Genomic DNA, 106,590 nt, shown 5'->3' with positions numbered 1-106,590 from the left:
CTCACATGGAGAGATTGCATGGAAAGGTCCTGGAACCTTGTGAAGAAAATGTCCAGAGAGTCCCCAGCTGCTCCAGCCCCAACCCTATCTGATGGCAACCACATGAAAGATCTGAGCCACAGATGTCCATCTGGGCCCAGCCCAAATTCCTGAGCCACAGCAAACATAGCAGATAATGAAATACTGGATTAGGGATGTTGTGGGATGTTTTTTTACACAGCAATAGATAAGTGATAGAAGCACAAAATCTTCCTCTCAAAGGAAAGGGAATTAATGTTTGCACCTGCTGTGTGCCAGGCATAGTGTCAGGTCCTTTTACAATCGGTAATAACGATAATGATGATAAAGATAGCAGCTTCCATTTATTCAACTTTTACGAGTGCCAGGCATATGCTATGAGTTTTGCATATATATAATCTCATTGAGTCCTCACCGCAGATCTATAGAGACCTGTAGGTGCTATTAACGTACCCATTTTCCAGATGAGTAAATGGAGGTTCAAAAGATACAAATGATTTATCTCAGGTCAAAGAGACAGTAAATGCAGAGCTAGGGTTTGAACCTGGGTCCGAGTGACTTTTGAGACTGCTTCAATGATATAATCTCAGATCTGTTCCTAACTAATTAGGCAAATCAATTCATCTTTTTGTTCCAATCTCCTTATCTGTGAAGTAGTTATCACATTATCTTCTTTTGCTTTAATTCGTTTTCTATTCCTGCAGAGCAATTACCACAAATTTAGTGGCTTAAAACAATACCCATCTATTATCACACATTTTCTGAAAGTCCAGGCAGGGTCCTCTGCTCTGGGTCTCATAAGGCTGAAATTAAGGTGTCGGCGAGACCCTGTTCTCACCAGGGCCCTGGGGAAGAATCCACGTGGAGCTCAGTCAGAAGGTCGGCAGGATTCATTTCCTCACAGCCCTGTGAGGAGGATCCCTCTTTTCTTGCCGGCTGTTGTCTGGGGGAGTGCTCTGAATTCCTAGGGCCACTCTTGCCGCACAGCCCCCTCACAGGCCCTTTCACAGCATGGCAGCTTGCCTCTTCAAGGCCAACAGGAGAACCTCTCTCTGCAGTCCCCAAGATAGAGTCTTATATAACTTAACTGCAAATGCAAGAGTGACTGTCCCATTGTATTCGCAGGTCCCACCCACACTCGAGGGGAATTTAACAGCCCGTGTGTACACTGGGTGTATGTGGCGAGGGGGGATCTTGGGGGCCATCTCAGAATTTTATCTACCCTACTGCTTGCCCAGTTTTCATGATTAAACAATGTATGTATAGATATGAAATCATTTTGAAAAATATGGACCACCGTAAAACACAGGGTATTATTAAGAAGTTGCATCAAGTAGTTGAAGGCTTACTTCCTCTGCTTTCGCCATGGACATAACACTGTGCTGGGAAAGTACCTACAGAGAGGAGTGGTGGCTTTTCCAAGACCAGTTATTTGTGCCCAGGAGACCACCTTGTCAATGGAGATGCAACGCACTTTCCAGTGAGAGTTCGTGTGGGATGTAGCAGGGAGCAGATGCTGGATACTGTTAAAGAATAAGGAGAAAATCAGTGTTTCTTCCCCTTCCTCAGCCCCAGGCAGATGAGTAACTACTCTGTGGCTGGGACATTTTCAGTGTTTCCAAGTGCGATCATTTGGAGATGAACATGGGGCCATGGAGTATTTTCTTAGTAGCCAAGCAGCCTCTTTTGGCATGGAAGAGCCTTGTGACTGATTCAGAAGTCACAATGACCATCTTGAGCAACACTTATTAGGCCTCAAAGATGGCCTTCTCCACAGAAACAGTTATCACGTGTGACTAAAATAAAATGCTGGACAGAGTGAAAAAAAAAATTCTGTGGTTTTGGCAGATTAATCAATTCAACATTACAGCAGTTTTGAATATTTTCTTGATATGACCTGAGCAAAGACAAATATTAACCAATCAGAGCCCTTGGGAATGCAAGAGGACAAAAGAAGATTGTGGTTTTCTTAAAATCCATTAAAAACTCCAGCTGACTCTATTTAAAATATTACTCTATGAAAATACGACGTCTTCCAGACATTTTGAAAACTATGCAAGAAACCAAAGGTATAAAATAGCTAAATGTACTACTGTAACATATGTAGACTATTTTTGAGATGTCAACAAATATCAGGGTTTTTCATCTATGTTTTCCCATAATTTTTTAAAATAAAAAAAGTGTTATTTCTACTTTTAAGTTTTAAAATACATGTTTCAAATAGTATAAAACTTACTGTGTGATGGTACCTGAAAACTGATACTATGCTGCACATATTTCATTCAAAACCAACTGATGTAACTATACTCTTTCAATTGACAGTTTAATACTCATATATGTTAGGCTCATTTACAGAATATACTCATAACATTAGCCCTGGAGTTAGAATGCCTGTGTTTTTTTTTTTTTTTTTTTTTTTTTTTTTTTTTTTTTTTTTTTTAATCATCATTTTATTGAGATATATTCACATACCACGCAGTCATACAAAACAAATTGTACTTTCGATTGTTCACAGTACCATTACATAGTTGTACATTCATCACCTAAATCAATCCCTGACACCTTCATTAGCACACACACAAAAATAACAAGAATAATAATTAGAGTGAAAAAGAGCAATTGAAGTAAAAAAGAACACTGGGTACCTTTGTCTGTTTGTTTCCTTCCCCTACTTTTCTACACATCCATCCATAAACTAGACAAAGTGGAGTTTGGTCCTTATGGCATTCCCAATCCCCTTGTCACCCCTCATAAGCTACATTTTTATACAACTGTCTTCGAGATTCATGTGTTCTGGGTTGTAGTTTAATAGTTTCAGGTATCCACCACCAGCTACCCCAATTCTTTAGAACCTAAAAAAGGTTGTCTAAAGTGTGCGTAAGAGTGCCCACCAGAGTGATCTCTCGGCTCGTTTTGGAATCTCTCTGCCACTGAAGCTTATTTCATTTCCTTTCACATCCCCCTTTTGGTCAAGAAGATGTTCTCCATCCCACGATGCCAGGTCTACATTCCTCCCCGGGAGTCATATTCCACGTTGCCAGGGAGATTCACTCCCCTGGGTGTCTGATCCCACGTAGGTGGGAGGGCAGTGATTTCACCTTTCAAGTTGGCTTAGCCAGAGAATGCCTGTGTTTTTGAGTCTCCCCCCCACCCCCCCACCAAACTGTTGAATAGTTGGGCAACTTTGAGCAGCCTTATCTCACAGGGCCTGTTTCCTCTTTTGAAAAGTAGGGAAAATGAGAGGATTAAATGATATCCAAGGTTCTTACCACTAGAGTAGTCCATAGTCCATGCTTTGGTTTTTATGACCTGGTTTTAATGACCTGTGATAATATCAGCTGTGGGCTAAATAATTCCCGAGTACATTACACATTTGAGGTAGCTCATGTCCAATAAAGGGATGCCACAGAACCGATACACAGCTGAAGTCAAATGCCTCAAATCAGGTTCCAAAGTGGAATGTCAAAAGGCCTGCAATTGTCTGGAAATTTCATACAGAACAACAAGCATCACCAAGCTAACGGACCATCAGTAAATCTTGTGGATAAGAAATGTAAAGCGCAAAACTAAAAGTTTGAGTCCATTTCATATTGTGTGAAATTCAAAGGCACTTAATGTTTATACAAATATCTTGACAGAAAAGGATTGGAAGTGACACAAAAAAATGAGTAAGAAATGGTTTCCTAAAGGATAAATGGTGCATGTCACAAGTAATTATTGAAAGGGAAATAAGAAAGGTAAATATTTTCTTCTCTGCAATCAGAGAGTTAACGCCTTAGAGAAAAGGCAGCTTTGGGTGTTTACAATTTAGGTGAACATAAAGCCAAAGGAGATTTGGGTTTCTCATTGTTTTTGCTTTTAAGATGTAAGAAACTTGAATACAATTATTTGCTAATGGAAAAGATAAGAAAATATTAGCATTGTCCAATGTCAAAATAAATTGCTTATTTAGTATAATTGATATTTTCTACCAAATGCCCCTGATATAGTCTTTTCTGGTCACGCCAATCCTTTCTGAAATATGTGCCTTTGCAGATGCCTAGAAGCCCTTCTTTACTACCTCATCAACAAACAAAATAAAACAAAACACAAATTCTGTTATGTTCTTCAAGGACAAAAGCCAAATGTCACTTCTCAGCATCTAGCACAGTTCATGTTCTTAGAACCGGAATGGAGAGAACGTGCAGGCAAAGTCATGCTCATACACCCTGAGCACGATATAGCACTGTCTTCCAAAATCTGGTAAGCAATTACATGAGTCATAGCAATAGAGAAGAAACAAGAAAATTATTTTATTTCCTTCTAAGAGTTATGAAGCTAATTTGAAATTACTGTGAGCTTCTTCTGTCTTCCTTAGTTTGTGCTTTTCTCCTCAATTAGTGGCCTTACTGGATAGACAATCTTACATCTTTGTTTTTATGGAGAGAGCGAGGAGTGAGACAAACTTTGAGTTTGAATCCTCATTAGCTTTGTGACTTTGGGTAAGTCACTTAACCTTTCTGAGACTATAAGGAATTATAGTCCCCAACCTTGAACAACTGTCATGAGAATTTGGGATATAGCATGGCACATACTTAGAAAATGGCACTTAGTAGGAATTAATGTATAGAATATAGTAGCAGAAGTTGCTGGAGAAGCAGCAGAAGTAGTAAAAGGAGCTGCTGTACGTATAATATAGTACTTACAACAGTAAATTTTATATGTATTTTTAATAATAAGCAGGAGATTTACATGATTGGGGCCCCCACATCCAACGGTTATCCTAAAAGGTTCACCCTGAAAAGTTAGTAATAGCTGCAAATGAAACATGATTGCTATTAATATGCTATTCAGTGTAGTGGGGGAAGGATTTAATGGCCAGATCTTCTGTGGGCATACCAGATAGGCATCCATATCAATATCAATATAAATTAATATCTATTAAGTGGCTATAGAACTTAACTAAGTACTGTATATTACAATTTTAATTAGATCCTGACATTATCTTTAAGAAAAATATAATGATACTGTTGTGCTTACCTGCTCACAACTGCATAATAAAGAGACAGAGAGAAAGAGAGAGATGGAAAGAAACATATTGGGCTGTAGCAAGTCAATAGTAATTATTATTTAGCCCATGATGATGTTTGACTTTTATTTGTTTCTAAGTTGTTAAACATTTTTCTCAAGTCACAGATTATACACTTGAAATACATATGAAAGCATTGCAGTTATTTTAAAAATAACTGTTAGGTATTTTCCACACAGTGTAGTATTGATTTCCTGCTCTGCATGAAATTAATCATTCAATAAGTACCTCATTGAAGATGAAATACAAACAGTAGTGAGCCTTATTGGCTAAAGGCCAGATCCCAGGTGGGGCTATGGAAAGAGAAATAGACTATTTATAGGACGTATAATGTTTAAGCATAAAGTTATTAGAATATAGATGGGTCATTATTTAAGTTGAATGCATTTGATGACATATACTAACTTTTTACATATTTATTTCAAAATTGACATTTTGATATTTATGAATAAAAATTCAAATGACTAATTCAGTTACATAAGTAAAATAATTATAAACCAAAGGTAAGCATTTTTCAAATTAGTCTTTCAAACCCTATTCTCTGCTAGTCTCTGTGGTTTTACATATCTTATTGTGTACATAAAGGATGAATGGATTGCTGGATGGTTAGTTACATCTTTCACTTTGAGCCCTTTAACAGGGCATGGAAATGATTTCATAATTAATCCAGATGAAAGATTTGTGGAATATGAAAATGACTGAAACAACTGATTTTGTGTGATCTTTGATTTTCCTGCCTGAGATTAATATGTATTTAGTATCATCCCAAGATTTCTATTACCAAATTTACTTTTCCACTGAGCATTTGACCCTGTTTATATTTTCATGACTTGACCTTTACTTTGCACAGTTCATACTAAATACCTGATGAGTTCAAAATTACATCTTAATATCACTGTCAAGTGATTTATCCATTGTACAAATGAATCCCAAATCTTTCTTTAAAACATTGAGGTTTCTTGTGTTTAATTAGACCCAATGTTTTTTACTGTTGAAAGTTATTAATCACATGGGTGAAAAATCAGTTAAGTTTCCCTAAATTTTATAATAAGCAACTTAGTTCAGTGTTATATTTTCATCACTCATTTATTTTGAGATAAAAAAGCAAAACTCAAAAACTGCAATATACATAAAACATGTTGTAGTCCATGTAAAATGTTGTGTTTCCCACAGGAGAGGAAAAAGAAGAGAAAATTAAGGTAGAAAAGAAATAAATAGAAACAAAGGCAAATAGAGGTAAAGAGGATAACATGTCAGTCTGAAACGTGGACAAAGAAATGAGAAGGGAAGAAAAAAATTAATTTAACTGAGGAAAATGCATACTTCTAATGAATGCCCTATTATTCATTTATCCATTCATCAAATATTTTTAAGCTCCTACTATTTGTAAGGTACTATATTTTAGATATAGAAAAGAATTGTAAGATAAGGATCCTGCCCACATGGCTTTTACAGTTCAATTACAAGGTTTAGTCATGTTCATAAGAAGCTATAATATATGGAAGATGGTGATCAGTGTCATAAGAGGGGGAAGGAGAGATTACTTCTAATAGGAATGGAAGATAGAAGATTTCATTGGGTTGTAGAGTATCTAGGATATTTCTTAAAGTTCCATTTGGGGTATCTCATCTTGGGAGTAAGGAATCAAGGATGGGTGTTGTGGGGATAAGACAAAAGGGGACTAGTGACAACCCATAAAATAATTTTTCCATCATATACTGTTATGATAACCTCCCTTTGGAAAGGGAAAGTCATTTTTGCTCTGTTTAGAATCATATCTCTTGGTGTAAAGTGTTCAATAAATTAAGACTTTTTATCAATGTCTGCAAGATATAGATAAAGGAATGTTTGATTTAAAATATTACTAAACTGTTATTATAAATTATTTGTGACAGTTAATTCAACTCATCTGTAAGGGTTTGAGAAAGAAAAATACTAATGGAAGATGATACCAACTTCTGATGTACCAGTTGTGGGGAGATGTCAGGACTTCACTGAATGGAACTAGGGGTGGGAAGGAAACCATGAAACGACTGTGCCCCAATCACATCCATCCTGTGCAAAAGACACACTGAGACAAATCCTATTTTTCCAACATTTTCTTCAACAAATACTTCAACAATGGGCCCAGCAGAAGCATCTACAGCCAAGGTAGGGTCATTAACCTCACAACCATCCTAAGGAGAAGATTGCCCAGGAAAACATGCATCTTGTTCACAAGTTTCAACAAATAGTACATTTTTCTCTGTAAGCTTTATAAAATGTCCATATAATTAGTGCTCTATTTGGTTGAACTATGGTGATTAAGCTAGGGAAAAGAACTTATATAGAGTTAGTCTAGAAGATATTCTTCAACAAAGAACGAATGCAATCAGAATAAAGATGATCTTTAAATGGGCTTTTATAAAGGCGGAGGTGAACGATGGGGAGGAAATTTTGAACAGGGATTCAGGAGCTTCAAGTGTTTTGCAGGCTGAGGAGCAAGAGTCAGAAATAAAGAGAGATTCAGTATACAAGAAGGCATAATTGATGAAGCAAGGTGCCTGGGGAGATAGAAGAGGGTGAAACTAAGAAGACAGGAAAAGATTAAGCTTGAATAGAAGGATGGCTGCTGTTGCTATTCCTGAAACAGAAGGGAAGAAGTAAAGAGGAATGAAAGCTACAGCTTAGTGTAAATGCGCAGAAGTGGAAGGCTGATGGAGTTGACTCCTTTGGCATCGTGCACTACCTATTTCCTAAGAGTTGAGCTTTGGATTTGAGGATGGGCATGGGGACATAAGGAAAGTGGTAAAAAAAAATTTTTAATTCATTTTATTGAGATATATTCACGTACCATGCAGTCATACAAAACAAATCGTACATTCGATTGTTCACAGTACCATTACATAGTTGTGCATTCATCACCAGAATCAATCCCTGACACCTTCATTAAGTGGTAAAGATTTTTAAAACTGCTTTGATGAATGCAAAGTGACTAATTAGAAACTGGTCAAAATATTGACAAGCAGTATTAAGATCCACTGCATTGAAAATAATAAATGTGGAACCAATTGGTAAGATTTAATAGCAGTTAATGATTTAATAAATATTCAGATGCAAGATATTAGATTAAGTGTTCTTATAGCTATTCTTCAGTAAGTAAAAAAAAAAATTCTGAATGTCTTAAAAATCTGATGGACTCAAAAAGCTTTAAAATGTTATGGCCAGTATAACCCAAACAAAGCTGGGCTTCATTACTGCTCTCTCTACATGGGAACACATTTAGAAGAAATCCAACATCAACATTCAAATTAATTAAAAAGTAATTTAATTATTTATTTCTAGCATTCAGTAAAGGTCCAAAGGCAATTTACATTTTATACAGATTACACATTCAGAATAAATACATATTATACAAAGATTTCCAAATCCATTCAACTCTAACATAGCATGAAAGCTATGCCACTACTCCTCTCTTTTTCAAAAATCCCCAAATTATCTTCCTAAAATCATCCAACGTTAGTTTTCATCTCACTGACCCTTCTTCCCACTCTCTTTCATTTATAATGTAAACCAATATAGTTTTGTTGTATTTAGTTCTTTGCCTCTCTCTGTTCATTATCCCAAGCCTGATGGATAAATGAACCCACAGAATGTTCTTCCACTTTAGAAGCCATGGGTTGGGGAAGGAGGGTGGTCTGCAAATATTCGCATTAATATTTTTTGTGCCTGGAATATTAGCAAATAACAGTGGCGATTATCAATTTTTTACCTCTCATCTCCAAATTCAATCTTTTTGCATGCTACGTGAAAATGGATCTGGGCCTTGAAGTATTTTTGCTTTACCAGTTGGCCTGATATTTAGCTTTGCCAGTAGAGAGAGCTGGAGAGACATTTCAGGAAGAGAGGGTGATGCTTCCTGGTTCTGGTGTGCTTACCGGGCCTGCAGAGTGGGTGGCTTCTCCAGTCAGCAGCTCTCCCTAGCATCTCCTCAGGCAATTTTGTAATAAAGTGCTTCTAGCAAGACACCTCTCCAGGAACTGCTTTCCCTGGCACCCTACAAGGCATATTGCCAGCAAGTTCCAGAGGCAGATTTCCAGCAAGTTCCAGTGGCAACACAGTGAAGTCTCTGCTTTTCAGTGAGCCACGATTGCCCTCTCCAACAAGGTCTGGACCTCAGTCTCGGGGATGGAGTTGGGATTCTCTTCTTTGGGAGCTCTATCTCAGTCTGAGGAATAGTGGCTGCTTCATATATCTGGTATTCCTATATTCTTTAGAATTAGTATTACTAGCTAATCCCCTGCCACACCAATCCCCTGTTATAGTTAGTAATTATTTACATTAAAACTCTACCTCTTCATAATTTTTTTTTTAAAGAAATAGACTTTATCTGCTCAAATCACTGTGTGGTTTCTGTCTCCAGATTGGACCCAGATTGTTACAATAGTAACTAAAGAAACTATGACTAAGAATTAGTTCATGAGAGTTTATAATTTTCAAATATTCAAATATGTGTAAGCATTGTATCTCACATGGAAAATGACTCAAACATTGGCATCTGACCAATTATCTAACCAAGTAATTTAGAAACAGAACAGACTGTGTTTTAAACTACATGGCTTCATTTTCTGAATCCGAACAACCAGTTTTATAACAACAACTCTACCAAAAATGCCTATCGTACCTGAAAGACCATGTTACTGAACTTCCATAAATAGGCCAACCATTTCCACTGCTTCTGAATGTTCAAAACAGGCAGACTGTCATGGATAAAAGTGAAATAAAGCTATAGAGGATATTAAACTCTCAAAGCATGATTAATGGAAAGGCAACCAACATTTATGCTTTCTTTAGGATCCCAAAGCAAATAAGACTCTCTTTTCTCTTATAAAAATTCACTAGGCTCTGTGCACAGAAATCCCTTAAAGAATGTTGACTTGCCCACACAGCCAAGTCTTAAAAATAAGACATTTGACTTTTATAAAATCTGACAATTGTAAATGCAGTAAAAGTACATAGAATCTTATGACCTAAGGAAAAAGTGCTTAAAAAAAGCAAAAAGACTATTTTTTTAAAAAAAGAAACCACCAGAACATGTTTGTAAATGAGGATTTTTTTCCCCTTTCGGGAGGTGGCATTCTCGTTCCAGTTTGCTATACTTTCTTTCCAGATTTTTGGATCTCTTCAATTTTGAGAACTTCAGAGCATACAAAGAGCCATGCCAAAAAATTATAGACATACAGACAGATAGATAAATAGAGATGTAGCTATAGCTCATTACCTTAGATTAGAGAGAGACTTCACATTTGATAGACATAGAAAGAGCAATTTTTCACCACTTCATACACTAGGTTTGGTTATAGATGACTTTTGGCTATTTTCAAAAATGACATTAATCCAAAAGAGCAAATATTTGCCAGAATATTGAGGAAAAAATTTATATTGTATTCTCCAGGCTATTTCACAGAATGCGTTTTAAAAATGTTTTGTGCAATGATAGCAGTATTGGACTAAGTGTAGCACCTCCCAAATGTGGCCATTTGGAAGGATATAAGAAGGAATGCATAATTTCAACTATATTTCTTTAAAAATCAACCAATGACATGACTTCACATTTGATATATGAATGTAATTCACTTCCTGTGTCCTTCATAAACTAACCCATATAGTTATTATTATTACTGTCCAACATAACCTCTCTTTTCCCATCAGATTATATTTCTTACAATTTCCTCCTACGCATAACAATTTCTTCCAATTAAATATTTCTTTTTACCAATCCAAAACCATGAAGTATTTCATAGTAAAGCCTCATTACTTCCAAGAAGCCATCTCTGATGAATCCCCCTCCCATGTTAATCTTGTCTCTTTTATTTTGGCTTCCTTCTCAGATCATGTATTTAGTCTGTAAGACATTGGGCAACAGTGGTTGCATGTTACTTTAGACTAGTTTTCTAGTTGTTTTACATATTTATGCTTTATGTCTTCAATGGATCTATTCATTTATTCAGCAAATATACGTTGCATGCTGATTTGTGCTAGTTGTTGAGGCTATAACTATGACTGAGACATTTTATGATTCTTGCTCTCAAGGAACATTTGGTTTATAAAGGAAATAAGCAATATATGAGTGAACATCAAGCACTTACTGTATCAATTATGATGAGTTACACAGGAAAAATAATGTTGTGATAGAGCATAAGAAAATTAGGGAAGGACTCTGTATGGAGGTGACATTTAAGGAGATGACCTGAAAAACAAGACACCAAACATCTTAAAGGATGGAGGGAAGAGTCTTTCCAGACAAAAGCAATGTCATAAGCAAAGTTCCTAATGAGGACTACTGAAGGAACTGAGAAGAAGCCAGCGTGGTTGAAACAGTAGAGAGGGAGGAGAGTGACATTGGATACGATTGAAAGAAGGACAGGACTGGATCATACAGGGTCTTGTTTGGCCACTGTCTAGAGTGGGATTTCAGTCTAAGAGTAACGAGAAGCCTTTGGAGATTTTCATCAGGGGAGTGACCAGAAATGATTTACTCTCCAGGTACTCTAAAGAAAATGGTTGACAGGGACAAAATAGAAGCAGAGGTAGTGAATTGATAGCAATTGTGATGAACCAGGCAAGTCTTTTGGCATGGGGATTAGGATGATGGAAATGGCATGGAATGGAAAGGAGCATACTGGTGGGACATTTGTTGATGGATTGGATACACGGCATCAAGGAAAAGGAGGAATCAGGGATGAGTCTTATAGAAAGACTGACCTATCCTTTGTATCTTGGTGAATATAATACACGGAGTTAAGGTATTTAGAGTACTTATTAGGGAAGTCAAATGAAAACATCAAGGGGTTGAGAGCAACACTCTCCCAAAGAAAGCCGAGAATGGAAACACCATGTGTCTGGTGGACAGAGCAAGGCTTTCGGTCCCTTTAGTCAGCACCTGTGTGACAACAGGAGACCGTTTAACCTCTCAAATTTCCCTTTCCTTCTCTGTGAGGCAGGACTGCAATGACGACACTAAGTGCTCTCGAATCAGACTGCCTAGGTTTTAGTTTCTGGCACTTTCACTTGCTTTCTGAGTCCTCTTAGACAGTTGCTTAAGTTACTTTCACACTAGTTTCCTAATCTGTAAAACGTGAATAAGAATCCCTCCATCTCGCATTTGCCATGTTGGTTAAACGAGATATTTTGCATAATACACTTAAAACAATGCCTGATGCATAGTAAACACTAAATAAATATTTATTGCTAGCTCCTGTGAAATAGATTTTTATGCGGATTAAATGAGAAAATGTGTGTGTAGCAGAGAAAAAAGAAACTATTACTTTAAGATTTGCAGAATATCATTGAGAGAGAGAAAGGACCATCTTTGTTTTAGAATACCACCTTCTCAAGTTGGTGTGTTTATTTTAAAGATGAGGCCTTATTAGGGCTCCACTGAGAGTGAATCAAAGAGATAGCTAAACTTTTGCATAAGACAGGATCAGTTAGAAGGAGCTAGAGAGAGGAAGGAGGAAATGTTGATGAGGGGAGAGAAAATCCCAGGAGCAAGGCAGGAAGCTGCAGCCCAACTAGATGAGAAGAACAGCAGAAATTTCCACTATCCTTGTCCCAAAACACCAGTCAATCTGCTAATTACATACTTGAGTTGGTGCTATTTAGGATCAGCAGTCTAGGTGACCTAGAAGGACAATATGTAAATAGTGAGGGGAGAACACACACACACAAGGCAAAGTGGATACAGAGAAATCTGAATTACAAACGTTGAACATATTTTACTCTGCCTGGCACAGGGGACGCATTCAGTAAATACTAATTTCCTTTTCTGATTGAAGTAAAATATGCAATTGCTCACTTGGGGTGGTTAACAAATTGGTTGTGAGTACAATTATAGGCATAAAATTACTAGAAAAAACATAAGTGTATAACAAAAAATGAAATCATGTGGCAAACAATATAGTTATTCAAGAGTTCAGAAAAGTCAGGGATCAATTAGAAATGCTCTGGATTAATTGAGAAAAATTTCTGAATTAGATTGAATATGGGATGTGAATAATGTCTTGCATATATTAAGTGTTCAATCTGAATTTACTTAAAAGATTTGAAAGAGGGGGAGAAGGGTAGGAAGCACATTCTAAATGGAGGTAAAAAGGAAAAAGGAATGGATAGACTATTCTAATGCCATCTTGGGCATGATTGGGTAACTAATATGAAGTCATTCTAGTTTCTTGAGCAGAGAAGAAACATGTTTTAAAAAAGAAGACCTATAAGCATTTAACAGACTAAATAAGAGACTGAAGAGAGAAAAAATGGAAGGACAAAGATCCAGGAAAGAGCTGGTTGCAGCAATTTAGGCTGAAGTGATGAAAATCTGGACTTGGTTATTGGCAGTGAGAATGGGAGGAATGAGTGATTCTGGATGATGCTGAAATAAAGTCATGAGCTGGGGAAAAACAGGGCTGGCATGTGATTGGTGACAATAAGTAAATTAAATACAAAAGCATAGCACAATTGGTGATAGAAAGACAAGTAATTTCTTTGCATTACCTTATTTTTACCCTAAATATGACTCATAGTTCTGCTAAGTTGTCATCTAGTGCCACGTGTGGTCTTATTCCATATGCAAATTATTCCTGGCATATGGACTCACTACTTCATTGCACCCAAAACCTTGGTTACTGCATTCCAGCTGTTTCCTAGTCCACCCACACTAATAACTGAGCTATGTTAGATGAAATTCTCTTGTGCTGAGAAAAAAGGTCTCAAGTGAGTCAGAATCTCTTTTGATGTGTGAATAAAGCAAACCCTTTTATGTCCCAGAGGCTATGGTTCCCTGAAAGAGTAGCACAAATAAATCTTAGGTGCTTTCTATGTGCATTGCCACTCTATCAATGGGGGTAAACTGGGTGAATGACCCAGACAATTTCTTGGTTTCTCAAGAGCTCAATAAGATGCTTGGGGGTCAGCATGCTAGAAAGGTTCAGGAAATGAGTTTTTGAGAATGTGGAAGAGAAGGTCTCTGTAGCCATTTTCAGTGCTGCTCTGCCTTCGGCTGTGGCCGTAATAATGGCACCTTTGTCAAACTGTGAGATGAGTCTTGACCAGCACTGTCCAATAAAACCTGTAATGTGACGGTGCATTATTTAAAATTTTCCAAAAGCCACATTATGAAGTTAAAAGAAGCAAGTGAAATTAATATTAATAACTCGTTTTATTTAACTCAGTATATCCAAAACATTATCATATCAACGTGCAATCAATATAAAATTATTAGTAAGATATTTTACATTGCTTTTTTCATACTAAGTCTTCAAAATCTGGTTTGTATTTTATACTTCCAGCACATCTCAATTTGGTCTAGCCACATTTCAATGTTCAATAAACACAGTTGAAATTACACTATTTGCAAGTTAGTACCAAACTCTGAATTCTCTTATTTTCTCTTATGTACACCTATATAGCTGATAAAACAATTATTTTGTGGGAATAGGTAATGGACATTGTTGTTCTTTGCCTAGATCCCTTTGTCAGGGCCAAGGCACCTGAAGGAAAGCTTATGCCATCTGGGGAGTGGCCCAAGCAAAGACTGGTCAGTAAGGGATTGTATATATGTGTCCCCGTTTACTCCATTTGGAACACCTCTGAAGGGCTGCCCTGGCTCGTGAGGTCCCTGCAGGGTTGCCTGAGGCCTCCTTTGCAATAGCAGTACTATGCAGCCTCTTTCTCTGTGCAGTCCTTCCACCTTCACTTCTGCACAGGTATATCTCCTGAGAGCAGTCTCCTCCCCAAACTCCCACTCCCCCAAATCCCCTTTGCGTCTCTCAAATCTTTTTTTTTTTTTTTTTTGACTTTTTGACTTTTTCAATGGAGATTTATTAGGCTATAAATTTACAGTTCTAAGGACATGAAAATGTCCAAATTAAGGCATCAAGAAGAAGATACCTTCTCTGAGGAAAGATTGCTGGCATCTGGGGTTCCTCTTCACATGGGAAGGCACATGGCAATGTCTGCTGGTTCTTCTCTCCTGGGTTCTGGTTTCAATGGCTTTCTTTCTCAGCTCCGGTGGGTCATTATTTATTTCTCCTGGAGTGTTTCTCTCTCTTTGCTCTCCTGCTTTACCTGCCTTTTATCCTCCCATAAAGGACTAGTAGAATCTGATAAGTGGTAAAGATACTAACTTATATTACTTTCTAGTAAGTCAAGGATATTTGTTGTATTTTCTAGAGAAATCATTACAAAATTGAAAGAACATGTAATTAATAAGGTAATAGTGGGGGAAAATGGGATGATAAACAATACTTGATTCATCCAAATGAAAAGAAGAAGAGAGAAAGGAGGAACAAAGAACTAGTAGAATAAACAAATATTAACCCAAATATGCCAGCAATTACATTAAATTTAATGGATTAAATATTCCAATTTAAAGACAAAGGTTGCTGGAGCGTACACGACAATATGTTTTTACCAAAAAAGGCAAACTTAAATGTATGGATATCAAAAGGCAGAAAATAAAAAGATGTAGAAAGATATACCATTCAACTACCAACCAAATAAAGATATACTAATATCAGCCAAATAGATTTTAATACAAAAAAAAGATGGAAAGGACTTTTTCATAATGATAAGAGAGTCAATCCAACTCTACATTTGTAAACATAGCCTCTATGCATATAAAGCCAGCAACAGTTCCCTTTAGTCTGTTGAAAGCATCAAAAGCAGTTTGCTTTAATTGTAGTGATGAGATCAAAACCAGATAATGTAGAAAATTGTAAGTTTTCTGGAGGCTGTTAGAGAGCTGGTTTTGCAAGGCAATTCCCAAAGAGTGACAAGCCACTCCTGGGAGAGACAGGACATGTGAACATTTTTACGTCCATACAAACAGGTAGGAAGAAATCAACTAAATTTTTTAGTGCATTCTAAGGCCAATTGTGGGCTAACACATCAGTTTGGAATAAGTGGGAGCCAAAACACATTCACATGTTCTTTCCCATGGATCTCCTCCAGACGCTCATGAGAAAGACAAGACAGGAGACGAGAGAATGCCTTACTTGAACTGCCTTGGTGGCTCAGGTGTGCAGTTGACGATAAGCAACTGCTTTGGACATGACAAATACCTCATACATAACTGGATCCTTTTCTCATGGGATACAAAAGCCTTAAGCTGCTATGTGCATCTCTCAAACCTTAGAGCCTCTTCACAGGTAAGACCAAATATAAAGGTAGTTTCTAGCTCACCAAAGCAAATTATAAGCTTGAGGCAAGGAGGTGAAGAAGCAGGAGCCAAGCTTTGATTCATTCCTGTATATTATAATTATATTTCCTCATATTAGAGCAAGGCCAAAACTTTTCCTCTGACCCTCCCTTCCTTTGTGTCTGTTCACTATCTTTGTCTTTCTTTTCCCATATCCTCACTCTCTCAGAGGCAAAGTGACAGTTGGGTGAAAGGCATGGTCAAAACTGGGATTCATCAACAGCATTGGGTTTATGCACAGGAAAATTCATTCAAAGCATTGGGTTGAAGCACAGGAAAATTCATTCAAAGCATTGGGTTGAAGCACAGGAAAATTACCCTGTTCTGGTTTGCTAAGGCTGCTGAAATGCAAAATACCAGAAAGAGCTTGGCTTTTGCACAGGGGTTCACAAATTTACAGTTCTAAGGCCATGAAAATGTCCAAATTAAGGCATCAAGGGGTAGATCCTTCTCTGAGGAAAATGCCAATGGCACGTGGAACACTTCTGTCAGCTGGGAAGGCATGTGGCTGGCATCTGCTTGTCCTTTGCTCCCGAGTTGCATTGCTTTCAGCTTCTGATTCCAGTGGCTTTCTCCTTATGCTTCTGTGGGTTCTCATTTAGCTGTTCTGGGACAAACTCTGGGCTTCATCTCTTTAGCTTAGCATCTCCAAACGTCTGGGTCTTTGTCAGCTCTAAGTGTCTCTGATCTCTCTTCAAAATTGTGTCTGCTTGTTGTCTTCTCAGAGAAGATGCCAGTAAACTAATTAAGACCCACCTTGAATGGGCAGGGTCACATCTCCATGGAAACAATCTAATCAAAAGGTTTCACCTACAATTGGGTGGATCACATCTCCATGGAAACAACCTAATCAAAAGATCCTACCCACAATGAAGTCTGCACCCACCAGATTGAATTAAAAGAATATGGCTTCTCTGGGATACATAATAGATTCAAACCAGGACAAACCTCAAAACAAAAAAGATAACTGCATGTATGCTGGCCCATACATTTACTGACACCAACAAATAACTGTCTATCTGCATGGGTGGAGACAGAGGAGAGTTTGGGAGGTTACGGTATCTCCACCTTCTAATGCAGTCTTGGCCTTCCACCTCTTTCTTCTTCATCAAGGAAGTTCCACTTTCCTGGCCTTCTTATTTTATATCCCCGTGATGGTGCCTGTGGGTCTCTGCCTTCCCAGACACTCCCTGGTTCACAACCAGGCACCTGAAAGCCTTTAGATTGGTAGTTTGGTTGAGTCCTTTATAACTTTGAGGGAAAGATGGGAGTAGGGGGCCAGGCTGGGGGACTGGGCTCAAGAGCCACCTTGTATTACAACTTGGGCCTGTCTTCCACACAATGATCTTTGACTTTCAGAAGATGCTGGCTTTTACTATTTCTGCTTTAGCCTTCTTTTATGACTTTATCTTTTTCTTACACACACATTCATCCAGATTAATGACAATTCATTGTGTATAATACTTCTGATTGTTCTGTTCTATATTTTACAAATTCACAGTCACTTGATTATTGTTATAGCCAAGACCATTATAGCACAGGGAAGAGGAAGAAGGAAGCACCATTCCCATTTTTTCCCCTCCCCTACCCTATACCTCAAGTCCTATATTTTGGGTGAAGTAGTCAATGCTCAGACTTGAACCGAGAAGTAGAAGACATTGACTCTGATTTTGCCTCTTGGTGAAGTTCCTATGACTGGTTTAATAGCTGTAGTATTCTACTACTTAATTACTCCATAGACTGTAGCAAATGATTTAAAGTACTTTATATTTTTCCTTGTGCATTTGCTGCCATTTCAAAGCAATTAAACTGTATTTTTAGAATCTTAAAAAAGAGATTAACGGCAAAGTTTTGTTCCCTACTGTATGATGTGCTCTCGTATACATAATCCCCTTGATCCTCAAACAATCTTTAAAAAAATAATAATAAATAGCAGAGTCTAGAAAACAAGTACTTTTTCTTTTTAATAACAAGAAAAACTATAAACTTTACAGCAATAGGAGAAAAATTAGTCATGTGGACAAAATCATGCCCATGATGGTAACCCATATTTCTTTGTGGATTTTTCTTTTTTCTTTTTCTCTCCTATCACATGAGAGGGAAAAACATAACTTCCAGTACTATAACTGTAAATCAAGATTCTTTAATTAATAACCTAGCCAAGCACACAGACTTCATTCTGGGTGTTCATTGCTATACAGATATCTCTACACAGATATCTTATTCATCTTTCTACCTGTAACACCAAACACTGAGCCTGAAATAAAGTAGTCTCTAGTAGTGTTGGAGAAGTGCTTTATGTTCCTGAAAACATTTTATAGCCTATAAATTCAGGTTAGAAAACTAGATGATATCTTACACAAGATAGGCAATGTTTCTTTTTCTCAAAATCTTGGTACCTCCTTTTTGGTTTAAGTAAAATTCAGAGGGGTGGTGGAAAAGAGTTTTAGAGTGGATAGATATTTTCCTAAAATGCCATGAAAAATACATTTTTCTGGGTATTTTGATTGTGTCTGTAACTAAGTTTTGACTGTGTTAGAAATTCTGAAACCATGGAAGCTTCTGTACTTCCATGAAATGTTAGATTTGCCACAATGGTGATACCATAACAGCATAGAAAGAACAGCAACTAAGGTTTTCAAAGTGGAGGACAAACATGCAGCAATCTTAGGGATAAGGAAATTTGGGCATAAATAATGCCTCAGGCCCTGGAAATATGTTTGAAAATATAATACTGAACATTGGATATTTCTATCAATTGAGCAAAAGCAAAACAAAAGCAAGCCCCCATGCAAAGTCTAACATTGGCCCTACTGCATTTAAGAAATCAACTTTTATCCTTTTACATTCCAATAGGAGATGAGGGTCTCCCTAGGAAAAGGCAATTTTGTTTTTATTTTCCTTTGATAGTGGGAACAAGGTTATCAAACAACAGAAGACTGATGCCTCAGTATCTTCCTTGATCTTTTTCCTTCAAATTATTTTCTCTGCAATCTGTGATTCAGCCTGTCAAGTCCTTGTAGGACATCTTTTCTAAAACATGTCACTGCACTCTCTGGAAACTAGACTGACCTTCATGTTGGGTACCCAATGAAGCACAAGCTCATATGGCATTCCAGTATGACATTCAACATATGTTAATTTTCTTCCTTCATCCTCCCTACCTTCATTTAGAATGCACTTCCTACCCTTCTCCACCTCTTTCAATTCCTTTAAATAAATATGGATTGAACACTTAATATATGCAAAACATTATTCAAATTCCATACGTAACCTAATTTAGAAGCTTTTCTCAATTAATCCAGGGCCTTTCACAATTGGTCCCTGACTTTCCTGAATTCTAGAATAACTATAGTTTATATACCACACATTTCACACTGTTATATACTCAACTCATTGTGCACTGGGAGAGGAGGAGGCGGGACTTTTGGTATGAGACTGGACTCTCACCGAATGTCATTTGCATACTAATTGATCACTAACATGAGTAAGGTCAGGCCTCTTAGGGCTTCAAGAGATAAATAATGTGTTACTGTGAAAAATATCAACTTGCCCTGCCTTCAGTGTTTTCCAAAACAGAAATTGTGATCTTCAGCTCATGCCTCACCATGACCAGTCATAGTGGCCAGTCACATAATAAATAGGACAATAAAGTAATGCCTGAACACATTTTGTGGTTCCATGGAGTTCACCTTCTTCTGCATATCCGTTTTCCTACTTGCTGCTTCCTTCACTCTCCTTTCCAACTCCCTCCCTTGAGACAGTGTCATCATGACTGAGCCTGGAGGAGGCAACCGCATAAAATGGAGAACTTGCTACATCATCGTTGGTGCCAATTGGAGGACAAGGCCAACCCGTTAGCAGCCTGATGTCCCAGGCAGCCCACAGACTTTTACCCACACCACTCCCTGGTTACACCAGCAGAGCTTTGCCACTAAAATTGATTGTTATAGCAAGTTGTCAACTAATAACATAGTAAATCACTTGTCAAAGGATAGTCCCAGAATTCTGGCACATGAATTACACAAAGACATAGCAAGATTTCTAAAAATTTCATCAAGTGTTTGCTTTTGTAATTCCATTACAATATAAATATTCTGATGTTATGATATATATTCTAAAACCTCCAATTTACTAAAAAACATTATCAGGGTGGAATACAATTAGTATTGATTAGATTGTATATTCATTGAATTTTAACCAATTAGAATGTCAAAAAGAAGTGGACATGGTGTTCAACTAAATCTCACTTTACTAATCCATAAAACAGATACTTCTCATAAATAGCTGGTAATCTTTCCTCAGTTCCCGGGAAAAAATAACTGAATAGCTGCAGTGAAGTCTCCTATTACTAATTCTCCATCTTATAAAGAACAGCACTGCAATTCATGTTGAAAGGCACCTTGAAGCAGTAGCACAAGGATTAAATGACCATTGTGAGAGAACAAAGGTTAATGTCTGATCCTTTAACAATTAGGAGCTTGACCCTTTCCTGGTAACACCTGGAGGTGCTCTCCTTGAGTGTTACCGAGTTTGGGCCCACCGTGGGCAGTAGGAGAGCATCATGGCCTGTATATCTTCCTTCATTCATTCATGCATCCATTCAGACAGGCAACTTGTCTATCAAATGCCTATTTTGTGCCAAGCACTGTCCTTAAGCCCTTGGGATACATAGTGAAATAAACATAAAATGCTTGCTCTAATGGAGCTATATGTGGAAGAGAGGCAATTAACAATAAAAAATAATAAATATGTGTTTCAGGGTGTTAGAAAGCAGTAAGTTTTATGGGAAAAAAGGTAGGGTAAGGAAAACTGGAAGTTCAGTGGGGTTAATTTTGAATGGGTGATCATATTAGGCATCATTGAGAAGGTGGCACTCAAGGAAACTTGTTCCCATTTTGGTAATGTCTTTATTCTTTTCCCGTCTATAAACCTTATTTTATTATCATTCTTTTATCTCTCTTGATACTGTTCTACCAAACATATCAGAAGAAGTATTTATGTGCAGGCTTAAGTCTAAATAGACTTCGGGGTCAGTTGATTTTTTCATGATAGCAGATTATTTATCTCTTGAAAACCCAAGAGGCCTTACTCATGGTTCATAGGTAGGTACCTAAATGATGTGCTGTGAGATGTGCTACCAGAAGTTCTGTCTCATCCTTTCTCAGTCCCTTTGCCATTTTAAAATCTACTTTCTGAAGAAGTCACATAGCCTTCCGTCAGCCAAAGTATGTGAATTCACCACCATTAAAATATTTATTGTTTTAAATCAAAGGTTGCCCTTTTTAGGGATTCTCTTTTAAAATTCAAAATTTTGTCATAGAAATAAGAATCAGTAAAAAACCACACATCTTCATGAAGGAAAAGGCTGCATCCGTGTCATGGGCTGGCATGTTTGTGGCAAGAGGATCTCAGGGTTACACTGGTGCCAGGGTCCAAATGAGGGTGTTGGTTTGGGGGGCTCTGGGCCCGGAGGCGGGGAAGAGAGAGTAGAAAGAGATAGACCAAGCAAGGATTGGGACTATTGCAAGGGCTTCAGCTGGGCCTGGGATACTTTGCATAATACTTACACAGAAATATTTTTTACTTCCACAAAGATATATGCTTCCATACATTTTTTTCTGGATCAACTGGCATTCCAGTCTACTTTTTATTTTCTCTGGAATACCACTTTTTGACCTCTGATGGAATGGCATTCTAAGGGTAGGACATGTTGGCACGGAAGTGGTCTGTTGCTGGACATTGTGATAATAAAAATATACTGACTTTTAGTGGATTTTATTATCGTTTGTAAATATGCTACACACAATTGCACTCCCTCTATTATCTGCCTCCGGGGCAGACCCCTCCCACTAAATCCATCCTGGGTACACAGTGTTCTGAGATATGTATTTCCAGAGATTCTACTATCATACAAATATATAAACATTTTCTTCCTTCCCTGCCACAAAAATAGGACCATATTATCCATACCAAGCAAAATTTTGTGGACATTTTCCATGTCAACAAATTTAGATCTACATCATTTATTTTGATACGTCTCATAATTTATTTGCGTAATTGCCCCTGGATGGACTTTTAGATTGCTTTCATTTTCTAGATATTGTAATCTGAGTTACAACAAATGTGTTTGTATTTACATCTTTGTACACTTATCCAGTTTTGCCATCCTTAAAATGTAAGAAGCAGAATCCTAGAACTAGAATTGCTGTGCCAAAGGGTATGAATGTTTTGATATTTACTCCTAAATTGCCCTTCAGAAAGTTGTGTACTCCTTTCCTCTGCCACCAGCTGACTAAGCCAGTTTCTTTGCACCCTTGCTACAACTGGGTAGCTTCAGTCTCTGCTGATGCAATAAATGAAAATTATCCCAGTTTGGTATTTTATCGTGCATTTCATTGATATCCAGTAAAATTTAACATTTTTAATTTTATTTTATATTTACCTTTTGTGAGTTTGTGAATTTGCCTGGGTGAACTGCTGCTTTTGTCCTTTGCAAATGTTCCCAAGGAGGGAGAAAAGATGTTAAGGACAAATTTTACCTACTGTATAACACTACTGTCAAAGGAAAAAAAAATGCTCCAGACAATGTGAACAGGCAAGAATGATTTTATTCATAGCTTCCAGAGCAGGGAAAGAAAGAACTCAACTCAGTTGAAACAAAGAACAACAATCTTTTTAAGGACTGGGGGTGAAAAAGCACTGAAAGATAGTGAGGGAGTTGATTCTTGGGATGGATGAGTGATTTACTTAGGTTGAAATTAGGATGACTTGGTTTGGAATGTTTTTCTTTACAGGCATTAGTCCTCCCTGTCCGGGCAGGGAGTGAGGGGGGTGGAGTAAGGAACTATTTAGGAGGCTCTCAGGCACCTGGATAGTGTAAGGGCTGAGGTGAGAGGGAGGTCAGGGGCCTGAAGTAAGGAAGGAGCTTTTCTTCAAGTGTAGTCAAGCTAGAGAGAGGTTAACACTGTCTTGAACCCTACTTCAGAGTAGACTTGCCAATATCCATCATGTGAATTTGTAGACTTAATTTCTTTGAACTTATATGAGAAATTTTTATAATAAATATAAGAAATTGGTATAAATTAATAAATGAAATTACATGAGAAATCATATGACTTATGTATTTCTACCAATATAAACACTCCCCTCCTACATGTGTCCTCAGTACCATATGGATGTGACACAGCAGAGTTGTTATGTGCAGTTTGTCCACAGTGAATTCTAAATATTCAAAATTTTAAATGTAAAACTAAAAAACCTCCTTAAATTCTTGTGACTCTTGAGCCAAGTAGTTTGGTAGAATTACATTTCTTTCTCTGTGGGTCCAATAGTACTTTTCATGCTGCTCAGTGGAGAATGTTCTTAAGATCCTAGATTTGCATTCCATCATTTGCCTTCATCAGGTATCCAATCTTTAAGACTCTTGATTATAAGTGCTAGGAAAAATAACCCAAACTTTTAAAAAAATTATTCACTTAAACAAATTTAGCTGACTTCAGAAGTAGCTGGAGACAGGGATCCATACACTGTTGTTACCATCTTGTTTCAAAAGACCAGATTTTTTTTTATGTCTTGGCTCAACTTTGTCCTCTTCTGAGTGATGGCTCCAGTAGCTTGTTCTCTCATTTTGCTGAACTATAATTCCTCCCTAAGAAATCATGTTTGGGATGTAAACTTTCTGTGTTCTCACACATCTGACAATACCTCTATTCTGTCCTCTTATTGGACTAGTATCTTGGCTAAGTAAACTGTACCTTACCAAGGATTTTCTCTCAGGAACTTTAAAAACATTACTCTTATTATTTCGAAGCATCTGGTTGGTGGATGGTAAGTCTGATGTCAGTCTGATTCTTGCTTCTTTTGTAAAAGACTTGTTTTTCTGTTTGGAAGTATTTCAGATTTTCTCAATAATTAATTGTTCTGGAATTTCACAATTTAGTGTTTAGATGTGAGTCTTTTCTCATATTTTGTGCTGGGCATTTTGTGGGCCCTTTCATTCTGCTTTGACTTTGAGAAGTTCTCTGTATTCATTCTATAGTAATCTTTTTCCCCCTCTGCTTTTTTGACCTTTCTTCCTGGAACTCCTACTAATTGGATGGTGAACTTCCTGAGTTTATATTCTATGTCTCTTATCCTTTCTATTATATTTCCATATTTGTCTCTCTGTTCTATATCCTGAGAGATTTCCTCAACTTTGTTTCTTGAAACATATTGATTATTTTATCTTTTGGCAGTCATATTTTCAGTATCTAAGAAGCTCTTTGAAATGTCACTTTTCTATAACCTGGTGACTTAATTTATGGCAGCATTATGTTGCTTCTCAGTGAAGATGCTAATTCAGGCTTTTTAAAAAGTCTTTTTTCTTTTCCCAGAAGCTTCTCCATGGTCATTCTTTTCTGTTTTCCCTGAGTGCCATAATTTTCTATCTGTTCATCTTGGTGTTTTCATTTTTTTCTTTCATGTTTTAGGGTTTTGATTCTTGGTTTTGTTTTGTTTTTAATAATTATTTATATCTACTTATTGGGTTTTATAGCTGATGTAAGAATGAGATAATGGAGAGGCCCTGGTACACAGGGACCCTGGTATGGAGCCTGTCAGCTGACAGATTTTATTTAAGAATAATCAAGAAGCCATTAAACTGGAGAAATTGGATTTACTCTGGTGCACCAACTCTCATAGTAGCTCCCCTAGTACTCTCCAGGAACCATTTAATGTGTCTTGAAATGATGTCTAGTTTTTGCCTGGGATAAATGCCCAGCTGCAGATTGTTCTGTATCTAGAAGGGAAGGGTCTGTTTACGGACCTCTGACTAGCACCTCTTCTGTTCAGCCCCATTTCTCCCTCCTGCCCTCAGTGGGAACTGCCAGCTCCATTCTGAAACGGTTCCATGCTTCTGTCAGGCAGATTGATTCCTTTCTATCTATGTCCCAGGCAGCTGTTTTTACTGCTCTGCTTTATCCACTGATGATGCCCTTTCTGTTCTCTTCATTGTGTGTCTGTATCCTTTTTTCTCCCCTTATATAACCAGTTTAATGGAGTTTCAGGGGGCAGAGGTAGAGCTGTATGTTCAGTCTGCCGTCTTGAGTTTGAAATGTCTCCCACTGTTTCATGAAGAGCTTGGAATGTGGCCCAGGGTATTTGTCTATCCCAAGTGTTGCCATAATTTGGGTTGAATTAAATTTCCTGGTGGGCATCCCCAGCTACACCGTAGCCTCTCATTGCTTTGCCAACTATATCTCTAGGGACCGCTATTTCTCTCCTGTATCTCAGCTTTCCCCTTCCAAAACCATAATCTAGGCTTATCAGGACCCTGAACTGAAATCTTAAACTGAAACATGCTATTGTCCAGTTTACTTCCACTCTATCAATTACTACCATGACACATGCTCATGTACTCATCTGTAAAATAAAGATAATAATATGTCTGAAGATATTTTCTTCTGAGGATGAAATGAGAGATTATATGTAAACTGCTTAGAAAAGTATCAGGCTCAAAGTACTCAATAAGCATTAGCTAGCATTAGTAATATTCTCTAATACAAAAGTGCTAGTGAAATAGCAGTGCACCATAATGTTATTCTAAAGTATATAAGGTACTTACACATTCAATTTATACTATTTAATTAGTTTTCCTAATAATTAACCACTCTACGGATATGTAATATTTGCATTTTTAGACTATATGAGTGCTGTTTCATCTTCTGTGTCTTTGGATCTTCGGCACCCAAAGAAATGGGTTGCTTCTCCAATGTTCTTCTAATCCAACTTTAATAGTTAACTCTTTGGGCCTCCAAGGAGAACACACCTTAATTATGCTAGGATAATGAATCACTGATATATAATTGTGACATTTATTAAGGCAATAGGTAGCAATTATGAATTAGGAAAAATATGCTGCATATTCTCCCTGTATGTGACAATTGTGGTTTTAGAGATTAGATTACTAAAGTTCAAAAGTATTGTAGACTTCATAACTTCTTATTGATGCTATGGTAAGCTGCTTCTGCCTGATCTATAACTATGTGATAGTACTTACGAGGTCTGAAGAACTCAGGAGTCTTCTTAGTTTGAATCTCAAAATCTCTTGATGATGGGTATTCTGATGAATCCCTTGAACAAGTCCACAGAGGAAGACCTTTTAACTCAGGCAATCTAGACCTACTGCTCTGATTACTAAACCCCAATTCTAACAAAATTCTAACCAAATTAATATTTTGGACATAGTCTCTGTAGAATGGGACTATTACCTTTTAAGACATGTGGCAATGTGAAAATGTGAGAAGCATGTGTAGTTTAGCTCTAATGATTCTTCTATCACAACTGAAAAATCAGTGAGGTAGCAATTAAAAATTTTTAAGGTATGCATTACTTTGGAAACAGCTCCAGGGAGTATCACAAAGATGCAATTTAATAGAGTAACACAGGGTCCTATTGCAATCTTGGTCAATGTACTTAACTTTTTGGAGGCTCTGTTTCCTAATCAGTAAATGACTTTTGGTATGGGTTAAATGAAATTATGTTTTATAGCCCTTTGTATATAACAGTGAACAAGAAATATGTTTCAACTATGAGGAATCAGATAGACAGAAATAGGCTTTTGAGTACAAATTCTTACTTTAAAGACAAAAAATCAAGGCTAATATTAGCTCTATCTACCTTTGCCCTCATACCCCTCACATCATTTCTCCTTGAATAATTTATACAAGCTTTTGGAGGAGATCTTTCATGATCTCCCCACCCAAATAAAAAGAGAGCATCCTTCTTTACACTGTCATCACATTCTTACCTTACTCTAGGAATGTATAGCAAATGTGTTTTTTGAGAGAAACGTCTAAATCAAAACCAATTCTGGCAAGCAAAACTAGTGCTAGTAAGCGCTCTTATTGATCTAAAGATTTACGTTTTAGCTAACTAACCCAGTGGGTTTACTAGAATGTCATCATATTCCAAATTAAAGTGTATAAGATCCATCTCTGGAAAAAAACTCAGTTGAGACTCCATGTCTTAATTCTTGCCCTCAATTTTTATAGGCCAAAATCATCCCTTCAGTTTTTGTAGCATTCAAATGGATCCAGAGTTCATTTCTGAGAAAAGTCCCAGTCCTGATAAAGGGGAGATTTTCATTAGGGTGATAAAAATGTGACATTGTTGTCTTAGTTTCCTAGGGCTGCAGTAACAATGTACTAGAAATGAGATGGCTTAAAAAATGGAAATTTATTGTCTCACGGTTCTGGAGTCTAGATGTCCAAACTTATGGTGTGGAAGGGCAATGTTCCCTCTGAAAGCTGTGGGAAAGCATCAGTTCCATGGTTCTTTCCTGGCTTCTGGTGGTGGCTGGAAGTTCCTTTTCTTGTGGCACTTCAATGTCTGCCTCAGTTGTTACAAGGCGTTCTCCCCAAGCGTCCTCCCTGACATCTGTCTGAATGTGTCCAGTTATCCGCCTCTTAAAAAAACAGCCATCGTATTGGATTAGGGCCTTCCTTAATCCAGTTTCGCCACATTTTAACTAATCCTGTCTTCAAAGATTCTATTTGCTAATAGGGTCACATTCATGAAACCGGTGATTAGACTTGAACATACCTTTTTGGAGGACACAATTCAACCCCTAACACATTTGTACTTTCAGTCTCTCCCCACATCCGTGGAGAAACCACTAACTAAAGAGGGCACTCTTTCTCACTAAGTGCAAATCTAGCTTCGGAGCCATTCTCAGCAAAAGCTTGGGGAAGCAAAAACAGGCAAATATGAAAAAATCAATCTGCCATCCCTGGGCTAGAATGTGTCTTACTCATTTCTGTCTTTCCAACAAAAATGTTTATTGTATGTTAACTAATTGTATAAAATAAGAATAGTTTCTTTAAAGTTTAAAAGAACATTAGCATAAGCATTTTCATTTTGACTCCAAAAGGAGAGAAAACCAGTGAAGATGACTTGTAATATTTGAAAATATCCAAATTTTTGTGGGAGTCCTTTCTTAGATGAAAATTAGAACACTTAGCTATTACCTCAAAGGGATGGACATGTGTAGCTCTGTTATAAATAATATATCCCTAACCCATGAAATTGGATGGAAAACACTCTTGATGTTTTTATTTTTATAGTCAGTCTCATTTTTCTTGAAACATTTCAAACCAGTAAGAATTTGCCAGAAGTTGCATTTTGAATCACCTAACCTTCCAAGGAAAAGAACAAACAAATCAAAATAAACAGATTTCACCCTTACTGACAGTCGCAACTTAAATTGATTCCCCTTAAGGCATCCTGCTTTCTCCATAGCGCCTGTCAGATGGGTCTCTTGTAGACTCCATATTTGGCTTTAGAAGCCTAGCAGGTATTAGACTTTCACGTGTCAATGCATTTTTAATTGCTAAAGCAAATAATATGCATTTTAATTATACCCTTATCATTTATTACAGTCAGTTTCTCTCTAGAACATCAAGTCTTGGAAATCACCTTCTAAAATGTACTTGTGGATTTTGAGGCTTTGGCAGGCTGGGTAACATCTGAGAACACTCTGTGTGAATGTTCCAAAGAAGGCAATCAATCTGAGAGCACTCACATGGCAGCAGTTTGTTTGGGACCTGGGTGGTGACATATCTTGGATTTGAGGATGCCACAATCACATGGAGAAGCCTACAGGTCTATAGCATAACTTGGATATGTTTCTTAATGAATGCTTCAGTTTGTAAAAAGCTGGTCCCCTCAACTGCAAAGGTTGGAGTCGGGGGGGTGGGGCGCATCCAGAAGCTGGGTGGCTACATCTCTTTGCCAGTAAGTGCTTAATGACTCATTTTCCTCAACAGAATTTTCGTAAGGCTGGAATTCAGGGAGGGGTGTCTGGAGAAAGTCTTGAAAGGAAGTTCAGAAGCCACTGTCCTGTTCTTTGCTGGAAAAACCCTCCCACTGTAGCCAGACCAGTTGACTAAGGAAACGGCAATGGGATTTCAGTAATGTTTCTTGACTAATTTTCATGAACAATCCATGAAGGTCACCATGAAGTCTGTTTTAAGTTTAGATCATTATAAACTCCCTATAGAAGAAAATCATTAGTGGAAACACTGAAGAAACAGTAGATTAGCAATTGTGTTTTTATGGAATCACAGAATCAATCCAAGTGAATTGCATTGAAGCAGCCAGAATGCTCAAAGAAATTGTTTTTTTTTTTTGTAAAAAAAATTGAGTCAATATTTTACTGTCGCTGTTAAATTGACCAATTGCTTTGTAATTGTGTAGCCAAAATGAAGTTGCACACAAAGCTTTCTTCTCTTTTCAAATGCTTTTTTATTTATTTTAAAGGCTTTACAATTACTAAATACACTCTCTCTCAGAAGATATTCTGAGAGAGAAGCGAAAATAGCACTTTGCAAAGCCATTTCCATTCTTCAAAAGGTCTGTCGGTAAATTATTCCTACTGATCTTTCCATCTTCCTAGCCTGTGCGTACACACCTAACCCATACTAAATTTCACCAGATGGCATTTTATTTCTATAAAGTAAAGCAGTCGTGGGTTTAGACAGTTGAATTTTTAAACTTCTGTATTTACTGAAAGTGCATATGGTGCTATATGGACAAAGAAATTGTGCTGAAAGAAAAACATTTCTGTCTGCAGTACCTTATAATCTCCCAAAGAAAGAAAAAAGTGCAGTCATATGGTGTATTTCTCACAAACTCCTATGTGGCATCAATTTTCTTCCTCTGCTAAAAATTAGATATATGTATCATGGAAATGCCAGGAAAATTGTATTATTTTATAAATTCTTCTTTTGATCACAAATAGAAAGGTTATATGCAAACTAATGGCTTGTCAAAGTGATCCATGAGTGATTTCTAGAAGAAAATGAAACATAAACCTGAACTTGTTAAAAAAAAAATGTTTAAAAACCTCTGTATGTCAACGTAAGCAGATGTTGGTGTAGAATTTACAAGGATGAGAAGGCTATAAAACCTCCCTCGAGCGATTCACAGTTCATTTCAAGGCCAAGAACGCCCCCAAAATCTGTTTCTAATTTTACAGAAATCTTTTGAAATTTGGCACGGTGTTCAAAAGTACGGGGGAAAAAATAAAACAACTTTGTCCTGGCTTCAGCTTCCAGCTACCAAGACAGACTTGCTTCTTTTCAACATTTTTCACGGATCCAGTGACCCACACTCTGAAGCCAGAATTAACTAACTTTCAAAAACATCTGGAAAATGAAGGTTAGTATATACAGCCTCAGGAATTGCTAAAGAAAGAGGGCTGGCTGGATTGAGTGTGATCGGAGTTTTCTACTGTTTAGAAGGTGAGGATTTATACATAAGTATTTACTTCCTGGAGTGAGTTGGGGTTGTTCTAAATATACTGTAGAAACATTTGTCCTTGCAGAGTTGGAGGAATTCCAGCAATTATCGCCAGATCAGTAGAAGACAATCGAAAGCTTTGTGAAGAGGGAGAAGTAGGATTTAGGTGTAAACAAAATCTTGCCATTTCTTCTCTTTAGCAGAAACTGTGTATATGCCTAACTTTCTTTATTTTATTTAGACATGGTTAAAAATTGTATTTGGAATTGCCACTTCTGCTGTGCTTGCTTTATTGGTGATGTGCACTGTTTTACGTCCTTCAAGAGGTAAGAACTTTCTGTGATTTACTCCATCTGCCTATAATAGCCTGGAAAATACAGGCATGCATGGTCACAAGCGATTTACCATTTCCTAAATGTGTATTTTCCAAAGTCAGTCTGTTATTTCTAAGAAGACTTAGAAGCCCATAGATAAGTCATTTTGCAAGACCAGAAATAGAATTTAAGACACAGATAGGAAAAGCAAATGAACAATCTAAGCACTATTCTGCATCACCCCCTCACCCCTCCAAAATCTACGCTAAATTAAAGTTTTGACAGGCCTTTAGAGGCGATTTTTTTGAACTAATGTTATTTTTCATTATTAGGTTTTCCTCATGGAAAGTAAAAATGAGTAAGAACGGAAAAGTTAAAACAGAATCTATGGAGATTTTTGTTGCTGAAATGGTCTTTCCAAAAACTTAGTGAGGAAGCTGAGAATAGAGGTCTTAGGAATAGTTGTATAGAAAAAGAAATGTTTTTTTCTAAGGTGCAGTAGCAATGAACAATAAATTTGTTTGGGAAACTAAGTATTATTAAACAAGCAATGTGATTAGTGATAAATCAGATCTTTTTTTAAAAAGGCCTAGATTAACATTGATCTCTCTTCACTGAAAGTTGGTAGATACTTTGCACTAATAGTGGAACTAGTTTGAATTTAAATTAAGACTCTATATATAAATAATCCAGTGAAATTAGGGTAATAATTTTTTTGGGGGGGGGAATAATTTTTAATGAAAATTATTTATGAAGAGGAGTTTAAACTCCTAAAACAAGAGAAAACTAATGATAATAGAGCAATGCCCCATGGAGTCTAGGAGGAGAGGGAAAATTTGTACCAGCAAATATTAAAAGCTTATGATAGCTAAGGTGAGAAACAGTTTTGGTTAAGAGTTAACTGATAGTAAAGAAGCATCAATAATAAGACTTCAGCTGAAGACTGTATGAGTCCTGAATGATCTGTTGCTCAAAAAAAATGAATAACAGAAAAAGTTTTGAAAACTTTGAAATGTTCATGGGATTTTTACGGAATTAAGAAAATGAAGAAATTTACCAAGGAGGCAAAAGGCAGTGAGTGTTCTTGCATCTTCACTGAAGACTCCTTATTCCTGCTCTCTGCAAATCAAAATTGTTCTTAGGTTGCTGAGATGTGTGCAGTTGTAAAATTTTTTCATAGATTTTTCAAGGTAAAGCTGTTTTCAGACAGGTCTCTCACCTCAAGAGCTTGAGTTCGCATTTCCCTCCGTACCACAATTGTCAGGTGGCAGATTATTGACCCTTTGAACGCTAATTCACTCAAAATGAGCTCCTGATTTTTAAAGAAACTCAACCTTACTTGAAACTGACATTTTGCTCCCCTTAGAAAATACGCATTTTGAGAAACAGAAATGCATGGATTTTATTGTGATTGGTCTTCATGTCCACAGGGAAAGATAGATTGCTCGTTGGAATTTGAGCAAGGATTTCTAGTAAGAAATATACTATATTTGTACATTTACAAATGGTATATATGTATGCACATGTAGTCATTTGTATAATTATATGTGAGAGATTATGTGTATAATTATACACACATATAATTCCAATCAATCCTTACCCTCTTTCCAAGTGAAATGTATGGCATACGCATAAATATATGATACGAACTATACATAGTATAAGAAAGAGCTTTATGCCACTTCCATAGTTTTCTGCTTTCAACCAACATAATTTTCAGAGCAAAGCAATTTCTTGGTAAGATGAAATAATCAAATTAAATTTGATATATATTTTAGTTCTCATATAAAAACAGAAAAAAAATCACATAAAAGCTGAGAAATTTTTTGTCTGTAATATCACTCTCTTTCTATTCTAAATTTGCTGAAGCACTTCCCAGAACGTCATTTAAATAACTTGTTAAATGGGACTATTAATTCCCCTACTTCCCTTACAGGACCAAGGGAAGGAAGTCCTCTTTCCCTGGAGTCAGCGCTGTAGGCAGCCCTGTTTTAGATGCAGTGGCCTCGTCCTTCTGACTTACCTCTCCCCTTTCTTCCCCACCCTAACAGCTACAGACTCACTCCCAGACTGGAGGGCCAGGTCCTCCACTCTCACATCTGTCTACTGCCTGATGAGAATAGGATCTGAGTTGGCAGGACAGTAGAGGGGATGGAGAAAGGGAAGGAGAGAACAGAGAATGAAAAGTTAACTAAGCTCCTACTTAGACTTCACTCCATACCTCATCAGAAACCCTGGTACCTCACCTTTGTCATGGATGCCCTCATATTCTTAGCCCACGATATATACTCCTGCATAAGAACAGTCTTCTTTTGATAAACTTAAAGACACACTTAAGAACATTCACTCATTTTAATTAATGCATTCACATCAATGCATCGCTTTTCATGCCCACTAATCACATGCCCATCACTGTGACAGTTCTTGGGGATACAAAGGTGCAGTCCCCTAGATTTCCCTTTGAAAGCTGACCAGTTTAGCTCATTTATATTACAATGACTATAAGGACAACTTTTTTGAAAACTTCCAAAATTTCCCATTTTTCCACACATGAGTTTCTACCTCTTAAGTCCACACTGTTCTTTTGGCCTCAGTCTACCTTCCTCAACTGATTCCCTTTCTTCTCTCCTGTCTCTAACTTTTCCTTTTAAGGCTCTTCTTCCCAAGCTCACCCTTCTTGTATTGAGTTGCAACCAGACCTAGAGTGGAAACTAAACTTCCCCTGCTTACCCTTGTTTTTTGCTGACTCCAAAGCCAAACATACAGATCTTTTGTTTCAAGAAATTTTCAAAGGTGACAAAAAAAAAAGAAAAAGAAAAAACCATACACACAAAAACTAAACTAAATTGGAAGGTTACAAATGCTCCAAAATTTCTCAAGTAAATTCTACTTGGTCTTGTCTCACGATTTATAGTTTTTGTATTCATGGAACTTGGGTAAAAGGAATTGTAGTAATGATTTGCCCCCTCCTTGGATGCTATGGATTCTATGGAATATAGACTTTGCTTCATTATGCATAACATTCAAAAATTGTTAGCTGTTATTTTTTTTAAAGCTTCTCACAAGCAGTGGCTACTTAATAAGTGGTAGCTAGCATTTTATTGTGTCCTCCAACTGAATCCAGATGTACATATGCATCAACACACAAAGGCAGAGACTAGGCCTTTGTGGTGTATTTCCATTTCAACAATGTTTTTTCTTAATTCTGAGGATAAGGTGTCTTTATCCCTTGATATCATCCCTGTTATATCCCCACCCCCTTTGACCAAAATCAACAAATATTTTGTAGAAATTTCTGTGTGCAAGGCACACATACAGGTCATTGGCAGCTCTAAGGCAAAAGAAAGAAGCAAAAAAAGAAGAGGAAAAATAAAGAAGGGGTTATGCAGTGTGAAGAAATCACAAGCTCTCCTGCTCAGTGCCTCTGGTGTCACTTGGTGACAGGAGAGCCATTGTGAGACTGGTCTCAGACCTCCCTGAAGTCCTCCCATCTACCTTTAACACTTTTCCTTTTATTGTTGCTATTTTATAGTGGTTGTATTTATTGGTGTTTTGGTACTGCAATACGTTATACAAAATTTTATTAGTTTTCAGTATTTAAAAATCAGAAGATTTCACATGAAAATTCATACATCTGGCTTCTCTTGAAATATCAGAAGATCTGGCAACATTGGGTAGGTCCATGGTAATGAGTAAGTGCGAAGCAGTTGATGTCTGTAGATAGGCACTGCATCCTCCAGTTTGCACAGGCCACACCACTTTCTATTTTATTTTGCACAGGATGCCATATTCATTTATAACATCTGCCTGGCTCCTATCAGCATTTGAATTTTTAGCTTTTGGACTGAAGGAGATACAGGATTTCTCCTGGGATTAAAAATAACAATCTTTGGTATGGAAAAACAGATTAGCATGCACACTGCAGTTAACCATCATCCATAGCGTCCAGCCCACTGTGGCTCCTGGATACTTTGGTCATCTGTCTGATAATTATTTAATGACTGCTGTCTGAATACCAGGCACTGGTCTAGGGCATGGCAGACCAAGTCTTTGCCCTTAGGACACTTCCAGTCTGACAATAAATAAGTGAACAGATAAATTAACAGAATATTTCAAATTGTGACACTTCGGAAGTGTAATAGAGTACATCCGGGATCAGGGGTGGTCAATGACGGCCTCTCTGAGACTATATTTGAGGTGAGATCATAAGAACAGGAAGGACACAAGCAGGGGGACAATCCTCAGTGCACAGGGGAAAGAGTTTGGTAAGTTCAAGGAATCAAGAGGAGACTGATAGCTGTGAAATCAAAATTATTTAAACAAATCAACACAGGAAAATATGTATATACATATGGATTTTTTATTATATGCACACCCAGTTATATATGTGTGCACGTGTGTGTATATAATTTGTAGTAATTGCTTATGAATATATGCATATATATATCTGTAGATACAATTTGTAGTAATCATCTACTTATCTAAATGATGCCTCATATAATTTATTTCAGAAAATAGATGAAGTTACAGACAATTTGGATAGAACAGAGATCAATATTTTGTAAGAAAAAATTTTATTTAGAATGTCTATATTCAGGCAGAAATTCTTATCATTCTTACTATTATCAGTATTAGTACTCATACTACTCCTATAACCTCATCAATCACTTTTTGAAAAATAAGATATGTGAGATGAAATCATCTTCAAAGGAGATGTGAATATGTTTTTAAAGCTTGAACTTCTCCCAGTATCAACATTCAGAACTGTGAAACAGACTCCCTGAAACATCTTAAGAGTTTTAAGCTTATTTATTCACTGTTCTTTTGGAGGAAATATGAGCAAGTCTAAAAGGCTGAGGAAAGGTTCAGAAAGTTCATGGACATAAAAGAGCTTTTGAGTTGAATGTAAATAAATCAAGTTTTCAGGTTATATTTCTCTTAATTTGCCCTTGGATATTAAAATCAGAGAAGCTAAATCTTGCCAAACTCTCTTTGAGTTTTGCCAAATTATAAATATTTTAGAAAATAATCCAAGTCTTTGGATGATTCCCAGAGCTCCAAGGAGTTTACCTGTCTCTGATTTCCAAAGCAAATTGAGTAACAACTTACACAAGAATATCTGGTCATACATATACCTTTAGGAAAACATGTTCTAAGGTTCAAACTGGGGTTGCAGAATCAGAAGTAGAAGTCATTAAGAACAAGAAACAGTCAACCTGAGCCTTGAAATTATTGAAATCAGCAATAATTAATGCAATAAGCACAAACTGAAAGGATCTTTCCATTGTACAATTTATCAAATACTAATCAGTCTCTAAATGTTTTGGGTATAGCCAAGTACATGCAGAGAAAAGAACTTATTTTTCATTTCAGTATCCTTATGAATTAACTAAAATTATGTGTTAAATACAGAGTAACTTACAATCTTTATTCTTATTAATAATAAAAATAATAGTATTGCCTAGTAGTAATTCAAATTTTTTTATACAGATTATGATTTTATATTTGGTAGAAAACCTATGAGTTAGAATTTTAAAGGAATAGGTTAGAACAACTGTATGTCAAAATTTAGGTAATGAACAAAATGAACAAATTAGATGAAATGAACAAATTTCTAGGGAAAAAAAAAAACCTTACCAAAGCTTATTCAAGAAGAAATAGAAAATCCAAATAGAACTATAAAACTGAAGAAATTGAATTAGTAATTTAAAAGCTTCCCACAAAGAAAAGCCCAGGCCCAGATGGCTTCATTAGTAAACATTTAGCAAACATTTAAAGAAGAATTATTAACAATTCTTCACAAACTCTTCCAAAAAAATAGAAGGGAACACTTCCCAACTCATTCTATAAGACCAGAATTACCCAAAGACGTATCAAGGAAAGAAAATACAGACCAATATTTCTTATGAATATAGATGAAAAAAACCTCAATAAAATACCAGCACACCAAATCCCAGTAACATATAAAAAGGATTTCTCCCAGAATACAAGGTTGGCTTAACATCAAAAAAATCAGTTAATGTAATATACTGTATTTATAGAAAGTACAAAATTCATATGATCATCTCAATAGATGCAGAAAAAGCTTTTGATAAAATCCAACACCTTTTTGTGATTAAAAAAACCAAAAAACAAAAAACACATGACAGACTAGAAACAGAAGGAGCATTCTAAACTTTTAAGGACATCTATGAAAAACTCACAGCCAAAATCATACTTACTGGGGAAAGACTGAATGCTTTCCCTCAAGATCAGGAACAAGAAAGGGTGTCTTCTCTCACCATGTCTATTCAATATTTTGTTGGTGATTCTAGCCAGGGCAATTAGGCAAGAAAAATAAATAAAAAGTATAAGGATTGTAAAGCAAGAGATAAAACTATCTCAATTTGAAGATAACATAATCTTGTTTATAGAAAGCCCTAAGGAAACCACTAAAAAAACAATCAGAGCTAGTATCAAGTTCAGCAAAGCTGCAAATATAAGATTAATATGTGAAAATCGATTGTATTTCTATCTAGCAGTGAACAATCCAATGAGAAGTTCTAAATAAATGGAAAGACAGAATCCCGTGTTCACGGATTGGTTGATATTGTTAAGATAGCAATTGTCCCCAAATTGATCCACAGATTAGATGTGCTCTTTATCAAAATCACATCTGACATGTTGAAAAAATTGACAAGCTGATCCTATAATTTCTACAGAAATGTAAAGGATCCAGAAGACCTAAAGCAATATTGAAAAAGAAGGACAAAGTTGGAGGACTTGCTCTTCCTTATTTCAAAACTTACTACAAAACTACATAATCAAAACAGTGTGGTACTAGCATAAAAATAAACATATAGGTCAATGGAATATAAATGAGAATCCATTTATGATTAATTGATTTTCAATAAGGGAGCCAAGACAATTTGATAGGAAAAGAAAATCTCTTCAACAATGGTGCTGGGACAACTAGATATCCACATGCAAAACAAAAATTAACTCAAAATGGATCAAAGACCTAAATGTGTTAAAACCATTAAAAGAAAACATAGGAGTAACATTTTTGTGTCCTTAGATTAGGCAGTGGTTTCTTAGATACAACACCAAAAGCACAAATGATAAAAGAAAAAAATATATTAATTGGACTTCTTCAAAATTTAAAACCTTTGTGCTATAAAAGACACCATCAAGTAAGTGAACACACTATCCACAGAGTAGGAGAAAATATTTGCAATCATATATTTGATAAGGTCTTGCATTCAGAATACATAACAAACTCTTACAATTCAATGATAAAAAGGCAATTAACTGAATTTTAAAATGGGCAAAGTATTTGAGTAGATATTTCTCCAAAGGAGATTTATAAATGACCAATCAGCCCATGAAAACATGCTCAACAGCAGTAGTCATTAGGAAAATGCAAATCAAAACCACAATCAGCTGCCACTTAACACTCACTGGGATGGCTATAATCAGCAAGGCAGAACTTAACAAATGTTGGTAAGGATGTGGAGAAATTAGAATTCTCATACATTGCTGGTAGGATTGTAAAATTGTGCAGTTGCTTTGGAAAACCGGCAGTTCCTCAAAACAGTAAACATAGTTACCATGACCCAGCACTTCCACTTGTAGGTATGTATCCTACGGCCAGGGTTGGGGGTAAGGAATAAGGAGTGTGAGTTAATGGGTATAGAGTTTCTTTTGTGGATGACAAGAAAATGTTCTAAAAATTAGATTGCAGTGATTGTTTAACAACTCTGAATATAATGAAAACCATTGAATTGTGCACTTTAAATGGGTGAATTGTTTGGTATGTGAATTATAGCTCAACAAAGCTACTAAAAAAGAAAAATAAAAGGAATATCCTAAACGATGCACATTTTGTAGGCCTTGGAATGGATGGAGTTTAGGTATTTTCCCAGAGCCATGAGAAGCCAGGGAAATGACTTGATTAGGTTTGCATTTCAGAGACCACACTCTGCCTTCTGTTTGAATAGATTCTAGAGTGAAGTGGGGAGAGCAGTTTGCATCCATTACAGTGGACATAATGAGAAATGAAAATGCAGGAGGAGGACCAGGGTGACTACCCAGCACTTGAATTGAGGAACTGGAGTGTTAGCACCATTTACTTGGAGAAGACTAGAGGAGGAGCAGGGACTCTTTTTCTCTTAGCTTTGGATATGCTGATTTTGAGGTGCCTGTGAGCTATGCAAGTGGAGCTGTTAAAGGAGTCTAATATACAGGTCTGGAGTACAAAGGATAAATCCAGAGGGAGTTAGGTAGGGGTGGGATTGAAGGGTGCCTAATGGGTAGCCTAGAGATGTGTAACAGAAACTCTGAAAGAATGAAATGCTTTGAAAAGTTGTTCCTCTGGTCTCAAGCCACACTAATCTGAGCCATATCAAAATTTAAAGTAGGGATTAGAGGATTATGAGCTGGCACAGAAGACTGAGTAGGCCCTCGAAAATAGACAGCGTTGAAGGTTTGCTTTCATCTTCAGGGTCACCAAAATGACATTTACCATTTACGTTCTTACGTATATTACATTGATCTTTAGTAATCATGAAAAAAAATAGTCCTTATTAAAGTATCATAGCTTTATCCACACAAATGTGCTTTAAAATACAAAAATCCCTGAAAATTCCTTGGAATGACTTATGATGTTCAATGTTATATGAACAAAGAACCATGGAAAATTGCATTCAGTGCTGAGAGCTACTGCATTCTTCAATTAGACATTAAGAGTTTATAGCAACCTTTTTTTGCATTGACTACTACAAAGCGCAAACTGGCTCACTTTCTCTTAACCTAGGCTTTTTAGTATAATTATTCTACTCTTCTTGTGTGTTGCAAATTTCTTGTTCTTATTGTTTTGTGTCAGTGTGTTGTTGTTTTATTACATATGCACTTTCAATTTTAATTATAGTATAGTGGTGCTGTGCCCAGCCTCTAAAATCCAATGGAGTTAGATTTAAATCGCAGCTCTGCTTATATAAAGCAAGTTACTTCACCTCTCTAATTTCCATTTTCTCATTTGTAAAATAATATGAATAATAGTGCTTACCTCAGAGGGTTGCTGTGAGGATTAAATGGGATGAAGCATGCAAAGTGCTTGGCACTTATAAGAACTTGGTAAATTATAACATTTTGTATGACTTGCACAGAGCCACCTGAGATCTGATTTTTTTTTCAAGATTGTCAATGTCTACTCAAGTTTGTAAGTAGTAGATTTCAAAATACATGGTTAATAGGCTGAAGTATTTTCCCAGCTTAATATTTCCTACACATGTCTCTGTGGAGCTCACCCCAGGAACAAACATGACCGGCTGTGATGGCTGGAGATGATGCCTCTAACTGATAGCATCTCTACAGAGGCAGCAGAAAATGGGTGCCATGTGCCTGGGAGCCCATGTCACTGTCCTTGAGGTGGCCTTCCTAAGCTTCAATTCCAAAACTGATTACAAAAGTGAGAAGAAAAGGACCTGCCAGCCATTTTGTGCCCACTTAACCAATCATATTTTCTCATTTGGTGTATGATGAACGTTAGAGCAAACATCAGACGTCTCTGTTCTGACACTTAGTCTCAGTTTTTCAGGACCAGAAAATTAAATGGCAGAAACAGAAACAGAAGCCTAACAAAGAGTAAGCACAAAGTTTTAAGAAAGAATTAGGAGACTAGTGAATCATTTCTTGCTTGTGAATCATTTCTGTGAATTGTAATTTCTTGGATTCTAATTGAAATAATTTTCTGCTTTGCTTTAAGAAGCTGAAAATACAAATAATTAAAGCAGAGTTAATTAGAGTGTTTAAGTGGCTTATGAGTAACTATGCTAAAGATGGGCCAAACTGAATATAGGAGCACTTGATTAAGTGTTAATCAAGTAAGTGTCAATTACATAAAGAAGAGATACATGATTTCAGAATCTATTTGTACTTCTGTTCAACTATTAGAGTTTGAAAATTATAAATGCCAAAATTAAGCTTCCAACATCATCAAAAGATTACATTTCAATATTAAAACATAATTTAAAAGAGATTGAATAATTATCATTGAATAATTATTACTGGAGTATTTTCCAGGTAACTGGAACTTTTATAATGTGCATTGTACCATGGACAGACATTTTATGCTGATTTACACACACACACACATTCAAAACGCTAAGAAACAATAAGCCAGTGCTTTCCCTGCAATCTTGCTTAAATTTAATCTGAGGCAGACTCATACTCCACTCCTCAGGTATCAACAGAAGGAATGTACCTAAAGCCATAGCCTCGAAAGACAAGTAATAAGCATTGTCGCTGGATAGCGACATAACCACTAAAGGAGAGCATTATCGTTCTTCAGAAGCCATCATCAACACTTAGTCTTATGTAGTCTATGCCTCTTGGTTTTCTATGTAGTCCGGCACCACACACCTACCAAGAATGTATAGGCAAGAAAAGATTCCATTGGTAAGCACTGGAAAGCATTGAACTGAGTGGATTCATGACAATGTTAAATTGGAATTCTGGACCTTTGCAGAAGTGTTATCTGGGGGACTTGGTGAAAATGGAAACCACCAGGATCCCACCCCCAGAGATTCTGATTCAGTGGGTTTGAGGTAAAGACCAGAAATCTGTTTTTAGCAAGCACTTCAAGTGGCTCCAAGATCCAAATTTTGATATATATTTAAATGAATACATATCTAGTTAGAAGAGTAAATACACAAGATTTCCAACATGGACAAGAGGGTAGAGATTATGGGTAGATATGAGGGGAAAGAATAAGCAAAAACAAGCTAATAGAAAATCTGTAAAGTTGGTTTATTTTTTACTCAAATATTTATTGTACCCCACTATATGCCAGGCACTATCTTAGCTCTTGGACATATATAATGATGGCAAAATCAAATACAGCCTCTATGCCTTATACAATTCTTTGCCACAAAAATATAAAGAAGAAAAGGGATAATGTTCACTAAATTTAGGTAAGTGTTGGTACAGCCATAAGCCAATGATATTTCTAAAGAGCATAATGGAAGTTCATTTCTGCTAGTGACTGGTGTGACAGTCAACATTAATAGTGTAGTAAAACATTATTATGCTTAATATCTTTCTCTGAGTACAAAGAATTAATTGGAGCTTACAGTGGAAACTTTAGTAAACTTTATGTTTATTTCCACTCTTAACCTGTGATATAATACAACATTCCAGAGCAAATTCATTACTCTGTTGTGTTTATGAACATGCAGTCCATTTTCAGCAGGAAGAGAAGAATGCCTAATTCAAACTCCTCCAATTAGAATTGGGATCACTTTTTGCCCCAGCCTAACTTGAGCCTAATTACACCTTCCAGGCCCTGGCTAATGCAAGCTTAGGAGAAATCATCCTAACTCAGCCTTGTGCCGTAAACCCTATTCCCACATAAATGTAGTCGGCTTATTTGAATATATTTTCTGCACATCCACCCATCAGTTCTTGGGTGGTGCTGGGGATTAGTCTCATTATGGCAATTAGTAGTACGACTAACAGATGTTCCAAATTACTTTACGGATATTTTCTGGGTCATAATATGGCATATGCTAAGTTCTCTATATTTATTCCTGGCATTTATAGCTCTATGAGCCCATATAAAATAAATGACAAACCAGGAAGTAATATGAAACATACTCTCTTGTATAGCTTTCCTGGATAATCTAAATTAGAGGTTCTAAAGAGTAAGTAATTGATCTTCAGACTGCTTTTGAGAAATCTGACAAGGACCAGCATGTTTATTAATGAAATGAAAAGGAAAATTAATAAATATTTTTAAAAATTTGAAACTCTTTTAAAAATAAATTTTATTTATCCATATTTACAATATTTGTACTAATTGTACTTATGATCATAATTTTAATATTTCAGTTATGGAGTAGTATGATGGCCAATATATTCCTAGTACAGTTGGCAAATTTCATTAAATTAGAATAAAAATAAGCTCTTAGTATATATACTGAAAATTTAATCTGAAACTGCATTTTCCAAACTGTGATTTTTAATCAGTATTCAATTGAAATAAAAGTTCCAGTGGTCATATTAATGTGAAAAACACTAATCTAAAGTGTTTATTTGAAGTATATTAATGAGCTACTATAATATTGAAAGCTAACACTTACTGATTGCTTACTATGTGCCAGGCTTAGAGCTAAATTTTGCACTTGATTTATCTCACTTACTTTGACTTTCTTTAAAGATAAGGATTAATTATGGTGACGGGGTTATCTATAAGCATAACTCTAAGGAAATTATATTCAATGATACTTAAACAGGAAAAACTGCAATATAATTCATTAGCCATCACCAAAGCATTATTTATGTTATACTTAAAAAAAGATGTAGCCAAGGTTATATTAATTTTTATAATTAATATCAAAACGTTTTTTCTCTTAAATAAGGGTTTTTGGTATTCACAACGAATTAATTCACTAAAATTTAAAGTTTTTCATTTGGATGTTCATGATTATGTACAAACAAACTAAATGTATCTCAAATGGAAAATAATTTTCACTACAAATAGTGTTATAATTCTCCCTTAGCTGCATCAGAAACAGATTTCAATTGGCTCCTAGAAATGCTAAATAAAATTAATTAAAACACTTATATTTATTTTAATGCTATTGTAATAAAACATCTTAGTTATTGAATAAGAATTACAAAATCAATGGTATGAATTCTGCACAAGACCATTCAATTAGATAGAAGAACTTTCTCTATAAATAATTGTATGGCATGCACAACCTTATTTAAGATGCAAAGGGGATGTAGGAAGATGATTATTTTTTAAAAACTAGACTAACCTAATGTTATTAAGTATTCAGTTTCTGGTTCCAAAGGGATTCACCTTTCTTGTAGCCACCAGAATAACTTTTGGTTAATTTAGGGAAAAATTATCATACTTTTAATAAACTGTGTGAATCATCCATGCATCAGTTTGAGTCAGTTAAAATAGCAGAAGATGACCTTCTCCAGTTGATAAATTTGTTATAATCACATGACAATGTATTTATGTAACTATAATGTTCATAGAGAAGGTTGAATGCCAAATTTCAGAATCTACAATGGTAGAGTTGGAAGCGATTGTCATCATTGTCTTGTCTAATCCCTTATTTTACCAGTTGAGCAAATTGGGATGCCAGAGATTGACTTCCCAAAAGCATACAGGGAATTAGTAGAACTGTTCTTTAAAGAAGAGATGACAAATCTCATCCATCCACCCACCCATCCATCTACACATCCATTTATCCATCCATCCATCCATCCATCCATCCGTTATTCACCCATCCATCCTTCAATTCTTGTATTCATTTATTCAAAAAGTATCTATTAAATTCCTGTAGGTGCTAGACACTGGTGATGTAATGGTGAGCAAAACTAGAGATGGTAGCTGCCCTTATGGTGATTGTTTGGAGATGATAGTGGATGGCAAAGAAACACTAATAAAATAATCACTTGAATACACACATGATTATAAACCAAGGCAAGTGCTCTCACAGAACGGAATATAGTTCTATGGTAATGTGTAACAAGGGAGCCTGACCTAAACCAGCAGGTCAAGAAGGGCTTCCCAGAGAAAGTGACCCATGAATTGAGCACTAAAAAACGAACAGAAGTTATGAGGCAAAGGGAGAGGGAGAAAAAAGGTGCAAAAGCCCTGAAAGAAGAAACAAGTATTCGAGTATTTGAGGAACAGAAAGATCAGAATGTTTGGCTCCTAGAAAGTAGGGAAAGAGGGGGCAGGAAGGAGTGAAAGGAAAGGTTGACCCAAAACAGTTAGGTCCTGTGGTCCAGGTTATCATTTTTGGTCTTTATCATGAGACTCGTGGAAAGTCACAGATGGATAAAAAGTAAGAAGATAAAGTTACAATTCTTATCTTTGACAATTTTTGCTTCATCTGAGAAAATACTGATTCATAATGCTATCATTATTGATATAGGATATTTCCATGAATTTTGGTTCTGTAACTGGGAGTCTGGAGGATGGATAAGGTGGGAGGGGTAGAGAATGGCAATATAAGTATGAAGTATGAAGAAGGGTTGGAAATTGATTGCTGTACTAATTGGAGTATCTGACTGTTTTGGTGTCTATAATGAGTTTGTTCTGAGAATGAAGTCATGTTTGGAAAACAGTTATTTTGGAGGATTCAAATATAAATGAAATTTGTTGTGGTTTGTGAGCTACATTAGGTTAGCTTTTATATGGGAAAGTTCCACTCTTGGAATTTCTAAAATAACTTTTATAGGTATTATGGTTTTCTTTTCTTCAGGTCCACTTTATCTCTTTAACAACCCCTAGTCAGAATAAGACATCATCTGTGTTCATTAATCCCTTACTTGAGGCTCCTGAAGGTAAGGATTCTGACTGGTCTCATCTAGCCATCTGGGATGCTAAAATGCATCATTGATAAATCAGTAGAAATCCAAGTCAAGCATATGTGTGGAAATACAGTGAACCACTTAAGGGACTGGGTTTTTTTAGTCAAACCCACATGGTCTGCAATACCAACTCTGCAGAGACCTGTAGTTGTTGGAACCTCATCTTACCTTCCTCCTCAGAAACCTGTGATAACTCTTCACTTCCTGGAGAGTAGTACCAGTTGCTCAGCATGGTCCTCCAGATCTAGCGCCTCCATCATCCTCCTCTATCTGCATTTCTCTACCAGTTTTCTCTTCCATCCAAACTACCTCTCTATGTCTGTTACCCTCTCTAGAGAAAAAAAAGACATCATACATATCTTATAGTTATTAAGATAGGCATTTAGCAAGCATTTAGCCAATGGCAGATTTTTTCATTAAATGAAAAGAAGAGTTGAGGGCCCAGCCTCAAATTTATTTGAGTTATTAATCTTCTTTTTAATGATAATATGTTTCCTCCTCTCCCAAAGTACATAATGCTGAAGATAGTACAACAAGAGCACTCACACTGAAGGATATTTTAAATGGGACGTTTTCTTATAAAACATTTTTTCCAAACTGGATTTCAGGTAAGTTAACTATTTCTTTATCCTTTAGGGGGATGTTTTCATGTATGTTTTTTTTAGTATTGGTGCTTCGTTGTAGCAGTGAAACCCTATCACTTAAACTAAACAAAAGGAGCAATTATCTGGATAACTCAAGCGTCCACCAAAGCACCGTGACAGAATCACCCAGATTGGATTCTGCCAGTTGTAAAGAAGCCAATAGGAGTTTTAGCAGAAAAGTAAAAGTTGAGGCTGCATTACTGAAATAATTTGAGAGCATAAGCATAGCTTTTCAAAGTGGGAGATATGTACCGATTTAGGTCTGGCCACAGAAATTTTACCAAAAGCAAAATTTTGCTGTTGATATGGATAATCTGAAAAAAAAAAAAAGGCAAAATCTCAATCTGAATACAAAACCTTTAAAGTTTGTAAAATTGATACTACATATGGTTTTTCAAAATAGAATGATATGGAATCAGTTTAATCAAACAAATGGAGAGAGCACTAAAATCTTCATGACGTTATAGTCGTGTGTATAAAGTACTATTATACAAAATTGAATATTTTCATTTTTCTTCAGAAAATAAAACGCACATAAATTAGTTTTAAACTAAATTAAACACAACCCAAATGTAATGTATTATTTTTATGATTGTGAAATAAACAAACCATTTTTAACTAATTTATCCTCTTTGTATCACAGAGGAAACAAAATTTTCTTCCTAAGCCTCCAAACTTGGTTTGAATAAGGCTGCTGCTAGCAAATATGGAATCTTCTTGTAAAGTAGAAAAAAGACATTCTTTTCTCTCTTCCACCACCAACTTATTTTAAATCTAACGAAAAAATATTTACTAGAGAGGCAGGAAAAAAAAAAACACAACAGAATAAATCTATGAGATAAAAGAGCTTTCTTTTTGTTAGAAATATATTTCCTGTTAAGGGAGATCATTTCACTTTTTGTTTTCTTTTCTGTTTAAAGGACAAGAATATCTTCATCAATCTACAGATAATAATGTGGTATTTTATAATATTGAAACAGGAGAATCATATACCATTTTGAGTAATGCCACCATGGTGTGTATCCCACATCATCTTCCCCCTCAGAAACCTGTGCCAGCTCTTCCACGTCCTAACTCCTTAGCACCTGATCTGGTCTCTACCTGCCTTCCAAGCTCACTATGCCAACCTCACTATGCCAGTTTCCTCATCTATAAAGTAGGAATAAAAGTACTTCTTTGGGTTATATATGAATTAAATAATATAGCATATGAAAATGCTTATAACAGTGCCCAATGTAGAATAATATATGATAACTATTACATATGGGCACATGCTATTGATTCTTCCTGGACTCTCAGTCCTCCTACTTCCTCCACCATTAAAAGCTTACTAATCTTTTAAAGGCAAGCTCAGATGATACTCACTTCCTCTGTGCCATCATCAATCCTCTCATTAGGATTCAATTAGGATTAATGCTCTTACAATGCCAATTTTAAATCTCTTTATAAAACTTTCTAATTTATAATATGTTACTCATTTACAAGGCTAACATTATAAGCTTCTTGAGATCACAAACTGCATCTTATTTATTGCATCCTTCACCCGTAGTGTCTAGCAAATTTCTTTGTATACAATAGGCAGTACATAAACATTTTGAATTGCATGGAAAGTATATGTATGGAGAAATGTATCAATGATATGAAATTATTTTAGAACTACAAATTTACATGGCTCCTTGTTATTTTTTCGGTATTTTAATCAACTTCTCTGTAATTTCAGAAAAGTGTGAATGCTTCAAATTTCGGATTATCACCTGATCGGCAATTTGCCTATCTTGAAAGTGATTATTCAAAGGTATTTAATTGCTTATTTAATTTGGGTGTATCTGATTATATCTCCTACTAATCCACAGGAGGGTTATAAAAGTAAGAGGAAGCAAGAGTGTATCTTTACCTCTAAATTTTCAAGAAGTGTTAATGTAGATTCTAGATGAGCCCAAAAAACATGACAAGCATATACAAATGATTCAGAATTTGGCTTTCTTGTCTAATTAGTTTCTAAAGCTTTTGACATCATAAATCATTTAATTAATTCCCAAATATTTTAACTTCATGAAAGGTTATTATTATTGGAAACAAATATCAATCTATAGCATATTAACTCACTTTCTCAAACAAAAAATGCATAGTCGGTGTAGAGCCAGGGATTAAATTTCTGTCTTCCAAATCCCAGTTTAGAAAGCTTTAGAAAACTTCTACAAACCACATTACTGTTGCTTTATTTTCCCCTTCCTGAATGAAGTTACAGAGGGAAGCTAATCATATTCTTAATTTTTTAAATTTATACTGGCAAAGGGGCAAAATAACTTACTTTTGAATTAAACTTCTATTTATTAATTTGAAATCAAGAACCTTTCATTTTAGCTACTATTTTTCCTACTGTGTTTGAGGTGCAAACTCCCTTAATATACAGAATGAAAAATCAATCTTGCTCCTCTCTAGTGGTACTGTCAAAAGGATGGAGAGGCAATCTTCAGAAAAACATGTTTCAACCTAATGGAATGTCTCTGTCAAGAGTTTGAAAGCCCAGTAAGGAGCAGAATCCAAAACAATAGTCATATCATTCACTATTAAAGCACAAATATACTGGAGAAAAATAGCAGCTTTTTATCACAAGTTAGACAACTCATTTATTTTTCAATTTATATTATTTTAAAAACTACACTCAATTAAAGAAAGGCAAACATTTTTCAATAAAACTATATGTTGAATGAAATCCTCTTTACCCAATTTTAAAGTGTATCATTATAATGAATTACCCATTAGGGGATTAATCCCAATGGACCGTGAAAACTATAACATTTTGACTTCACTCAAGGTAGAGCAGAAAGCGGTAGAGTGTGTCAAAGAAAAGCTTTTCATTTTAGGGACTCTCTCTGGATAGGCTTTTTATGGAGTGAGGGCTGAATCATGCTGAGAGTAGTTCTGGAAATTGTGACAAACAGCGCTAAAGGCCACGGAAAAACTATTTAAATGAAGACTCATTTGAAATTGAACCATATCCTTCCTAGTGCCTGTGAAAATAGTCCTTTTAAAATTCTGAACCTGTGATGGATAATCTTAGTATTTATATATTATGAGTAGTGTGTTTTTAAAATCATAATTTATCTTTACCTCTCTTCTTTCTGACAGCTTTGGAGATACTCTTACATAGCAACGTATCACATCTATGACCTTAGAGATGGGTAAAGCTCCATGTCTATTTGTTAATGCTACATAAAACTTCATGCTTATTTATTAATACTACTTAAAGCTTCATTTCAAACTCTAATTGGAGGTTAAGGCTACGTTATCTTTTTTACTAATCTTAGTTTCTTCTTCAAAATATATGTATACCCACATAATTTAAGAAATTCAAGAAAATATTTATGGTAAATTCATCTCTTTTTATTTGGCTAATATTTGGGTTTTTATATACAATATTGTTTTGTTTTTCCTACTTTTGAACACAAAATTATAAACATGCTGTTTATGGATATATACGTACATAGTAGAAGTTTAAAACATGCATGGAAAAATTTAGGAGTGTCTACTTCTTTGGAAGTGGGCTGGAGGAATGGAGACACACCATTAAAGCTGTACCTGAACAGATAATCCATTAATTAATTATAAATTAATTATTGTTTTAATGTCAAAATGTTAACATCTCTTAAATTTAGGTGGTAAATTATATTATTTTCTCTACTTATCAGTATGCTTGACCTATTTGAAATATTTACAACTTAAAAGAAATTAAAAGAATGTGCACATAGGTGAAAAATTGGGGGAAGGAACTCGGGCAGAAGGAATCATATATATATAAAGGCCCAAAGGAAAGGGAAAGCATGGAGTGTTAGGTAACTCAAAGTCGTCAGTTGATTTGAAACTGGAGGAGGAGCGTGCTGACAGGTGGGAGGTGGTGTAAAGTTAGGAAGGATTGAGACCAGGAAGCACAGGCCAAATAATAATGAGTAAGCCTTAAAAACAGTTTAGATCTCGTTCTGATGGCAATAGGGAATCGCTGAAGGGTTTTAAATGGGAAATGACATGATCAGATTTGCACTTTAGAAAAATCATTCTGGTTAAGTATGGACAGTGAATTTAAACCAATTCATCTTAATATGATATCCTCTTTGCTGTTACATAAAAGGGAAAAATAATTATATGGCTGGCTTGAGGAGCTATTGAAAAATCTCTGGGTCTGATTCCCCTTTGTCTGGCAAGAGTGCAAAAATTAAAAAAAACAAAAATTATCTATCTGTTTCTTTTAAATGTTCCAGAAAGAGTAACCCTGATCTTAAATTGTCCAATTAAGAAATAGGAACTGCTTCTTAAAGTAGAATCTAAATCCACTTAACACATTCTGAGTCTTTCTCTTCCCTGAAGCCTCATCACCAGATTCAAGAAGTATTTATTGAACACCTATTATGTGCACGGAATATATGGGGAAATGCAAATGAGATAGAGGCCCCAACCTTACTCTCAAGAAAACGTCAGACTAGTGAAGTGGAACCGTAGTCTTTCAGTACAATTTCTTAAAACTTTAATCATTTCCTTGTTTTTCTTTTAATCATTTTGAAATTCTCCATGTCCTACCTAAGTCAAGGTTCACCAAACTAAGCAGCATTCCAAAAGAAGATGATCAATACTGATATTTTGTTCATGGTGTCTATTAGTTTTACAGCCTAGAGTCATGCTTAATATTTAGCTTTTATAAATTAATTTAATCAAAACACTGTTGTTTTTCTTCCTGCACAATTGTCTAGTTTTTCAGATTTGTGTCTGTGTGTGTGTCAGATAAATACAGCATAATTCAGGAAATGAGGGATGGCAAATTTGTTGAGAGTCAGGGCAAGGCTGAAACCACTAATTCCAAATCTTCTGCATGCCTATGAAAATCTATCACAGAGTAAATGAAGATGCCACCAGTTTCAAACTCAGGAAAAGAAAGCTGAGGAGATGGCAACATTGCAAACAGCCTCCACTCCCATCCCCACCCCCTTCTTTCATACAGTTAAAGACTTAGAAAACAGAAAATGGCAGTTGTTGTGACTTGCTGAGTCATGAAGAGACTTGTGGTGAGATTTTCAGCTTGGCGCTGTTTACAAGATTGCATAGATTATTCCACACTATATGGGAAACTAAGGAATTGTTACAGTGTCAAAGGTAACATGAGACTAGCGTGAGGAAGAATTGTGGACCAGGCAAAGAAGGTCTTCTCTGCCATTCCTCGCCTGGGTGCTAGAATCTCTCTCATACTGCCTGACCCCTCAGGGGCCTAATGCTTATATATTGCCCTCTGGTGGCAAGAGCCTCCACTGCAACCCAATGGTCTTAACGGCCAACAGTCAATTTTCTCTGATCAAAACGGATCTGTCTGGTGCCTTGTTGCCTCAGAGCTCTCTAGGCCTCATGCTACACAACCTAACAGGTTAAATCAACACGATGTGTGTTATAGGTCTTCACAGATGTCTAAAATTTAAAGGAATGGGAAAGGTAGAAATGTCAGGCACATTTTAGGGTTCAGTTGGAGAGATATTTTGGGGGGACAGGGAGTTTTTCTTGAGGATCCTCAAATTATACCTTGGAAGCAGGTCTTGCTTTGCTTCCCCACAAAAGCAGTCTTAATGAAACTATTAATACAGTCTTCAAGATGAAAAATATCAAAGCTTCAGCATGGGGTCCCCTGACAATCTAACACATGAAAGTCTGAACGCATTCTTGTTGAAGAGCTACAAAAGCTCCACAATGCAAGGCAGTCATTGAGTATTTGCAGGGTGACTTTAAGCATCAAAATGAGATTTTGGGCCAATAGGATATTTGAAATTTCCCTATGGGTAGAGGATTTTGCAAGCTTAAGGCATACTGCCCAGTATACGATCTGTTTTTCAGTTTAGCTTGAGATCAGATGTTCCTTTCCTTTTCTGATTTCAAGTCAGATCCCTGGGGAGATTGTCAAATGGCATTTTATTTTCAAAAATTTGAAATGCATATGCATTCACAGAGATGGGGGTTGTGAATGAGAATGTGGAGTGTACATATTAAACTTCAGTACAATTATAGAATTTCGGAGCTGGAAGGCACTTTAGCGACTATCTCCACATGGTGTGTGCAAATTTTACAGTCCCAGGGGTTGAAAGACTTGAGTTTAATTAGAGGTCTGCCAAGAACTAACACTGTAAGCTAAAGAAATCATCTCATCTCTCTAGACCTAATGTCCATTTTCCATAAAATGAGGGAGTTCTGTTAGATAATCTCTAGAGATGTTCCCACTCTGATAATCTATAAATCCTTTTTCCATTCACTATACTGTAAGGATCAGAAAACCAAGAGCCAGAAAAGATAAGTGACTTGTCTAATATCATCTAAGTCACTAGTGGAAGGACTGCAATCACCACCCATATCTCCAGTCCCATGTTGCTACTTTATTTTGTTTTTAGAAGCAGAAGGAATGAGCCTTCATTTTTATTGCTTGTTTATTTTTTCTGTTTATACAGATTTTTTTTTTTTTTTTTTTTTTGCATTGAGCATTAGCATTTTTATTTTCTTTCTCTGTAGAGAGTTTGTAAGAGAAAATGAGCTTCCTCGTCCAATTCAATACTTACGCTGGTCGCCTGTGGGGAGTAAATTAGTAAGTGTTTAAATTATACAAATATTTAATCATTTAAATAAAAGAGGAGCGATTTAATTTTGGCCTTTGTTAAATTTCACTGCCTGAAAGAAAAAAAATGCATTCTTGAGTGTTTTAGTGGTTAAAAATGGGAAGAGTTTTGATAAATTGAAACCCATCTGAGAATTCCGCAAAATCTCAAGCTCATGGATAGATTTCTTTAAATATCGCAGTCAAAAACTTTATCCTTATACTCAGCCAGAATGTGTGGTGCCAGAAAGCTCAGGAAAATATGGTTTTCACAAGTTTCCCAGACTAGCTTCAGACAACATGAAATTTTGTCCAAGCTCTTATTTAAGGACTCTAAATAAAGATTAGATCTGGCTGGCTATTAATATTCAGGGATTTATTTGACTTTTGTCAATAGACGTAATTATTTATTTAGGTAATAAAAGGACTAATATAATTGAGGAATTTATTCCTTTATTGATACAAACCTTAAAAATCATAATTGATGTTATTGTGGGTTGTTTGGGGATTTCTTGGCCTATTAAAATGATATTTTAGTTGTGAGTCTTTTGCATCTGGATTACCACCTTTTTTAAGATATTAGGTAAATAATTAACACAAATAACCATCATTGTATTTCTTAAGGAATTTCTGTTTTTTAACTAATTCATCACCACTTCTAGGCATATGTCTATCAAAACAATGTCTATTTGAAACAAAGACCAGGAGATCCACCTTTTCAAATAACATATAATGGGAGGGAAAATAAAATATTTAATGGAATCCCAGACTGGGTTTATGAAGGTAAGCTGTGTATTTTTTCTACTGTGGCTGTTTTAGGCTTTTATTGAAAAAAATTTTTATACATTTAGTAAGATTTACATAAGGTATCTTATTTAGATAAATGGTATCATTTCTGAAAGCTGTGTTCAGGTTATGAAAAGGATTTGCATGTTCTAAAAGAATAAAAGCTTGAGCACAATACTGGTAAAATTTATTTTCCTGAACATTATATGTAAAGCAAACTTTTTACATATAATTTATACATAAAAAATATATACATAATAATTTATATTCCAAGAAGTATATAGTCCTTAGGGCCTGCATTAGTACATTTTCTCATTTTTTTTCCTTCTTTTTCATGAGAAATAAATCTTTTCTCCACTAAAAAGCAAATGTCCATATTATTTTAGGGAAAATATTCTTAGTTTTTGATGCTCTTATGAATTCTGCCCTCATTCCAGGGCATTATTTGCAAGTAAAATATTAATAATAAAATAGTCATCAAAAGGAAAATGTCAGAATAATAACTTATAGGATCCAGGGTTTGATTAAACTTTAAAAGTTCTTCTGGTCTCTGCCTTTACAAAAACAAAAACAAAAACAAAAACAACTAAACTAATTCAGGGTTTTTTTTTTTTGATATTCACGGGAAAGAGGTGTTTATGTCACTCTGTGGTATAATTAAAATTTTCCATGTTTTGGCTACTTAAAGTCTCTATAAAAACTAGAAACTCCATCCAAGGTAAAGGTTAAGAATTGCTGAGCTGCTCATTTTTTTTCCTTTAAACTTTTTGCTTTGAAATAATTTCAAATGTACAGGAAACCTGCAAAACTAATATAAAACCCATACAAAGAACTCCAATATACACCCGTTCAGGTATACAAATCCACCAGTTTTAATATTTTGCCACATTTCTCCCATTCACCATATCATTATATCTACACATCTATCAATCATTCTTAAATTACATTTCTGATTAATGTCAATTCCTAACTAGACCTATTGCTGTTTAATATAGGTATAAGTTTAAACTATTCCTCTTGACCCAAATTACATATCTTTAAAATAATCAAAGTATAGCATATGTCACATCCACATTAAATAATTTCAGTCAATAAATATTTCAAAATATTTACAACAGTTTTTAAATTAAAATATAATTGTAATTAATACGTTAATACTTATTTTTCAGAGGAAATGCTCGCTACAAAATATGCTCTGTGGTGGTCTCCTAATGGGAAATTTTTAGCATATGCAGAATTTAATGATACAGATATTCCAGTTATTGCTTATTCCTACTATGGTGATGAACAATATCCCAGAACAATAAATATTCCGTACCCAAAGGTATGTTGAATATTTTAAGCAGATGCTTTCATTTCCCTGGTGTCAAAATGAGCAGCCATTACCATGAATAGAGGTGGGATCAACAAGTTTGGAGAGCTTTTTATCCTTGTGCATTGTAAGGCAAATGTTGTACTGTGCTCTATTATTTATATGGACATCTGTTGCTTTGGACATCTGGTTGTACTGGATGAAGTAGTCGTTGCAAAATCCATTGCAGAATCTTTGAAGAACATATGGTCTAGATCATAGAAGAAAAACAAGCTTAACTTAATTTTAAATTTTTCCATATTTCATGCTCCAAATTCAGGGAAAAATTCTGTTTTGCAATTCCCTCTTGAATTCTCATGAAAATGAGAACTACAATGGGAAATATAAATGTTGAACATGATGTTTCTGTCAGGTAGAAGTAGATATGAATTTTAGTTTTTTCTGGATATACAAAGTAGGTAAACTTTGCAAGCCTCAGATTCTTCCTTGAGGACAAATTGACATGATGTAAGCCCAGAGTTCCCTGCATATCTAACATTATAGAGTTCTTAGTATATATGTATTTTTATTCAGCCCCATGACTGAAGAAAGGAGACCTGGGTGGACAATAGGAAAATGGCTATGTCACAGTGGAGCAGTTTTGTATCCTCATTTCAATTCAGACAAGAAATTTGAAAGAGGGGGATCAAAGCATAAGTTTCCCTTTTGCACAAGGCATCAGAGTGTTTTTAAAATGTGGCTCTCTCCTTGAATCTCTACTGCTTTTCCTCGCTGAGGAAGTACTGTCATGTATGGATCCAACGCGTTCCTATATATAACAAAGCTGGGACGTGGCACACACGCAAGTGGATGCTGAAGCAAACCAGAGTGGCCATTGCTGTAGAAATATAAATCAAAGATCACCTTATATTTATGTTAAAAACCATTTGAGAAAAGGCAGTGGACAGGAGATGAGTGTTTAGATAGGAGATCCCTCAAGGACTGTGTAGAAATTCTAAAAGCCAGCGGTGTTTGGAAGTGAGAGGTGTGGTGCTTGGGAGCCAAGATGTGAAAGAACTCAGTTCTCTGGGAGGGTCTGTGGGAGCCAGAGAAATGAGAAAACCCAGAACTGAGGAGGGACTGACACTAATAGGGAAATTGTGACCCAAATGCTCATGTTTCTTTGCAGACTAATGTTGCTAGGAGAAACATCTGGCATTTGACTGAGGGATGGGACAACTCCAAAAGACCAAAGAAGGCACTGCAGCTGAAAGTGGAAGTGAAACTGGGAGGATTTAGGAGAGACTGGGCAATTCTTTAGATGAATTCAAGCAGCAATGAGTCATTTAAGGCTATGGACCTAAACTTTGTGGATTTGAATTTTATTACTATTATAAGATTCTTTCTGTGGTAAAAGAACAGAGAAACTGTAAATGTCTGGGCATGAGCTATTCTGTCTTGTGGCTCAAGAAAACCTTAAATCCCACGGACATTTAATTTGGACAAAAAATTTCCCTAATTCTATGGGAACGGTAGGAGTGGTAGAGTAATCAGATAGGAGATTGAGCTCTTGTGATTGTCCTAACCAAATTATAGGGCGAAATAAAAAGTGTCTTTCATCTATTCCCTTGCTCCACTTTCCTCCTAAAGTCAATATCTCTCTGAACTCCCACAGCACAAAGAGAAAGGATTGTTGTTATAATTATCCTAATAATAATGGGACAGACATGTCTTGGAAATTAAAAAAAGAGTATCAGTCAATCACAAAATTGCATTTCATACCCAAAATATTTTTCCCTGTAAATCAAAGTTGCTCCACTAAGCAATTAAAATATATGTTTTCACTCTGGTGGACACAACATTTGTAATTGCTCTCCAAGTAAAATTGAAATGAAGTTCCTGTTCATGTTATGAACAGAATGTTTTCAACAGTAATATGCTTAACATTACTAGCTTAAAAATATGCTCAGATTCCTAAGTGTCTTTAAAATGTTGGGGATAATGGGAACTTTATGAGCTTACATATTTCCATTTTCTTGGCAGGCTGGGGCTAAGAATCCTGTTGTTCGGATATTTATCATCGATACCACTTACCCTGAGCAGGTAGGCCCCACAGAGGTGCCAGTTCCAGCAATGGTAGCCTCAAGGTAAATTAATCACAGATTCCCCCCACCTTTTTAACTGATTTATTACACTTTAAAATTTCTTAATCAGAGTTACACTTCTGTTCTAGTGAGTGCATGATGTGCATGCTGTAAGTAAAAAAAAAAAGCAAAAAGCAAAATTTAGCATGTAAAGCTGAAGACATACAAAATTATAAATCACAAATAAGTTTTTAAATTCTTAAATTGGCTTTGAAATGTCAATGCTTTCTACATATATAAAGGTGACCACAGTGATCAATCTAAATAATGCTTTCCTCAGATGTAAAGATACAAACTTGGGACCAACAGGCAATGGTAAACTTATCCTCAGCGTGATTTTCTTTCAAGCCTGGCCTATTTAATCTCAAACCCAGGGTTTGTGGATCTATTCTTACCACATGTGCATAATAAACGAGAGAAGATAATCCAACCTCTCTAGATATTATCATTTTCCACTCAGTTTCAGTCTATTCTCAATTTTCTGGTTGCAGGATAATCTGGAGATTAACTTGAGACACACGGGGAACTGACCTGGAATATTCTCACGTCCTATCTAGGTGTCCTATTTAGCCTTGTCTGATGAGACCTAATTATAGCAGCCTTCCAGCCCCATCACTATTCTGCTGTGGCCATTCAGGTTGAAGTGGGGCAGGGGGAAGGGGGTCCCCAAGCCCTGCCTGCTGGGCCTCTTATCGCTGTCCAACCCCTAGCAAAGGCTTGGCTCCTTTCCTTCAGCCTCATGAAGGACAGTCAGCCAGGCCAACTAATTATCACTGATAGGGAAAAGAACCCCATCTGAGGCTTCTGCTGGATCTTGCCAAGGTTAATCCACTCTTGGATGATAAAAAATGACTCCAATTTTTTGAATTATCTGTTATTCCCCAGCCCAATCTAGTTGAAGAAAACTCGACTTAATATAGCATTATAAAAAAAAGTGTCATTCTCTTAAGGGGGCAAATGGGTTGGTGAAAAGAGCACCTGAAAAGGAGTCAAGAGACTTGTTTGAGCATCTGTAAAATACTAACATTAATAATATGTCAGTGATAGCTGACATTTTCTGAGCACTCAATATGCAGCAGACATAGTTCTTAAGCACTTTATGCTATCACCTCAGCTAATCTTTACAGCAACCTTTAAAATCGGAGGTATGATTATTCCTATTTTATATAGAAGCAGAAACACAGAAGGGTTAACTAACTGCCCCAAGGATGTAGAGAATAAAGCCGGAATTTGACTCTGAAGCCCCTTATAGTGCTGTCATTTCACTGATGTCCCAAAATTCTGTGGCTCATTTACAGTGATACTCTCCTCAGAGCCAAGCAGTCAGCGCTGCCATTCATTAGCACCTGGTTTGTGAATGCATTATTTGAGTTACTTCATATACATCACCTTTAACTATAACAATAACCCCATTTGAACCCCTGCCCATTGTCACAGCTAAAACCTGGCCTCCACCACAAGGCTGACGGGAAAGGAAGTCAGCCTTCTCGCTATACTGGGCTCTCTCTCCACAAATGAAAAAGTGAAAAATTGAGTCTCCCTATGCAAAATAGGCTCCAGATTAACCAGTAGCTTTGGCCTTATGTCTTAAATTCCTAAGATGTAAAAGTCCAAATGAGGAGGAAACTCAATGAAATAATTCCATTCAATGAACTCTCTTAAATGAATTCTTTAACAGCAGACATATTTAAACTTTTTCCGGAGAAAAGAAAGTTTTGACTTCCTTATATACTGAATAAATATTCCATAATAATAAAATACATTATTTAGAAAACAGAAATTAGGAAATTATTTTAATGTGATACTGGCTTATGATTGTGACTGTTTTGATTTATTTGCAGTGATTACTATTTCAGTTGGCTCACATGGGTTACCGATGAACGAATATGTGTGCAGTGGCTAAAAAGAGTCCAGAATGTTTCTGTGTTGTCTATATGTGATTTCAGGGAAGACTGGCAGATATGGGACTGTCCAAAGGTACAGTATATTAAAATCACAGATGCATGTTTCTGAAGATGAAAGTGGGGACTTATTTATAGCTAGCATTTACATTATAATAGGGGGGACTTATTTAGAGCTAACATTTTACATTATAAATACAGGATTACTGCACTCAATGCTTGATTGTTTTGCAAAGAAGCACTCTGAATTCACAGGTTCATTATTTTTATCAAATAAGTAGGATATTGCTTTTGATTGTTTGGAGTGACATTAGCCTTGAACTTGAATAGCAAAAACTACTAAGTGATATGATATGGCATTGAAAGAATCAGGTATCTGATTCTCAATCAAATTTGAAATCCTTCCTTTTGAGATTATAAAATTAGGAGTCAAAAAGAGGAAAGTAATGAAGATGAAAAGATAAGATGAGTTTATTAGGGAAATCAATGTGATCTATACAAAAGAACCAGAGAAGAAATGGAAATGGAGCACATTCTATTCAAGGTCAAAACAGAAAAATTAAAATTCCAAAGAGAGTGGATGTTATCAAAAGAAAGCCAAATCTCATTTAAAAAGCAAAAGTGGATGACTGTGAACATGGTATGAAATATCAGATCAGACTAATGATTCTTGGTATGTTAGCAGAGTGCCCCATAATGTACTAATGTTGGTGAAGGGGAATCTTGAAGGCTAGGCATGGATTGATTGCTAGGCTTTAATTGTTTCTATTGCTCTAATCCAAACATAATCTGTTGAATTAATGAGTCAGAAAACTACTTCGCCAGTCTAAAATCTTTAACATAAGCCTGTTTATAAGTACTCATATTATAGACTAAGCAATACAAAATGTTTTCTTTAAATAGGAAATTTGATGAGTACATTTCATGAGACTTCCAATTATGAAGAAATGTTTCATTAAATCAAATATAGAGTAAAGCTATTTTATAAAGTAAGAAAAAAAAAACAGAGCAATCAAAGTAAATCGCTAAATTCCATCTTCAAATTAGGACATCATGTTTTGTAAGAAAAAAGTCATCTGAATCTGTTTGGATATATATTAGGACTATAATAGTCTACATAATTCAGGCTAAAAATATTTTTTAAATCACTGCTATGTCTGTAAGAGGCTTGACTAATTTTGATGGAATATGCTAGAAGCTTATTTTTATCCTGTTGTACAAAGCAGAAAGAAGATTTTGGCTTCAATGCAGCTTCATAGGCAGAAAACACAGACTAATTTTGATTACATTAGTTAATTAGAAACTATTGCTCTGATTAGTCAGTTTTGGGTGAATATATCTTTAACATTTTCATTTAATCTAGGTATTAGGGGCATTGCTTTAATTTTATTAGGTTGAAAACTGTAAGATTGATCATTTAGATACAATTTTTAGTTCCTAAAAGTAGGCATTTAAAAACCGTGATTCCTTTGGAATCTGAAATTCTAATTTATCAAAATCTGAGACAACTTTAATCCAAACTGACAGAACATTTAAGATGCTCATTCAATGAAGTGTGGAATACTCTAGAATATAAATTTTAGGTTCACAGCCAACACAGTAATTAAATTTAAAATGCCAGGTTGGAATAACCTTAGGATTTCTAAACAACCTCTGTTTTAAGATAAATAGTCTGACAAATCGTGGGACCACATTTCAGATTTAAGAAAAGCAGAGTGTTGAATTTTCCAGCCATCGGACTCATGACTGACATGTGTTTTCATATGCTTTGAAAACAAATAATATTTAAGGTAAGGTGACCTAGCAACATCTCATTTATGTTTGGAGTCATAACTAAAACAAAGAGTCAAAAACAACTGGCAATAGTTACTTGCTAGCTAGTCATATTAGTGAGATTTATTAAGAAATTTGCAGTTTGGGGAAGAAAAATCTTTCACATTATTGTTTCTTCCCTATAAAGGGGATTAAGCTTAATTTTATCTTATGGCTCAAAATTTTTAAAAACAGTACTTTTTTCCAGTCTTGTTTTGTCTTGTTCTTTTTGGTGCAGTGGCCTATACCTACAGGAGACTGTCCAAACTCTTCTTAAAATGTATTGCTCCTTTGCCTTCCATGACCGCACCCTCTCTTGTGGTTTTTTTCCTTTCTGGTTCTTCCTCTAACTTCTCAAGAAATATTATTATTCTTCAGGCTAATGTATTTGCAAAGTAGGCTAACAAAAACAACAAAAGAACCTCCAATAATTCAGTGGGTAATACAATAGAAATTTATTATACCTTCATGTAACCAACCATTCAATAGTGAGTACCAGTGGGGTATGGTGGGGGTGGGGAGCTCTGTGTTCTTCTTATGGTTGTTCAGGAACCCAGGCTATTGGCATTTCTGCTATGTTTATCTAGTGACTTCCAAAGCTGTTCCACAGTAATCCAAACCTGAGCATCAGCATCCAGTTGGAAATGGAAAAAAAAGGGAAGATGATATATTTGAGGTTTTTGTTGGCTAGACCTAGAAGTATCAGGAGTCCTTTCTGCTGTTACTCCACTAACTAGAACTTACGACCACATCCAATGGGAAGAGAGGTTGGGAAGTGTAGTCTAACTACAGCTCTAGGAAGGAGAGGAAATGGTTTGCTTGTGATCTTGCAGTCTCTGCCACAACTCTACTTAATTATTTTGGGGTAAATATTCTTTTAAAACTTTTTATTTTTGAAATACCTTGAAACTTACAGGACAGTTACAAAAATAATACAAACCCCATACTCCTCACAATCCCAGGCACTGCACTGTATGTCCTACAGCCAGCAGTCCTTTGCCCCAGGCAGCATGACTTGACTGCCTTCCTACAAGGTTCTGTAGGAGAGTTGCTTGAGCTTTTTTTCTATATCCAGGGCAAGTTCTAGGATGGCGAATCCCTTAGGCCACCACCAGACAGATTGGGCCAGATGTACATGCTCCAGTATATGCACGAGGGTTACTCTGCTCCCTCCAGAACCAGGACCAGGGATCTGCATTAGGAGTCTGGGTCGGCTCCATGCCAAGCTGCTGAGGGGTTGGGGAGGGACCAGCAGAGCACTGCTTTTAAGTTGCCTTTTACTTGATTCTGCCCTCACCCTGTTACTGCAGTCCTTTATCTGTTTTCTGGATCTTTGAAAAGGATGTTTCTGCCACTTCTTGCTGGTCATTCAAAGCTTCTGTTGGGGGACAGAGCCTTGAAGCATCTCCCGCCATCATCTTGAACCTCTTGTTTGATCTTAACCAGTAGACCCATAAAAGGTGAGGGAACTTCGATTGAGAAAGGATAAAATGCTTGACCAGGGTCACACACAGATATGATTGTATAATGATCTCTAACACCATCATGCTGTTCCTGTTCTTTCCTGTTCATTTTTGCTCTAATCCAAGCACCAAGGATCTAAAGTGGATACTGGTTCTTGTCTCAGTTTGCTTTTACTGCATAATCGACCACCCCAAAACCTAGAGGCTTAAGACAAGCATCACCTATTTGCTCACAATTCCAAGGGTTGGTGACTAGACAGCTCGCCTCGGCTGCACTTGTCCATGGCCCTCACATGCGTGAGCAGTCAGCTAGAGGCTGACTGCGTGTCTCTGGGTGACTATTATCTACACCAGAGGTTTCTGTTACCACTTGCCAATAACTCTCAACTTTATTTCTGGGGATTTGAACTTTAGTTATTTCTGCCTGCATTGGCTCTGCTCCATCCTCACTACTACCACCTTGATTTGGGTAGACTTCCAGTTGATGTCTCTGCCTCCTTCCATCTTAGCCCACTTCCAATCCATTCTCTGTATCATGTTCATAATTATATTTCCAAATTATGAATTTGATATCCTTCAAAAACTTTATCTACAGAAGTCCACATGTCTTAGATGGCATGAAAGTCTCTCCAAGATCTTGCTGACATCTATGCATCCTCCCTCATCTTCTAACTCTTCTCCATGGTCACTCTCTGCCTCAGCCATAGTGAATCACCTGAGGTTTTCTAAGCTTCCCTGCCTCTATGCTGCTCATTCTGCCTGGAATACTCTTTCTCTAATTGTCCATCCAACAAAGCCTACTCATCTTTTAAAGCTTAGTAAATTATTCAGTAAATGATCAATTGTATTATGCTGAAATAAACACTAAAAAAAAGATTCAGTGCAAATTTTTAAATTTTCTAGCTTCTTCATTAGGCTGAAGAAAAAAAGACTTTAACCTAAACTCCACTGTGAAATTCCTTTTTATGTACACCGTATCAAGTGATTGGGTTGAACTGGGCTTTGATAAGACTTTGTGAAAACTCCAAATGATGACCTTATGAAAGTTTTAACCAGAATCATTAAATACCTGTACTAAGATCCAGCATTTACATTACCAATGTATATGCAATAATGAAGCTATATAAAATTTTGAATATTTAGTCATCCTAAATTCAAATTTGAAGATAGTTGACTAACAGTAGTATACTCTCACCAGGTAGCTTAACTGGTTCAAATTGTCCTGATTATATTTAGGAAAAAAAGTCTTCCTAATACTAATCTTGATGTCATTTTTTGTCTTTCAGACCCAGGAGCACATAGAAGAAAGCAGAACTGGATGGGCTGGTGGAGTATGATTTTGCTATCTTTTCCTTACATTTTAATGAAACTTGTCAGATTCTTAGCTATTGAAGGACTATTTGAAATGTATCTAAACTGGCACTACTTGTTCTTGTAGAAAAATAAGGTAAAAAAACAGAAAGATAATGACCCCTTAAGTGGTTTTGTGCCAGACAATTTCAATGTCTATGTTTTTGTAATTCTATTGAGAACAAATCATATTTCTCATGTCTTAACCTTAATTTTTTCACTGACTCCCTGATACCCATAACTTATAATACTTCTTGAACAAATAAAATGAAAATCATTTTTCAAAAAGGAACACAATTCCTGACACATTTAAAAACATCTTAATTATTGGCATTTGAATCCAGGAAAATAAGAAAAAAAGTAGATAGATCATCCTTGGTAGTTTAAGGTCAATCTACCCCTGACAAACTTTTCTACAAACTGAACTAAATTTCATATACATATACATATATATATTCCAGTTTTTATGAAAATTGGTATCCAATAGGAAAATGTATGTTTTTTTTTATATTTGTGGTCACTTCATCTGGAGTTTTTGGATAGATTTATTCAGTTTTTTGTGGGGACCTTTTAGTAGAAAAAAACTATGTTTTAGAGAATATTGACTATCATATATCTTTTATAAAGAATAAAAAAAGGACAGAGAATAAGTGAATGTCGTATGGAGGCTGCCACTCATCACAAACATATGATTGAATTCAGCTAGCACTAGGTTGGGGGTGGGGGTGAGGGAGGCTATTTCTCTGAGATTTGGACATATGCAAAAGAATAAGCAAGCTCTTAGGACCTGGTTTAGCACCTTAACCCATGACACAAAGATGATAAAGAATTCTGAAGTCAAATCCAGAAGTCATGATGAACTAAATCTAGCAATTAAATGAGTTATTTATCTGGGACATGTGATTTTGTGCCAGATAATTTTAACGTCTGTAGTTTCAGAATTCTATTGGGAGCAAATTATTTTCCTTAAGCACTAATCTCAGCCTCTTAAGACTTAGCCAATACTCAGCAAACCTTCTAAATCCAGAAGAGGAATTGTCAAAAATCCTGAGCCATGACAGCTTTTGAGAGTAAAGTTCACACCCTCCCATGGCAACTGCTTTGAAGAGGTCTTTCGTTAGGTATTAGATGTTCTAACATGCCTTTTGAAAAAGTCACGTCACACTTTATATAGCCATAATTCATATATGCTGTGTAACTACCTTTGACCTACAGTCAAACCAGTGACTTAATGAAATAAACCAGAACCAACCTAGAAATGTGTATTTCAGACATTTGTTCAAGTAATATGTGTAAATTCTTTAGATATAACAGCCTATGTATACTTGTATAGTTGTATAAGTATACATTTAAAAAGCAATTTAGAGAAGTTATATAAGTATACATTTAAAAAGCAATTTAGAGAAGTGGTTCCTTTAGAATTTAACAAAGAGGTTTGAATTGAAAAAGATCTTCAGAGACTATCTATGAATTGGAAAAATGAGATTAAATGACTTGCTAAAAGTAACTGTCCTGTTAGCTGCAGGCACAGAACTGGCAAACAGGTTTTAAAAACTTCACCTATAAATTTTCTTCCTCCAGTGCTGAGACATTCGGTGTCTTAATTTGGGGAAATAACCAGACTTCTTTGGTATTTGATCAGAAAAATAGCAACAACTAACAAATTCACTGTAAATAAATTGCTTTGTTGCCTTGTAGAAAACAGCTAAAAAGAAGGATTTAGTCAGAGAACCTTGTATTTTATGCCTTAAATTTAGAGAATGAAAGCGCTAAAAGTATAATACTTAGACTACAAAATCACCCTTGAATTATTTTAAAATAATTAAGCAGAATACGACACTTCCTTTAGGTATTGGCAACATCCTTCGGTTCACAAAAAAGAATTTTCTACTTGATGTTTAAGTCTATACTTTTGTGGGAGGTGAACGAAATTTAGGCATCAGCCTTAAGTAGGACCTCAGGTCACTTACCAACTGTGGCAAGATGTTATATGGTGGTAAATAATCTTACCCAGCAGGCAAAATATTTTAAATGGCTTTGCATTTCACATAGAGATGAGCAATTTATCAGGAAATCTAAGGATGATAAAGGGACCTGTGAAGAGGCCTTGTTAAAACTGAGGACAACCAGGTTGGGAGTGTTTATCTAGGGTCCAGGTGTGATTCACTGCAAAGAAGCACTTAACGCAGAACGCATTATGGGCCTGGGCTTTGGCAAAGTGAATACGGAAATATTTCACACTCTCTTTACCTCACCCAAGTTACCTGTACATCGAAAGCCCCTTTCTTAGATGTGTGCAATGAAACGGGAGAAGATAACAGTCTTTGCTTAGCAGAACTATTCTTCCTGTTTGCCTGATTCGAATATCTGAAAATCTAACACCCTGCTCTATTTTTTTTTTTTTAATTTTCAGTGAAAGTGAAATTTTAAGCTTTAATCTAGAGCAAAACCTTTTAAAAATAACTGACTGCCAGTGTAAGGAGAATTTTATTTTTTTTTAATTGTGGTGGCTTAAAATATGGTGTGACCCAGGCTCAGTTTTAGTGTTTAAGACAGCTAAAAACCAGTTTTTGTCTTTCACACTGAGGAGTGAGAGTGAGACCCTGTAAAGAGGTCACTAATAAGGAAATTAACTATCACTTGACTAAGAGGGCAAAAACATTCTGAAATAAAAGAATGGCTTTGTCAAAGACCTATACTAGTGAAATTTCCATCTATAAAATTATAAATCTGAGTTTCCTATTTCTGGCCTCTTGACACTCAATTTTACTTAGAGACATTAGTCTCATTATTCAAAATCCCTCCAAGTCTGGTCTTATTATTAATGCAACTAATGAGAGAATCTTGTAAAGAAACAATAGTCTCTCATTATTCCACTCTTCATTCTGTGCCGGTGTGATGAGACTTGGGGCTGCCATAAGGAATTATCACAAACTTGGTGGCTTAAAATAATTTGTTCTCTCACAGTCTGAAATCCTGGTGTCAGCACACCATGCTCTCTCTGAAGTCTCTGGGGGAGAATCCTTCCTTGCTTCCTCCTAGCTTCTGGCAGCCCCCAGCCATCCTCAGCATTTTTTGTCTTGCAGCTATTTCATTCCTATCTCTGCTTCTGTCTTAACATGGCCTTCTTCTCTATGTCTCTGTGTGTTCTCTCCTCTTCTGATTAGGACAGCAATAATCAGTATATTTAGGGCCCACCCTAATCCAGTATGATCCCATCTCCATCCTTACCTTGATTACATCTGCAAGGACCCTGTTTCCAAATAATGTCATCTTCTGAGGTTCTAGGTGGATGTGAATTTTTGGGGCACATTATTAATCCAACATAGATATCACATCAAATAAGTTGCATTTTAATGCCTTGCAAACAAAATCATTTTAAGAAACAGAATCATCAGTTTTATCAAAAAACAACATCAAGCTTCAGATTACAGGTAAGACTATCATGAAAGCGGCCTGCAGTGATCTCCCTTGTTTAATTCCTGTTCAAAGACGGGTTCCAGACTGGGTGTCAGCAGGCAAGATATCTGTGGCTAAAAGAAACTAGTAGTTTCTTTGGTTGTTTAAAACTGCTCAACACAGTTCTGAAGGAGCTGAAGGTCTTGGTTCATTGTCATGTGGAAGGGCACCAAGCAGAGAGAATTTGTTTTGGATTATTTCTGGGATTATCTACTCTGCATGAGCTGCCTCATGTAGCTCTTTCACCACTTTGCTATCCTTTCACCCCTGATGACTGTGGGAAAAAGAAGCCAGCAAACATGAAGCTGGTCGATTTACTTTTTTAATGGGAGAAATTCGTGAAACTACTGTCCAGAATTTAGTGTGCAGATTTTTGCAGGAATTCAGATATCCATACCATACAGGATGTTGAAGTGTGTCTTGCTTTGTTCCAGGGCATATAAATTAGAACTGAATACCAGAGACTCCTTAGGTCATTGGGCTTTTCCCAGCAAGTGCTCAGCAAGACCCCCTAGGAAAGGTAAAATTAGGGCAAGGAGGTCTGCTCTCCAACCTGAGCTCAAGGAGCAAACCTCCCTCTTGTCATTGGGTGTTTTAGTTGCCTTGGCTGCTCAAGCAGATACCATGAAATGGGATGGGTTAAACAATGGGAATTTCCACACTCACGGTTTGAGGGTGGAAAAAAGTCCAAATCAAGACATCATCAAGGCAAAGCTTCCTCCCTGAAGACTGTGGCATTCTGGAGCTGGCTGCCAGGGATCCTTGGTGCTTGGCTCCTTTGTCACATGGCAATGCGAATGGCAGCCTCTCCTGGCCTCTCTGTTCATTTCCAGGTTCACCTGAACTTCAGCCTTTGGCTGCTCCCCATGGTTTTCTCTCTATCTATCTGAATTTCATTTTGCTTACAAAGGACTTTAGTAATAGGATTCAGACCCATCCTGACAGAGGTGGGCCACACTTTAATTGAAGTTACCTCATCAAAAGTCCTACTTACAAAAGGTTTACACCCCCAGGAATATGTTAGATTTAAGAACAGGTTTTTCTGGGGTACATACAGCCCCAAACCACCACATGGGGGAATAGTTTTCTCTCAACATCCAGAAACGCCCCCTTCCCCCCATTGAAAACTGTGGCTAGCAGGCATAATATTTTAATCTTTAAAATGTCTTCATCGAATCGTTGGCATTAGGTGCTTGGCATTAGACAAATCAAGAATTAAAACAGCTCTAAGCCTTAGTGAGAGTCACACACAGGTCAAATATTAAAATTTTGAAGTTTGGCTTGGCTAAATATCAACATTCATTCATGAGTTTTTTAACACTTGTTTCAAACCACATAATCTGAGAACATAGAAATTCAATCAAATTAAACATTACAAATCTGGGGATCTGCAGTAGAAATCAGTCAAGCAGCCGTTGGACTGTGTAAGTGCCTGGTAGAATCACTGGAAATGCCAACTATCTAAAGAATAGAATTTCAGATGTGAGTGAAGAAAGGTGGGAGAGGCAAGGCATTCTGATTCCTCTAAACATAACTCTAAATTGCTTTTAAAAATCTGTGGTTCCAGTTCAGTTTGTCTTTTGAACACAACCTCTGTTAATTCCTTTCAGTTCTTTGTTTCAACACCAGTTTTCAGCTATGATGCCGTTTCATACTACAAAATATTTAGTGACAAGGATGGCTACAAACATATTCACTATATCAAAGACACTATGGTAGGTTCCTTCCAAGATTTATCTCCTCAAAGATCACTCACTTGAGGTTGCTCAAATAACGCTGAGCTTCACACAACATAATGTTTGTCTTTTTATAGGAAAATGCTATTCAAATTACAAGTGGCAAGTGGGAGGCCATACATATATTCAGAGTAACACAGGATTCACTGTAAGTACTGCATGAGGCACGGTGCACCATTCAGGTTTTTAATTGATGGATGTACACATGATATGGCATCACCTGTTTTAGTTGCATTTTCTGTTTGTTATTTACTCTATGGTTTCGTTCAGACAACTGTGATTTCATTAATATAGCATGTTCTTTAAAAACTAGCTAACATAATTTCCTTTTGGAAAGTATATTTGGTAGGTGGCCATTAATTATAATTCTGTAGATAATTATATAGATAATATAGATAATTATATACCATGTATAAAAATTTTAAAATAACAACTGGCTCTCAAGGCAAACTTTACTCTTGAGTACTTGGAGCAATGAGCAAGCTTTAAAAGTACATGGAGAGAGGACACAGAGATGGAAATTATGTATAGCTATTCACTATTATATAAGTATAATATTATCTATAACAGCAATAATTTATTTCACAGTTACTGTGTACCAGATAATGTGATGTATAAATGACTATCCCAGGTTTACAGATGGGAAAAAGGTTACTCAGAAAATTTAATTACCTTGGCCAAGGCCACACAGTTAGTTAGTGGCAGAACTAGGATTCAAACCTCAAATAGATAAACTCTAAGGCTCTTATTGTTAACCTCAACACTGACTGTCTTTCTTCTGGTTCTGTCCTTTTCAGTACATTCTGCATACTGTCTAAATAAACCATCTTAAACAGTCATTTATAATAAGCTGTCTCTAAACAAGAATGTACAGTTTCTTCCTTTCACCGCTAATAAAGTCTAAATTCAGGGACACTCTCTCAGCACTCATAATCTGCCCTCCAGAAATTTTTGGACTTCTAGGAAGGGAAGGGAGAATCATCAGCCCAGGATAATTAATGAAAATCCTATCAGAAACCTATTGCTAATCTATGGAATTCTTTGAATGGTGAGCGAAGGTGTTTGGACTTTGTATTGAGCAGCCATTAAAATCACTTGAGTAGAGGAAATGAAACAGAAGCAAATGGGAGATTAATCTCAGGTGTGGTCTGTTCAGAAGGAGAGGCAGACTGAGGGCAGGGAGACCCAGTTGTGGTCATAAGCTAGGCCGGGTGATAGAGGCCTAACCCAGAAATCATGGCAACAAAATGTTGACTCCTTAAGGGCAAAACTCTGCTGCCTTCTGTTTTTGCATCCTTAGCACTTAACACAGTGCCTGACACGGAGCAGGAGTTCGAAAAATATTTGTTAAATGAATGAGAGGAAGGGCGAGATGGTAAAGGCAGTGCAAAGGCTCAGTAGGACTGGTGGATTACTGTAAAGGAAAGAGTGAACGTGGGCTGGGTTGCAAGCTGTAGAGATGAAGAGAATTGTGGAAGCTTTGACAGATAACAAGAAAGCTGCAGGTTTTAGCCACAGGAAGTTCGAGATGATGTGGGAAAGGCAAGTGAAAGAGATGATGATAGTTTAGAAGATAAATTTAATATTAGCAATGAGTTACCAATGGGTTGTATTATGTTGTCTTTCCCTTTTACTTGGGAATAACAAAGTTTTGTAACGTGAAGAAAAGCAGTACCTGGACCTTGCTGAACATCTTGAGAGTTACAAATTGGTAAACACATCTTGGTTAGTCCAAACTTTCATACCCTATTATGCGCTTCCTGGGGGAGAGTGGGGGAAGAGGTTTCTTGGTGATATTAAGATGAACTCACAGAGGAGTGAAAATAATATCTCTAAATTGAATTTCCCACTTCATCTCTGGGTTAAGACTGGTTAGAACTGGAAACTGGATACTTAAATAACAAGTTGTTTTCTCTTGTGACTTGTTTTGGATTTGGATAAATTAACATACCCCTTTGAGTGGTATTCAAGTGTGGATGAGTTCCCTTGATTTATAGCAAATGTATCTACTGTCAGGGCTCCTGTAAAATAAATTCAAAATGTGTTCAGAGTCACAAAAATTAAATGATGTGATACACAGAACTCAGTACTGTTATTCACTATGTAAAAGGAAAGGTGATCAAACATGTTACTTTATTTTTTGTGACTCGTCAATTACTAAACCAGAATATAACAGAAAAAAAAAAGTGTTCAGCATAATTTAATCTTTCACTGATGATCTGGAGGTTAGAGTGCCCAAAATTCAATGCTTTGGGTAGTGGTAATTTGTCTACCTAAGTGCCAGTTAATAAAGAGTGTAATTGGAAGAATGTTGGACTATATTGTTTACTATTATTTTAATACTAATAATCCTATCATCATTTAAACATCAATACCAATTTAATAATTGCTGTATGTAATTTCAGATTTTATTCTAGTAATGAATTTGAAGGCTACCCTGGAAGAAGAAATATATACAGGTAGTTTATGTCAATTCATTCTGGAGCTTTTATATATTGATATTTGAGTAAAAATATATCAGAGTTCTCAGGGGATACAGAATATTTTTAAAAGCCTCAAATGTAACAAAAAATCATTTATGAATTAAGATAAAATATTCAGAAGGTGTTGTGTACCACATCAGTATAAAAAAATATACACCCCAGAAATGTTGGCTAGCTCAAAATGTTTGTTTTCAAAAGGAACAAAACAAGACATTCTGTATAAACTGATATAAACATGGTACTAAACACTTCAACCAAATGTGGAGTTAGTTGAGGACTTTCATTGATTTAACCCATATTCTTCAAGTACCTACTGTGTAACAGGCATTGTGGACATAATGCCGTAATTTGTCATTTCTTTTACTAGGCATAGACCTTTTATGATCAGATACAATTCATCTTCATTCATATACTAGTATTTAAATTTAGTCTAGCAGTCCTTTTGGTGGTTAGACTAATACCCTCAATGTCCCCTTCTGGATGTGCAAATAAAACAACAGTTACCGTGTGCTGGTAGTTGACTAGATGCCAGGCACCCTTTTACCTGCTTCACATGTGTAATCTTATTTAATCCCCAAAACAACTCAATGATGCAGGTGATGTTGGAGCCCAGACTTTTACCTGGGCATGCTGACCTCTGACCCCTTGCTGTTAACTGCCTCCCTAATGTTTCCACGATCATACCAAAGTGTGAACATGAACTGCTGGATTCAGAGCACAGAATACTAACCATGAACAAGGAAATAGGAAATTTTCCCTGTGCCACATTCCTCTTTTCCCTCCTGGATCATGGCTCCTTGTCTGTTGGGAAGAATCCCTCTCTGGAGCCAGCGATGTCTCTGGCCGCCTCCTGTCATGCCTGAGGCAAGGTCGGGAGACAACCCCAGAAGGATCTCAGGGGTGGCCGCAAGGTAACCTTACCAGTCACCGTGGAATACCAACCTGGCCCCTGCCCCGGCATAGCACCACCTGGACGCCCTCAAATGGGTTCTGAATCTGAGGGTTTGCGGTAAGGCCCAGGATATGTATATTGAAGTCGATCACCCAGTTCAGGAACCACGCAGAGGGCTCTGCTGGGGAGTGTGAAATCAATGTGGTGCATGCAGATTGGCTTGAGTGAGAATGCACGGAGGGAGCATTCCCAGGAGGAGTTTCCATGAGCCCAAACAGCCATCCAGGAGGAATGGAAGAAGTAGTATATACTTAGAACCATGGTTTCTTATTTTCAATTTGATTGCTACTAATTTCCCCTTCCAGGTATATAATAAGAAAAGGAACTCTTTCTTGTTGATCCTGTCAGATATTCTTTGTATATTTTGCCATGGGATAGAAAAAAGAGCGATGAGAGGAGGCAGAGCTATGCATTCCCGAGCACCCTGTGAAGTGTAGATTTACGGTTATGGGAAGTGACTCCCTCACTCCTGATGGAGGTGTTAGGTATTTCCCCCACCCCAGGAAAACCACAGAGGGCTTCTCCCTTGAGGTCTGTGCCTACACACACAAAGCCAGATAAAAAAATCAGGCTATGTTGAAATACTGAGATTCTCCTTTACTTTAAATGATATTGGCAACAGAAAAATAGAGTGGGTTTGATGTCAATATGCAAATTAGTCATTTTACATGGAGTAGTACATTTTGATAAATACAATCTCAAAATTTCAGTTTTATTTTCATTTCCCTCTAGAATTAGCATTGGAAGCTATCCTCCAAGCAAAAAGTGCATTACATGCCATCTAAGGAAAGAAAGGTGCCAATATTACACAGCAAGTTTCAGCGACTACGCCAAGTACTACGCACTCGTCTGCTATGGTAGGTAATGTACCTTAACACGGACACCACCATCCCTTCTGCCATGCTCTCATCCTTGACACCACCATCGGATTCACAGCTACAGGGTACTGAGCACTTATTATTTGCAAAGATGTTTACCTTCAGAAACTCATCTAATCCTCACAAAAAATAAAGACAGGAAGTTAGGAAGGTATTACTATCCCCGTTTTGCAATTGAGGAAACTGGGTCAGTAACTTGCAAAAGGGCCACATTACTGGGGAGGAAAAGGGCCAGGAAACAAGCTCAAGTCTATTGACTGTAAATCCCACGCACTAAACCAGCATGTTCCATGACACCATGATGTCGCATGCAAACATTATCTAACAAGTTCAGATACAGCAGAATTAGAACACTATCGTAAAAAGAAGCATTCTCTGGCCAAACGGCTGCTGGACTTTCGCCCCATTTGCTTGGAGAGACGTCAAACTCCTACAGGCAGGGGAAAGAACGGTGGCCTTGAACCCTGGGGTCCTTGGAAACCAGTGATTCTTTGAACTATAGTTTCAATGTGGATGGAAAATAATCCTTTGTCACTCAGTATTTTTTTCTGAAATTGGAAAACATAGAAGTAATTCATTCAAATAAAAAAAATCATAGGTAACAAAACATACAAAAGATTTTCTAGTTGGTTGAGCCGTGTGTACATGCAGTGACTAATGTCTATCCAAATAATTTTTAACTGTTTTCCCTCAGTTTATTTAATGAATATTGTCAAGAGAACAAAAAATGTTGAGAGACAAATAATTTTATTTTATGCATGATGTTTTTATCTGTATCTTGAACATTTGGCAAGCAGTGAAAGAAGTGAGGTTAGACGATGGGTAGATCAATGAGCTATGTTGGGGTCTGAGTCATCATGGGGATTTGAAAAGATGATTTAGGAAATCTCTAGTTCTCCAGTCTCTGCCCTCTGCCCCAAGCCAATACCCAAGTTGCCTGAGGTGGGTGGGGACTTCAGGAGAGGGGGAGAGTTACATAGTGCCTGCCACTCTCCTGTTTCTGATGTCAACTCTATTGTCAGGGAGAGGGGTTAGGGAACAAATGGAATGAGACTGGTTTTGATCTCTGTTTAGTGGTAGAGGCCCCCAAGGCTCCTCTTACCTTCCGTAACAAAGGCCACTCTTACAAGCCATTTCCCTCAATCCAGTCGTGTGGCCCCATAACCTCATCCACAGCTCATCTGACTACATGGAAATGAATAAGCATTTTGACCCAGAAGCTCCCTTGAAGATGGCACAAGGTGTCAGTTTGATACGACACTTTTTGTAAAAAAAAGTTTGCTCAGTGACATCTTTGGAATGTCAAGAGATTGTTGTTCATGACCATATGTGTTGACTGTAATGATGGCATTTAAAGGTAAACGTCCCTCTCAAATTATGTGCAACATTGCTCAACCCAAGCTATGTATTATTTAACATATATAGAAAGCTTTCATATTAGGCATCTAGTATCATTGAACTAACCATACTGGGGCATTTGTTTATCTATCTTTATCTCCTTGGCAGCGCAGACTGTTATCTTTTAATCTTTGTATTCATAAGACTGAGAAGATTGGCTAATACATAATAAAGATTCAGTGTTTGCTAAATGAACATAAGGAATATGAAAGCGTTGCTCTCTTGCAAGTCTACCAAAACTCATTTTATGCTGCTAAAGACATCAGTGACCTTACACCAACATACATGCACGTTTATATTTGTATGCATTCTGCATTTGTATAACATTTTAACACCTTTTAAGAGCAATATACCACATTTTATATTGCTTTGTGCTCCTAATAACTGCTTGAGCTTAGATAAGGAATCTAAGTCTAAGCTCTCCTCAAAAGTTGAGGGAAGAGTCCTTTCCTTTCTAGAACTTGAATCACTTGACTTTTCCACCACTCACTCTTCCTCGGCAGTATGGTAATTTCCCATTTAGCAAAAAATATACTGTGTGGGAAGCACCACATCATCTGGTGTTTTTGAAGCTCCAGTAAAATGAGTCACTGCACCATCACAGGAAAAACCTTGAAATCTTCCCTGTAGGACTAAGAGTAAAGCCTCATTATGTAACCTCAAACTCTCCAGAGGGATGGTGAGTAAATCCCAGATTATAGGATTAAAGCAGATAAAATCATATTGGTGATGCTGATGAAACAAAAGCAATACCCAAAGGAAGAATTCTAGGCAATTTATGCTTCTCTGCTAGGACCACACCCTCAGGCCACTTGTGCCTTGGGCAGCCAATCAGTAGTTTGTCTCAGTTTGGGGAAGAAGTATTTGCCATTTGTCGCAGCCAGAACTGCACACCATGAATTTTACACAGAGCAGATGCTGATTGACTAAAGTCTAGAAACTTCCATCCAGGTCTCATTTCCTTACTTTCTGGCCAAAATAGAATATGGGTGCTGGTCCCTTTTAATAACTTTGAAGAAAAACAGACAAAAATTAAAATCTCTGCCATTAAAATGCCATACAAATCCAAGACTCCACACTATAAAGAACTGTTGGTTTTTGATAGAGCCTAATAAATAATATCTCTTTTACTCACCCCCAGGTTTGGAACCAATTAAGTTAGACGAAGGAGTCAGGGAGATGAAGATCAAAATGTTAGCTTTATTACAGGTAAAGGCTGGTTGGAAAACATGGCTCAAGTGTGTGGCTTCTTAATATTGCATCCAAGAATTAGAATTACTCACACAAACTTGGGTACAACTGGACAACCACAGAGCTCCCTTGTGGGACTGGCACTGTGCCACCTACAGTTCTGAGGGACAGATCAAAAGTGTGTTCTCTGCAGGCAGAAAGATGCCAGGAGAAAGGTGGAAGAAGGAGCTACTCATACCCAAGTGTTCTCCCAGAATTCCCCAAAAATGTCATTCCTTCTCTGCTTGAGTGGGACCTGGGGCACTACTCCTGGGACACTCCCTCCAGCAAAAAGGAAGCACCAGGAATGGTCAAATGACTATCTACCCCCAATGGCCATGTTTGTTGCTCCTAACCTATAATTACCTGAACAAACGTATCTTTAATATTGTATTTCCAGGTATTATTTTATTCCACAGATCATGTAAGTTATAGATAATTAGCATTTATTTATAGGTCTCATGAAAAGGGCCGGTTAATGCACAGAGAACCCAAATTCCATGTTGGACAGTGGTATGCCACCCAGATTCCCCCACCTTCAGGATGAAACACTCATTTCCCCAGCTGCTGAAAATGCTGGTGACTGCCAACTCCCCACTGGGTCGTTTCTCTGGAGACTGCTCTCCTCAGGCCACATCCACGCTGGGGTATAGAAGTCTACCCTGTTGCCCCAGATGGATACAACTCTGCTAACCCTCTCAACTCCAGAGCTCCCTGTGGGGTTGGCTGAGGCTCTGCTGTGACCACTGCAGTCCCCCTTCTCCCTATGCCCCATCTGCCTCCCCTACCCCCACAGGTGTTCATCCCAGTAGCACTTCCTGATGAACTTCGGGCACAAAAAACTCTGTCTGGTTCTGTGTCCCAGGACCCAGACCTGCCACAGCGTATTTGTACAGGAAAAGAATTCTAAATAAATTTATTTCTGTGTGTATGAATTACATAAAAAAGCCATGCTGAATTTGACCCACCCAAATTAACTGAATATAGAACCTAGATGCCAAGTTAAAAATACATCCTGGGTACTGGTGAAGGTTATTTGGTAATAAAGACACAACTAAATCTGCCTCAGTACAGCACGACATCTTCCCAGAAGGCCATTTGCCACTGCTGCTTCCGGGATTCATTTGTGTAATTTGATCTGAACTATAGGGTCACTCTTGGAAAGGTGCACAAGCAATGTTTTTCTCACAACTGTTCTTTGACTGGACTCTGACCACATGTGGAGTTCAAATGTTACTTAAATGGTAATGTCCACTTCTCTATGGGAAAAATATAGATGCAGAATTAATGGATGCACTTGAACCTGATACCTACTAATCACAAATACAACCAGCAGTTCTTATTGGAAAATATGTGTTAGTTGTTTTTAAAATAAGCCATATTTTTGTTTTAATCTTGTGCACAGGTCCAGGTCTCCCCATTTCCACCCTTCATGATGGCCACACTGATCAAGGTACTGTCTCTTGCATGCCAGAGAAATTCTCAATGCTCTGAGATAATACAGTAGAGGAAGCAGAACATTTCCCCCATACTGACAAAATGAACTGTGATGAGATTCTGTTACCACATAACTTATTATTACACAGATTTGGTTACTCTTTGGGTCAAACCTGGTGATGTGAAATTTATTAATTATTTGTAGTCTGAACCTGGCATAACTCGGATGAGTTATAACAGAGAGATTGGGCTTATCTTCCCAAATTAGCCTTGGAAAAAGCACAGAAGCTTGGAATTGGAAGGAAACAGGACATTTAGTACAACCTCCCTCCCAAATAAAAACTCCTGTCTTTTTTTTTTTTTTTTTTTTTTTTTGGTAACATCCCAAACTGGAGACAACTTCCAGATATAACTTCTCCGGTTCAGAGCAGAGGGTGACTATCACACTAGCTTTTTTTGTTTTAACAGCTACATCACACTGTTGCCACATATGAAAGCCCCGAAATTTGGGGGCTCTTTCCATTTTCAACTGCTATCAAGACATTCCTCCTCCAGCCTGTCTTTTTGATATTGGTTCAAAATAGTTCACAGCTCAAAGATGACCGTTTTTGCTCTCAACAGAGTTATCCAAGTGTATAATTGGTCTGATTCTTCTCCTGCTGGCTCTCCATTACCTTTTGATTTAGTATTAAATAACATTATAGGGCTGGAGTTGTTGGAGACTAGAGACAAAGAGAGATAAGCGGGTACTACTTCATCAGCACTCCTGCCTGCAATTGTCCCCGGATGGTTTTGGTGACAAGTCAGGAGATGGCTTTGAGATTAGTTTGGCTGCCAGCTCAGTGGCTCAAGTATAGGTGAAAAAAAGATAATGAGGAAACATAGAGTCAATTCAAGAGCTCTGGATAGGGCCTGCAGTGTAATAATGGGACTGTGAACGTAGGCTCGTTTTGAAGTTATTATTGTTTTAACATTTTGTCTAATAATGAAACACTTTTTAAAAATAATAGATTGTATTTCTCAATTTGTCTTATCTCAAGCTTCAGTTTAAAAAGTCTGAAAGCAATACTACTTTCAAGTTTGTAAGCTTTTGTCTTAATGCAAATCACCATAGATGTATAATCTCTGTTTTGTCATGACTGCAAAATAAAGGTGAGCTTCCCTTTTCCCATAGCCAATTTCTACTTTCTTAATATCCTTGACATTTTCCTGCCAGATACTTCACCCAATACTTACAAAACAGTGTTCATTTCACTATCATATATGTCATATATATATATATATATATATATATATATAAATATATATATGTATTTCTTTTCTGACTCACTGAGTAAATTGCTCCTAAATCAAATTCTTTTACAACAGAATTCCCCAAACTTGTCTTATGATGAAATTCACTAATATGCTTATTATAAATACAGATTTTCATACCCACCCTTGGATATCCAGTTCAATCAATCTTGGGTTGGGCCAAGGAATCTGTATTTTTAGTAGTTGCTCCAGACGTTTTGGGAGCTGCTGTTTTAGAGTAGATGCAGTGTCTTCTGTTTTTTGGAGTTTTCTTACCCACTTACCATTGCGTTCCGTACCAGTAATCTTCATTCAACAGATAGTCACTGAGCATCTACCACATTAAGCTAGACACTGTTCTAGGCACGAGATCTGTCAACAGAACAGATCCCAAGTTAGACCTTGTACCTGTCCTCAAGGAGAGTACGGACCAGTGAGGAAACGAAACGTGTGAATGGGCAGTTACAGTACAAAGTGGTGTGTACTATGACAGGGGAAATACAGGAGGCAAGAAAGCTCAAAAGGGCTCCTCACCTGGGATTTTAGGGTCAGAAAATGCTTCCTAATGATGGCTACATCAATCCTAAGACCCATGAATGTGAGGGAGGGATAGATGCTGCTTGGATTAAGATTGATGCTTTTTACTTAAAGAGGGGACTCACCGTGGAGAGCAGGATAGGGGAAGATGAATTTTGTTTTGGGTGTAGAATTTGACATACTGATGGGATATCCAAGTGGAATTGTCCTTTAGTTACATTGTTCTGGAGCTGAATGTCAGAGAATCGGTTTGGACTGAAGACGATGATCAGAAAGTCATCAGTTTATGACTTGTTTACTAGGCTGTGGAAGTGGATAAGATCAGCAGAGTGGGAAAAAATGAGTGTGGACAGGGGGAGTGGAGAGTGAGCTTAGAATGAAGCTATGTGGAACCGCGCCATGCAAGTAATAGAAAGAGAAAGATGAGCCGGTAAAGAAAATGGAGAGGGAGCAGAAGGAGGAGGACAAACTTGAGAGTGTGGTGTTAAGGAAAGCAGGGGAAGGGAGGTTCTCAGGGAAGAGGGAGTGCTCAAGTGTGTCAAATGCTGCTCTAAATCTTTGGATTTAGCGAGAGGGAGATTAACATTAGCTTGGCCAGAGCAGTTTCAGGGGAGTGGTGGAGATGGACGCTACATCAAATTAAGTGTAGGCATGCAGACAAGGTCAATAAAAAAGATAATATTTTCAGTAAGCCTGACTGTGTAAGGAGGGGCCAGTAGAATGAAGGCTGGGAGGAACTGATGGAGATTTAATTTTATTTTTTGAAGATGATAAACAATGAGCATGGTTAAATGCTGATGGAGAAATTAGGAAACCAAAAGGGTTGAAGACAGCAAGGAGAGAGGTTCCTGAGAAGTTGGGAGGGAATGGAGTCCAGATTACAGATGAAGAGGTTGGTCTCTTGCACTGCGAATTGGTTTTTCCACAGATTTTTCACATAATGTAATTAATGAGCAATAAATCATATTTAAACAAAAAATCACATAGACTCCATCATTATCACACTTGAATTCATCATATTGAAGGTTCTACACATGTATATAGAATATACACTATGTGACAAGTATTAGTTACTGAGTGTGCTGGGTATTGATTACACAATGATGCATGAAAGAAAGAAAAAGGTGCTGTCTGACCTGTAGCACCCCTTGCCAGGTGACAAACTCTTAATGTAAAGCCAATAGAGAAGCTCAGTGGCCACGCCTCACTCCCACAGCTCTATGAAATTCCAGTTCTCCTCCAAGGGGTGGGAAAATTGCCCATTTATCATCCATAAAAGTTCATCCCTGGACTGTAGAAGCACTGGGTAAATTTAGAATCAAATTTGTCATTTCACTAAGTCATGAATCAGGAAAAGTTCAATAGCTAGGAATAGAATGCAGAAGTCAAAGGTGTAGCAACCTGACAACACTTGCATATTGTCTCCGACTTTTAGTACTTGTGGTAAAATAAGAAGAAAGAAGGGAGGGGGGCAATTGGGAGGGAGGAAGAGAGAGAGAGAGAGAGAGAGAGAGAGAGAAGCCATTCTGTATGTTTGCTTATCTCCACACAGTATTGATTCCCTTTAATCCATATTATCTCCACATACAGAATCTACGCAAGGAGAATGAAAAGCTGGCTCAGATTTAATTAGAATTGTGTATTCATTTTATTTCTTTAACACTAAGATCCCACAGGTATCTCTTTCCTGATGGATCATCCAAAGTTAACATGAAATTTATTATGTGTCTTGTACAACTCATATCCAAAACATCTATACTTATACTAAGATTAAATGTAACACGTTGGAGGAAAATGATATAAGTATATGAAAACTGAGAGTTACAAGGGAAATGGTTTGGCAAACTTATGTAGTTGCAAGTGCTCCCCAAGTTCCTTCTCTTCAAGAGCCACTTTTTAAAAAGGCACAGAAGCAAGAAGTCCACAGGATGTCTTTTGTAGCAATCACTACATCTCAGAAGTCATCCAATCTTTTAAAAAAAAATGCTATAAACTCCACATATTATATGAAAGATTAACTTCTCTAGAAGACGCCTGGTCTCAGTCCAAGTTCAAAATAAAATTTATAGAAAGGTCTTTATTGCTAGAAACCTTTTACTTATACCATCAAACTATAGCATTCAGGAGATCAATGGATTTGTTCAGTTTCAAAGAGTACAGTGTGAAACATAACTGAGTTTAAGTATAAATAGCACTTTTTTAGATGATTTTTTAAGACGAAAGACAGAGATCATAGTGTATTTATGTATTTTTCTCGATGATATAAAGCTATTGTGGGAGAAAGTGTTTGAAAGAATAAGATATACAGTAATTCAATTATTTTTAAAAATGTTCTGTATTAATGAGGTACAACAGGAACAGGTTAGTAAGTAACAAAATCAAGGAAATAATATTTGACTTCATACATTGGAAATTTAAAAACAAACTTTGTAATTAACTACAAAAAGAATTATTTTAAATTTAAGGGCTCAACAATCCAGATTTTACTTCTACTACATTTTTAGTAAATGAAGGAAGAAATGTACCTATTCACTCAAGTCACAGCTTTCAGTTGGAGATGGGAAAATGTGGTTGCATACAAACTGTTGCTTTTGCAATTATGCTTGAAATGTGTTTCAGTGCCACGAGGATCAGTTTAGGAGATGATTATTGAAACGCGATGCCCTTCATAAGCTGTGCCTGCTTTAAAGTCTGGATGAAAAGAATGTCCATCAATGCAAAACTCGTTAAACAATCCTTACACAGTTTCAATTTCATCCATATTAAAGCTAAAGGAATTTTAAGAAATGAAATTGTTATGAGAACACTATTAATTAACAATTAACATTTATTTTTTTAAGAACTTAAAATCCTGGAAGAAAACACAGAATTGGAAAAGTCTTTGAAAAATATCCAGATGCCTAAAGAGGAAATTGAGAAACTTGAAGTGGATGAAATTAGTAAGGTTTCTAAAAAATTTGTTTATAGATTTGAATCTGCATACTTTTCCTGCTTTCTAAAAAAAATTATAGGGTAAAATGTTGCAGTCCAAACTCTGCAGTATATTACAGAATCTTAATTAAAACAATCTTATTCTAACAATGTTGAGAGTTTCACTAAACATCTTTAATATATTTGAAAATGAGATTGATTTTATACTTTTTCAAAGCTCCATTAAAAACAGAGCTTAACTAATTTTAATTTTAGAATGTGTGCCTCTAGAACAAACACTAATTCAAGATTTATAGTTATTTATAAATTAGACAAAATATGTAATAAAATGAATTTAAAACCTATTATTGATTCATAATAATTTACTGGATATGACTTGATTTTATGATGTATATTATTATTAAAGAAAAAAACGATGCCATGGGTACTTCAGGATGAAGATTTTTTCCTTTTTTTTCAAAGCTTTGTGGTACAAGATGATTCTTCCTCCTCAATTTGACAGATCAAAGAAGTATCCCCTGCTAATTCAAGTGTATGTAATATTTTCTTTTGTGTAAAAACTATTTACTGAAAATATGTTGGATGAAATGCACATTTATGAGATAGAATGAACCATTCTCCTTGGTAACAGTTCATATTGGTGCTGTTTTTATGTATTCCTCAACTAATCAGAGTAAATAAAATATGGCTATTTAAAATAGATTGAGGAAGTTTTGAGATTTTAGATGGACTTGCTTGCATTTGCTGTGTTAAATATCCTTTGTATGGCAAATTGCCGAATGTGTCAGAATACCTTAGAGATAGAGAAATTGCAGCCAAAAAATATTGTAAATCATCTTAACATCTTATGTAATTGAGTTAGAAATGAAATAAAGGAACAGAATACATTTAGTAGAATCACACCCAAAATCAGTGCTGACCTATACACAATTTGCTTAAAACACCATGCATTTTTTTAGTATATCTTATGTCTGCTTTTAGCAAGTGGCAGGTGGCAGAAATGACGAAAAACCCACACATATTCCTTGAAATGCCAACCCTAGATGTATCCGTTTTGGGGAATAGGAGAGGCTGTGTCCCAAAACAACTTCCTTGTAGCAAACCTGTGGGAAAAGCCTGGTCTTCTCTTGATTTTGAGCCAGTTCTAATGTCATTGTCATTTAAATTTCATCTCACACATGTACTGGGAATCACTAGAGGCAATGCATGTCCATGATAGAAAGTTGAGTGTTATAAAGGCATCAGAGACTCTTTTTTTCTTTTTTCCTTTAGGTACGGTGGCCCCTGCAGTCAAAGTGTAAGGCCTGTATTTGGTGTTAGTTGGACATCCTATCTTGCAAGTAAGGAAGGGGTGGTCATTGCCTTGGTGGATGGTCGAGGAACAGCTTTCCAAGGTGACAGACTCCTCCATGCGGTGTATCGAAAGCTGGGCACGTATGAAGTTGAGGACCAGATTGCAGCTGTCAGGTGAGCACCTTTCCGAACAAACCATAGTAAACGTGCAATAAATGTCATAAATCGCTTTGGGTTGCTCCATTCTTAATGAAAATTCTTTTTTGTCCACTTTTCTAATTGCATCTAAAACTAACATTGATATTAAAAGGATATTTTTGCCCAATGTGAGAAAAAAATTATTCATGGAAGAGAGCCAATAAATGGATAAAAACATGATTTATAGTGATAAATGATAAATACCCTCTTTGGATGTGTCAGGTATTCTAAAGTCCTTTGATTTATTACAATGGCTGACAACTGGCAGAAAAGGCTATAACAATTTGTTTAACTCTAGAGATGATCGGAATTTGATCAAGCATTGTGAATTCTGCCTCAGAAGTTTAGAAATGGTTCAAGATTTCCTCAGCACCACATATTTTAGGTGTTAGGCCCTCATTTGTGGTTATGTTAGCTGTCAAGTTCAGCTACCATTTGCATGAAAATGTTTGCCTATTTTAATTTGACAAAAAATATATTCATTTTACATACAAGAAATTATATTACTAAAACGTTTAGAGGAAAGACATTTGTATACTGAGTTCTTTCTTCCCAACTACATTCTCAACCACAGTTATTAGCTTACTCATCTTTTTCTGAAACAAAAATAAAATCGTCATCAAAATTGTTACTTACTTGGAATCATGGCTCAGGTTCCAAGTAGTTGTTTCCTAGTATGTTTCTCTGTAGTTGTTGGGCTTCTATTATTAAAATGAAATTAGGTGAAGTAAGAGAATAGTAGTTTATAATCTAAAAACTAATATAGGTTGATTGTACTCTCAGTCACGGATATATATATATATATATATATATACATACACACACACACACACACATCCATGAGTAACAGCTAAAAATCAAGCACCGTTTCACAGAAGAGCAATTTATAAAATTCATTAGTACTTTTCTCTTATCACTTTAATATCATTAATAGCTATTGATTTCAATGCAACATCCACAAAATAGATTGCATTTAATAGCTAGGAGCCAGGCCTGGGTAACACTTTTTTGTATTTTTGTCTCTCATCAAAGCAGAAGAGTTTATACTAAAAAGTATTTATTTTTTAAAATAGAAAAATAATCATAACTCATATATTTGCAAATTTTTTTATTTTCTGAAGTCATACACATACACTTACACAATGAATATTCAATTAAAACAAAGACTATTTGAGTAAAATCTGAAAAACTGTTAAGTAGATTATTAAATAGCACTGTAGTCTGAACCATTAATCCACTCCTAACTTCTGGGAGGCTCCATCTTTCTTACTGATCCAGATTTTTGGCCCTTCCACTGTATCATTTTTGGAGGAGTCTTCTTTCTGACACAGAAATATAAGAGAGATTGCTAAAAGAAGAATAGCACTGAGAGATCAGTTTGTCATAGAAGACTGTGGTTTGCCTTAAAGATTATATTAATGCAACTGTCAGTATCATAGCCTTAAGTCCTTAAGGGATTTTTTGGCACTGTAGTTCACATCTATTTTTATTTATTTCATGCAGTAAACACCAAGGACATGAAATCCCAGGACTACATGAAAACACATAGATGAAAATTATGCCTCATGTGTAATTCAATTAGATCTTTTCCAAAATCAGTAGAACCAAATAGTGATTTCTTCTGGCTCTGGTAAAAAAAAAGAAAAAAGAGAGAAAAAAAAAAAAATCACCACCACCACCACCACCATCATCATCATCACAAACCACCACCACTACCAAAATAAGCCATTAGATTTTCATGCACTTATTTAGCACCACAAATGCAGCATTCAGATTTAAGAAGAAAAATACCTCAAGAAATAGAATAGATAGCTTCTTAATGTGTTCCTTGGATGGAATGAAATTTTACACCTGAACCCAGGGTATGAGCCTTAATGAAAATTGTTATTTCTGATTTGCAACATATAGTACATTAAGCTACAAATTCCACCAAATTTCACAATAACACCAATCTGTTTGGCATTTGGAATTGAAGATGGACAAGAGTTGGTAATTGGCTACCTCTACTTTTCTGAGCCATTTTTAGGATAGAATCTGAAGAAAGTCTTCCTGCTATTGGGCAGGCAAATATTCACTCATTTACTCAGCCATTCAACAACAGATCAAATGCTAATATATGCTATTGCAGTGCACTCTGTGTAAATTGTTCAATTCACAATCTCTGCTTTCAGTGCATTCACAATCTGGTAAACGTGGGTAAACCACATGCCCTCTGAGGGGCAGCATTTCTGTTGGATGGGACTCTTCATGAACACATCACAGCGAATACAGGGTGGCTGTGTGACCCTTTGTGAAGCACAATTGCAACAGTAGAGATGGAAATTGGGCTGGCTGTGGCTTTGCTTGGCACCATTATTCTGCAGAAGTGAAAGAGAAGCCTGGAAATCTGATGCTTTGAGGAAAAGGATAGATTTATAATGGTAATCCTGGGAACATTTCAACCACATGTCTGCCAAAGAAGCGTTTTAGGAATCAGACACCAAATGCCTAACCTGGGAAACTGGGATTGTAATCCCTCTATTGTAGCCCTCAAATTTCCCCTCAAAGAATGAAATTTGTCCCCTTAAATCTCTTATGAAATGCAATCTATCTAATATGTATGTGTATGTATATGTGTATATATATGTGTGTGTGTGTGTATATAGATATATATTCAAAAACAACAGTAGATACTACCCAGAGACAAAATAAATTAGATTCAAAGCCAAGCAGGAAAAAAGAAGCTGTACAACCTCACAACTTTTGTCTATGCAAAAAGAATGCATCAGAGGAGATGTTTGTGAGATCAAAAGCATTAATGAAACTGGAACCTGCTTTCTTCAGGCTGTTCTGCAAACTGTGCATTTGTAGGACCCATAAGACTTTAGTCCTCTGCTCATTTGGGGGTATCATAGGTATTTTTGACAGTCCCACAATTTTGAAATTTTATATAACTGGGGCATTAGTGATGGAGAAGAATTATATGAGTAAATATCATATCATACTGTCATAAATAATCATATAGATTTATAATATTTCTAGGATGGGATAATGATTCGTCACTAGGATTCCAAATTGACCTTAACCTAGGGCCATTTTTATGAGGGAAAAGTTATAAAGTTTAGTCCAGACTCCAAAATTAGAAAAATATCCGTTTCAATCATTACCAGTGTTTTGTTGATTTAACTACAATATCAGCAGCATTTCTGATAACCCTCCTGGAAGTTTTCAGAATTTGAAGGTGAATTTTATAGTCTCACTGGTCTTAAAGTGCTCAGATTATCTAGCTAACCTTTAACCTAGTACTGCCACATTAAGTGTTACTGTTTCATTTCCCTGTTAACTATTGCACTATCACTTCCTGTAAATGTCATCCTTTCAGAATAAACCTAGGATGGGAGCTGTTAAGAATTTCCTGTTCCCATGTATCTCCGGTTATTTGCTTTTTTACCCAGATGCAAGGCAGTATGATTGCTTGCTTCTGGGAAATCATAAAATCATGATTGCTTTTATGGCTCAAAACTGTCTTCAAGCATTCATGGCAAGACGATTTTTTTTAACAAGAAGGGTCCTCCTTCTCTCCTTTCATTTGGCCTTGAAGTTTGTGGAGCAATCACTGCAGTGTCGCAATTTGCTGCACATTTTTTCTGGTTTACTATGAGCAGCATCTACACAGGTAGCAACTTTCCCTTTGCTATTGCATTTCTTCCCTGTAGACTTTTCAGTGTCCCTCAGAATCAGTGTTTGGTAAGCTGTGACTCACGGGGCCTCTTCCCATCTGTTTGTCCCGGGCACTTGCCCAACTCCTCTATGCATCTGAAACGTACACGTTGAATCAATGCAACAAGCAAAATGGTTGCTATGAAATCCCTGTAAGAAACTCCTTATAAAAGTAATGGAAATCACTCAGTCCTGTTTTCAGAGAAGAATGAGAAAGGAAATTAATAAACACAGAAAAGGACAAAGGGTAGTGTTTGTCCTGGGCCTTGGGTCCCACTTTGGCTTCCCACTCCTCCCCCCATCACTTTGTCCTCTGCAATGGCTCATCCAGTTCACTTCTTTCTACCACTGCTCCTGGTGCTCTGAGATTTCCTTGAGTTTTGTCAAACCATCCCCCTGCCCCCTGAAAATTGTTATTGCTCCAGAACACCAGCCATCCTCAAGGAAGCACTTATGTTTTGTACCAGCTTTAAAAAGTTGAGTTTCCTGAGGACTTCTGATGACTTTTTAAAGGCTGTCCTTCAGCATGGACCCTTGCTCCCAAGGAAAGATTTATTTTCAAAACAGTTTGCAAATGGCTGTTATTCTATGGTGGAGCTAAAATGATTCGTTTCTATTTCCTAAAACATTCAAATAACTGTACATACGTGCTGAATGGAGGGTTCCTAGGTATAAAATGGGAGCGAGATGGGTATTTTTCTCAAATATGACTAAAAAGGCAACAGTAACTATCATTAATATCTAAGCAAGCAAGGTAATAACAAACTAACGAAGTTTAAAACAGCAACAGCAAAAACTTTCTTTCCAAAAGCTGGGACTTCGGAAATTTGGCTCTAGTCCTGGAGCTGCCACGTCCTGTGTTACTATGAGTTAGTTTCTTGACCTCTGTGAGCCTCAGCTAACTCACCTACAAAATCAAGACTCTAGGCTTTACCACCCTGAAAGTAGTGTGCGGAGAATGTTCAATAGAGTCCAAGAAGATCTTTTTATCCTTTGCAGAAAGCATGATAATACTTCTTTAATTATTTGTAAATGTAGCCTTATTATGCATGTGTTTAAACAAAGAAAATATGCATTTCTATTAAATCTTTGAATTAAATATGCTTGTGTAATGAAGTAAATGTCATGTGTATACACTTAAAATTCTAAAAATTTGTTTCTTTTACTTTAGAAAATTCATAGAAATGGGTTTCATTGATGAAAAAAGAATAGCCATATGGGGCTGGGTGAGTTGTTTTATATTTTTTATGCCTGTTATTCAGTTCAGCAATCATCATTTTCCTAAGTGTTTGCTTATAAGGTTTCTCATGAAATGTTAATGTTGCAATATAATTTAATCTGTCAATGGAAACAGTCAATTTGGATAATTTGGGCTTCAAAGTGGTGGTTTCAAGTGTGTGTTCCTTTTTTTTCAGTCTTTTAGTTTCTCCCTGGGATAGCAAATTAACACCCAACTGACAAATTTTTACTTGATTTTTTAATAATAGACTGTAGCTTACTGAACCAAGCTATGTCCCTCATCAAATTAGAGAGGCAAAATACATACCTTTTATTTTATATTTCATTTTTATGAGACGCTTAGCCAAAGTTTGAATTTAGAGGAACTTTTAGAATGTAAATTCCCTAGTATCTAGCCTAGCCCAGTCATGTCTTGGCTGTTTGAAATTTATTTTGTCAATCAAATTCTTTGACCAGACAATTTCAATTTGTGTTAACTGGAGAGAAGTATTATTCAGTTTCCTAGTTATAGGTCATGGAGATAATTGTCCAGGTTTGAGGCGTTGTGTGGATTTTGAAAATATACAATAAAAGGAAGTGGTGGAATGATTCAGTCATAGGCAATGAGGTCACTGGAAAGTTCAGAGAAATATTGGAAAGAGTTTAGATTTACCCATTATAAATGATGATAATTACTCTAAAGAAGATTTTCTTTTTCACTTTTTGGTCTGAATTTGTACATTTGCAAGTCAATTTGCAGCCGTTTGTGCTTGGTTTGTTTTTCTTGGCTGTTTTCTCCGAAAACGGCCTGCACAAGATGGAGGGAATGAAACCCAATATTCAAGGGAGTCTGCAGGATTCAGCCCAACTCTCAGCTCAGTGACCAGATGAAGAGCTGTTGTGAATTGGGAAAAGTTGTTATTTCAAGCCATTTGGTCCTTCTTACAACTATCAAATGTTATATATCCAAACAGAATGGAATTCAAATGGGTAGAAATAAGTGAAATATTTTTATAGTGAAATACTTCAGATAAAGAATTTTCTGACAGTCCATTTATATGAAATGTCTTAAAGATTCAGACTTCAAGATGAACACCTACATAAAATCATTTTAACCTTCCTCTTAGAGTTGCACTTTGCTTTTCTTGCAGGATTTGGAATAATCATAAAGAAGAACTTTTTATTTTATTTCTAGAACATTCTAGGTATTAGTTTGGTAGAGAACTGTTTACGTGTCATGATTTAAGGAACCCATTCATCACCTAAAAATACCTCCCATATCAGCTTGAAATTCTTCAATAAGAGATTCTTGCCACCTCTAATTATGTGAATGCCTCTGGAAAGAATAGCATGTTAGCCCTCCTTCATTGCTATTTTCCAACATGGCAGAGATTGTGAGGAAGACCCTGTGAGTATGTGTGGGAAAAGAAAGTAATAAGTGGGCTGCCAATGGACCAACACCTAAGCAGCCCCCAAATCAGCTGGAGATACCAAAAGACAGGAAAATACTTTATACTACACCATTTATATTAGGTCTTTGGGTATAAGACCAATCCATATTTATTAACGCATCTGTTTGAACACTCATTCATTCACTCTTCCATCCATATAGTAAATATGTATTGGATTTGAACTAGGTCTTGTGCTAGGTTCTTCAGGGGATGAATATTTTAAGGTATATTGCCAGCCCTCTCGTGGAAAAGGCAGATAACAAAAACAGACAACAAAAAATGGATTGTTAATGTTTAAGTGCTTAAACAGATGTCACTTGGTGTGTAGAATACCACGGAGAAGAGAGGTTAATTCTGGCTGGGGAAGTTAAGGGAAGATTCAGAAATGAGGTGACATTTGAGCTTGGTGAAGACAGATTAGCTCCAACGCATCCCAGGCAGAGTAAATACCGCATTAACCACGTCCTTAGGTAACCAAAAGTTGGGTCTGTGTGGGAAACTCTTGAGCTGGTCAGGAATGCCTAAAACTTCAGAAGTTTAAAGCATATCCCGAGGAAAGTATAGAAAATGAGTCTGGAGAGGTAGGTAGGAGCCATATAACACAAGGCTTTTTAGACCCCATAAAGGAAAGTGGGCTTTATCCATGACTCTGTGACACCTTTCTCTTCTCATTCTGTTTTATCTATGATCATTACATTATCTGCACCACCACCCCCTTCCCCTTCTTCCATTCTTTCTTTAAAAGTGATGTGTGGCCTTGATCTTCACTGCTCTTCACGTCCTTGAACAAATGGTTATGGTTTCAAAGTGATGACTGCCAGATCCCTGCCATTAGCCTCCATCTTTCTTCTGAGCTCCACATTTCAAATGCCCCAAATGTCCTACAGGGGCCCTAAGCTAAATTTGTTATAGTCTATCTGAAAACAAGTGCTGATCTCCCCTAAGGGCTTCACCATGAATCCAGTTACCCAAATTAGAAAGCTCAGAGCTATTTTCAGCTTCCCTGACTCCAACATACCTTTGGTTAGTTAGTTCTGTCAATTCTGCCTTCAAATATCTAAATCTCTTCTTTTCTCACTATTCCCATTGACACTGCCTTCTTTTGGGGTTAAACCAGAGCCTTCTCAAACTTTAGTTTGCATAAGAATCACCTGGATGGAGAGCTTTTTAAAACACAGCTTCCAGGGGCCCCACCACCAAAGATTCTGATTCAGTATTTTGGATACTGAAAGTTGGCATGTCTAACAAGATCCCAGATGATGCTGATGGTTTTGGCTCATGGGCCATAGTTTTGGTAGCACTGGCTTAAATTATTCCATTTGCCTCTTAACTGACCTTCCTGCTTTGGCATCACAAGCTCCAATGCTGCTAATGAAGTTATCTTTCCAATACACAGTTCTTAGCAGGTTGCTTTCCTGCTTATATATTTCCTAGGCCTCCACATTGCCCTCCAGGTAGAACACATTTCTGTGCATGCAAGGCCCTTGGCCATCTGGCCCCAACTACTTTTCCAGTCTCATCTCTCTCCACTTCTCCCCATGCCTTCTGAATAACTGAAGTCATGTGCATGCTTGTTCCCAGGCTTTTAATACATCAGGTTCCCTGCACCTGTAATGCACTTGTAATGCTCATCCTCTTTTTCCATTCCTCGCCTTTTCCCCACTCCAAAATGGAAAGCCGCTTATTCTTTAAGACCCGACTCAGATATCACTTTCTTTGTGCTCCAAGACCTCTTTATCCTGCTTTCAAACGGATTATCATGGTTTCTCTTATCTATTGGGTTTCTCCCAGAAGAATGTAAGTTTATCAAGGGAATGTACTGCATCATTTTTTAGCTTTGTTTCTCAAATTTTTGGTGCAATGCTTGGCCATGTCAGGCATCTTTGAGGCTGTTTAAACTGTCACCATTTCCTCCAATGTATCTCAATAACACCAGGATATTTTTCAGGAAAATGTTCTGTGGTCATACAAGCTAGGTTAATCATGCATTCTATGTAACAGTGTAAATAGGCCCTAAGAAGGCCTGGCAAAGAAACCTATTAAGTTTTAACACAGGACTACCAAAAATATTTGATTCCACAATTCATTATCCTTCCTCCACCCCAAAATACACATTAATAATATTTTCTAAGGATATCTCTTTGAGAAGTTTTCTTGAAGGCAATATGGAGTGTATTTGTGTTTTAGAAAGGTAATCTGCCCACAGAGTAATGTGGACTGATGCTGGGAGATGGGAAGTGGCCCAAATGGTGAGGGGGGGAGCTGCAAAAACTGAAAACAGATACCAAGGATCTGCTTTTAGGCGGTGAAGTAGGAGCTGAGAAGAGTTCTGGGGTCTCTTTTACAGTGTAAAAAAGGTATTGAGAATGACCGTGAGGATTACTCTGCTGCTATTATGTTCCAAATCAGAGAAGAACATTACTGTATTAGGTACTTTAGTAGTCTCAGAAATACACTATCCCTAACCAAATGGACTTTCCTGGAGTCAACTGGTCAATGAACTGCAATGCCTACATTTCCCTACATTATCCAGATCAAGACAGGGAGAGAAGGTATTTCTTTATCTTCCCCTTTCATTTTGCCAACGAAAAAGTCCAGGAATACTATTTTTAGCTGCTTATTATATTCCACTGTGCACCCAGCACTGTGCCTAAGAAGGATGCTTATGACAATGGTTCTTAACCAGGAGTTATTCCCAACCCCCCCCCCCCGGGGGACATTTAGCCATGTCTGGAGACATTTTTGATTGTCACAACTGGGAGGAGCATGACTCACATTTACTGGGGAGAGGCCAGCGATGCTGATAAATATCCAACAAGGCACAGGACATCCCCTTCAACAATTACCTGGCTCCAAATGTCAATATGGTTGGGAAGCCCCGGTTTATGCAATGAAGAATTGAAGCAATTATTCTGACAATTGAAGAGCAGCAGGGGTTTTGCCTAAATTATTAGAATAGCAGCCTCATTTATGGGCTTTGCTTTGTTAATATAGGCCTAGCCAGGTGGTGTTGAATAAGCATTAGTTCATGATTTGATCTTCATTTCTTTCTCTTCCAGTGACTAATTATAAGCAATTTGAATTGCTATGTGTGATCAACAATGTAAAAGTAGAACAAATGCACCTCTAGTGAGACTATATTAGACTCTGAACTTAAAGTTTCCCATAAGAGGTTGCCCCAGTGTAGGAATATAAAGGAAAGAGCATGGATTTCTGAGTCAAATTTCCTGGGTTGGAGTCCCAGCTCTGCTGCTTACTGATTCTGTAACCACTACCAGTTAACTGAGCCTCTGTAATGTCACTGTGAAATGTAGTAAGTTTCTTCACAAAGTCACTCAGAGGATTAGATGAGTTAATAGGATAGTCACATATTCAACAAATATTTGTATTATTCTTATTGCATGTCAGGCCCTATTCTAAGTCCTGGAGACACATTAAGTAACAAGAGAGACAAAAATTCCTACCCTTCTGGAGTTGGGAATGGGTAGGGAGAAAGACAGCAAGCAAAATAAATAGAATGTGAAATGGTGATAAATGCTATGGAGGGGAAAAAAACAAGAAGGGAGGTTGTGGTGATATGAAATTTGAAGGACAAGAAGGGCTTTCTGGAGACTGTGACATTTGAGCTGAGATGTGAAGAGGTGAGGAGGCGAGGCAGGTGGGCTTCTGGGGAAAGAGCATTCCAAGCAAGAGGGTCATAGCATTTGCAAAAGTCCTGAGGTTAGATCATGCTTGGAGAATTCAGAGAACATCAGAAGAGCCACTGAGCAAGGGGAATGGGGAAAGTGGGGAGGTGTGAGGCGGGAGCAGGGAGACAGATTGTCTGGAACCATGAAGACCACTGCAGTAATTTTAGCCATACAAATGTTAGCTAGTTATTATTATTGCCTTAGGTAAAATGTTCCAATGTGCATCGTGGCTCACATAAAAGTGTTCCATAATCCCTCCCTCAAAATTCTGTGCCCTTCTAAGAATGTTTTTAAAGACATCTTTCATTTATACAAAATGGCAAGGCATCTAAGTGCAAAGGACAAGATTCTAGAATTCTCATGGCCAATCTGCTCCGTGGGTTCTTTTCTCACGGCACACTCCCACTCTGCCTGGGAGCCCCACCCATGGGGAAGCAGAAAAAAGTCAACTCAGTTTTTTTTCCTCTTTTCATTTCTACAATAGAAATAGCTTTTCCAAGCTGCCTGCAAATTTAAAGTACACCTTCTTTTGTTGTTCTACAGCTGCAGTAGCTTTTGCCCTTCTTTTTAGAGACAATTTGTATTTGTTCTGAAAATATGAATTTTTTTTTAATTCAGCACTATTGTCTGATCAATGAATAAACATAGATTAATAATTCCCAAGATTTTGAACAGAAATGTTCAAAAACCTTTTTTTACCGTGTGCAAGTATTTTCAATTGTAAATCACGTTTCCTGCTGTTTCCTGCTCTGGAGCACAGGAGAGAAGTAGGATACAGCATTGTTATTTGGGGTGAATGCACTTTTCTGATGAAACCATACACAATCAAATATTTTCTAAAGGACTCAGATGTTCTCTACTCTCATTCAAACCTAAAATTAAGAAGTAAGGAAAAACCTTCCATTTCAGTAATAGTAATAGTTGTTCAACTATTGTCAGAACAAATATTAGAACAAATTATTTTTGTATTGGTTAAAGTTTGAACCTGATAGAAAATTTTCACTTATAAAGTGATTTTCAAACCCTAATGTTCCTTCTATTTTTTAAAAGAATATTTTTCCCCTGTTAAAATGTATTTTAGTTCTCCTCTTCAATTGTAATTTAAAGAGGTCATAGTACAATTGGAGCTGCCTCTTTTATTCAGTGTTTTGTGTTCAGAAGTCCTTAATAGATGTCCCCCTAGCTGGAAATATAAAACTGTAAATTTTGTTAGAGAGTTCTTTGTTTAACTACTCAATTCAGCAAGATTGTTTGGCTTACTTCTCCCATTCCACCAGGAATGTGTATTTCATGGATAAATAATAGACTCCTGCCACTGGCCTGTCTCCATCCCCATCTCAGCCCCGCCCCTTCTCTCCCCATCTTCTTTCCTTCCCTCTCTCTGCTCTCTCTCTTTCTCACTCACTGTCTCACACTGTTTCTCCCTCTCTGAAGATCGATTTTTCTGTGGCAAAGAGTGATAAGATCTGTCCTGACCTGAGGGAAGTAATTCCCAGAAATTGTGGTTTATAAGGTCCTATAAACAAGGCATGCCCTTAGTTGGAGAGTCACATTGTCCCCTTATGACTTGTAGGGATGTCCCCATGTTAGGATAAGTATAAAAACTGAGAACCACTTCCTGATCCAGCTCATACAATTTTTTTTTTTTTAAATCCATGTCTCAGAACACTGCTTAGTACATGTTCCTAGGAGAAGCATTTCTCTCCCGTCAAGTTTATACAGATGAAATTTACTTTCCGGGGGGGAATGTAGTTCATTGTGATGTACTCTTCATCTCTTCATGTTTGGCAAAAGGTTTAAATTTCCAGTGATACGGGTAAACATCTATTTCTGCTATCAGGGACACATTTCTGAATCACCTGCTGATCCTCCAGAGAAGGAAATCAGTGAGAGTTAAACCTACTTCTGACTCAGCAATTTCTATCCCCTTTTGTATTTCTTTGCTTTTACCTTAAATCTGTGGAAAGAAATGCAAGATACTCATAACTGTCTTTGAGCTGCTGTATCAGAAATCCTCAAAACAGAATAGATAGCACTACATCATACATAAACCCTGACATGTCTGAAACAAGCCAGAAGATTCCTGTGTCTTTCCCTTGCCGTTTTATTATGACAATAAATAAGCAAGTACATAGATAAAAGTGAATGATAAATGCATACAAGCTCTGATTCACAGGACTTTTGCAAAGTTTGGGAAATACCTTGCATTTACATTTTGGGAAGAATTTCATTCTGCGATTAACTTTCAAGTAAACCCCTCTTTTTGTTCTAGCAAGGTCTTAGTTGGAAAAAAGAAACCTTAGCAGAAAAATTGGAATTATATGTTTGTTCCTATTTCTTATATTGCTCTTACCATGTTTTAGGAGGGCTTATTTCGATTAGCACACCAAGTACTTAGGGGGTAAAATTACTCTTCTGACTGGTGAAACTTGCTGCTGAGGGGGCAAAATAGCATTTAATCTACTCCTATCTGTATTCCCCACCTCCTGTTTGCCCTTAAAGTAGAGTTGCTGTAAAAGTATGGAGGAGAGCAGGTAAATGCAGATAAATCGAGGCTGACTTGTAACAATGTCTCTACAGTCCTATGGAGGCTATGTCTCATCTCTGGCCCTTGCTTCCGGAACTGGGCTTTTCAAATGTGGAATAGCAGTGGCTCCAGTCTCCAGCTGGGAATATTATGGTATGGAAACATTTCATAAAAGTTGCCTTGAAAACATTTAACACATAATTACTCTATATTTGAGGTTGCTAGGAAAACAAATTATGTGGTAAAATTCACCCCAGCATCACCGGGGAAAATATAATTTATAAACAAAGTTGCTTGTATGATTCCTTATAATCACATTGTAACAATCAAAAACATCTTAAGAGTTAGAAAGGACTCTTTCATAATCCAATAAATCTTCTTCTCTCCCAGAAACCTTGTGCCCCATGCTGAACCAAATCTTTAAAATCACAGCTAACTGTATTTTTGCAGGCACACAGTGGCAGCATAACTGGCTTTTAAGCTGATCTGATGCAAATTCAGGTTTGGGGCTAAGCAATTCTCCTCCATGCTACCGTTTGCAGCTACCAACTCTCTTGATACAAGAATCAGAAAAACAGAAAATTTGTTTGAAAAATTACACCTCCCATCTATGCCTATTTTTATGATTAAAATCAAGGCAAGATGGATTATTTGAAAGTAAACTCTAAAAATTGTACAAAAAATAGCTTTCATCAGATCCTCTTCTCTGTGTTGGGATAGAAATGGGATATTTGTGACTTACAGGAAGTCTTTATTCAGAAAAAAAAAAAAGTGTGTTTCTGTGGGAGGAGAGGAATTGGTGGGAATTGTCTTAATTCATCTATTAAGTCACCAGTAGAAGTACTAGAGGGGGCTGCGTTTGTGATTTATTTCCTACCACAACAATCCCCCTACTGGAGGGCTTTGGATAGAAGTGAAGATGATGTTAGATGATCCTGTTTTCAAAACCTCGTCTTCCATCATCTTCCTCCCTTATTGAGGCAAATTGCAGATGATAAACATTCTTTAGGGCTAACCATCAGAATGGCTTTGGTGGAGCATTATGGTAAAGTAAAGCATGAATCTACTTCAACAGCACCACATGGGAGAATGGAAGAACCATTATTAATCCAGTAGGTCTTATTGATTAATGAAATGACATGTATCACATGCAAACAGTATATATTCTTATGTATTTTATAGCATCTATCTACACCGAGCGATTCATGGGCTTCCCAACAAAGGATGATAATCTTGAGCACTATAAAGTAAGCATTTTGTATTTTATTTAAGTCAATCATTTAATTCGTATGTGCTAAAGGATTTTGAAGCAATCACTCAGAGCTTGTAGTTTTACTTCTGGGTCCCCAAGCAAAAATGATGATCCTTTTGTTAACTGCAAAACATTGCTAGAAAGGAGTTGACTTGTTTTGGATCCTATTCTTTCTTTTCCCATCCTCCTTTCCCTACCCTCCTTTTTCCCTAGCCTCCCCCCAACCCCCAGCCCCTCCACAGCTTGAGCGGGCATCATTTATGCCTAAGGTCTCACTCATATGTAACATATGACACATAAACTTTCAGTTTTTCGAACTAAGAATCAGATGGAAGTAATGCAAATGATGATGAAAATGTGTCGCTCCGGCTCTTAAATATTTATCAACCAAAGCAATACATAATTTCAGTATTGGTGCTAAGTCCATTGCACAATGATTTAGCTAGTTTTCTATTAGAACTTGCAGAAACTAAAATGTTAATTTTTCCTCTTTTCCAGAATTCAACTGTGATGGCAAGAGCAGAATATTTCAGAAATGTAGACTATCTTCTCATCCACGGAACAGCAGATGGTGAGGTTTAAGCAAGACTCTTACACATAAAAATACTGAGCCAGCATCACTTTGTTTAAGAAACATTAAGCATCCTCCTATGCCTATGCTCAGGGTCAGTACCTAAGGGTCAAGGACATTTCCATAAATGAGTGTGATTACTCACTGCTGACAATGTCAACTGCATGACTAGATAATTGTTGGTGTTCATTTCCAGGCCGTACGTTGTCACTCTACACGTTTTGGTATTTAGCAGCACTTTAACTCTCTCTCTCTCTCTCTTTGTTGCAGATAATGTGCACTTTCAAAACTCAGCACAGATTGCTAAAGCTCTGGTTAATGCACAAGTGGATTTCCAGGCAATGGTACATAATCTTGCTTTACTCATGCTCCCGGCCTTAGGCCCCCAAGCTAAAAGGAGGAATTTTATTTTTATTTCTTTAGTAAAACCTGAGGGTAGAGTAGGCAGAACATTAGCAAAAATCTTGGCTTTCATTAACTCTCTGAGGGTCCTAGGCAAGCCATTTTACCCCTTAGAATCCCAGTTGAATCATATATGAAATAAAGGGGTCAGCAAGATTAGATGATCTTCTAGCTCAAAAACCCAGTTCTGTGATCCTGTGTACATAAATGAAGCTATGTGCCCCTGCAAAACCTGGGAGTCCCAAAACACCTAGAAGATTCTGTCAATTCTGTAAGAAGCAATTGCAGGATGCCATCAGAGACCGCAAAGGCTCCCTGAAGTCTCAGGCATCTCCATTATGGGTGAGAGTCTTTTCAGCTATGCATTCTCAGGACCTGGCACATGCCTGGACCATCACAGAAGCTCACATTTTTACTGAATGAATGAATGAATGAATGAGCCAAATGTAAAATCCAAGTTGCTTGAGGAATAGAGAACAGAAACAGAGGGCTAGGGATACAGCCTGTTAGCTACCCTTTCCCCTCTTGGTGGGCATAAATTCTCCCTCTGTTCCCCAGACCTCCATTTTTGGAAGTTTATTTTTTTTTAATAATTTACAAAGGTTGAGGAGATTTTTCTGACATTTTTTATTGCTACCACCAAAATAAATTCAACTTAGTATGTGTAGAGCAAACATTTGTATCATGACCACTGGCCATCTTTATTCATTTAAAACAATATTATTGGCACCTCATCAACAACAAAAGTTAAATTTATAATACCGTCTACCCATTTTTATAGGATGCTATTTTTAACTCCTATAAAGGGTGCTTAAGGTTATATGTGTTGTGGGTTTTCTGAAACAGAGAGGAATTAGATTCTTAGGCTAAAAGCCTTGTGGAATTTTGGAGCCAGAAGGAGCCTTAGGAAAAACCAAATCCAACTCCTTCGTTTTTCAAATGAGAGAAGCAAAGGAGTAGACCCATCACATCCATTCTAGAACCCATGTTTCCTAATCCCCCAGGTTGCTGGCCTCTGTGAAAGCTCAGCCACAAGGATCTGAACTTATCAACCTGAAGAGTATGCAGAAGTAGTGACGGTTGATAGTTACATGTAAATTATTTAAGTATTTCTTTATGGAATTTCCCTCCATAGTAGGAAATTATCAGGTCCTGAGAGCAGGAGGAATGTCGAGGCTCACTGCATTAATCAAGTGCCTTTCGTTCCTTTGTGTTTCAGTGGTACTCGGATCAGAACCATGGTATCTCCGGCTTGTCCACGAACCATTTGTACACACACATGACTCACTTCCTAAAGCAATGTTTTTCTTTGTCAGACTAAAAATGATGGAGATAAACACCTGGATCCCAATCATAAAACTTCATGTAAATGCCTCAAACCATTTGCTTGTTTTGCTTTTTATGTTGTGGAATTGCCAGCATACACAATAAACGAGTATTGATCTAAAGGCTGGTAAGAAAATTCAGAGGACTCAGATGTTCACCTAAACATTGTTCACATTTTCTTGCACTCTGTGGAAGAAGAGAAGAGGGAGCCCTACATTTTGCTCTGGACACAGTGTTTTATCACCCATTCATTTGAGGGAAAAAATAAAGCCAGAAGTTTACGTGCCCTCATTTTATCTGCGCACATTGATTTTGGGTTCCAACTTCTATCACAGAAAGACGTGCCCGTGCTAGGGAAGGACATGAATTAAAATCAGTGTGGTCAGAGAGGAGAAGAATCTAGAAGCAGTTTTGAATTTTTGTAATTAGAATTCCAAGTGCTGGAAAGACTCAGGGTATGCAAAAGCATTGTTCAGAAAATGCAACGAAATCAAGATTGAGATGCATTTTGTAGATGCACCCTGATGTGTGCTCTCTATGGAGGATTTCATACCGTCCCTCCGTTCCTCCAGGAAATGTTTATGAAGTTTCTCCCAAAGAATTTCTTTAACATTGCCAAAAGTGTTTGATAAGGATAAAGTCAGAAATTTGAATTCAGGCTTCTTTTAAGAAATGCTTCAAATTTGGAAAAGTTCCTATATTTTGTGTCCCTTTTTAGAATCAGTAATGATAACTGCCTTCAGATTGCTAAACCAAACAAAATCAAACCAAACGAAACAAAATAAGTAAATAAATAAAATGGACACAAATACCCAAAGAAGAAAAACTCCTTTTCTGCAGTTTTAATTCTACACTATAGAGTTCATTTTGAAAAGAGAAAAACAGAAGCTGTAATGGCTGCAGCCCCAAAGGCAGTGCTCTGCCCGCACCTGCCAGTTTCCCTCAGCAACCCTTGGGAGGCTTCACGTCTCTACAATTGCCACCTTATTAAAAAAAGATCCAACCAGGTCACCAGAAGATATTTCTTGAATGAATGTTGGGTATCCATCAAGCCACTGTCTAGGGGACTTTTCATGGATAGATTTCCTGGCACCGGACCGCCCTGGAAAGTTCTTCTCCAACACTAGCTTGATTCTTCCCAGTTTCAGGTAGAAGCCCCCATGGCTTCTCTCATGTTCTATAGCCAGAAGAACTGATGCAGCCGTGGGACACAACAGCCGGAAGGGGCCTGGGGAATCATAGACCACAGTCTCCTCTGTTTTCAGAGAATTCTCTATCCAGCTTTTTTTCCGCTCCTGCTTTCTAAAACCATACCTCCCCCCCAGAGACCCACCTCGCGTGTCAGGAAGGATTGCAGGGTGGTGGTCAGGGAGCGAGGTCAGCGCCCTCACTGACTCAGGACCGGTCACAGCCTCCCCACCCCACCTCCATGGAAAGGAAAAGGTCAGAGGGAAGCATGTCCCTTCTCTCTCTGTTTTGCATGCAGCAGCCTCTGAAACAAACCCAAGAGATTTCTTGATAATTTTCTCATTATTCAATCTCTCCATCTAGGGGCCATGGTAGAGGAGAATTAGTAAGCAGCAGCCATCTCCCAATACTCTATCTAGGGAGATAAGAAGGTGATTACAAAGAATACTAAGCACAAAAATCCTGTTACTCCAACTTGTTTTCTGCCTTTGTGGAATTTGCAAAGCTTGAAGCTGATATCAAGGTGCAGTAAGTGGTCTCCGGCCTCAGGCCATTATTCATGCTGCCACAGAGGCAACTTTCTAAAAGACAAACCTACTCGTGTCATTTTCTTCCTTAGAACCTCCAGTGATACACCGGTATCTACAAAATAGTATTCAAACTCAACTTGATAATACATAGAGCCCCTTGACAATCTGTCCCCATGTAGATTTTTCAAAACCTTTCTCCTGTCCTCAGCCTCCACAGAGCCTACATTTCCTCAAATATGCCATGTTCTTCCACCTCTGCACGCTATCATATCCTACCTGTGCTGTCCAATTTGGTTGTCACTAACCACATGTGGCTATTTAAATTAAAAAAAATAAGTTAAATAAAATGAAAAATACAGGTCCTCAGTCAGCCTAGCCCCATTTCACACATTCAGTAACCATATATGGCTAGTAACTACCATATTTGACAGTGTAGATATAGAACATTTCCATATCATAGAAAGGTCTATTGGACAGTGCTATCCTGGAGGAAACTTCATAGCTCCAGGTCTTGAACACATCCTGGCATATGGTAAATGCTTACCAATTATTGAATGTATGGATGCCTTAGTGTTCATGGATGACTCGAGTTTTCTATATTACTGTTGATGGAGCCTCCCCTGACCCTCTTAGGCAAAATTATCCAGTCCTTCCTCAGGACTCACAGGATATATTTGTTCATTTATTCATTCATTCAATAAGCATTTATTGAGCTGAACTGTGTAGCAGACATTGTGCAAGGTTTTGGGGATATAAAAGGGAACAAGACAGCAATTTGAGCGGCAATTTTTTAACATGTTCACATTTTACACAGATTTACTAGCTTTTTTTTTACTTGAAAAACAAAAAGTACATAAAGATCAAAGAAGAGAGAGTTTAAGTAAAAAATGCCAAAGGAATTGAGATGATTAAAATGCATCCTACCTTTTCTATTTGTAGGAAGCTAGATTATAATAACGATTATCCTTTACTGCATTTTATTCCTGGATAGGTGATTTGAGGATAAAGTATCCCTACACCATATTTAATACTGCAAAGTATAATCATTCTTCATATATCATAAACTCAAGATTTTCATTCATTTATTCATTCATTCAATAAATGAAATTGTAAGGATTCTTTTAGGTACTATATATGACTAAAAAAAAGAGACATATATATTAAACATGTCTTTAGGTAGGAGCTTATAGTCTTGTAAAGGTGAAACATGAATGTGAGTAACTACACAGAAAGTTTAAATGAGTTTAGTACCTTAGTGGTGGGATTCTAGTATATGTGAGAAGGGAATCATAAAAGAATTACACTATCTAGAAATAATGGCAAGTTTTAGTCACACAATGCTGACTTTAAAGCTATTTTTAAACGTTTCAAAATTCTACCATTTAATGGTCTAATATTTCTTGGAGCAAATGAGAAAGAAGCAGCAAGCAAATGGTATGTGGTTGAATTTAACACAAATGGGAGAACTTATATTGGGGCTTTAAAAGTTAAAAAAAAAATCTTCGTGAATATGAGAGATCAGATAATTTTAAACTAAAATAATCTATCCTAAAGTATAAAATATGTGATTCATTCTCTTCAAAAAACATTTATTGAGTGCCTATGCTGTGCTAATATTCTAGGTACTGCAGGGGTTACAAGGACGAATATATGTGACAATTTCTCCATTTCTAGACGATTCCTGTAAGGGCGACTTAACGAATCTGATTTTCCCAACATTTGAGCATTTTTCAGAAACTGACAGATCTTTATGCAAATGTTGTTGCCAAGCTGTTTGTAATGGTGAAATTATACTTTGACAGTAACTCTTTAAAATATATTAAACCCAGCTAAGGTTTTTTTGGAAATGTTGCCAATTAAGTGACTTTAATGAGCTTCTTGATGGTAATGTAATTAAAATTCAGATGTTCTAATTGTAAAAAAAAAAAAAAATACAGTTCTGGGAAAGTTAACAGTAAAATAAGCAAATGTAAAATGAATTAGGGCTAATTTGAATGGTGATTATGTGGTCTGCTGAAAAGATTCTACCAAAACAATGCTTTCAATTATGCTGTTATTTTGTAAAAAAGAAAGAAAACACCTAACAGATTTTTTTAATTTACCCAATAAAGCAGATCTTTTGAATTTACCTGATAAAACAGGTCTAAAAATTTGGAACACAATGAATCATTCTCGGCCTCTGAAAGAAGAACTGCTGAAACATTTCCTTGGGGTTATGGACAAGAGGCTTGGTGACTTGAAGTAGAATAATTCCTAATTGAGGGAGGGAAAAAAAAGTGCCTGGACATTACCAAGCTATTCATGGGGAAAACGATCTGGTTCCTAGCAGAAGCCTCTAATGACCCCCTGCTCCGTTTATTGGCATGTGATCTGAACATGCAGATCACAAACACTTCCTTTTGACAGACAGGTGATGTCTTTGGCAAGCTAAAGAAGTATGATTTCATTCTATTGGCCTCTAATTAATACTCCATCACTTACTCTACGTCCTTAGTAATTGCTCTGGCAGTATATGTTTTAAAACACATTCCATGGTAGAGCATCACACCCTCCACTCTGGGTATGCAGAGCTATAACCTGTGACTAAGGGACAGGAGCAATCAAGCCAGGTCATTCCACTGTTCATTGACAAGCAAAGATGTGAGCATCTTTGTTAGCCATTAATCATGTGAGGCAGGCATGTTTTCACTACTACAGAGAGTGAATTTTTGAAATAAGTGTCAATGAAACAGTGACACAATATAAAAACACGATTTTTATGTTAAAAACTACTACCCGTTCACATAGTATGTTATTGAAACACCCTGTCACATGTTCATAGACCTAACAGAAAATTTTAGGTATGTCATAAAACTTGCTCGTAACACACTGGCACTAACTTTCAAACTTTAAAAACTGATGATAAAAAGTGGTGATGTGTTAATATATACAAGTGCTTTATAAAACAGGAAGCAATGCAGCTCTCATTCTCTTCAGAAGATTTAGGTAACACTTTGCAATACTGAAAATTCCTCTCTTTCAAATGAAACACCACATACATTTTATGTCAATCTTATGACAGACTATGTCCTGCTTGATGATCACTCATTTTGGAGGCAGCATACAGTAGTGTGTCAGGCTATGGATGCTAGAGTCAGGCTACCTGGGTTTGAATCCCAGCTCAGAGACATATAGATGTGTAACCTCCATCAAGTTTCACAAATTCTCTCTGCTTCTCCTTATATATGAAATGGGAATAATAATACTTCCTATCATAGGATTATTTGGAGGATTAAACTAGTTACTATTTGGAGGGGTAATGGGTGTTTGTTAAATACGTAAAATCAACCACGTTTTAGGTATCATTTTCTATAAATTAATTCTTAAAAAAATTAATGGTCTGAGTCAGAAGCCAATAGTGAATTCAGTGTAAATGATAGAATGCTCAGTCACTTACAACTGAATCTTCGTCTCCTTCTAAAACAATATGGCCTTTTAGGAACAACCAATTTTGGAGTCATGAGCTTCCAAGGAAATTCATCTGTCTTGCTACCTTATCTTGAATGAGTCATTCATCCCTGTATCTCAATATCTGTTTAATATTTGCTAGTGATGATTGAAACAGCTTTGGGGAAGACAAACTGCCAGGGAAACGTGCCCTCAGAAGGATATGGACAGTACATCCTACCAGTCCACACACAACCTCCCGAGCACCATACTCTCTGACCCAGTCTCCACTATTCTCCCCATTGCCCACCAAACTGCTGCCACACTGGTCTCCTTTCTGAATTTTTTTGTACAGGGCCTAGAATGAGCTTTCCCCAAATTCCCATTGGCTGTGTCCTTATCCAGGTCTCAGTTCAGAGTCCTTCTCTGAGCACCATATCTAAGCTGCTTCTGCCGCAGCCAGAGACTTCCATCTACATTATCTTATTTTGTTTCCTTTGTAGCACTTACAACTATCAGAAATTGTCTTGTTTTTGTGTATGTCTGCCCGTTTGCTACCTCTGTCTCCCTGCGGTCCATGGCTTGTCTGTCTTTTCACCTCTCTGCCTCCAGAGCCTAGGCAGGACCTAGCTGAAAGGAGGAGGAGCTCCATAAATACTCGCTGAATGTATCCACACGTTCTGTGCATATGGGGGCTCATGACGCTAGAATCCTTAAGTGTGATTTCTCAGTGGAATTATATTCCACCCTTTCTGGCACTGAGCCTATAATAAGAATTTGCTTTCTCCCTTAAAGCAAAGAGAAAGGAAAAAAAAAAAAAAAAACCTTGACCAGCAGGTGGCCCATGGTCAGGAGAATGGGTCTGGGAAGACATGGATCTTAGCTATAGACTTGAAAGAGATTGAGCCTTAGACAAAAATAATTTGGATTGGTTAATGGAAACACAGCCTACTGCACTGTCCTACTTCAGATGCTCACTGCCCCTAGATGAATCACCACTGGACACCACAGACCGAGGAAGTTTGGCACAAAATATTCAGGCTGGAAAAAGTCAAATAAATCTCTGGAATGCTACTGAGTACTCTAGCAGATTTAATTTTTTTAAAACCTAGTTTTTAAAATCACAACATAAGTTACTTAATAAGTCTATTTCAAGATTTAATGGTTTCATTCACATTATAAAAGAAAAGGATACTTTTGCCCTATATTGTTTTTATCTCCTGATCAGATCATAAGTTCAAACCCTGAAAGTTTGGTTGTTACATTCTTTTAAATTCATATTATAGACTTGGAATCACCAAAAATAATTCAGTGAAATATACTTCACTAAAGCTGTGCATTTTAGATCATATTTTTCTAGTTGACCATTCAACATATGTGACATGAACTTGCTGAGATCCCATTGATACAGGTGATTGTGGTCCTGTGTACCTGCAAAATTGCCAAACAGAATCAAGAGACCCAAACTCTAGTTCTGTGATTTGGATAAGCACCTTCTCTTCCTGGGATTCTGGGCTAAATAAATTTTAAAAATTAAAATTAAATAACATTAAAAATTCAGCACCTCAGTTATACTAGCCACATTTCATTTGCTCAATATCCACATATGGCTAAGGGCTACCATGCTGAACAATGTAGATATAGAACATTTCCATCATCACAGACAGTGCTGTCTTGGAGAAATCTTCTAGGTCTTAGAACCTAGCCTGGCATATTGAGTTAGATCCAGAGCCTCCAATCCATGTTTTGCAAGCCCTAAGAACTTCTCTGTGTCCCTTAGGGGATAGTAGAAAATAATTCCTAAGTCCTAAATCATCTTCCAAAAGCTGAGGCCCATAGGCTGGATGATTAAAGTCAATCCCTTGTCTTTATTTACTCTTCCTTCCTCTGGATCTCAGGAGCATCTCAGAGGATAGCAGCAACTACAGCTGGGATTTCTGTTTTCCCTCAGTGCAGAGCTCTCATCAGTCTCTTTTGAGGTTCTATCTGTAGGGATGAGGTGGACTTTACTTGGTTTGACCATAATCATATATTCCCTAGAAACAGTGAAGCTGAAGTGCTCTCCCTGACTTAGGCAGTAAAACGGAGTCCAGAGACCCACTGGGAACTTGCTTGATGTCTCAAAAGGATTGCCATCACCATCCAGCATCTTCCTCGATGAGACTGATTTTCCCTGAGTTAAGTTGA

The 106,590-nt window shown here is 36.9% G+C and overlaps 1 protein-coding gene across 1 annotated transcript; it reads left to right on the top strand.

The window, feature by feature from the left end:
- Nucleotides 1–30,433: 30,433 nt before the first annotated feature.
- LOC119544346 (fibroblast activation protein alpha) lies at nucleotides 30,434–99,500 on the top strand. Its single transcript, XM_037849763.1, has 26 exons — nucleotides 30,434–30,518; nucleotides 30,841–30,925; nucleotides 45,799–45,897; nucleotides 46,854–46,948; nucleotides 47,654–47,728; nucleotides 49,066–49,118; nucleotides 52,471–52,543; nucleotides 53,215–53,335; nucleotides 54,508–54,662; nucleotides 56,673–56,776; nucleotides 58,615–58,750; nucleotides 63,236–63,280; nucleotides 68,369–68,473; nucleotides 68,572–68,642; nucleotides 70,900–70,953; nucleotides 72,662–72,786; nucleotides 76,841–76,888; nucleotides 81,543–81,641; nucleotides 82,096–82,165; nucleotides 82,906–83,100; nucleotides 87,995–88,049; nucleotides 95,762–95,861; nucleotides 96,891–96,955; nucleotides 97,459–97,531; nucleotides 97,802–97,875; nucleotides 99,153–99,500. Exons 1-26 carry the CDS (start codon nucleotides 30,513–30,515, stop codon nucleotides 99,252–99,254), a joined length of 2,283 nt encoding a protein of 760 aa, XP_037705691.1. The 5' UTR covers nucleotides 30,434–30,512; the 3' UTR covers nucleotides 99,255–99,500.
- Nucleotides 99,501–106,590: the final 7,090 nt, after the last annotated feature.

This window comes from Choloepus didactylus, chromosome 9, assembly GCF_015220235.1.
Source record: "Choloepus didactylus isolate mChoDid1 chromosome 9, mChoDid1.pri, whole genome shotgun sequence".
In the NCBI taxonomy this organism is placed as follows: domain Eukaryota; kingdom Metazoa; phylum Chordata; class Mammalia; order Pilosa; family Megalonychidae; genus Choloepus; species Choloepus didactylus.
The sequence above is the reverse complement of the archived record's forward strand: the minus strand, read 5'-3'. Positions and strand labels throughout refer to the sequence as shown.

Coding starts and splice junctions, on each gene's coding strand:
- LOC119544346 (XM_037849763.1), top strand. Junction 46,949..47,653: donor TTTTGAGTAATGCCACCATG/GTGTGTATCCCA, acceptor CTGTAATTTCAG/AAAAGTGTGAATGCTTCAAA. Junction 97,532..97,801: donor CATCCACGGAACAGCAGATG/GTGAGGTTTAAG, acceptor TCTTTGTTGCAG/ATAATGTGCACTTTCAAAAC.